Raw genomic sequence first — 144,179 nt, 5'->3', positions numbered from 1 at the left:
AAGGAAAATTCCTTCTTCTGAAGACTTGAACGCATGTGAGAGCAGCAGGGAGAAGAAGATCCCAAACAGTGTGGGTGCGAGAACACAGCCCTGTTTCACGTCACTCAGGATAGGAAAGGAGTCTGAGGCGGCGCCGCAATGCTGAATTGTGCCTTGCATATTGTCATGGAATGAGGTGATGATATTTAGTAGCTTTGGTGGACATACAATCTTTTCTAGTAGTCTGAAGAGACCACATCTGCTGACGAGGTCAAAGGCTTTGGTGAGATCAATGAAAGCAACGTAGAGGGGCATCTGTTGTTCGCGGCATTTCTCCTGTAGCTGACAAAGGGAGAACAGCATGTCAATGGTGGATCTCTCTGCTCGAAAGCCACACTGTGCCTCAGGGCAGACACACTCGGCCAGCTTCAGGAGCCTGTTTAAAGCGACTCGAGCGAAGACTTTCCCCACTGTGCTGAGCAGGGAGATTCCACGGTAGCTGTTGCAGTCACTGCGGTCACCTTTGTTCTTATAGAAAAGATGTGAAGGCTTTGGAGAGGGTACGGAAGAGATTTTGTTCCAGGGATGAAGGATTACAGTTATGTGGATAGACTGGAGAAGCTGGAGGTCTCCTCAGAGCAGAGAAAGCTGAGAGATTTTATAGAGGTGTTTAAAATGATGAATGATTTAGATAGAGTAAATAAAAAAAACTGTTTCCAATGACTGAAGGATTAATAACCAGAAGGCACAGATTTAAGTTGATTGGCCAAAGATCCAGAGTAAAAACTTTTGACACAATGAGTGGTTAGGATTTGGAGAGCACTGCCTTGTAGGGTGATGGATACAGATTCAATAGTAGCCTTCAAAAGGCAACGGATACCTGAAAGAGAAAACATTGCAGATGACAGGAGAGTGGGATTAACTGGATTGCTCTTCAAAAAAGCCAGTGCAAACTCAATGAGCTGAATGGCCTCCTTCTCTGCTGTATGATTCTACGATTCTATAATGGGTCAAATTATCTTCTGTGGTGCAGGATGTTTTGACTCTTATCGCACAATGGAGGTGTGAAAATGAAATGGGATGAATTATGGGATGAATGATAGTAAAATGGGAGCAGCATAACTATAGTTTCCCATTTGCATTACTGCACAGATGTTGTTGCCTCTTGCTTTCGTGCTTACTGGTCTTCCCCTTTCAGCTTGGAGAAGTGTATAAGATATACTGACGCTAACTCAACTTTAAACAAATGGATAAAAAGTGCAGGAAGGAGGGCTATTTTTCACCGAGAGTTACCTTCATAGTGAACTGATGGTGATGGTTTACAAAATGATGTGGCACCACAGGTTGCAACACGAACCTTATAGCCTCTCATAAATATCATGTCAGGTCATAACACAGGCTCCTGCTCTTCAAAGTAGCTGAGAATTTATCCTGAAAAGGCCTATTTGATGAATGCTTATTTGTAACTTCCCGTGCTATTACACTTTAGATCGCAAGAAATAAATGTTGAGGGGTCAGTATTTTGTCTGTTCTTCAGTAGAGGTCAGTGATATTCTTATCCAAACTCTTTAACACTTACAATTACTCAACTGCCATTTCAGCAAACAGAAGCCACTTTTTGTGCAGTCTTCAACCCAATTGTCCCTGGTTAATAAATTCAACACACTCCAGTCACCTGCAGAAATGAACGTTTTTCAGTATCATTAGCCATACTAGGGAGGGTTCATTTTGTGCCCTCCACCCCATTCCGCCCTGCGGTCAGGAACAGAGGCAGGCGGGCTCCAAGATTACCGGTGCTAACCAGAGTTTTGGTTTCAAGGCACCATTCCCTGGGCCAGCAATGTTCAACAGGGCAGGGGCATGATGGGACAGCAAACCCATACGTCTCTTGATTGAGGCTAATTAAAATAGCTAAGCTGCTCATTAAGAGCTTTTTAGAGCAGGAGGTTAAAGTTTGCAGAGTGCACACGGGCTACATGAGCTATCCGTTGCTGACCAGATGAAGGGAGGCAGGTACAGGATGGGGAGCCAGTGGGCACCACCCCAAAGAATTACCCTGGCCCCATAAGATGGTCAGCAGGGCAGAGGGGGATTCGGCCTTTGGAAAGGAGGTGACTCTGGTGCTGAGCGGCGGGGTGGGCACTCAGGGCTTGGGCATTGAATGGGGTCGTCACCTTTCCAGCATCACAGGGCAGAAAAGAAAGGGGAAAGGCTGCCAATCACAATCACCTATGCAAAAGGAAGGCCGCAGCTGGCAATGGGGCATGACTATCAGATTTGCGGCCCAGTTGCGGTGAGGGGCAACACCCTCCGCAGGAAAGGCAGAACCCCAGAAAACAGGTGGGAATGGGAGAGAAAAGAGGGGCAGGATAGCCATGGAGACCATATCCTCAACACAGGATCTGCTGCCAAAGTTGGAGGTACCTGGCGATGCCTGAGATCCTGTTCCACAGGAGACTGTGACTCTCCAGACAGATGGTCACCGACATCTGTGACCTTGTTGCCGAAGACCTCACACCTCACAGCACTAGTCACCATGCCCTAATAATAGCCATCAAATTCACTGTAGCCTTTAAACTGCTTCGCTTCTGGTTCCTTCCGAGGATCAGCCTTGGACCTTGCTGGCATCTCGCAAATAGTTGCACATCATTGTACCTCTCGCAGGTCACTGATGCCCTCTTTGCAGGGCTGGACAATACATTCATTTCACGAGAGATACAGCCTTGCAGACTGAGGGAAGTGGGTTTCAATGCCATCGCTGGGTACCCCCAGGTGCAGGACATCGTCTATTGTACTGGTATGACCATCAAGGCACCCAGTGACCACCCAATCAGATTCATCAAGAGGAATGGCTTCCACTGGTTCAACATTCAACTAGTCTGTCACCGCAAGAGATTCCTCCATGTGTGCGCTCGCTTTCCTGGCAGCTGCTATGACTCTTTCATCCTCTGCCAGCCCACACTGCCTCAGATCTTCACCCACAAACTCTGTCGATGGATCCTAGGGGACAAGCGAAATCCCTTGAAGTGATGGCTACTCACCCCTCTATGGGAGCCCCAGACAGAGGCAGAGAGGCAATGCAGCCAATGCTACTTGCTCAGTAGGACAACCATTGAGCAGGCCTTTGGGCTTCTGAAAATGCAATTCCGGTGCCTGGACTGGTTGGGTGGCGCCCTCCAAGACCCGCCTGCAAGGATCTCGGTCATTGTGGTTGTCTGCTGTGTTCTCCATAACATGGCCCTCGGGAGAGATGTAGACCTTGATGGTGAGACAGATGGAGCATGAAGGGCTTGTGTGAATGCCATGAATATCAGGGATCTCCTGATTCAGGAACATTTCAACTGAGTCTCTCTAATGCATGTTGAGCAGCATGGCATGGATGGAAGTCTGAGATATCTGTTAACACATGGGTAGAAGTCTGAGTCTGGAACTTTTAATCACTTACTGCCAATGAAGGAAACACACCTGCCCAAATGCTTTGCCCTCACCACGGAGGATCCCATTATCTCCTTCACCCCTCATACCACTTTTCCTGTCATGGCAGCAATAAAAGGAGGCCCAGATTATGTGGCTTAAAGCATCGTTATTTCATTTATACAGTGCAAAGAGGGGTAAACATGGGACAGAGACAGTAAGAACACAGTCCAGTTACCCACTTAGTGTACTGCGTGACGTGGAGGTCTCCAGGTTCGGCCATTTCTACGTTGTGTTCCCGTTGTGGCCTCAGAGCAGATGGAGGCAGCCTGCCCACTCATCCCGGCCTGCGGCTGAGATGGATGTGGTGATCGTCCCCATCCTCATTGTCATCGTGCAGGTGCCCATGCAGCATTGCAGGGGCAACCTCCATCACTTGGCACTGCTGCACAAATGGTCCCTCAGTCAGAGGGGCCAAGGAGGCCAAGGATAAAGAGGGTGCCCCGTAAGGGGTGGCACCCTCAACCTCTTTGGTAACATCCTCAGCCCTTGACAGGTGTTCCAGGTGCCTGGCAGAGGGCACGAGCTGGGGCACAGCCAGCATCACCTCCAAAGATTTCTGTGCCACCAGCGCCACTGACCGTTCCATGCTACTCAGTGTCTCATGCATCCTGTGGACATTAGTGTGCAGTTCTCGCATGCACTCCAAGTGATGCCACATATGGCTCTCCAAGAGGTTAGCCACTCTCTCTATGACCCTGAGCCATTGTAGCGCACATGAGCTTGATAGTCTCCTCCATCCTCTGCCCAAGATCCCGCACTGCCTCAGGGAACTCCAACAGCCAGGAGCACATCTCCTGCTGCCGTTCAAGGCAGAGCCTCCTTTCCAGTGGCTCCTGTGGCCTTGCATCTATGCCCAGTGGAGCAGGGCTGTGTCTATCCTTCCTCTTCTGAGGGAACTGACCACAACTCCCCCTGCCTCTGGCACTACCTCCTGCCCACTAGTGCCATGATCATCACCCAGCACCACCTTACCTACATGCATGCGAGGACCCACCAAAGTGAGGGTATCTGTGTTGGTGGACGATATGCTTGTAAGGTGTGATGGTGCTTTTTCATCTCCTTCTGCCGCAATGCTTTAGGAGCTGTGCCTGTCAGCGGTGACAGGTCTGCAGCAGCACTATGGCTGTGAGCTATTCTAAGGGGTCAGTAAGTGGCCTGGGCACACACTCCTCTCATGTTCAGGAGCAGCATGTGCCCGGAGGTACCTCAGGTGGTGTGTTTGCTGGAGGGTACAAGCTTTGAGACCTGTCTGGAGGCTTCAGGTTTGCACTCACCTTGCTAGAATTTGAGATCGCTTCTGCTGCTGATGGCAGCAGTATTCTGTACTCACGTCTCTTTGGTTTCGGCTGGTGGCCTCTTCCTGCCACCCTCCGGGAAGAGGACAACCCTCCTTTTCCTCATGGCCTCCAACATTAGATCCAGGTTGGTAACAATGAAGCGAGGGGCAATCCTGCCCTGGGTGTCAGACCTCCAGCTCTCCTGTGACATCTTGCTTCCCGCCTGAAGTGGAAGGCTTTGGCACAAAGAGCAGATCTCTCCCTCAGGACAAACAGTAGCCTCAGTGATGGCTGCCGTGGGGAGTCTAAATTAGTCCCCCATTTCATCTGACCCGCATCCATTCCCACCCCTACTGGCTCTAAGTGAACAGGAAACCCTTCTCCATATCAATTAAGGGCTCACCCACATGAATATTGTGACTTAAGTCAGTTTCCCACCGGAGGCAGGTTCCTGACCCGAAAACAATCCCAATACTTGTTTCCCGCCTCTGGTGAAACCTCAGCCCACTGTGTCATCATATCAATATTTAAAACCATCTTCTGCTTGTATTCTGGGTTGTCCAACTTCATTAAGAACATTCATTATCAAGCAGAATGAAAATGTTATTTTCCCCCACAGACTCATTCAGATTGAGCAGTCCCAGCCAACTTGTCTGGAATTCACATTAAACCTCCCAATCCTTCCTCTTTTCAACACTCATTGGATGTGGGTAATGCATCATTCCCCTTGAAAACTTAGGGTTTATTTGTGTTGTTAGTCTAACGATAGCAATTATAATTATTTCTGTGCAGCATATGCATCTATCCCCATTCTTTTACTTCTCTGCTACCTGCAGAATAATTTAAAATTTCTCTTCATAATTTCCTTTCTATAAATATTTGCATGAAATTTTGATTGAAGAATGGAATTGATGTTTTTCTTTGTTCTCCTTATTGTTTCTGTTTCCTTCTTTCTCCTTTTTTACACCACCATACTGCATCCTTTATCCATTAATTGCTCTTCTATTTTGTTGTTTGCGTAGATGCTTCTGAGTGTTTAGTTTCTGTGTTTCCCTTATCTAGCTCTTCCTTTGTTTTGTCTTTTCTCTGAAGCAGTGTTATCTGCTCTTGCCCGTAAAGCAGCCACAGCCTGCTACACACATACTCTTCTCCTCAGCCCTCAGGGCAGCTTTTGCTCCATTAAAGTGGCCAAAAGGTGAAAGGTCAACTGTTGTCTCTGGGCAGATATGATTGGCTGCCTAAGAAAGGCTGTGGTGGATGAAAATATCCACATGCTCTTCACTTCATTCCTTTCCCTGGCTAAACTCTTCATTTCAAATAACACCTCACTTGAAGTCGTGACTCTGTGTCAGTCAGGGTGATAATTGAGGTGAGATCTGTGCACTGCATGGCGTTTATAAGTGAGAGAAAAAAAAATGCTATATATGGTCACTGCCGGAAGCAGCACAGCAGGGGTCAGTTTTCTTTCATCAGTCTGACACTGGCAGTAATGTGTAAAATTATTAGAAAATTGCAGCTGTACAGATCATACAAAGATATTCAGTAACCTTCAGTTGCAAAATTGTGTTTTATAATGTGAGGAAAGTTAGAGCGTAATTAGGTTAGAATATTAAGGTAACCACAAGTCTCAATCTTTTTGATAGGAATAGATGGAACTGTGTATTAATATTGATGACAGTAATATGATATGAAAGAACAATGCCACAGTTTTTAATTCAATTAATTTAATGCATCCAGAATTCCAAATGCTTGTTGGCCTTGTTCCCTCTGTTTTTTCTGCCCCTGAGATAGTTGATAATGTATTATGTGGGAGGTTTGCAGTGCATCAACCCAGTATAAACAAGGAAAACTGCATTGAATGGCACCTGCTCTTTGCAACTTTGACATATACCAGTGGCACATCCTTATATTTTGGCAAGGGCTACTCATCCATGAGTCCATAAAAGTCTATTTGACATCAAAAACAAATCCTTATTGTGGCAAACCAACATCTGACAACAAATTTTCTTATATCTCTTAAATTACTGCTAGCTTGGTCAAGTGACAGAAACACGCTTTTATTATATTTTAGATGAACAGACCATTTTGTCCCAGAAACCTCAATAAATATATGGCAAGAAATAGGGTTCATTAGCACTCATTTTTTGGGTGCTCCAAGTGCCCTTTGAACTTTAAAATGGTGGCCACAGTGCACACGCAGCAAATTGAGGCAGAAGCTATGTGGTGCGAGCAGCGAATATCCGCCGGAAGTACGCAGAGCTGGGAGATCAGGGCGTCAATCAGCATGCAAAATCGAGTTTGCGCTAGTGGAGGCGAAGAACTTTTATGCTTCTTTCACCTTCCAGGCTGGAGCTGAAGATAGTTGCAACATCTTGCGGTTTGCCGTGCACTGTTGCATACGCGAGAATTGCGATTCAATGAGAGATAACTGCATTTTATTTCCACTTGCCAGAGACAAGTAGGCAGAGCGAGCACGCAGCTTTGTAAGATTGCAGGCTTCCCCAAAGTGCAGGGTGCCTTTGACTGCACGCACATCACTTTGTGGCTGGCGCATGCCAACCAAAGAGGATTCCATTCTCTCAAAATGCAGCTGGTGTGTGACCGTATGTAGCAATCATTCAGGTTGATACCTGGTATGCTGGCAGCAGTCATAATGCTTTCATTCTGCAGCAGTCCACTGTGTCATCTGCTTGTCAGCCACCATGGCAAACCAAAGGGTGGCTACTGGATGAAAAGGGCTAACTGCTGATGATGTAGCTGATGAAGCTGGTGCATGAAATGTGATAGAGCAGATCATTGGCATGCTAAAACAATGCTTCTACTGCCTGGACTGCTCTGGAGGAGCACTGCAGTACTCGGCAGAATCATCATGGTCTGCTGACTTCTGCAAATCTTCTCCATCATGAGGGCACAGCCCTTGCCACCAACTATACAGTGACCAGCTGAGGAGCAGGGGCATAGGAGGAGGAGGAAGAGGAGAAGGCACCTTTCTGCTGGACTGTCCATAAAGAACTTGTACAAGTGTGATGCCAGTAATTGTAACCCCAATTTCCCATTCACAAATAATCCTACACCTTTCCTTTCCTCTGTCACTGACCATCACAGCTTCTGCTTGGCCCCAAAGCAAAATAAAAGGCACCACAAAATAAACATTCTGAAGCAAATTTATAAATGAAATCATGCCATATTGCATCCAAGAGTCAATTAATCATCCTTGTGCATTCCATTAGTGCATTTCTTCCATGTGCCTTTGCCTGTCCTAGTGCTCCTACTCAGTGCTCCCTATCTCCACCCTCTCTATTTCTAATCTGATCCAACCCATAACCCACTGAAATATCTGTGCTCTTCTATTCTAGACTCATGAGCATCCCAATTTTAATTGCTCTAATATTGGTGGCCGTGCTTTCCGTTGCCTAGGCTCTAAGCTCTGGAATTCCCTCCCTAAACCTCTCCGCCTCTTTACCTCACTTTCCTTCATTAAGACGCTACTTAAAATCTATCTCTTTGAATAATCTTATGGTCATCTTACCACAATGTCCATATGTGGCTTAGTGTCATATTTTGTTTCATAATGCTCCTGTAAAGCACCTTGGAACTTTTTATTACATCAATGGTGCTATATAAGTTGTTGCTACCCCAGTGGCTGCAATGTGGTTGGTGGAAGGAGTGAAGGAGACAGAAGATGGCCTTGGTTGCTGACCTCAGCTGCAGCTCTGGGTCTAGAAGGCCTGGCTGTGAACTGCACCAACTTGGCATGGGCAGTGGTAGTCTGGGTTGGCTAGCTGAGAGGCAACAGCAAGGGCACTGGCAGAGTGGCAGTGCTGGGAGTATGAGTGCTGTCTTCCTGAGTGAACTGAGCCACTGCCACTCCCTCAGGGTAGCTCCTCAGCAATTCTAGTAATCTGTTGGAGGATGGATTGTTGGATTGCTGTGACACATTGCAAGCCCCTTTGCACACTTGTAATCCACAGCCATGATGGCAGCAATCTGACATTACATGACAGCACTCAAATGTTGAGTAGCTGCTGCCTATGCTGTTATAGAAGCTGCAACATTGGCCAACAAACGCTGCATCATGGCTGTGTTCAAGAATGCAAACTGAGTTAGTCACCACTTCTACACTGGAAAGGATGGGCTCCAAGCTCTGAGCAAATCTGTGCCATATTGATGCTGAACTCCTCCATGCTCATTAACATTTACTGGAGGTTTACTGGCAGGCTTCCTAATGCGCCAAGCATTTTGCCATACATACTCATCAGCATTCTTTGGCTGCCCCCATCGAAGTCCTCATCTAAGTCCTTTGCAGCAAAACATATGTGTGACCTTGCCTTCTGGCGAGCTGGCACCTGTGATATCTTTGCCCCCTGCCCTGGCTGCAGCCCATCATGTGCAGATCCCCCTCTCTACTCAACCACCAAAGTACACACAGTGTCAGTATCTGAACTGGTGGCTGCAAGTATGAAATCAAATGACAATGCTCTGTGTTCAATATCACTCTCTTCTTGATGTTCCTGCATGGCCTAGCAAGGCTAGACCTCTTGCATATCTGAAATGAAAAAGACCTAAGAGTAAAGTTGTGGGACGAGCAGTGGGGGAAGAGGTGCATTCTTACACCATTAGAAGTTTATAAATCAGAAGCGTTTGTAGGATGAGGGGGACATGGGATGTGCGAAGGAGGATTAGAAATGAGAATACCATCATCTTCGTTGGCTTCAACCCAGCCTGCCTCAACAATGGCCAGCACCATCTCATCCATTTTTTTGGGGTATGCAGGTCTGACTGTTCCCCTCCGGTCAGCTCCTACTGCCTCTGGCTGTGTGTCAGTGTGAAGATTTGAGCAATGTGTGAGGCTAGTAGCGCAGTTGGTCGGATACGGCATTTGAAGATGCATTCACTAACTTTGACCACTTGTGTGAGGTCATTGAACTTCTTGAAGCACTGCATCCAGGTCCTCAAGGCTTGGCTTGGCTCCTAGCATTGACCTCCACGGCTGTATGTTCCCACTGCCTTCTGAGCGTGCCTGGAGGGCCTTCTTCGTTCCCTATGGATACAGGACATCACTCCTCCTTTCACCCTCCTCCACCACGACCTTCAGTCCATTGCCTGAAAACCTTGAAGCCTGTTCTCTCCCCTGTCGTGCCATTACTCACTCTTTCCCAGGTCAGATTCTCTTCAACCATGACTCCCAGCACCTGCTTCAGCCACCACACACCTCCCCTTTCAGAGGTGCAGGCTAGCTTTAAACAGTGTAGACTAGCTTTAAGTGATGCTAGGCACTCATGATAATGGTCCCCAGACAATGAATAGCATGGTTAGTGCTGGCTGAACTAAGAGATCATTCAAATATTGAAGTGGGCACATTGCCTGCATTGCAATCAAAGGGCGTGGATTAATCGAGGACTATGATACCTGTACCCATTTTGGGGATTATTCAATTGAGGCCCCCATAGATTTTTAGCAGAGTTATATAGAATTTACAACACAGAGATAGGCCATTCAGCCCCACTGTTTTATGCTGGTGCTTAAGCTCCACAAGAGCTTCCTGCCATCCTATGCTATCTCAACCTAACTACATATCTTTCTATTTCTTTCTTCCTCCTTTATTTATCTAGCTTCCCCTTAAAGACACAACTTCTCCATATGACAGCAAGATCCATATTCAAAACACACTCTGTGGAAAGAAGTAATCGGTATGTGCAAATAAATGGAAACTCAAAAACTAAAAGAATCTTGACAGATTTATATTTATATAGTGCCTTATCATTGTCTGTCAGAAATACCTCAAAGCTCTTGACACACAGTGAAGTACATTAGAATATAAAAACATAAAAATTCAGGGCAGGAGTAGGCCATTTGGTCCCTCGAGCCTGCTCCATCTTTCATGCTGATTTTCTCCTTCCTCTGCACTTTCCTGCCCTATCCCACATCCCTTGTTTTTCTTTACATCCAAAGTACTCTGAAGTGCAGTGACTTATATAGGCAGATCTGACAGATCTTTTACACATGGCAGTATCTCACAAACAGCAGTGAGTTGAGTCACAAGCTAATGTGCTTTTTGGGTGCTGACTGAAAAAGGAAACCCTATGAAAATGAAGCATATAGGAGGTTATATGTACTGCACCTCACAGGAAATCTATTGTGATTTACCCCTTGGGCAAGGTAAGGGAAAAATAAATCAGTCTGGGTTTCTATTGACTCTTGTTGTAATGTACACTTGTGTGTAGGTGTCACATGATACTTTTCACACTTGAATACCTTCCTGATTGGGATTTGCGAGTTGATAGGTAAATTGGCCATTGTAAATTGCCCCTAGTGTAGGTAGGTGGTATGAGAATTGAGGGAAGGTGGGGATGTGAGAGGGAAATGGGATTAATGTAGGATTAGTATAAATGGGTTGTTGATGGTCAGCATGGACTCATTGGGCTGAAGGGCCTGTATCTCTCTATGATTCTATGACTCTATTTCCAGAGCCCAGGAGCAATTCCAAAGAAGCCCCACTTCATGGCAGGTCCTCGCACTGGTGGAAGGGACAGGAAAGTGAGGCACCTTGGAGATTGGGACCTTCTGGCTGCTAATGGAAATCCAATAGGTAAATGGGCAATGTAAAAGGGGTGACGGTCTGGCAAACTGTATTTCCAGTCTTTATTCTGATCTTTATACACAGGTAACTGAGCATTCCACAGGGGCAAGGATCAGGAAAATTAGCTCTATAACATTTTGCTAGGCCCAGCTCATAAAAGCTCTTTCAAAAGCTTCGGATTTCCACGAGTGACTGTAGTTCAAAGTGATTTATTGTATATGATAGGCTTTGAGTCTTGATTACTCCAATGCTGTTCGGGCTGGCCTCCCAGTTCATCAAGTTTGCTGCCTGTATCCCATCCTGTCCCATCTCATCCATCACCCCATCCTCATTGACTTACATTGGCTTCCATGCCCAAAACACTTCAAATTTAAAATTCTCACCTTTGTTTAAATCCCTTCATGGCCTTGATCGTCCTTAACTCTGTAACCCACCCCAACCCACCCCACCCACCAATCATTCCTCGCAGTCTGGTCTCTTGTGCATCCCACCTACCTCCCCCACCTTTCCTTCGCCATTGGCAGCAATGCCATCAACCACTAAGGTAAAACATTCAAAGTTTCCTCACTCAAACTGTAAATTCCCGCCATCTTATTATGTTTGTCAGCATTGTTACTCTGCAAAAGTCTCTGCATCATGTCTTAATGGGGCTTAATCACATCACAGGAAGGAAGGGTAAAACTGGGACTATCCTACTGCATTAACATAGTAACTGCTCCACTGTGATACCAGCTACAGTGCAGACTTTTGAACACTGCAATCAGCATTATGCCGTCTGATTGGAGAACATGGGAGTTTGATGTTATTTTAACAATAAATATGGTGTATGAAGTGCATGGACTCTTAAAACTGTAGGAAGGCGCTCCCGCCCATTGTCACTGCATGTTCTTGATTCTCCTTTTATTAAGAACATTTAAGTTAGTCCAGTGATTGTTTCATGTCTCATTGCAATCGTGAGGATTTCCCCCAATCTTGAAAGGTAATACCCTTCTTGTTAAAATAGTCCTTTTATATAAATATATATCTGACTTACTACCTCATATGACTGCAAACACACTTTACGTTTTATAAACTGGAAACCAATAGATATTTTACTGGTTGTCTTCACAAGGAAGCATCTGCGTAATGTTGATTTAAACAAGTGAAGCTTTCTTGAACTTTTGATATCTTTAACAATGCCAGTGTCAGTGGCAGGGATAATATAAACCTACAATCTAATGGTATATGAAGAAGGGGCACTGTCATACTTAAACAGTGCAGAGTGACCTAATTCATCCCTACACCAGCCAATTATGCAGAAGCTTCATTTCTTCGAGTATGAAGTTGTCTTTGATTATAGCTTTTTAAAATAATGATTTTAGATTTTGTTTTCTCTTGTATGTGTTTTAATATGTACCTCACAGATGCAAAAGTGTCATTTATCGCACAAAATAGAAGAGGGCGGTGTAACCTCTGAATACCCACTTACACTGGGCTGGAAGAACTAGTCATTCAGACTGAGCAATCCCAGCCAACTTGCCTGGAACTCGTATTAAGCCTCCCAAATCCTCCCCTTTTCAACACTTGCTGAATGTGGGGAATTCATCATCTCCTACAAAATATACACTTCTGTCAACAGCCACAATAGGCTAATGGTAGCAGCAATAATTATTTTTCTGCGTAACATATACTTTATTTCCTTAAGAATCATTTTACTGTTTTCATAGACATATCTGTTTTGGCAATTTTCTTTCTCTCTTTCGCTATATTCTTTCTTCTTCTAACTTTTTAATAGCTTCTCATTTTAATTTAACACTTCTAATTTTTTTAAAATTTGAAATGTATTAATTATTTGCTATATTTGAGTTACTGAACGGAATATGTGGCACTCCTTTCCAAAACTCTATTCCTACTTGTAGTCAGCTATAGACACGGTAAAGATTCCACAGACAACAATGGGGAGGCACAGTTAATTAAAAAGCTTCAATATGACGTACCCCTTTTAAAGGTGCATTTTTGTCTTGTGTGTGTAGTTTCTTAACATTTTATGTTAGTGACATCTAGCAATAGTGAGGGCAACAGTAAACAGGACTATTGAAGATTGCTCAATTTAAAATTTAATTCAGGAGTCTCCACTCTCAGAGAACCCATGATTTTTGAGGGTAATGAACGAAATAGTCTTATAGGATTTACACCATGCAAAAGTGGGCAAAGCAGAGTCATATGGGGTGGGTGCACTAGCCAACAGCAGCAAAATCACAATCTACCATTCAAATTGGCTTTTGTTTGAGCATGTCTTGTTTTGTTTGTAAGTTCCAATATCTTCCCTGTTACATACCCTTGACATAAGGCTTTCAGTCATAACTTTCAGTGTTACACATCCTACCATTGTACTGATTGTAATTACAGACCCCACATTCATTCTAAGACTCTGAATTGTAATACCTTCGCTGTTGCATATCCTACCCAGACCATAATGTTTTCAGTTCTAACTCTGTCATTGTTAGACTCCACCCTTAGCATGAGGCTCTCAGTTATATCGCTAAATTTTGTTGCATGCCTCACCTTCATCAATACTCTGACTTTTGGTATAAATTAAACTCTTCCTTCTCACTTCCTGATTTTTGTTCATGTTTATGCTAATTTATAGCATGTTCCCTATTACATTATAATACATGAAATATTCAACTGAGTGATAACAAGGGTGAAATGCATTTTCATCAGCTTCTATAGTGCTGTACAGCAATAAATGACCATGGGTTTCTCCATTAGAACTGTTAATGCTACTTTTCATTGGAACAGTAGGAAGATAAATCAGGCAATTTCATTGGTGAAATGCTTTGCTTTTCATCACATCCCACCTAGAGGTCAGACCACGAAGAGGTGAAATGCTTTGCTGACCGGGGACTGTAGACTCAAGTGACGGGCAGCTTTGATATTCCAATTTTTCTTCAGGAGGTAAACTTAATACAACTTTTAGTTACTCAACAGACTGGCTCAACCATCCTTGATTTGAAGAGATCCTCTTGCCCAATATGTTTGACTACTCTTTTCCATATGATTGATGGGAAATCAAGGCCATAGGAACACAAGAGCAGCAATAGGCCATTTAGCCCCTCGAGCCTGATCCGCCATTCAATGAGATCATGACTGATCTGCGATCTAACTCCATTTACCCGCCTTTGCCTCATATCCCTGAATACCTTTGGCTAACAAAAATCTACCATCTCAGTTTTAAAACTAACAATTGATCTAGATCAATTGCCATGTGAAGAAGAGAGTTCCAAACTTCTACCACCCTTTGTGTGAAGAAGTGTTTCCTAATTTCACTCCTGGTTCTAATGTTTTGACTATGCCCCTTAGTTCTCAACTTCCCAATGAGTGGAAACAGTTTCTCCCTATCTGTTCCCCTCATATCTTGAAAACTTTGATAAAATCACTCTTTAACCTTCTAAATTCCAAGGAATATAACACTAGTTTGTCTAATCTCTCCTCATAGCTTACCCTTGGAGTCCAGGTATCAATCTAGGAAATCTACCCTGCAATCCCTCCAAGGCTAATATAATCTTCTTAAGGTGTGATGGCCCAAAGCTCATCTGAGCTTTGCTGGCATTGACCTTGTTTAGCATGGATTAGATTCTTTTTTTTCTGCCTTAAAAGAGAAAATGGATATTTGGAGATAGGCCAAGTTTCCACTGGGCCACTATATTGAAGAAGAGCAACAAGATTTCAGTAGTTTAGATTTGGCCAGGATTTGATGTGAGGTCATCCTCTTAATTTTGTTGTGAAGGGGCAGTTATCACAAGTCCCAAATATCAGTTTGTATGAAGAACAACCAATTTGCAGCAATTCAATGTTAGTTTTGAAGCAGATTATACCAGAAAAGCTGGAGAGCCAATTTGCTCCCTATTGTCTCTGTCTCCGGTAGCTCCTCCACATCAGTGCCTCTTTCTTTATCGCTGAACTTGCACCGAGGTGAGTTTTTTATAGTCTCTAAATGGAAACCACACTCCTTGCAGGGATGCAGACCACAGAAACTGCTCCAGCTTATTTTTCTGCATTCTCCAAATCCTTTCAGGGCAGAAGGACATTTATCAGTCCGTGAGAAACCAATACATTCTCATGTCCAACCACGAGGTGAGCTTGGAATTTCCACATTGTTCCTTCAGAATTACTCTGAGCTTCTGCTGTTTTGCCTTTGTCCTCTAAACCTTTCCAGTAGTGGTATAACGTTTCTGACCCAACATTGAAGGAGGTGAAGTAATTGGAATTTTCTACATTTACACAGAATGCCAAAGACATTTTAGGTGTTTGTCAGTACTTGGTAAGGCCACCAGGTGGAATACCAATCCCTACTGTGCTGGAGTGTTCCACCATGGGAGAGGGGATGTCCTGGGAGTAAGTGACACCATCTGTGCCATACTGCAAGCACACTTCCTATTGGATGATCACAAAACAGTACAAGGAGAAACCAGGCTGATATGGCCTGGGAACAGGTCCATGAAAACAGACAATTCTGGCATGAAAATAAATGGTCAAAGAAGGCAAATTGGTAAATAAATGTTATTGATCATTTGTATATCTGTGAATTGAAAGATTCCTCCCCCTCTGGCCATGGTTTCTCCATATGAGCAGTTCCTCATCTTGGGAGTGTAGGGAAGACACATTGCATGGCACTTAGCTTCAGCAGAGGGAGTAATAAAAAGGGAGCTGATTGGAGGGAAACCTTTGTTATTTTCACGTATCCTGGGTAGCTGGTTCATGGGCCAGGTTCCATAAACAAGCTGCCTTGTACCTTCCAAGTGAGAATGGTATGTAGCACAACAATTGATTGAAGGGGAACAAATGATTGGAAAGGTGGGGAGCAACATGACAAATACCTATGGTTTCATCCATAATTCAAATTTCATTAATATTTTAAAGAATATTGTCATTATGAATTTCTTGCCTTTTAAGCCAGGCATCCTTAACATAGGCAATCTCCCCACTTGGGCTGCATCAGTGGAGTTCTGTGACTGGGGTGAGATGGTTTTATATATATTAACTGAAAGCTTTTGGCAATTAACTGCAAATTATTTCTCAAAGGGGAGAAAAGAACGAAGAAGGTTAAGAGATCTGATAGAGGGTTTCAAAATTATGCTTTTTTTTTGCTAAGATATATAGGGAAGAAGCTAATTGTGGTGAGCAGTGAATCCGTAACTAGAATCATAGAATTTTACAGCACAGAAGGAGGCCATTTATCCCATCAGTTCTTTCAAAGGCTATTCAATGAGTCCCACTCCCCTGTTTTTCCCCTGGAGCCCTGAATTCTTTTCTTTTCAAGTATATATCCATTCTCTTTTGAAAATTATTATTGGATCCACTTCCACCACTCTTTCAGGCAGTGTATTCTGAATTGTATCAACTTGCTGCATAAAATATCTCCTCATCTCCTCACCCACAGCGCCCCCTGTCCTGGCACTTTTGCAAATTATCATCAATCTGTTTCCATCCTGTTACCCTGCTGCTAGTCAAGACAGCTTCTCCCCATCTACTCTATCAAAACTACTTAGAATTTTGGACACCACTATTGAAACACCTCTTAACCTTCTCTGCTCTAAGGAGAACAATTCTAGCTTCTCTAGTCTCGCCACATAACTGAAATCCCTCATGCCTGGTACCATTCTAGTAAACTTGCCCTGCACCCTCTCCACGACCTGGAGATCCTTGGTTAGAGGGTATAACTTTAAGATCATTACCAAAAGAATGAAAGCCTCTGAGTGACCTTTTTCTGCTGATATCACCACTATCATCAGCAGCAGTTCAGTATAAAAATAACTTATTGCTCCTGCTGCTGGAGAAAGCTGGAATCCTCTCTGGAGTTGGTTGCCGGAAGTACAAAAGTGAAGACCATGGCATTTATGATTTCCCACCTCCAGACGGCTCTCAGTCCACCTTTATGGGCAGCATTGGCAGCATTTTCTGAATATAATGGTATGAAAACACAAGGACCAAGATCATTCATTTAAAAAAAATCTAGATTATATTACCTGAGGAATAACAGTTGATAGTGAGTTTCAGACAGTAACTTGGTGCTCTTGCAGTTTATGACATCATCAAAACCCTTTGAGTAGTTGTTTTGTAGTTCACTATCAGCTGCTATCCTTTATCAATCTTGCATGTGATTATTTTTAATTCAAAGTTTGTACTGTGTTTATAAAGGTTTTGGGGTTTGCCAACATGTTGGAAGTATTGCAGCCTTTCAAAGCGCAGGGAAGAAAGAACTTCTACTTACATATAAGTGTCTTATCTTCATTTTTACAAGTTCTAAAACACTTCACAATCAATGGATTTTGATTTGAAGTACAGGTACTATTGTTATGTAGGCAAATATACTCCTTTGTGAAGTCATTATTGAAGACTATAATAGATTGCTCCAAGTATATATTCTCTTCGGTGTATATTCTAATTAGCTAAATGCACTGCTAAGATTGAAATCTATTTGTCACAGAGGAAGTTGATCTGCAGCAGGACATTAAAGAATACTGGGCAAAAATATCTTTTCATGAGCCTCCTCAATGTGTTTTTCTTTCTTTGGCTCTCTATTTCCGTTTTATCTCTCTTTATGTCAGGGCCTCTCTACATGTCTTTGTTACTGTTTCTATTTATAGCCTTTAACTATCCTAATTGTGTGCAAATCAGTGATGAAGGGTGTAATTCAAGCCTTTCTGTTGTCTGCACTCGCTGGTCACTTACTTTCAATATTCAATATTTGTGCAAATAGCCTGTTACGTGTGAGCTTCCACCTGAAGTAGGTTGGATGAGGGAATATTAGCACAAGGCTAGCGATTTAATGGTCACTTAAATGGCTGCACGCTCATCTGAAGCACAAGGGAATGGTATTGAAATAGAAATTTCTATCACAATGGAGGCTTTCCTGATGCTGTATTGGATCTCATGCTTGTTGTAGTGAAGAAAAGCGGGACTGTCATTAAAAGTCACCCTGCACAGAAAGGACTGGTGTGTGAGATAGCTGACAGGGTGAATACTGTCATTACCTGAAGGAACTAGCTCCAAATACGGGAGAGGATGGCAGACCTGAAAAAGGCTCTCACTCTTCCAATGCTCTCCTAGCTGACGTCTGACCCACAATATTCATGTGGGTTATCCAAAAATCTATTGCCTGTATCCTAACTCACACCCAGTCCCGCTCACCCATCCCCCTCTGTTAATTGTATATTAGTTGTATTTAATTGTATGCAGGTGGTGAGCATTAACTGGTGATTCACTGTACCCCTATCAAAAGGAACAGACTGAAACTGTGGTTGGGTAGGAGGTGCATATTTGTAATGTGCTTTTCTGTAAATAAAAACTTATAAAAGTGTGTAAAGATTGGCTTCAGTTCTATCCTTCACCAACTGGCTTTCTGAATTATAACACCCTGTGCTTGCTGACCTATACTTGTCCCCAGTCTGGCAATGCCTCAACTTTAAAACTTGCATCATTGTGTTCAAATTCCTCCATGGCCTTGCCCCTCCTTATCCCTGTAAACTCCTCCAGCCTTACAACCCTCTGAAATCACTGCATTGCTCCAATTCTAGCCTCTTGAGCATCCCACATTTCCTTCGATCCACTATTGGCAGCTGCGTCTTCAGCTGTGCAGGCCCTAAGCTCTGGAATTCCCTCCCTCCCAGAACCACGACAGGGTTCCCCTTGTCCTTACTTTCCACCCCACCAGCCTCCACATCCAAAGGATTATCGTCTGCCATTTCCATCCCGTCCAGTGTGATGCCACTACCAAACGCATCTTCCCCTCCCCTGTCAGCATTCCGAAGGGATCGTTCCCTCCACGACACCCTGGTCCACTCCTCCATTACCCCCAACACCTCGTCTCCTTCCCACGGCACCTTCCCATGCAATCGCAAGCGGTATAATACCTGCCCTTTTACCTCCTCTCTCCTCACTATCCAAGGCCCCAAACACTCCTTCCAGGTGAAGCAGCAATTTACTTGCACTTTATTCAATTTAGTATACTGTATTCGCTGCTCACAAGGTGATCCCCTCTGCATTGGGGAGACCAAACGCAGATTGGCTGACCACTTTGTGGTACACCTCCACTCAGTCCGAAAGCATGATTCCGAGCTTCCTTTTGCTTGCCATTTCAACACACCCTCCTGTTCTGATGCCCATATATCTGTCTTGGGCTTGCTTCAGTGTTCCAGTGAACATCAACGCAAGCTTGAGGAACAACATCTCATTTACTGATTAGGCACACTGCAGCCTGCCGGACTGAACATTGAGTTCAATAATTTCAGAACATGATGGGCCCCCCTTTTTATTTTTAGTTATTTTTTCTTTTTTATTATTTGCTAATTTTTATTTCTTTATTTTATTTTAGCTTGTTTCATCATTCATTTTTTACCGTGTGCCTACCCATTGTTTTATTTCATGTTTGTGGTTTGGGCCAGGGCTGTTCATTCTTGTGTCAATTAATACCCTCTCTGCACTAATGCTTTGTCTTTCAGCACACCATTAACATACCGTTTGCCTTTGCTCAATGACCTTCTGATCAGTTATTCTCTGTGACTCTCTGTCCTATCAACACCTTGCCTTTTGTTATCTCTTGCCCCACCCTCACTTTATTTGCTTAAAGCCTATTACATTTCTAATGTTTGCCAGTTCTGATGAAGGGTCACTGACAGAATCACAGAATAATACAGCGCAGAAGAGGCCCTTTGGCCCATCGAGTCTGCACTGATACATTAAAGACACCTGAACTGTCTACCTAATCCCATTTGCCAGCACTTAGCCCATAGCCTTGAATGTTATGACATGCCAAGTGCTCATCCAGGTACTTTTTAAAGGATGTGAGGCAACCCACCTCTACCACCCTCCAAGGCAGGGCATTCCAGACCGTCACCACCCTCTGGGTAAAAAAGTTCTTCCTCGAATCCCCCTTAAGTCTCCTGCCCCTCACCTTAAACGTGACCCCTCGTAACTGACCCTTCAACAAAGGGGAACAGCTGCTCCCTATCCACCCTGTCCATGCCCCTCATAATCTTGGACACCTCGATCAGGTCACCCCTCAGTCTTCTCTGCTCCAATGAAAACAACCCAAGCCTATCCAACCTCTCTTCATAGCTTAAATGTTCCATCCCAAGCACCATCCTGGTGAATCTCCTCGGCAACCCCTCCAGTGCAATAACATCCTTCCTATAAAGTGGCGACCAGAATTGCTCACAGTGCTCCAGCTGTGGCCTTACCAAGGTTCTATACAACTCCAACATGACCTCCCTGCTTTTGTAATCTATGCCTCGATTGATAAAGGCAAGTGTCCCATATGCCTTTTTCACCACCCTGTTAACCTGCCCTTCTGCCTTCAGAGATCTATGGACAAACACGCCAAGGTCCCTTTGTTCCTCAGAACTTCCCAGTGTCAGGCCATTCATTGAATACTTCCGTGTCACATTACTCCTTCCAAAGTGTATCACCTCACACATTTCAGGGTTAAATTCCATCTGCCACTTTTCTGCGCATTTGACCATCCTGTCTATATCTTCCTGTAACCCAAGACACTCAACCTCACTGTTAACCACTTGGCCAATCTTTGTGTCATCCGCGAACTTACTGATCCTACCCCCCACATAGTCATCTATGTCGTTTATATAAATGACAAACAATAGGGGACCCAGCACAGATCCCTGTGGTACGCCACTGGACACTGGCTTCCAGTCACTAAAACAGCCATCTGTCATCACTCTCTATCTCCTACAGCTAAGCCAATTTTGAATCCACCTTATCAAGTTACCCTGTATCCCATGTGCATTTGCTTTCTTGATAAGTCTCCCATGTGGGACCTTGTCAAAGGCTTTGCTGAAATCCACGTAAACTACATCAACTGCACTACCCTCATCTACCCACCTGGTCACATGCTCAAAAAATTCAATCAAATTTGTTAGGCATGACCTCCCTCTGACAAAGCCATGCTGACTATTCCGAATCAAATTTTGCCTCTCCAAGTGGAGATAGATTCTCTCCTTCGGAATTTTCTCTAATAGTTTCCCTACCACTGATGTGAGACTCACTGGTCTATAGTTCCCTGGCTTATCTCTACAACCTTTCTTAAATAGTGGGACCACATTAGCTGTTCTCCAGTCCTCTGGCACCTCCCCGGTGGCCAGAGAGGAGTTAAAAATTTGGGTCAGAGCCTCTGCAATCTCCACCCTCGCCTCCCACAGCATCCAGGGACACAAATTGTCTGACCTGAAACGTTATCTCTGCTTCTCTCTCCACAGATGCTGCCAGACCTACTGAGTATTTCCAGCATTTCTTGTTTTCATGCTCCTCAAAACTTACCTCTTTGGCCAAGCTTTTGGTCTCCTCTCCTAATATCTCTTAGTGACTCCGTGCAAATTTTGTCTGATGATGCTGTGAAGTGCATTGGCATGTTTTACAACATTAATGATGCTGTATAAAAGCAAGTTGTTGTTGCTTACTTGTCTGATGTGAATGTTCCTTTCCACTTATCAGCTAAGCCTGGATGTTGTCCAGATCTTGCTGCATGCAGGCACGGACTGTTTCAGTATATGAGGAGTTGCAAATGATGCTGAACATCATACAATCATCAGCGAATATCCCCACTTCTGACCATAATTTTACACCCCCCCAGGAGTGTGCTGGGAGGGCGAGTGGGGGGTAAAATCGAATAGGAGGCAGGGGGTGCTGTTCCCATCATCTATCAGACCTTGCCGCTATTTTATCAATGGCAGGGGAAATGGCAAACAGCCCACCTGCCTCAGTTCAATTGAGGCCCTTGAGTGTCCAATAAATTGCCACTTAAGGGGCTCCTCCTGCCGCCACTAGTATCTCACCAGCGGCGGACGGGCACTTCAGCACATGAGGAATAAACCTTGGCAGCCTCCTTGGGGCCTGGGGGAAGCCCTCCTGATCGACCACACTGTGCCCCACAGAGGGAACCCCACCCCCCACAACAGCATGGGCCAACCTTGCTAAAACTACCAAGCCTGCCCCAGACTCCGACCCCCACCAGACTTTGACAGGGCCCAGCCGATTGTCCCCCAGCGAGGCCTGAACCCGCACTTAGCTTCCTGAAGGATGAAGTCCATCATCCTCTTCTTGCTGGGTGCAGTCTCAGCAGTGGCCACACTCCCAGTGGCACTGCTGGGACTGAGGAGCTGCCAGCATTCTATCTGGCAGCTCTTGGAGACGGGACCTCCTGCCTGAGAGGGGTGGAAGTCCCAACCAAGGCCAATTAAGGGCCTGGGCCACATAAAAATTGCTGCGTGGCTTCCAGGCCCAACAGAGGCCGGGTCACCCCTGACGTTTTAGCCAGTGGATGGGGCCACTGCCTCAATGTAAAATTCTGGCCAATGTTGGAGGGAAGGTCATTGGTGAAGCAGCTGAAGATGCCTGGGCCTAGGATACTACCCTGAGAAGCTCCTGTATCAATATCCTGCGGCGAAGATGATTGACCTCCAACAGCCACAACCATCTTTCTTTGTGTTAGGTATGACTCCAACCAGTGAAGAGTTTCCCCCCTGATTGCAATTGACTTCAATTTGGCTAGGGCTGCTTGATACCATACTTGGTCAGATCCTGCCTTGATGTCAAGGGCAGTCACTCTCACATCTCCTCTGATATTCAGCTATTTTGTCCATATTTGGACCAAGGCTTTAATGAGGTTTGGAGCTGAGTGGCCCTGGCAGAACCCAAACTGAGCATCGCCGAGCAAGTTGTGGCTGAGCAAGTGCCACTTGAAAGCACTGTCGATGACAACATCCATCACTTTGTTGTTGATTGAGAGTAGACTGATGGGGTGGTAATTTCCTCACCAAAGACAATTAAACTCTGACTGACCTCAAACTGTGTTTAGTTGCAACTGTAACACATTACAGCCTTAAAAGATCCTTGAGGTGGCCAACATCCCCAGCATATACACCCTACTAAGCCAGCGGCGCCTGAGATGGCTTGGCTATGTGAGCCGCATAGAAGATGGCAGGATCCACAACGACACATTGTACAGCGAGCTCGTCACTGGTATCAGACCCACCGGCCGTCCATGGCTCCGCTTTAAAGACGTCTGCAAACGCGACATGAAGTCCTGTGACATTGATCACAAGTCGTGGGAGTCAGTTGCCAGCGATTGCCAGAGCTGGCGGGCAAGCATAAAGGCGGGGCTAAAGAGTGACGAGTCGAAGAGACTTAGCAGTTGGCAGGAAAAAAGACAGAAGCGCAAGGGGAGAGCCAACTGTGTAACAGCCCTGTCAACCAATTTTATCTGTAGCACCTGTGGAAGAGTCTGTCACTCTAGAATTGGCCTTTATAGCCACTCCAGGCGCTGCTCCACAAACCACTGACCACCTCCAGGCGCTTACCCATTGTCTCTCGAGACAAGGAGGCCAAAGAAGAAGAAGAAAAGCTTAAGCACAGTTATATTTGAGCAGTAAAATAATACATTGTGTGCCATGGAATATAAAACTCCTGTCATCTAACTTAGTATAACCAATACTGCAGGAGACCTTTTGATATATAGTATAAATTATCTATCTGAGATGTACTCATTTAATATCATAGAATCATTCAGCACATAAGGAGGTCCTCTGACCCATTGTGCTTATGCTGGCGCTTTAAGAGAGTTATCCAATTAGCCCCACTCCCAATATCTTTCCCCGTAGCCCTGCAAATTTTACCTTTTCAAGTATATATCTAATTCACTTTTGAAAGTTACTATTGAATCTGCTTTTACCACCCTTTCAGGCAGCAAATTCCCGATCATTAAACATTCCATATAGATGGTAAAATGGATTTTCAAGAGAAAACGGTTGTTGTGAAATATGCAGCGCCCTAGTTTAGAAAATATGTAAATATCATTTTCATAAACAAACTGGAGATTCTCGAGTTATATTGAAAATAAGCTCAATAATAACATGTAAAATGTGTTTCTTTGCTGTAGACATATTAATAATACCAATAATGATAATGATAATACAAACACTGACACTTCACAAGGTTTCAGTTTAATCTGTTTACCAACACAACCCTATATTTAAGTTTGAATTAACTGTGCCGTGGATGGCAATAACCTATATTTAGGTTTGGACTTGCTGATTTTGTTTCATTTATTTTTTAGTCAATATAAAGTTTACAGCTGTATTCCAGCCTGGAAATAAAATGCACATAAAGTGTGAGGAATATCAGATTATAATTTTAGGAGATTGTGAAATAATTAACAGAGAAAAAAAACCAATATTCAGATATAATCTCATAACTTGGGTTAGATTCCAGAAGTGTTCCTCATCACACACATGCATGTAAGATAAGTACTCAATCTTGATTCATGTTTATTTGTGATTGATTTTCAGTTGCAAAAATCTGTATTTATGATTAAGTTCCGAAGGGTAGAAAGGAACTAAACTGTTTTCAAATCGGATTTGGAGTGGGAGAGGCAGAAGAGGCAGAAAATCTGTTACAACAACATCCCCTCCCATTCACTATAACCTCTTTTCAACAACAACTTGTATTCATTCTGAGTGTGAAGAACGGAGTTTGGTGAGTGAATGAATTTTAAGACTCTTAAGACTAGTTTTTGTTTTGTTTTGTTTACATTCAGCAATTAATTGAAATTCCTGTTTCAGTTAAGAGGTAAGTTAGATTTCTTGCAGTTTTAAACAGGGGTATACTAACACTCTGAGTACTATTGCTAGTTAATTAGGTAGTGAGCTTAAACTGGTTTCTGAGCTATAGCAGAGCTGACACACCATTGTTTTTAGTGTATAAATTCAGGGGAATCTTGGTGCTGCTTGCCTGCACTGAGTGCTGCTGGAAGGCACAGAGTGTTAAGAAGGGAGTCTGGTAATTGAGGGAGTTCAGGAAGGAGGAGAATTATAAATTAAGAAGAAAATAAATTTGAGTGCACAGAGTGTAAAGTGGGAGTTTGGTCTGTGAGGGAGGGGCTCCTTTCTTTCTTTCTTCTACCTTTTTTCAGCCTCCAGTAGCTGGCTGTCTCTTTGGTTTGGGGGAAGAAGTTGATTGGTGAGTAACTGGTAAGACATTTTATTTCTAATTGCAAGAAAAAGTTTTTAAAGTTAAGTTATGGCAGGTCAGCTCGGCCAAGTGGAATGTACGTCCTGCAGCATATGGGAAGTCTTGGATGCACCACGAATCCTAGACGAACATATCTGCAGGAAGTGTCACCGGCTGCAGGCGCTTGAGCTCCGGGTTTTGGAACTCGAGCATCAGCTGGAGTCACTGTTGTGAAACCGTGAAGCAGAGGTCTACATGGATAGCATGTTTGGGAGGTGGTCACACCACAGGTTAAGAGCATCCAAGCAGAGAGAGAACCAGGCAGGCAGTGCAGGAGTCCCCTGAGTCTATCTTGCTTGCTAATCAGTTTTCCATTTTGGATACTGGTGAGAGTGATGGTACCTCAGGGAAGTGCAGCCAGAGCAAAATCCCTGGCACCACAGGTAACTCAGTTGCACAGGAGGGGAGGAAGAAGAATGAAAGAGCAATAGCGATAGGGGATTTGATAGTCAGGGGATCAGACAGGCGTTTCTGTGGCAATAAACATGACTCCAGGATGGTGTGTTGCCTCCCTGGTGCCAGGATCAAGGATATCACAGAGCGGCTACAGGACATCCATCTGAGGAGGGTGAACAGCCAGAGGTCGTGGTCCACATTTGTACCAATGACATAGTAGGAAGAGGGATGATGTCCTGAAAGCAGATTTTAGGGAGTTAGGAAGGAAATTAAAAAGCAGGACCTCCAAAGCAGTAATCTCAGAATTAGTCCCAGTGTCACATGCTAGTGAGCACAGGAATAGGAGGATTGATCGATTGAACACGTGGCTGGAGAATTGGTGTAGGAGGGAGGGCATCAGATTTCTGAGGCATTGGGACCGGTTCTGGAGCAGGTGGGACCTGTACAAGATGGATGGGCTACACCTTAACAGGACTGGAACTAACATCCTCGCAGTGACATTTGCTAGTGCTGTCGGGGATGGTTTAAACTAGCTTGTCAATGGGATTGGAACCTGAGGGATAGCTCAAATTGGAAGGAAGTCAAGCTGGAAACAGGAGGTAGAAAAGTAGCAAGTGACATTAGAAGGCAGGTGAAACAAAGGCGAGCATCAACTAGGCTTAGAATGCAGAATGTCAAGATGACAAGGTTAAGGGCACTCTACCTGAATGCAGGCAGCATTCGCAACAAAGTAGATGATTTAAAGGCCCAAATAGAGGTAAATGGGTATGATCTAATTGCCATAACGGAAACATGGCTACAGGGTGACCAAAACTGGGAACTGAATGTGCAAGGATATTCGACATTTAGGAAGGACAGGCAAAAAGGAAAAGGAGGTGTTGTTGTACTGATAATAAGGGATGGGATCAGTACATTAGTATGGGAGGATCTCAGATCAGAACTGCAAAGTGTAGAATCTGTTTGGGTGCAGCTAAGAAACAGCAAGGGGCAGCAAACATTGGTAGGAGTTGTTTAAAGGCCACCAAACAGTAGTGGTAATGTGGGGCATGGCATTAATCGGGAGATTAGAGAAGCATGTAACATGGGTAATACAGTAATCATGGGTGACTTCAATCTGCCTATAGACTGTGTAAACCTAATGAGAACTAATGCTGTCGAGGATGAATTTCTGGAATGTGTTAGGGATGGTTTTCTAGAGCAGTATGTTGAGGAACCAACTACAGAACAGACTATTTTAGATCTAGTATTATGTGATGAGAAAGGGGTAATTAATAAACTTCTTGTAAGAGAACCTTTAGGGATGAGTGAACATAATATGATAGAATTTTACATTATGTTTGAAAGTGAGGTAGTTAAATCTGAAACCAGGGTGTTAAATTTGAACAAAGGAAGTTATGAAGGTGTGAGGGGCAAATTGGCTGAGGCGGATTGGGAAAATACATTAAAAGATATGACAGTACATAGGCAATGGATAGTCTTCAAAGAAATATTACATAGTTTACAGCAACTATACATTCCTTCAAGGCACAAAAACCCCAAAAGTAAAGGCAGTCAACCATGGATAACAAAGGAAGTTAAGGATTGTATAAGATTAAAAGAAAAGGCCTATAAAGTTGCCAGAAATAGTAGTAAACCTGAGGATTGGGAGGATTTTAGAATACAACAAAGGAGGATGAAGAAACTGATAAAGAAAGGAAGAATAGGATATGAATGTAAGCTGGCAAAAAATATAAAAATGGACTGTAAAAGCTTCTATAGGTATGTAAAAAGGAAACGTTTGGCTAAGACAAATGTGGGTCCATTATGGGCAGAGTCAGGAGAATTTATAATGGGGAATAGAGAAATGGCAGAGAAGCTAAATGTATACTTTGTCTCTGTCTTCACTGAGGAAGAAACAAGAAATCTCCCAGAATTATAGATCCAAAGGATTAGGTGGAATGAGGAACTGAAGGAAATTAGTATTAGTAGGAAGGTTGTATTGGAGAAATTAATGGGGTTGAAGGTTGATAAGGCCCCAGGACCTGATATTTTACATTTCAGAGTGTTGAAAGAGGTAGTTATGGAGGTAGTGGATGCATTGGTGATCATCTTCCAAAATTCTATAGATTCTGGAGCAGTTCCTGCAGATTGGAAGGTCACAAATGTCAGCCCACTATTTAAGAAGGGAGGGAGAGAGAAAACAGGGAATTACAGACCTGTTTGCCTTACATCAGTCATTTGGAAAATGCTAGAATATATTCTAAAGAATGTGATAAATGGATACTTGGATAATAATGATCTGAGGGGCATAGTCAACATGGATTTATGAATGGGAAATCATGTTTGATGAACCTGTTGGAGTTTTTTGAGGATGTTACGAACAGAATTGATAAAGGGGAGTCGGTGGACGTAATATACTTGGATTTTCAGAAGGCTTTTGATAAAGCCCCCCCACAGGAGGTCGGTTAGCAAAATTAAAGCACATGGGATAGCAGGTAATATACTGGCATGGATTAAGGATTGGTTAACAGGCAGAAAGCAGACAGTAGGAATAAACGGGTCATTCTTGCCTTGGCAGGCTGTGACTAGTCGGTTACCGCAGGGATCAGTGCTTGGGCCCCAGTTGTTCACAATATATATCAATGATTTGGATGTGGGGACCAAATGTAGTATTTCCAAGTTCGTGGATGACACAAAACTAGGTGGGAATGTGTGTTGTGAGGAAGATGCAAAGCGGGCTTCAAGCGGATTTGGACAGACTTAGTGAGTGGGCAAGAACGTGGTAGATGGAATATAATAAGGAAAAATGTGAGGTTATCCACTTTGGTAGGAGGAATAGATGTGCAGAATATTTCTGAAAAGGTAAGCGATTAGAAAATATAGATATACAAAGGGAACTGGGAGTCCTTGTCAGTAACTCATTGAAAACTAACATGCAGGTGCAGCAAGCAATTAAGAAGGCTAATGGCATGTTAGACTGCACATTGGTTAGACTGCACCTGGAGTACTGTGTGCAGTTTTGTTCCCCTTCCCTTAGGAAGGATATTATTGCTATAGAGGGAGTGTAACGAAGGTTCACCTGCCTTGTTCCCGGGATGGCAGGACTGTCCTATGAAGAGAGATTGGGGAAACTGGGCCTGTATTCTCTAGCGTTTCAAAGAATCTCATTGATCTCATTGAAACCTACAAAATACTTAAAGGGATAGACAGGATAGATGCAGCTAAGATGTTTCCCCTGGTTGGGGAGTCTAGAACCAGGGGACACAATTTCAAAATAAGGGGAAAGCCACTTAGGACAGAGATGAGGGTTGTGAATCTTTGGAATTCTCTACCCCAGAGGGCTGTGGAAGCTCAGTCATTGAGCATGTTTAAAGTAGAGATTGACAGATTTCTAAATACAAATGACATAAAGGGATATGAGGATAATGTGGGAAAAAGGCACTGAAGTGGAAGATCAGCCATGATCATATTGAATGGCAGGGCAGGCTCAATGGGCTGAATGCCCTACTTCTATTCCTATGTTTCTATATAATCCAAGGAGAAGTTTAAAAAAAAATCATTCTTCAGATTTGGGCATCACTGACTTTTATTGCCAGCCCACTTGAATCACTGCAGTCCATGTGGTGTTGGCATTCCCAATGTGCCTTTTTCTTCCCCTGTAGCAGTTTGATATAACTGAATGGCTTGCTAGGACATTTCAGAGGGCAGTTAAGAGTCAACCACATTGCTGTGGGTCTAGAGTCACTTGTAGGTCAGACTGGCTAAGGATGGCACCTTTCCTGAGCAACATTAATGAATCAGATGGGTTTTTAGCAACAACCCAGTAGTTTCCTGCTCATTATTAATAAGGCTAGTATTTTATTCCAGATTTATTTAATTGAATTTAAACACCCTAGCTGCCATGCTGGGATTTGAACTCATGTCTCTACAGCATTAGTCCAGGCCTCTGGATTACTACTGCAGTAATGTTACAACTATGCTACTGTATCACAATTAATCATGGTAATGGGGTACAATAAGGCCCAGTAGCTTTAAAACATGCTGTAAGTAAAGAATGAAACTTCCCAGATTTACAGGAATCCTACTTTATAATTTTTCCCGATCCTTTGGTGAAAGCAAGGTTAACAATATGACAATATTATTTATACTGTTATGAGGGAGTTTAGTGATTTTTACACCCTGTCCCTTGTAACTGGCAACTATTGATGTTAGGCAGCAGTGAGATTGGCAGTATACAGTGCTGTAATCCCTCTCTGACTGAGATATTGTAAATGTCATGGGGGGCCTGATCTTCTGGCACAGATAGAATAGGCATTGGGTACGGCATACTGTTATGGGATACTTTACATCCAACTGAGCAGTTTAAAATCTCAGCCCAGGGATAATCGCCTATAATTTCCATGGGTATTCCTGAAGTCTACTGATTGCATAATTTCTCGTTGGGTTTCTGTCAATCTTCCATTGAAATTATGGTGGGGAGATTGAGGGAAGCATCATGGATATTCTACCCCACTTAGGGTTGCCAATCCTCCCGGATTGTCCAGGAGGCTCCTGGAATGAAAGATGAATCTTCCGGGCACTTGTAAGACTGAAAGACTATTTGCTGCCTGACAACAAGAGACTTGACCAAGTTATCTATCATGCTTTGTGGTCAGGTTGAAGTAAAGTTCGTGTGTGTTGGGAGAACTAGAATATCAGGGTAAGTGATTGTTTACAAAACAAGAAAATCAGCATAAGCGCTGTTTGCAAAAGAAAAGGTCAGCAAGAATAAACTGAAAACATCTACCAGATGCAAGGAAGTTGAACGAACAGCCAAGAGATGGAAACAAAAGCGAAAGCCTACATGATAGAGGTGGGGCATCTGGAGTGTTGTTCGTGCTTTGGGGTCAGATTAAAAAGAACGTCCGTACAACAAAGGATGTGTCAAACAATCATTAGCTGAAGCCCCTGTGGTGATATCACTTTAACAGTATGAGTACTTCATACATCATCGCAGGAAGTGATGTCAACCAACATGTGATATAGCCATTGGGGTTGTATTTGTCACCTATTCACACGTGTATGATTGAGCTCTCTTGTAAATTTGTTACTTCACAGTAAAGAACCCAATATTTAACTGCCATTCAGCTCAATATTGTTTGGTACCTTATTGCTGAAGAAAGCAATAACATAATATGGTGGCAGTGGTGTGTATTTGAAGACCACAACATGGAGGAAAAGAACACATCAAAGCAGCAATACTGCGGAGAGACTCAGCAATGGTGTTCAATGGGGGCACCAATCTCCAGCGAGACATTGGGATCAGCAATCTCTCCTGTTGGAATCCATCAAAGACAGGACAAGTGACACATCATCTGAGGTAACGGCGGCAGCACGCCACTGTCAGGTTGAATGACCATCCACTGAAATCGGTGCTCAGAAGAGTGTGAGTACACAAAGGGGTTTGTTTATTTGGAAGGCGGCTGGCAAGAAAAGGCAGTAATTGGACGGAATCAAACTCAAGAAAAGTGAGCAGAGTTGGTTCACGTTGGGGCTGTGGAATGGCACTGCTATTACGCGCCGTGCGTTTCCCACCATATTTGCTTTGTTGGGCGGGTGGGGTGGGGGGGAGTCTCCCTGCTCGCAGGCTGAAAGCCCCCACTGCAGGCACAGAGCTCAGGGCATGGCTGAGGTCCGATGCTGCAAGTACAGCAAACCTAAAAATTTTCTTCCCTTCAGGGCAAGCCTCAAAAAAGAAAGAGGAAGCCATTAAAAAGGGAAAGCTGCAGCTAAGAATTCCTATAGGCAGGAAATTTGGCACCATGACTGCCAAATACCCTTCAGTGAATTGGAAAGCCCAAGATCTCCTCCACGAATTCCAAATTTTCAAAAAGCGCATGGACTTGGGCTTTTTGGATCTTGCTGTCACAGAGCTTGACAGGCAGGAGATCAAGATAAAAATCGTGATCAGCAGTGAAAGGCTCCATCACATCGACATCTCAGGACTATCTGAAGCAGTCAGAAGGACCCAGAGAAAGTCTGGACTACATTAGAGGACCAGCTGAAGGTCAAGATTAATTTTAGAATCCATCGTCTGGAACTGATGGCATACAGACAGTAGTCTACGGAGACCATCGATCAATTGGTCAGCAGATGCTGCAAGAAAGGGAAGGTTTGTGATTTCTAGGAAGTTTAGTTATCCAAAAAGATGATGGAATTGGTAATTGTGTCTACCCCGATAGAAGCTTTTCAGAAAGACCTGTTCGACAAAGAAAAAGGGTATCACATCAAAGTCTCCTGAAAGAAGGCAGGAAATTCAAGGCCATAGCTGCAAGTAGGCAGTGCATACGTGAGCTTGGAGAAAGAACCATAGGGGAGGTAACCAGGTCACCTCAACAAGGCAAGACATGTGGCAAGTGTAGTCTGATGCACCAGTCAAGAACTTGTCCTGCTTACATGGATAACTGCAAGGTGTGTGGTAAGAAAGGGCATTGGGCAAAGCTGTGCAGGAGGTCTGGTAATGAAAAATTGACCAGAAGTCACAGCAGGCCACAACCTGACAAGAAGCAAGCACCACCGTGTGAGAGAAACAGGGATGCAACTGTAAGAGGCCAATCTAAACGTAGACATGTCCACGAGATAGACAAGAATGTGAGTAATAGAGGGCACTGATGATGAACAAGCTTTTCACTCTAACAGTTGCACACCAGATGGATGCAGTTACACAGCAGAAAGCATTCACCACCATCAACATCAGATGCCCAGGGAAGAGTGGCCAGCACAAGTGGTGACTCAAGATCAATACAGGGGTAAGTGCAAATATTTTGCCACTGAAAATACTAAAGAAGATGTACCTGGCAAGATGGGAAGCCATGATACAATCTACAAAAGCTAGACTCACTGTGTACAACAGTTCATCAATCAGCTGCGTGGGAGCACTGACATTGGAGTACAAGTATGGAAACTCTGCATGGGCATCACAAGTCTTCTATGTTGTTGACACCAGTGGTCTGGCAGTTGCAGGCCAACCAGCATGTAGCAAGCTTTGAAACGTGACAATCCATGAAATCAGCAGTGTGTCAAGGACACACGATCAAAATAGATGTGACCCTATTAAGTCCATCCAGGGTTTGCAACAAATGTAGCCAGACTGGCAAGTTTCAAAGGAGATGCTGTTCTACATGTGAGAGACGATGCAGTTCCTTCTATAGATCCACCAAGGAAATGTAGTGTCCAGGTCAAGGACAAACTGAAAGCTGAGCTGGATGCTATGGAGAGGCAAGACATTTTTTTGTCATATTCAGCAGCACACAGATTGGTGCAGCTCTATAACAGCTGTGATCAAAAAAGATGGCATCATCAGGGTATGATTAGACCCTAGAAGGCTGAACCAGGTGTGAAAACGATGTCCTCATAAAATCCCCACTTTGGAAGAGGTCAATCCAAAGTTTGCAAGAGCCAGATTCTTTTCGATGCATAACACAGACACTGGTCAGTCTATTTCTCTGAAAGTTCACAGGAGTTAACAACTTTCAGAACTCTGGAAGATATTGTTTTTTGCACTTACCATTTGGTCTATCAGTAAGCCAGGATTTCTTCCAACAATGTATGGATCATATCACGGAAAATGTTCCAGGGTGTGACTGTATTGCAGAAGACATGGCAGTCATGGGCATCACAAAAGAATAGCATGACAGGAATCTGCACATTCTGATGGAAACAGCCAGAAAAGAAGGCCTTGTATTCAACAACAAGAAGTGTGCCATTAATGCGAGCCACATCAACTTTTTCAGCTTAATCTACTCTGATACAGGCATAAGGTAGAGGATATTCAGACCATGCCTAGACAACAAGACAAGGAAGACTTACAGAGATGTCATGGTCAATTTAACTTCCTAGCTCCCTACATCTCAAATTTTTCTGAGAAGGCTTCATCTCTACGGGAACTCCTCAAAAAGGATATGCTATTTCTGTGACACGAGGATCATCAGCATGCTTTTGATTTACTGAAGCAGTCATAAGATCATAAGATCATAAGAACTAGGAGCAGGAGTAGGCCGTCCGGCCCCTCGAGCCTGCTCCGCCATTCAATAAGATCATGGCTGATCTTTTCGTGGACTCAGATCCTCTTACCCGCGCTCTCACCATATCCCTTAATTCCTTTATTGTTCAAAAAGATATCTACCTTAGCTTTAAAGACGTTTACTGAAGAAGCGTCAACTACTTCACTGGGCAAGGAATTCCATAGATTAACAACCCTCTGGGTGAAGAAGTTCCTTCTCAATTCAGTCCTAAATCTGTTCCCTCTGATCTTGAGGCTGTGCCCTCTTGTCCTAGCTTCACCTGCCAGTGGAAACATCCTCTCTACTTGTATCTTATCTATTCCCTTCATAATTTTATATGTTTCTATAAGATCCCCCCTCATTCTTCTGAATTCCAATGAATATAATCCCAATCTACTCAGTCTCTCCTCATAAGCCAACCCCCTCAACTCCGGAATCAACCTAGTGAACCTCCTCTGCACCCCCTCCAGTGCCAGTACATCCTTTCTCAAGTAAGGAGACCAAAACTGCACACAGTACTCCAGGTGCGGCCTCACCAGTACCTTATACAGCTGCAACATAACCTCTCTGCTTTTAAACTCAATCCCTTTAGCAATGAAGGACAACATTCCATTTGCCTTCCTAATTACTTGCTGTAGCTGCAGACCAACCTTCTGCGATTCATGCACAAGGACACCTAGGTCCCTCTGCATAGCAGCATGCTGCAACTTTTTACCATTCAAGTAATAATCCTTTTTACTGTTACTCCTACCGAAATGTTGACAGAAGCATGTTTACAGTATTGTGACCCGAATCAAGATACTATTCTTGAACTAAATGCTTTGCAAAAAGGTCTCAGAGCATGCTTATTGCAAGAAGGTCTTCCAATTGTTTTTGGTTCAAAAAGCTTATTGCTCACACAGGCCAACTATCCCAACAGAGAGAAACACAAGTACTGGTGTTCAGGATCACAAGGTTTCACACTTGTCTTTTTGGCAAACATTTCATGGTCGAGATGGATCACAAACCATTAGCAATGATTTGGCAAAAACCACTCATCAGTGTGCCGCCTCAACTACAACAGCTATTAATCAAGGTGCAAGGGTATGACTGCAAGGTTAGATGTAAGCCTGTAAATCTTATGGTGACCTCTGACACGCTAAGCAGATTACCCAATCCCAAAAAGTGTGAAGACATTCTACTAGACGTCCAAGTTGATGAAGTTGACATACAGCTGGAAGATGTATACTAGATAGATTTGATGTATTTTGGACAAAGGAAATTGTGAAGAAGTACATGGCGAGACTTCCAAAGACCCTGTTTTAAACAAGTTATAGCAACTCATTTTCAAAGGATGGCCTGACAATCCAAGAGGTTCCTGCAGAACTCAGAATCTTTTGGCCTTACTGAGATGGGCTGGAGATATCTAGTGGCTTATATTCAAAGGAAGACGAGTGTCAATTCCACAAATGCTTCGCTTTGACATTCTCTCACAGTTGCATCAAGATCATGTGTCTATGATAACAGTCTATTGGCCGGAAATTAATAGTGACATGGAATGAGAGGTAAGGTTATGTGATCCATGCCAAGAGCATTAACAAAGCCAACATAAAGAGCCACTCCATCCTTGGTCAATGATAGCCACTGACCTCTTCTCTGTTAAAGGTAACGATTTCCTATTGATTACCGACTACTTCTCCAAGTTTCCCATAATCTGTCAATTGAGGGACACATCAAGTGAATCAGTTGCTAACACTATAAGTGCAATCTTCAGTTTATTTGGTCGCCCGGAGGAGGCAGGGTCGGATAATGATCTGGAATACCACCAAACTATTCCAAGACAATTGTGAGAAGTGGGCTGTGAACCATGTTACGTCATCACTGCACTACCCTAGGTTGAACAGCCAAGCAGAAAGAATGGTACGCACAGTCAAGTCATTGTGAAGTGCCAAGAAACTAAACAGGATCTGCACGTAGCCCCATTGCACTTAAGGGCAACACCAATCGACACAGGATTACCATCAGCTGTGGAAATTATATTTGGAAGGCAAGTCAAGACAAATCTGCCAAGTCATCATTTCATGAAATCTTCATCAAGCCAGAACAAACTGTTGGTGAAACAAAAAAAGATGAAAGTCACACATGATAAGCATGCGGGTGTGGAATTATCACCGTTACAGATTGGACAAAAGGTCAGAGTGATCCATCTGCAAAAGAAGACATGGTTCCCTGTGGAAGTGTCCATAACCTGCAATGAGCCAGGGTCATATGAAGTAACTACCCCTAATGGAGCAATACTAAGAAGAAACAGATGTCAGACGAGGGAACTAGCTCACAACATTGTGCTTGACAATCCTATTGCATTGAGAAGACGTTCGCACTCAAATCCACAAAACGTAGCAAAGAAAAGTGATGTTTAATGCTCAAGCACAGGATGACTGTCAGAACACACATACAGGTCAAGGAAAAAATGTTGACAAATCTAGTTCTCAACCAAGCTACACAGTGACACGATCAGATCGAGTCAGTAGACCACCTGTAGGTTTCAGAGACACTTGGTTAAAGGACAGAAGAGTCAAGGCATACGTAAATATTGTTCACAACTGTCCTGTTTTATTATGTACATAGTTTATCTTTTGTGCAGTTCCATTTAAGGAAAGGGAGGTGATGTGATATCACTTAAACTGTTTTTGAGTACTTCATCAATCATCACAAGAAGTGATGTTGATCCAACATATGATAGAGCAGTTGGAGTCATGTTAGTCACCTATTCACGTGTATGATAGAGCTCTCTTGTAAACTTGTTACTTCACAAAAAAGAACCCAGTATTTAACCACCATTCAGCTCAAGATTGTTTGGTACTTATTGCTGAAGAGCCCAAGTAAATCTGCTACAGTCGAAGGGAAGAATGACCTGGTCAGTCACTAAGAAGAATACAATCAGCAGGTCTGGCAGCATCTGTGGAAAGAGAAGCAGAGTTAACGTTTCGGGTCAGTGACCCTTCTTCGGAACTGACAAATATTAGAAAAGTCACAGATTATAATCTGTGACTTTTCTAATATTTGTCAGTTCCGAAGAAGGGTCACTGACCCGAAACGTTAACTCTGCTTCTCTTTCCACAGATGCTGCCAGACCTGCTGAGTGAATCCAGCATTTCTTGTTTTTGTTTCAGATTTCCAGCATCCGCAGTATTTTGCTTTTATATTAGAATACAATCAGCATTGGCTTGTCCACTCATGGGTGATTATAGGTATACTATCTGCATATATGTTTAATGGACAAGGAATTTAAGCTTCAGCAGTGTAACTTATAGTCAAAGTAAATAAATTCTTGATAGTATAACTTGTATAACTTGTAGTTGAAGTACATCCAAATAAATGGTTGTGGTTTGACTTCTGTCTGACTGGTTTAGTGATTTCCTTAGTAGACCTTGGCCTGAGTTTTATGGGACCCGACAGGGTTGTAATCCTGGAAGCAGAAGTGGGTGGTGAAGACGCTCCTGCTTTGATCTCAGCTACTGCCGTGATCGCGCACTAACTAAACAATTAGCGGCCCGCAGGCAGACTTCTGAAAAAAAAGGCACATGTTCGCAGGGAGGTCGGCATCGGCGGGGGTGGGGTCAGAGCCAGAAGAAGGTGCTGACAGCCAGTTTAAAAGGCTGCCAGCATCATCAGTGGCTCTGAGAACACAGCAGGCTCCTCAGAGGAAAATAAGTGCAACAGGAAGCAAAAGTAAGGACAGTCTGAAGCAATCCGATCATAACCGAACTTGCTTTTGACCTTATGGGTGACCCACCAGACCATAAGGCATCCCATTGTGACCCCTTTGGAGGACCAGTGCCCGCTTGTGGCCATGACAGAGAGAACAACCCAGTTGGCCCCACGATTCACCAACAACCTGCATGTTCTACTCCAGGCAGCTGAAGCAAGCGGGGAGGTCCTCTTCCCACAGGACAGAAGGAGGCGACCTCCCTAACTTATCAGGAAGGCCTGGACGGAGGTTGCTGAGAAGATCAGCAGCCGTGGGGTTGTGAGGAAAACCTGGATAAAGTGCCACAAGCGGGTCAACGACTTTCTCCGCTCTGCCAGGATGAGTGGCATGTCCTAGTCCTCGTTGCTTTGTACTTAGATGGGTGGGTATGCAAGTGTTGATGTTGAAAATTGGAAGCCCTCCAGATGGAGTGAATGGCTGCAGCTCTGTCACGGGGCATATGCCTTGCACATCTGAACCGCACAAGGTGCAGACGTGTGCCAGTCTAACACTTACACGACAATGTCCCAGAGGCAGCATGCAACAAGAGTGATCTTTCAACTACAATAACTGAAATGATTCTTATGTGTCTCCACAGGAGAAGAGGGCCCAGAATGCCCATGAAAGGGCAAGGACTGGTGGTGGCGTTCCAGTCCTGGTCATTCTTACAGCTGTGGAGGAGGAGGCACTGCTACTGACTGGTGAGGGCGGAGGCCGGTCACAGACCGTGAGGCCAGAGCACCTGGCCCGGAGGGCGAGTTCCCCTGATTATAGTCACGGGGGGAGCAACAAACTATCATGAAGGTTGGTGGCATGTTCAAAGTCACAGATATGTAGCCAAACTGCATCTAAAGACATGTCCTTCAGTCCGGAGTATCGCACAGACTTGATCTTTCTGTTTTCTATGGCAGGTGAATTCCAACTGTTGCCAGGCGACATATCTAGGGGACGTCCGACCTTCTCTGAGGAGGAGGAGGGGATCTCAGAGCACGCAGCGACACATCCTTGTTCCACACTGATCATCAGCTCAGATATAGTCACCTTGGTTAGGCAAATTGTGGGTAGAGTTGCGGGGTCACAATCTGGTTGTAGCATTATGCAACGGACCAGCTGTCGGAGACAGTTTCAGCTGAGGCCTCTGATACTCAGAGGACTCTGGGATACCAGGCCAGTGCTGAGCCCCAATGCTGATGATGATCCTCTGGAGTAGTCCGTTAGGTGGCAGATTCTGCAGGTGCAGTGTGAGATGCGTGAAGATCTGGCGGAGTTACCAGAAGGTATGCATGCTTGGGCTCGGACTGTGGAGGAGTCCATCCAGGACATGAGTGCTATATCCCTCTCATCTGTGCATCTAGCTTCCTCCATTGAGAGATTGGTGACTCTTATGGAGAACCAGTTCCAGCAGACCAACCAGTGGCTGTCGGAGATGCTCGCAGACCTGTACTCCATCACATTGCCAGTAAGCTCAATGCATCAGTGTCAACGCGAGAGGGGGACAGGGCACCTGGGGTCTCCTCCAGGTTTTCATCCTTCTCAGGTCCGCAAGGAGGCCCAAATGTACCTCGTGACAACAGAGGAGCAACAGCAGTCTGCATCTCTCAGGGCCTTCTGATTCAGACAGCGGCTCCTTGGCCCCTCTGCCAGTGACACCAGCACCTCAAATTGCCAGGATAGTCCTGAGATTGCTCAGGTTCACCTCAACATGCGGGGCCCTTACGTCCTCGGGCAGCCAGAGGACAGCCGCCAAGGTCATCCCAAGCCACGAGGCAGCCTGATCAGTCATCTGGCTCCGCCGTAGCTGGCGGTGAAGGAGAATTGACATACGTGAGCACTCAGAAAAGATTTAAGAAATCACTAACAGCACTTCAGTTTCACTGGTGTGATTTTGATTAATGTTAATATCTAATTAGTTCACATAAGCTTTATTAAATTTCTCTTCTTTTATATGAATGTATCAATGAAGAGATGATGTACACAGAGACATGTATTTGTGTGGTGTGAAGACTTGAGGGGATTGCAGCAGTGGACCATGGAGTGTGAGATGAAAAGCTGGACCATCTCCAATGTGATAAGCACAAATGGGTGAGTGGTTATGGGGTTCCAGCAGACGTGAATGTCTGCAGTGAGACATACCTACATGTCCATCATTGTCAGACTGCATGGCTCCTGAACTGCAGGTCAGAGAAGCGTCTGAGTATTAGACCCTCCCTGGCACCCAACTCCTGAGATCTTCCAAGTGCTTCCCCAGGCCACCCGGTGGCTGCATCTCCTCTTCATCAAACCCTTCACCCTCCTTGTCTGAGGATGCCTCGTACTGTACCATGTCCTCAGCAACCAGTGCCCCTCCGACTGCAGTGCCAGGTTATATAAGGTGCAGCAGACAACCACAATCCAAGATACCCTTGCTGGTGGATACTGAAGGGCGCCACCTGAGTGGTCCAGGCACCTAAATCTCATCTTCAGCAGACTGATGATGATGACTCTGGTCGTCGCGAGGCTCGCGTTGTAGCGTTCCTCAGGGTAGCCCCTATCGCCAAGTAACCATCCTTGCAGGCACTCGGCGGGGATTGAAAAGCAGTGGCACCAAGGACTGCCGGAGAATTAATGCGTCAGGACTGTTCCCAGGATAACGAGCACACACCTGCAATCTACTTTTGCAGTGGTCACAGACAAGATGGACGTTGAGCGAGTGAAATCCCTTCCGGTTAATGAAGATGCCTGGCTGACCTGCAGGAGCTCTGATGTCAACATGCATACAATAAATGACTCCTTGCATCATGGGGAACCCAGCGATGGCGCTGAAGCCTCTGGCTCTATCGGCCTGACTGTCCACATCAGTCTTGAACTTGATGTACTGGTTGGACCTCCTGAATATGGCATCAGTTACAATCTTTATGCAGTGATGTGCAGATGATTGTGAGATTCCGCACTTGTCTCCTGTGGAAGCATAGAATGAGCCTGATACATAGAAGTTCAGAGCGGCTGTGACCTTTAGAGCCACCGGCATTGGATGGCCACCCACGCAGTTGGAGCTGACCTCTGCAGCCATGATCTTACACAGAGATGTCACACTCCCTCGGTACAAGCGCAGTTTTCTAAGACACTGGCGCTCAGCTGTAAGAAGCACGACCGCTGCCAGTATGCCCTGCCTACAAGGTAGACTAATCTTCTCGCAGGTCTTTGCACCCGGTCCACTCTGTGGCCTTCTGCCCCTCCCCCATCACCAGGTTGCACCTGCAGGTGGCCAGAAGGTTGCTGATGTCCTTGGCCGCCAGTCTGCCTGTCCCTCCTTCTCCATTTCTCTTCCTCGCTGGAGGATCCTCTCTCCAGAATGGACAATGCCCATGACAGCAGTGTGTCAAAAATGTCATGGTACTACTTGTGCTTTGTACTACTTGCTGTGAGGGAAGGCAATCCCAGCCCCCCCATCCGCCCCCCACCGCCCCCCCCCACCCCACCCATCACCACCGACCCATGCCCTAGTAGAAATCTCAACATGAGTATCATTTGCTCAAGTGAGCCCTGGTGAGCCAGTAATATCAACCCAGAACATTAAATGTAGTGTTAGCTTAAAGACATGGAGCCTGATACATTGCCTTCATTGGCAGAACCATTGACGCTCATTTAAACCTGCCAAGTGTCCGTGCCCCTCCCCCCCATGTGGCCTGTGCACATAACTGTAAATGGTGTGGGCAATGTAAAATCGCAGTGCGTTGCCTTTGTAATTACCTCATTGCCCTTTAATTGGCTTTAATCGGATGACGATGGAGCTCCCATCTCGCCTGCCGTCTGAGTGTAAAATGGTGTCATGACGTCAGGGACTCGAACTGTCATCATTACTCATCATTTTACGCTCCACCTGCCTTCGAGGACGCCCACTTTCTCAAGGTAAAATTTTGGCCCTTGTGTCCGAACTGAGAAACAATTACGAGCTATACTCTGCTGTTAGCAACACGGGAGAAAAGTAAAGCTTTGCTCTATGGCTTGCATCTCGGAATTTTCATTTTCCGCTGGGTACTGTTGATCAAGTAGCAGAAATGGAGGATCTCACATGAGGTCAATGGGAATGCAGAAGATCTGAACCAGAACCTTCCCTACATTGCCAGACCAGAAAGAAAAGCTCAACCAGAACATGGAAAGCATGAATTAAAATCTAACTCCATAAATTGAAGATTTCAAGTGCAGCACCAACCAAATAATCAACTTAGAGCTCCATTAAAACATCACTTCCTGTAGTCAGCCAGGACACGGAGGAGATGTGAGAAAGGCTTGCATTGTATGCAGACAGCATTCAGCTGAATCTTCAGATCCAACACCCTCACAGTGGTGGGGTGGTCACACCTTCACCAGAACTTTGATAAGTAAAAGGTGAAATAGAAAGTCGTTCAGCCAAATTGTACCACAGGGTTGTCAAGTCCTCCTTGAGCATTGGATAGCCAATGCTGCATCTTTATTTAGGACATTCTTCAATATATTTCTTTTTTGGAAAAAGCAATGATTTTAAAATAATGGAGTAAAATTTGGACAAGAATTCTTTAATTGACTTTAGAAATGATAATGTTTCAGTGGTTATTTTCCCCACCCTTTGCAACTGTGTTATTTAGTATATATCCAGTTACTTTATTTCCTCATTGCACAGGCCCAAAATCCTCCAGTCAGAGGATAGAAAGTGGCCAGCTCTTGGATCCTGTTGGTGCCATTTCTTAATCAATCAAATGAGGACATTTTACCCCAACTCAATTAGGTCACTGTTGATTGTCACTCAAACAGGCTTTTGTTCCCAATCTCTAATATTTTTATAATTAATAAATGAGAGCGTTCAAAGACAATTAAAAAAACACATTTGACATCGACATGATGAATAACCTCCATCATTCCATGTTTATTTTTGGCAACATAAGAACATAAAGTAAGAAATAGGAGCAGGAGTAGACCATGCGATCCCTCAAGCATGCTCTGCTATTCAATACCATCATGGCTGCTCTTCTGCCTTAACTCCACTTTCCTGCCCACTCCCCATATCCCTTGATTCCCTGAGAGGCCAAAAATCTGTCCTTCTCAGCCTTAAATATACACAAGATAGAGCATTCAGAATCCACTGAGGTAGAGAATTCCAAAGATTCACAACCTTTTGAGTGAAGAAATTTCTTCTCAACTCAATCCATATTGATCGACCCCTTATCCCGCAACTATGCCACTGTGTTTAAGATTCCCCAGCCAGGGGAAGCAACCTCTCATTGTCTACCCTGTCAAGCCCCTTCAGAATCTCGTATGTTTCAATGAGATCACCTCGCATTTTTCAAACTCCAGAGAGTATAGGCCCAATTTACTCAGCCTCTCATCATAGGACAACCCTGTCATCCCTGGAACCAATCTAGTGAGAATTTTCTATCTACTTCCAATGCAAGTATATCAAAGAACAAAGAACAAAGAACGGTACAGCACAGGAACAGGCCATTCGGCCCTCCAAGCCTGCGCCGATCTTGATGCCTGCCTAAACTAAAACCTTCTGCACTTCCGGGGTCCGTATTCCTCTATTCCCATCCTATTCATGTATTTGTCAAGATGCCTCTTAAATGTTGCTATCGTATCTGTTTCCACCACCTCCCCCGGCAGCAAGTTCCAAGCACTCACCACCCTCCTTCCTTAAATGTGGAGGACAAAACTGCAAACAGTACTCTAGGTGTGGTCTCACCAAAACCCTGCACAACTGTAGCAAGACTTCTTTATTCTTGTACTCCAATCTCCTTGCAATAAAGGCCAACATGCCATTTGCCTTCCTAGTTTTTGATGTACCTGCATGCTATCTTTGTGTTCCTTGTAACAGGACACCCAAGTCTGTCTGAACATCAACATTTAGAAGTTTCACACTATTTTGAAAATATTCTGCTTTTCTGTTCTTACTACTAAAGTGAATAACCTCACACCTCTCAACATTATACTCCATCTGCCACCTTGTTGCCCATTCACTTTACCTGTCTATAATATATCTTTGCAGCCTCTTTATATCCTCCTCATAGCTTACATTCCCATCTAGCTTTGTATCATCAGAAAATTTAGATACATTACTCTCTGTCTTTTCATCTAAGTCATTAATATAGATTGTAAATAGCTGATGCCTCAGAACCAATTCTTGTGGCACTCTACTAGGCACACCCTGACAATTTAAAAGTGCCCTGCTTATCCCTACTCTCTGTTTCCTGTCCATTAACCAATGTTCTATCCATGCTAATATATTACCCCCAGCTCCATGTGCCCTTATCTTGTGTATTAGCCTTTTGTGTGGCACCGTATCAAATTCCCTTTAAGGAATCAAAGTATATTACATCTACTGGTTCCCCTTTATCTACTGTCACTGATTTGTATTATTTTTTCTCTTCGGATTAAAAACTGTGTGGGTGCCTTTAAGACTGTTAAAAAAAAAGTGCACTTTTGAGGGAGAGACAATTCTAGAAATCTGGAGACACAGTGTACCACAGCTGCATTTTTGGCTACCCTGAGCAATGGAAGGTCACATGGTATGATGTGTCCCTTTTGACTGTGTGTGGAGCTGACAGAAACTGGTCTGAACCATTTAGTTCTGAGACACTGTTCCAGCGAGGCGATCTGAAGAAAGGAGCAGTTTTATTCTCTCACAAGAAAAAATTCTACAAAGCTACAAGCCAAGTTAATTCCCTGAGCAAGGAAGAAAAGCTTTTCTTTTTCAACAAATTATTTGTATTGCTGTGCTCATCATTGAAAAAATTGTTAAAAAATACTACTGCAGCTGAACTGTTTGAATGCCTGTCAAGAACAGAGTATTTTCATCAAATCCAGATGAAGACTTCGAGTGAACTTTGATCATCTTCACATCAGAAGACCTCATTCCCTGGGAACATAAAATGCAAAAAACATATTTATTTTATTTGTAAGAGACAGCTAAATTTTTAAAAACTCTACTCGTAAAACCGGACCCAGTTATATTTGAATGCATGTGCGTGAATGTGGTAGCTAGATTAAATTAAGAAGTTATATGGTCTTTAGACATAGGTTTATCTTAATAGTGTTTAAGATTTGTTTTTTAAAAAAATAAATAGTTAATTTGTTGTTGTCTAAAGATACCTGGTTTGGTCTGCTTCATTCTGGGGATACTGTTTTTCCGATTTGGTGAAAGCTTAATAATATGCTGTGACCTGTGGAGTGACGGGATTGAATTAACACAGCATTGGATTCCAGCACTTTCCCAATGACTGATGTCAGGCTAACTGGTCTGTAGTTCCTTGTTTTCCCTCTCCCTCCTTTCTTGAACAGCGATGTTACATTTGCTAACTTCCAATCTGCTGGGACCATTCTAGAATCTGGAGAATTTTGGAAAATCATAACCTGTGCATCCACAATGCCTGCAGCTACCCTGGGATGTAGGCCATCAGGTCCTAGGGATTTGTTGGCTTTAGTTCGTTAATTTTCTCTAATACCTGTTCTCTGCTGATATTAATTACCTTAAGCTCCTCACTCTTATTCTCCCCTTGATTACCCTCTATTTCTAGTATGTAATTTGTGTCTTCTACTGTGAAGACAGGCACAAAATATTTGCTCTATATCTCTGCCATGTCATCATTCCCCATAATAATTTCTTCTGTCTCTGCCTCTAAGGTGTTACGACCAGTTGAGGCAGGGGTCTAGGTCTCCCCTCTCAGTTTTTTCCTGGTTTAGCCATAACAGAGTTTAACTTTTTAAAACACCGTGTTTTTAGCTTCCCCTCAGTGAATCCCTGCTCACTGCTCTCTAATTGTGATTGCAAAGAAATCAACCATACAGGTTTTCTCAGATTTACACAAATTTTCTCAGATCCTATGCAGTTAAAACTACTAAAAATACATGACGCGACCATGCTAACAAGCATACGCCATAAACACACACGCAAATAAAGACAGAGGAGGAGAAAGAATCAAAGGACAAAAGGTTTGAAGTGGTAGATGGAAATTACTTACTGGTTTTGGATTGGGTGAAAATCTTTGATTGAAGTAAATGTCTTGTAGTTCTCATTGGGGCCCAGTGCACACTTTCAAACTTGGTTTGCTGGTCTTCTGTCTTGAGGCTTAAGTTACTTCCATGGGTCCCTGGAACCTTGCGTGAGAGAGATAGAGGGAGCGAGACAGAGAGAGAGGTGCTGTCTTCTTGAAGTTCACTTGCAGTCTCTTCCAAAACTGTTCTGTGAGCACAATTCAATTAACTCCAGGTTGGCCAGAAGGTTAGTCATGTGACTATCTCCCAGTTTGTAAAACAGCCTCTAGTGCGAGGTTTGTGGATTCCCCCAAGCTTATCAGACACTCTCAGTGGCGGGTTTGTGGGGCAGGTGGAATGCTGGCTCAATGACTCTCAATGTCTCTTGATCATGGCTATTGACAAAAATTCATCTGGCTAATTGAATCAACACAAAGTCCCATTGTCTTCTTCATGCAACTGTATTTTAGAATGCAAATGTGCAGCCATGTTTTCAGCCACCGTTGTGGCATTTTTAAACAAGTTATTTCAGGTACAGTAACAGTTCAAAAATAATGTTCCATATGACATAATTAATATGTCTCATTTTGACAGCTGTGGTTTCCATCACAAAGGAACAACATTTATTTTAGTTACTCTCCTTTTTTATATGCTTGTAAAAGCTCTTACAACCTGTTTTTATATTCCTGGATAGTTTTTTGTCATATTCTTTTTTTCCCCCTTTTTATCAACTTTTTGGTCACCCTTTGCTGGTTTTGAAAATACTCGCAATCCTCAGGTCAGAGGCTGGGAATTCTGCAGCGGGTAACTCACCTCTTGACTCCCCAAAGCCTGTCCACCATTTACAAGGCACAAGTCAGGAGTGCGATGGAATACTCTCCACTTGTCTGGATGAGTGTGGCTCCAACAACATTCAGGAAGCTCGACATCCTCCAGGACAAAGCAGCCCGCTTGATCAGCACCCCACCCACCACCTTAAACATTCACTCCCTCCACCACCGCGACACAATGGCAGCAGTATGTAACATCTACAAGATGCACTGCAGCAACTCACCATGCCTCCTTCAACAGCACGTTTGAAACCCGCGACCCCTTCCACCTAGAAGGACAAAGATAGCAGAAGCACGGGAACACCACCACCTACAAGTTCCCCTCCAAACCACACACCATCCTGAAATATATCGCCGCTCCTTCACTGTTGCCGGATCAAAGCCCTGGAACTCCCTCCCTAATAACACTATGGATGTACCCACACCAGATGGACTGCAGCGATTCAGGAAGGCAGCTCACCACTCAAGGGCAATTAGGGATTGGCAACAAAAGCCAGTCTTGCCAGCAACACCCACAACCCATGAAAGAATAAAAAGACTTATTACTATTCTCTGCAACATTATAAGCCTCTTCCTTTAATCTAATACTATCCTCAACTTCCCTAGTAAGCCACAGATGGATCTTTCTTGCTGAATTTTTGTTTATTAAAGGAATATATTTTTGTTGAGCATTTTGAATTGCTTTAAATGTCTCCCACTATTTATTTACCATCATATCTTTTAGTCAATTTACACAACGAACCTTAGCTAGCTCTCCCCTCATGCCTGTGTAATTGGCTTTAACTTCAAGATTCTCATTTGACACTGGAGTATGTCTTTGCTGACGATGCTGCTTTAACATCTCACACTGAAGAATGCCTGCAGAGTCTCATCGACAGGTTTGCGTCTGCCTGCAATGAATTTGGCCTAACCATCAGCCTCAAGAAAACGAACACCATGGGGCAGGATGTCAGAAATGCTCCATCCATCAATATTGGCGACCACGCTCTGGAAGTGGTTCAAGAGTTCACCTACCTAGGCTCAACTATCACCAGTAACCTGTCTCTAGATGCAGAAATCAACAAGCGCATGGGTAAGGCTTCCACTGCTATGTCCAGACTGGCCAAGAGAGTGTGGGAAAATGGCGCACTGACACGGAACACAAAAGTCCGAGTGTATCAGGCCTGTGTCCTCAGTACCTTGCTCTACGGCAGCGAGGCCTGGACAACGTATGCCAGCCAAGAGCGACGTCTCAATTCATTCCATCTTCGCTGCCTTCGGAGAATACTTGGCATCAGGTGGCAGGACTATATCTCCAACACAGAAGTCCTTGAAGCGGCCAACACCCCCAGCTTATACACACTACTGAGTCAGCGGCGCTTGAGATGGCTTGGCCATGTGAGCCGCATGGAAGATGGCAGGATCCCCAAAGACACATTGTACAGCGAGCTCGCCACTGGTATCAGACCCACCGGCCGTCCATGTCTCCGTTATAAAGACGTCTGCAAACGCGACATGAAATCGTGTGACATTGATCACAAGTCGTGGGAGTCAGTTGCCAGCATTCGCCAGAGCTGGCGGGCAGCCATAAAGACAGGGCTAAATTGTGGCGAGTCGAAGAGACTTAGTAGTTGGCGGGAAAAAAGACAGAGGCGCAAGGGGAGAGCCAACTGTGCAACAGCCCCAACAAACAAATTTCTCTGCAGCACCTGTGGAAGAGCCTGTCACTCCAGAATTGGCCTTTATAGCCACTCCAGGCGCTGCTTCACAAACCACTGACCACCTCCAGGCGCGTATCCATTGTCTCTCGAGATAAGGAGGCCCAAAAGAAGAATGTCGCTTTCAAAGTTAATATGAAATTCATTTGTATTACGATCATTTTGTTCCCCAGAGGATCTTTTACTATGAGATCACTAATGAAACCTGCCTCATTGCACAATACTAGATCTAAAATAGCTTTCTCCCTAGTTGGTTCCACAATGTATTGTTCCAGGAAATTGTCACAAAAGCATTCTACAAATTCATCTTCCACACTATCTTTGCCAAATTGATTTGTCTAGTCTTTGTTACGGGCTCCAATATTTCTTGCTTAATACTCTGTCCAACGGCACGACTACTGCTCAGGGGCCTATAAACTACTCCCACCAATGTTTTCTGACTTTTTATTCCTCATCGCCACCCGTACTGACTCTACTTCCTGATCTTCTGAACCAAGATACTTTCTCACTACTGTTCTAATGTTATCCTTCACTATGAGGGCTATTCTCCTCCTTTTCCATTCTGTCTGTCCTTTTGAAATGTAGCGTACCCTGGAATATTTATTTCCCAACCTTGGTCACCTTGTAACCATGTCATTATAATGGCAACCTTATCATTTTTCTCCAGGGTTGCTGAAAGCAGTGTCCAGGACATTAATCTTTAATTCCTGGAGATTCCAGGACAATTTTGGAGGTTGGCAACCCTAGTTGATGGGGATGGGGTGCTGACCAACCAGCTGTACATTCCTAACATTTTCTGCTTCTAGTCCACAATAGTTTCATTTTACCCAGGACGCAGGGGAAGCTGCAAAATCTGCCATAACATGGATGAAGGTCACCGAAAGTGCTCAATAAAAGTTGTTTGTCAATAAATTATTACACTGCTCAATTTTCTGAACTAGGATAGAGTTTTCCTTTATGTACATCGATATCTTTTCTCTAGTTGTTTCTCTCCTTTGGTTAGGTTGACGTATAGGTAATTTCAGAAAGCTGTTGTTTTGTAATTTACAATATTAGAACAGCTCAAGGAATTAAGGATGGTTGCATACTAACTAGGCTCTGATAGTTCATGACCAAAGTGTCAAAGTGACCTGTTTCAATGAAAAGCTGAAGGATTACGATTTGCGAGCGTGATAGTGATCCTGTTAATCTACTGGCAGCATGGCTATTGTATTTGTGGATGTAAAGCTTGACATGCAGGTAAAAATAGCTCAATGTATATTGAGTGGTTTTGCCCTCCGCCAGATGAAATCTGAGGCCATTTTTACCTGCAGGAGGGAGAGAACAGCAATACCACTCACACAGGATGCTAGTTGATTCATTGCTTTGACCACACCTCCCTAACCACCGCCACCCCCCCCCCCCCCCCTCCACCCCCTGAAAGATAAGGGCAGCCTAACATTTCAAATGCAACCCTTCACCCAAACTGACCTGAAGGAAGCTTTCTACAAGACAGACAAGGGAGAACAGATGGAGCTCAAGGCTTCAAGTATGCTAACTATTAACAAAAAATAAATTGGTAATGGGGTTATAAACAGAATACCGAACAGTTCAGGCAGCATCTGCAGAGAGAGAAGCAGTCAGTGCTTCAGGGCACTGATCTTTCATCAGAACTTCAGTTGCTGAGTGTTTCTAGTAATTTCCATTTGTATTTCAGCTTTCCAGTATCTGCATAATTTTCCATTAATTAATGGGGTTAACAAACTATAATAAATTTTTAAAAAGTGAAAGTTGGAGCACAGTACCATAGGTTATACAAAAGCTCCATCAGTCAGGTATTTGAAAAGGCCTGAGGAGAAAAGGACTCCAAAGTGGGAAACAAAGCATTATACCTTTGTTTTCCAGTCTTTCTATTGCCTCGCCTCTCTCTACCTCTGTAACCTCCTCCAGTCCTACAACTCTCCAAGATTTTTGTGCACCTCCAATTCTGGCCTTCTGTACATCCTCAATTTTCTTCACTCCACTATTGGCAGTGGTGCCTTGAAATTACCTAAGCCCTAAACTTTGGAATTCCCTCCCTAAACTTCTCCAACTCTCTACCTCTCTCTCCTCCTTTAAGACACTCCTTAAAACCTACCTCTTTGAACAAGCTTTTGGTCATCTGTCCTTACGTGGCGTGGTATCAAATTTTGTCTGATGCGCTCCTGTGAAATGCCTTGGGATGTTTTATTATGCTAAGGTATTATATAGATGCAAGTTAATGTAGTGAGCATCGTTGTGACTGTCAGTCTCTGAGATTTATCTTAATACACAGCTTCATTTTATAAATCTAACAGACATGAAGAAAAGCTGGACATATTAGAAAAGGCAGTAAATACACAGCAGACCCCTCAACATCTGTAAAGAGCAAAGACTTTTTAAGATTTCAGAATTTGAAAAGAATCTGCCTCTTTATTGAATGCAACAACCTGATTGTGGGGTGAGGAATCAGAGCAGGCAGGTAAAAGTTCAGAGTTAGGAATGCTGGTTCCTGACACAAAAAGATGGTTAATTTGTTTGCCAGGCTGTGAAAAATGGAACTGAGGTGCTAAAACTGATGGATGAAATGAACAACAACAACCTGCATTTATCTTACACCCTTAGTATAGTAAAACGTCCCAAGGTGCTCCACTGTAAAGGCCCACTCGGGTCTGCAAAAAAAAACCTGACCCAAACCCGACAGAACCACGTCCGATCCAAGCCCGACCCGGCCCGAGTCCTTCCACTTTTTCCCATGCCCGATCCGACCCAACCATCAGTTAACTTACTTTCCCTTTTCACTTTGTTGCTGATCTGCACAAGCTTAAAATAACTGTAACAAAACCAACTTTCCAATCAAAAAATTACATTAACAGTGGAGCCACTTACCTGTGATAGAGCATGTCCGACCCGACCCAACCCGAGCCCGAATGCCGGACCCAGAAGTGCAACCTGATGACCTGATACAAACCCGACACATGTCGTCGGGTCCCGTTGGGTTCGGGTCGGGTAGCAGGCCTTTACTCCACTGGACCTTTATCAGACAAAATGTGACACAGGGCCACATAAGGAGATATTAAGACTGGTGATCAAAAGCTTGGTCAAAAAGGTAGGTTTTAAGCATCCGTCTTAAGGAAGGAGAGAGAGGTGCAGAGATAGAAAGATTTAGGGAGGGTATTCCAGAGCTCAGGCCCTGGACAGTTGAAGACAAGGTCAGTTGTGATCCTTCTTATATTGTGCGAGCACCACTGGATTCCGAAAGCGCAGGTCTTGGGCAACTGGCATCAAGCCAAACCATCAGACTGCCAAGACGTGCACACATTAACAGCACCTTGAGATGACACTCGCATTCGCCATGTGTTTCCAGCACCTTGTGTTTGATTTTTTTTAAAAGATTTTTTTTGTTTACTTTTTCCAACCTAACAATCAAATGGTAGACGAGACACTATTTTAGTGCATGGCTGTAAAGTTCTGGGTAACTGTCCACAGCCTTGTTACACTCCAGGAAACAGTAGCAATGATGCCCCTACTCCTCCTTCTCTCATCATCCACCACTGACTGTGGTGAAAAGCTGCATTTATACAAGCTGAAATCCTCCATAACACAGTTGGCACCAGGTTTTATTTGAGTAGTAAGCTATTCAGATACACAGGGTTTCTTTTCGTCTCTCTATGCCATTGCTTTAGTGTAGTTGCTGCAGAGCAGCATGGCAAGCCGTTGGCCCGCCCCCTGAAAATTAACTGCCTGTTTTATTACAGTGCAGGCAAACAGGAAGACCTCCTCGTGGGCCTGCTCCTGGGTGGCTGGTCAGGGTGACCATTTACTGATCCAGGTTGGACACAACCTGTGATGGAGGCGTTGCTCTGGCTGCCTGCTTCTCTTCTATGGTCTTGTCTCTGCCAGGGTGGCCCTGGATAAGAAGCATTCGGTTTCCAATGGCACACTGAAAGTCTTCCACGATCAGAGGGCACTGCAGGGACGAGATGGCACACTGGATATCAGCAGCAACATTATGAAAGTTTATAAGTTTCTTTTGCTTTTTATGATTTAATAACAACAAAAGTTTGCATTTGTATAATGCCTTTAACATAGTAAAACGTTCCAAGGAGCTTCTTTTTTTTCTTTTGGGCCTCCTTATCTCGAGAGACAATGGATAAGCGCCTGGAGGTGGTCAGTGGTTTGTGAAGCAGCGCCTGGAGTGGCTATAAAGGCCAATTCTAGACTCTTCCACAGGTGCTGCAGATAAAATTGTTTGTCGGGGCTGTTACACAGTTTGCTCTCCCCTTGCGCTTCTGTCTTTTTTCCTGCCAAAAGCTAAGTCTCTTCGACTCGCCACATTTTAGCCCTGTCTTTATGGCTGCCCGCCAGCTTCACAAGTGTGTCATCAAGCAAAATTTGACACTGAGCCATGTAAGGTGATATTAGGGCAGATGACCAAACACTTGATCAAAAGAGAAAGAGGTAGAGAGATGGAAAGGTTTAGGAAAGAAAATTCCAGAGTCCTGAATGGTGTCGAGCTTGTTGTTGGAGCTGCACCCATCCAGGCAAGTGGAGAGTATTCCATCAATCCCCTGACTTGTAGATGGAGAATTGGAGGAGCACAGAGATCTCAAGGCTTGTAGGGCTGGAGAAAGTTAGAGAAATCAGGAGGGGCGAGGCTGTGGAGGGGTTTGGAAACAAGGATGAGAGTTTTAAAAACATGGCAGTGCCAGACTGGGAATCAATAGAGGTCAGCAAGCACAGTGGGTGATGTGTACAAGGGACCTGGTGCGAGTTAGGATACGGGTACAAGTTAGTTCTTATTAGTTGTGCCCCCTTATAAAAAGGGGGCACTTTTTGTTTTTTTTTTGTTTGAGGACAAATTTAGAAAAGATATTAACACAAGACAAAGAACAGTAAGGTTGGTTTCCAGCTCCTGGGACAAACAAAGAATGAAAAGGAGAAAGAAACCTCAAAGCTCCTTGTGATCACTAGTCCAGCAGCTGATTGTGACACCCTCTTAAACAGCAGCCTTGAGCCTGTGTGCCTATTGTCAGCGAGTCTACTTCAAAGAGCTTTCACCACACATCATCTACCAGCATCGAGTAAGCTAGTGAACGGACATCATTCAACTCGTAATACATCATGTGGGGGGATAAGCAATGTAAGAAAGAAAGACTTGCATTTATACAGTTCCTTTCGCAACCTCAGGGCTCTGAAGCAACTACACTTAAAGCAGTCGATGAAGTACTTTTGAAGCGTAGTCACTGTTGTAATGCAAGAAACGCGACAGTCAACTTGCACACAGTAAAAACCCACAAACAGCAATGTGACAATGACCAGATAATCAGCAATGTTTTCATGATGTTACTTGAGGGATAAATATTGGCCAGGAATATCTCCTCCGCTCTTCTTCAAAGTAGTGCCATGGGATCTTTTATGTCTTTCTGAAACAGCAGATGGGGCCTTGGTTTAACATCTCACCTGAAAGACAGCCCCTCCCTCAGTACTGCAATGGGATGGCAGTCTAGATTGATTTTGCATTCAAGAGTGGAACTTGAACCCATGATCTGCTGACTCAGAGGCAAGAGTGCTACCTACTGAGCTATGGCTGACACCAAAAGTGCAGATTCTATAACAGCAGCAGGGAGCTTTACTCATTCATTTTTGCAGGAGGTTCAGGTCTTCTGACAGTTCCCTTCCCTGTTGTTAGCGAATTCTACCTTCACACCTAGTTAAAACTTATTCATTGATGGTGGCTGTTGAGTTTAAATACAGAAGAAACATTAGAGATAAAATCTGAAAAGTATAAATGACTGCTTGAATACTACCAGAGAATATAATGTTCGACAAAATAAAAAAAAATCCTTGTTAGGGAGAGAGTTTAAAATCTGATTTAGGATAAGCAGGACTCAGGCCTTACCAGCCTAACCATCCGGCAGCTTTTGCTTTGTTTAAGATTGAAAGACGGCATTCCATCATGACCTCTTGCTTTTATGGGTAATTTATGGTGGTTTCTCTACCTTAGGACACCTTGGCAAAATGCCCACCTCTACATTCAAACATAGCTTAGCGCGAATGTTCTGCTTAAAGCAGCATTTAGTGATGAACCCAAAGGAGGCATTTGGGTCAGGTTTCTGGCTTCAAGGTATGGGGGAGAAAGAAAGAAAAAAGGAGTTATTACTTGTCGTCTCATCTCAGTTTGATCTGACATCTTCTGCACAGAGATTCACTAACAATTGACTTTAACCCTCATACAACCATGTCTGCCAAAATGGCTTCCACTTTTTAAATTTATAAAGCGAATTCAAGGCTGCCAAATATTGCTGCCAACATCAAATTGGCTATTGCCCAAACCTTTATATTTTAATAACCAGTAATGAAGGTATAATATAAAATTATACATGGATCTTTTATATATATATACTTTTTTTTTAACTTCCTTTTTATGCACATTTTCTCCCTTTCCTCCAGAATGTGTTGACTCCATAGTTGTCAGTCACCCTCTGATACATCAGCCAAATTCTACATGTGTAGGTTTAGACATTAAATGCGTGCAGCTAGACTATGGAGGCCATTACTTCCCTGTCTGATACTACCTTCACCCAACACTCATAGGGTGCTGGATTGCAATTGTACTGTTCTTATATTGAAGTTGTTTAAGACTTCATTAAGATCCTTGATTAATGTAGGATTGGTCTATTACGTTTTCAAACAGCTTTAACAGCAATCAGCAACTCCTGGTAGCTTTTAAACTCTATCTTGAAGGCTGGATCTAAATTAAATTGCTACGCTGGTATCCCACTTGCTGGTACTAAGGAGTATCTCTAACCTTTTATATTCAAACTGATATATCATTAGAAAGATCGGGAGCAGGAACCTTGGACAATTTTCCTCTCTCTAGCTCAGGGATTTATGGTTACTAGAAATACACCAAGGCAATACTGTAGATAGGTGAGTTAGATGGAATGGAGATCTTCGCTGAGATATCTGCGCTCCTCCAATTCTAGCCCCCTGTGCATCCCCGATTTTAATCTCTCCTGCATTGGCGGCCATGCCTTCAGCTGCCTGGGCCAACATCGAATTGCCTTCCTAAACCTCTCTTTAGTCCTTTAAGATGATATTAAGATCTATCTCTTTGACCAAGCTCTTGGTCACCTTATGCAGCTGTGTCATATTTTGTTTGATAATGTTCCTGTGAAGTGCCTTGGGATGCTTTACTATGTTCAAGATGCTATGTAAGTGCAAGTTGTTGTTGTTGCCTGAAACTATTACTAACTCAGGGGCACCTGTATCTCAGTTCTGTTTCAGATCAGTTAACTCTGACAGGATCAGGCCTGGGGCCTTCCTGGCATGTAAGCCTCAGCCACTCGTTATACTCAGGGGAGACAACATTATGCAAAATTCAAATAAATAGATTTGCATAAACTTTTATGCACCAAAATTATGCCCTTTTATTAGCTGACAAGCAGGTGCTTGATATTTTGATGGGGTTTAAGGATCACAATGCTCCCTTCTAGGTGAGAAATAAAGAATGATGCACTAGTCAATTGAATGTAGAAATACTTCCTAAGGAAAACCGACTTTATCATCTATAGTGAACAAGGATGGTTTATGCCTACTTAGTTCATGCAATAAACATCATTTTTGCATTCAGAGTTCCCCCATTCTATTTAAATATTTCTTGTCTTTATTTATTGTTTACAGAGTTTAAGAAGCTCTTTGAATATTGTTGAGAAGAGATTGTCATAATACAGAATGGTCATGAAACTCAGATAGACTCTACCATAAACTCTCTTAGTCTAATTGACCCAGCTGAAATTTAATTATGTGTCCTAATCTTAGCTTTCTGAATTGCAATTCTGTGCTCTAGTTTGACCCTAGACCTTTATTCACGCCCATCTTGGTGGTAGATAGCAGGAGAAAGTTGTCCCCTCCAGACTCCCTGAGGATTTTGCCCACATCCTACAATTGATGTGACATTGCATCTCTTCTGCAGTTTTGAATCAGTTACCCATTGTAACTTTTATAAATTCCCAAGGGTCCCATTACAGGAAAACCTGTCTCACAGTAACAGCTAAAACAGTCCAGATAAAAAGGAGAGAAAAAAAAAATTCTTGTCAATGTTTTATCAGGAGAGGACAGGTCTCCTTTGATCAGCTTAGCTTTTGCTATTTACCTAAATTTGCTCTTTTTACAACTTTTCACCTTCTAGTAATGGCCACCATTTTGGTGAGCACCTTCTCATATCCAGTCAACCTGGAGAAGTTGCTTAACTAGACTAGAATCAGGTGGCCCTGAAACAGTGCTCGTTTCTAATTACTTTTAATCCAGATCTCCAGTTATGCCTTAAAAAGGACAAGGAGGTAGATTTGAAATATCACTGTAGATGGAAATAGATTTGGAGGAAGGTTGATGCCATAGTTAAGGAGCTCTGGACTAAATTAATACAATAGGGGACTATCCATCATTGTTATTGGACTCTCGCTCATTTGTGTGGAGCAAAAACTGGTTAAAGATAAGACATGTTGCAAATGTCAATGAGCAGTTGGCATTTTAGTGTATGTCCTATGGGTACTAGTGCAGAAATATGAAGATTACAAAACAGAATTAAAACTAATACCTTTATGAAATCTTTGATACTCAAATTCACCTAGAATCATGCTTGGTTCTTCTAGGTGACTGTAATGTATCCTACCTCTTCCCCACATGACACATGCACACCCCGCCTCCCTCTTCTCCAAAGTATGATGGAAGTGTTTGTTAACCTCTTTTTATCCTGTTGAAAAGAGCCTTCTTGAATGATGAAGATTCAATCAAACAAATCCATGTTGGATGCTTCATAGATTGAGAATTCTTTCTCAATCCAGATGATTGATGTGCATTTTGGGGTTTGACCAGCTGATTCTTGTCGAGATCACAGAATCGTTACAGTACAGAAAGAGGCCATTCGGCCCATCATGTTCGCACTGGCTCTATGAAAGATCAACTCCCTCAGTTCTATTCCCCCATCTTCTCCCTGTATCCCAGCATATTCTTCATTTTCATATAACTGCCTAATTCCCTTTTGAATGCTTCAATTGAACCTGCCTCCACCATGTTCTCAGGCAGCGCATTCCAGACCTTAACCACTCGCTGCGTGAAAAGGTTTTTCCTCATGTCACTTTTGCTTCTCTTACCAAATAGTTTAAATCTGTGCCCTCTCGTTCTTGATCCTTTCATGAGTGGGAACAGTTTCTCTCTATCTACTCTGTCCAGACCCCTCATGATTTTGAATACCTGCATCAAATCACCTCTCAGCCTTCTCTTCTCCAAGGAAACTTCTCCAATCTATCTTCATAACTGGAATTCCTCATCCCTGGAACCATTCTTGTGAAACTTTTCTGTACTCTTTCCAATGCCCTCACGTCTTTTCTAAAGTGCGTTGCCCAGAACTGGACGCAAACTCCAGCTGAGGCTGCACTCGTGTCTTATACAAGTTCAACATAACTTCCTTATTGTTATACTTTATGCCCCTATTAATAAAGCCCAGGATACTGTATGCTTTATTAACCGGACTCCCTACCTGTCCTACCACCTTCAATGACTTATGCACATATACACCTAGGTCCCTCTGATCCTGCATCCACTTTAGAATTGTACCCCTTATTTTACATTGTCTCTCCATGTTCTTCCTACCAAAATAAATTGCTTCATATTTCTCTACATTGAACTTCAACTGCCACCTGTCTGCCCATTACACCAACTTGTCTATGTCATTTTGAAGTTCTACACTATCCTCCTCACAGTTCACAATGCTTCCAAGTTTCGTATCATCTGCAAACTTTGAAATGTGCCCTGTACACCAAGGTCTAGGTCATTAATATATATCAGGAAAAGCAAAGGTCCCAACACTGATCTCTGGGGAACTCCACTACAAACCTTCCTCCAGCCCAAAAAAAATCCATTAACCACTACTCTTTGTTTCCTGTCATTCAGCCAATTTCATATCCATGCTGCTACCGTCCCTTTTATTCCATGAGCTATAAGTTTGCTCACAAGTCTGTTGTAAGGCACTGTATCAAACGCCTTTTGAAATTTCATGTACACAGCATTGCCCTCATCAACCTTCCCTGTTACCTCCTCAAAAAACTCCAGCAAGTTATTTTATCATGATTTTCCCTTAAGAAATCCATGCTGGCTTTCTTTAATTAACTCGCATTTGTCCATGTGACTAAGATAAGAAAGTTCTTCAGGTTAACAGGATATGAGGAGGTGCTCATGGGAAAAGGTGGCCACTAGGAGAAGGTACCATCTTTGCTTTTATTCATTTTTCATGCCTTGCTAACTTCCTTCCTTCCCCTTTTCTGAAGGCTTTGACTCTTTGTTGGGATTCCCCATCCACAGACAATCAATTGCCGTCCAGTACCTCATCTACATGGCCATCATTCATGACTGATCATTGACAGTGAGTGTGTGCAAAGTATTCATCACACATGGCAGCAAAACCAAACCCAATCCTATCCTTCCCTGACTTCCATATCCCCACACTTCCAGAAGGGGTCAACAATCAGGAATGGGACCACTGGGTGATGTTCCCTGCAAATCCAGGGACACTGAGGCCAATTGTAATTTCCTTACTGCTATTGCGGCTGAGACTAGAGCAATCCGAGGAATAAGCTGGAAACATTCTTGGACTGTGTGATTGAGCTCATCATTCAACAAATTCACTAAATCATTGGCGGACTCATAGTTTCATTTTCAAACATGATTATCAGTAAGTCTAACAAATGAAATTGTGTTAAATGTTTTAGTATTACTCTCAGAAAATTCAATAGTTGGGCCTTTGACACAATTAGGTTTTAATATTAGTATTTTAATTTTATATATTATTATATACAACAGTTTTATGAATTCTTGTTACACATCATGCAGTAAATAATACTTATTCTGAACTATTTGATGTAAAATTTCAATTATACATTCATCCTCTAATAAATACCAGTAACCAGCATATTAATACTCTTGCGCTGTTTTTATGGTTTGTCATTGTTTATGGCCCTGATTGACAGACATTTCCCTAAGCCATATACACAGTGTGTAATACCTATCTTATTTCTCTTATACAGTGTTAATGTGGGTGAAACCTGTGTAAAGGATTGTATTGATGTGGTATCTGAATAGGAAACGATTGATTGCACCATAATCCCAAATATTACAAATAGATACATCTGCAAGATTACGACTATTCTCCAAATCTACCCCAGGAAACTAATCTTATGCTTTGAAAATGGTGACTTAAATCAGCCAGAAAATTTTGTGCAGTGTCATGACATGTGCTATACTGAGTGATGATTTTTTAATCCATTGGTTGGAAACCTGAATGAAACTTTTTTTAAAAAGGAGACAAAGAACTGATAAAAGATCACTTCTAGCAGCTAAAATGGCCACCGCAATTTGCATCTAAATACCCTCCATTCCAATGTATTGAGGTGGAGATATAGGTCTGGTAAATCTACAACCAGAACAATGGCCTGAGAATTTTGAATGGGCTACCTGTCGTGCCTTCATTCACAAGACATTAAAGGCAATCTTGGAACTTTAACACTGGTGGAGACAGACCACTCCAAGGGTAATCACTGAAACAATGGGACCCTGAGAGAAATTGGAACTCTTAGACCTGATCTAATGAAGTTGCAAAAGAGAGAATACACTGAGCCATCATGTGACAGCCTCTCCATCTGTGTGAAACTAGTTGCTCCTTCTCTCTACAGACAGACAGAACAAAGAACAAAGAACAAAGAAAATTACAGCACAGGAATAGGCCCTTCGGCCCTCCAAGCCTACGCCGATCCAAATCCTCTATCTAAACCTGTCGCCTATTATCTAAGGGTCTGTATCTCTTTACTTCCTGCCCATTCATGTATCTGTCTAGATACATCTTAAAAGACGCTATCGTGCCCGCGTCTACCACCTCCGCTGGCAATGCGTTCCATGCACCCACCACCCTCTGCGTAAAGAACTTGCCACGCATATCCCCCCTAAACTTTTCCCCTTTCACTTTGAACTCAAGTCCCCTTGTAATTGAAACCCCCACTCTGGGAAAAAGCTTCTTGCTATCCACCCTGTCTATACCTCTCATGATTTTGTACACCTCAATCAGGTCCCCCCTCAACCTCCATCTTTCTAATGAAAATAATCCTAATCTACTCAACCTCTCTTCACAGCTAGCGCCCTCCATACCAGGCAACATCCTGGTGAACCTCCTCTGCACCCTCTCCAAAGCATCCACATCCTTTTGGTAATGTGGCGACCAGAACTGCACGCAGTATTCCAAATGTGGCCGAACCAAAGTCCTATACAACTGTAACATGACCTGCCAACGTTTGTACTCAATACCCCGTCCGATGAAGGAAAGCATGCCGTATGCCTTCTTGACCACTCTATTTACCTGCGTTGCCACCTTCAGGGAACAATGGACCTGAACACCCAAATCTCTCTGCACATCAATTTTCCCCAGGACTTTTCCATTTACTGTATAGTTCATTCTTGAATTGGATCTTCCAAAATGCATCACCTCGCATTTGCCCTGATTGAACTCCATCTGCCATTTCTCTGCCCAACTCTCCAGTCTATCTATATTCTGCTGTATTCTCTGACAGTCCCCTTCACTATCTGCTACTCCACCAATCTTAGTGTCGTCTGCAAACTTGCTAATCAGACCTCCTATACTTTCCTCCAAATCATTTATGTATATCACAAACAACAGTGGTCCCAGCACGGATCCCTGTGGAACACCACTGGTCACACGTCTCCATTTTGAGAAACTCCCTTCCACTGCTACTCTCTGTCTCCTGTTGCCCAGCCAGTTCTTTATCCATCTAGCTAGTACATCTTGGACCCCATGCGCCTTCACTTTCTCCATCAGCCTACCATGGGGAACCTTATCAAACGCCTTACTGAAGTCCATGTATATGACATCTACAGCCCTTCCCTCATCAATCAACTTTGTCACTTCCTCAAAGAATTCTATTAAGTTGGTAAGACATGACCTTCCCTGCACAAAACCATGTTGCCTATCACTGATAAGCCCATTTTCTTCCAGATGGGAATAGATCCTATCCCTCACTATCTTCTCCAGCAGCTTCCCTACCACTGACGTCAGGCTCACCTGTCTATAATTACCTGGATTATCCCTGCTACCCTTCTTAAACAAGGGGACAACATTAGCAATTCTCCAGTCCTCTGGGACCTCACCCGTGTTTAAGGATGTTGCAAAGATATCTGTTAAGGCCCCAACTATTTCCTCTCTCGCTTCCCACAGTAACCTGGGATAGATCCCATCCGGACCTGGGGACTTGTCCACCTTAATGCCTTTTAGAATACCCAACACTTCCTCCCTCCTTATGCCGACTTGACCTAGAGTAATCAAACATCTGTCCCTAACCTCAACATCCGCCATGTCCCTCTCCTCGGTGAATACCGATGCAAAGTACACGTTTAGAATCTCACCCATTTTCTCTGACTCCACGCATAACTTTCCTCCTTTGTCCTTGAGTGGGCCAATCCTTTCTCTAGTTACCCTCTTGCTCTTTATATATGAATAAAAGGCTTTGGGATTTTCCTTAACCCTGTTTGCTAAAGATATTTCATGACCCCTTTTAGCCCTCTTAATTCCTCGTTTCAGATTGCGCCTACAATCCCGATATTCTTTCAAAGCTTCGTCTTTCTTCAGCCACCTAGACCTTATGTATGCTTCCTTTTTCCTCTTAGCTAGTCTCACAATTTCACCTGTCATCCATGGTTCCCTAATCTTGCCATTTCTACCCCTCATTTTCACAGGAACATGTCTCTCCTGCACGCTAATTAACCTCTCTTTAAAAGCCTCCCACATATCAAATGTGGATTCACCTTCAAACAGCTGCTCCCAATCTACATTCCCCAGCTCCTTCCGAATTTTGGTATAGTTTGCCTTGCCCCAATTTAGCACTCTTCCTTTAGGACCACTCTCGTCTTTGTCCATGAGTATTCTAAAACTTACGGAATTGTGATCACTATGCCCAAAGTAGTCCCCTACTGAAACGTCAACCACCTGGCCCGGCTCATTCCCCAACACCAGGTCCAGTATGGCCCCTTTCCGAGTTGGACTATTTACATACTGCTCTAGAAAACCCTCCTGGATGCTCCTTACAAATTCTGCTCCATCTAGACCTCTGACACTAAGTGAATCCCAGTCAATGTTGGGAAAATTAAAATCTCCTATCACCACCACCCTGTTGCTCCTACAGCTTTCCATAATCTGTTTACATATTTGTACCTCTATCTCACGCTCGCTGTTGGGAGGCCTGTAGTACAGCCCCAACATTGTTACCGCTCCCTTCCTATTTCTGAGTTCTGCCCATATTGCCTCACAGCTTGAGTCCTCCATAGTGCCTTCCTTCAGCACAGCTGTGATATCCTCTTTGACCAGTAATGCAACTCCTCCACCCCTTTTACCTCCCTCTCTATCCTTGCTGAAGCATCGGTATCCTGGGATATTTAGTTGCCAATCATGCCCTTCCCTTAACCAAGTCTCAGTAATAGCAATAACATCATACTCCCAGGTACTAATCCAAGCCCTAAGTTCATCTGCCTTACCTACTACACTTCTTGCATTAAAACAAATACACCTCAGACCACCAGTCCCTTTGCTTTCATCATCTGCTCCCTGCCTACTCTTTCCCTTAGTCACGCTGACTTCATTATCTAGTTCCTTACAGGCTTTAGTTACTACCTCCTTACTCTCCACTGACCTCATTTGGTTCCCATCCCCCTGCCACATTAGTTTAAACCCTCCCCAACAGCGTTACCAAAAGCACCCCCAAGGACATTGGTTCCAGTCCGGCCCAGGTGTAGACCGTCCAATTTGTAATAGTCCCACCTCCCCCAGAACCGGTCCCAATGTCCCAAAAATTTGAACCCCTCCCTCCTGCACCATCTCTCAAGCCACGCATTCATCCTGACTATTCTTTCATTTCTACTCTGACTATCACGTGGCATTGGTAGCAATCCTGAGATTACTACCTCTGAGGTCCTACTTTTTAACTTGGCTCCTAACTCCCTAAATTCTGCTTGTAGGACCTCATCCCGTTTTTTACCTATATCATTGGTGCCTATGTGCACAACGACAACTGGCTGTTCACCCTCCCCCTTCAGAATGTTCTGCAGTCGATCTGAGACATCCCTGACCCGTGCACCTGGGAGGCAACAAACCATTCGGGAGTCTCGTTTTCGACCACAGAACCGCCTATCTACTCCCCTTACAATCGAATCCCCGATGACTATAGCCCTTCCACTCTTTTTCCCGCCCTTCTGAACAGCAGAGCCAGCCACGGTGCCATGAATCTGGCTACTACTGCCTTCCCCTGGTGAGCCATCTTCCTCAACAGTATCCAAAACGGTATACCTGTTGTGGAGGGAGATGACCGCAGGGGACACCTGCGCTGCCTTCCTGCTCTTTCTCTGCCTTTTGGTCACCCATTCCCTTTCTCCCTCAGCAATCCTAATCTGCGGTGTGACCAATTCGCTAAACGTGCTATCCACAACCTCCTCAGCATCGCGGATGCTCCAAAGTGAGTCCATCCGCAGCTCCAGAGTCGTCATGCGGTCTAACAAGAGCTGCAGATGGACACACTTCCTGCACGTGAAGGAGTCAGGGACATCAGCCATGTCCCTGAGCTCCCACATTGAGCAAGAGGAGCATGTCACGGGTCTGAGATCTCCTGCCATTTTTAATCTTAAGCCTAAACTTAGTTAAATGAAAAAGGAACGAAAAGTTTTTAAGCAATCACACGATAAAATAAAAAAAAAAGAGAAATAGAAAAAGCCTTACCTTATCTACACACCACCGAGTCCTTTTTTTTTGGTTAGAGAAGGAGGGCGGGTGGGAGACACTGCAGGTGTAGTGTCTCGGGTTCAGAAACGGCCCAAATATATCGGGTTTTACTTACCCAGCAGCCCCCTGGTCTCCGCCGAAAACAAAAAGAAATTAAGTTTAATTTAAACTGACCTTCCCAGCTGCTCACTCGCTTGCACTCTCTGCTCCCGAAAAAGCTGCTGCAATGAAAGGCAAGTTCTTTTAAACGGCCCAAATATATAGGTTTTTACTTACCCAGCAGCCCCCTGGTCTCCGCCGAAAACAAAAGGAAATTAAGTTTACTTTAAACTGACCTTCGCAGCTGCTCACTCGCTCGCACTCTCTGCTCCCGAAAAAGCTGCTGCAATGAAAGGCAAGTTCTTTTAAACGGCCCAAATATATAGGGTTTTACTTACCCAGCAGCCCCCTGGTCTCCGCCGAAAACAAAAAGAAATTAAGTTTACTTTAAACTGACCTTCCCAGCTGCTCACTCGCTCGCACTCTCTGCTCCCGAAAAAGCTGCTGCAATGAAAGGCAAGTTCTTTTAAACGGCCCAAATAAATAGGGTTTTACTTACCCAGCAGCCCCCTGGTCTCCACTGAAAACAAAAAGAAATTAAGTTTACTTTAAACTGACCTTCCCAGCTGCTCACTCGCTCGCACTCTCTGCTCCCGAAAAAGCTGCTGCAATGAAAGGCAAGTTCTTTTAAATGGCCCAAATATATAGGGTTTTACTTACCCAGCAGCCCCCTGGTCTCCGCCGAAAACAAAAGGAAATTAAGTTTACTTTAAACTGACCTTCCCAGCTGCTCACTCGCTTGCACTCTCTGCTCCCGAAGAACCTGAGATTGACCAGTGAAGGGCCCAAGTTGGGTGTCTCTCTCTCCCTCTCTCTCTCCAGGCAATCTTGCAAGTTTGAACCCTGTCCGCTGGCTGCAAACATCTGAGCCTATCATTGCTGCAGACAGAGAACCTGGGAAGAAGACCATCTGCATCTCAATCTCCAAGAAAACCTTGAACTAGTTGGTCGCATCTACCAGCCAGAAACTTCAGGACCACCGGGTTCAGCCAGAAGACAACCAGACTCGACAAAATAAATACCCTTCTTTTTTATTGTTCCAACTCTAAGCCAACCAATCTATGCTTCTCCACTCTGTAACCTATTTGTGTGCATGTGATTCTCGTGTGTGTATGTGTGTGAAAGTTGGAGCATAGTTTATTATTTTACTTATATTGGGTTTTTGTTTTAAATACAAAAAACTAACCTCTTTCTTGTAAAACCTGTCCGATTGGTTCTTTTATGATCATTGCACATAAAAGGGTTAAACGCTCACTGAATTGGTAAGCATATTCACTGTTTAAAAGAAATAAACCCTGTTGCAGTCAAACAAGGAGAGGGACAAGAGGGGAGCCTTTCGACCCCTCCTCACCTTATCATAACAGTAAACCTCCCTTCTGAGCTGCTCTCTCCGATGGCACAGTGAATGCGTGCCATGAGCCGTACTCTTCATTTATAATGCTAACTGGATCTGACATCATGGGTTCATATATTATAGGATTCGCAGGAAATTCAGGGGAGTGCAGTTAAACTATTTTACTAGTGGCAATTCTTGCTTTTTGCCTTAAGCGCTTGTTTGAGGCCAATAGTAAGTTTAGTTGTGGGATACAACTCTTCTGATCTCCTCAAGGTCACAAACTAATTGAAGCCAACAGGGTATGCAAGTCTTGGATCTTTGCCAAAGCTGCTATTGCTCCATTTTAAAAGTTAAAAAAAAAATCTCCTCTTTTGGGTATTTGCTAATGTTTCCCTGCTTTATCTTCATGTAGACTTTTTCTGTTTACTAACATTCACAAAGGGAGGAAGATACATCCATTTATCTCATCTTGCACCCTGCAGCCATCCCAGAACGAAAATCAGCACAATGGTCCAAGACCTGTGTCGATGATGCTTTTTGACAAACACTTTAGGAGTTGTATAGAAGAGCCCAGAGTGGTTGGCGTAACCATTCTCTAGCTTCCCATATGGGGTAACACACACTGAATCTATCCAGCATGTCCACAAGGCCGAAACTGGAAACTCGCTGTTTGGGGGGATACCCCAGAGCTGAAAGCAGTGTGCAAACTGTCTTGGAGTGTGAACACACTGTGTCATTATGAAACTCTGACTACATATTTTTATGGGGTGAATTAATTTTCACTAAGTCATAGCTTTACACCTACAGCAGCATGAACTCAATCATCAGTTATAGGGGGAAAAATTGGATTCACTCATTGAATAATGTATATTTGATTCCACCTACTGTCATCCCTTTTATTGTCATTTCTTGCTTACTGTCACCTCTTTCTAATTAAGGACCGATTCTTTGCAATTCATTCTCGATCTGAAACTGTCCCTTTGACTGTCAGTGCCTGCCTATTGCACATTATTTTGTTCCACACAATTTTTATGCAGATCTACACTTAATTGTCATCTTCTTGTCACACTAGTCAGGTGCTAGCTTTCTCTAAATGGACCATGTAATCAAAATCTGCACAAAATCTGTAGCCAGCAGTCACTGTGTGACTGAATTATCCGAGGGTGGTTTTACTGCAAGACGGTTCATCCTGAATGTCTCCCAGAGGAAAATGGTGTCCCACTGGAGCCAAAACTCCATTGATGTCACTTCTTGCTAACTGTCGATCTGTTAGGTGGAGGAATGAAAATGATAATGAATATAATCCACGGTTCTGGTGTCTCTTGTCTACTCTTGACCACTGTGTGAGAGGTTTCAATATTGGACAGCTTTTGATGTGATAGGTGGCTGCTGTGAAAGGCAGTACACATAGCAAATAAAATCTGAAGGTTTTATTTTACACTGGTATAAAAAACTCATACTTGCAATATCTATAAAACTGACCAGTGAAACGGTGCCTATGTTTGTCTCTCCTCATTGCCAAGTTGTAGAAATCTGCAATCTATTTTAAATGGGTGATAACATTTAAAATAGGAGGCAGGAATTCAAAGTGCACAGCTTAATCACAGCGCTAAAAATATCACTACATACTTACCACACAAGGACATCACTATTGCACTACACCTCTGGGTTAGGGTTACCAATTCTGGTTGCATGTGTTCCTGGTGGTTTCATCATGTGACCTTACACCTTGAACTTGCTCCACCCAGTAAAACAACCTTTGTAGCTGGTCTGATTAGTAAGTTTGCGGACGACACAAAGGTTGGTGGAGTTGCGGATAGTGATGAGGATTGTCAGAGGATACAGCAGGATATAGATCGGTTGGAGACTTGGGCGGAGAAATGGCAGATGGAGTTTAATCCGGACAAATGTGAGGTAATGCATTTTGGAAGGTCTAATGCAGGTTGTAGGTATACAGTAAATGGCAGAACCCTTAGGAGTATTGACAGGCAGAGAGATCTGGGCGTACAGGTCCACAGGTCACTGAAAGTGGCAACGCAGGTGGATAAGGTAGTCAAGAAGGCATACGGCATGCCTGCCTTCATTGGTCAGAGTATAAAAATTGGCAAGTCATGCTGCAGCTGTACAGAACTTTAGTTAGGCCACACTGCAATTCTGGTCGGCACACTACCAGAAGGACGTGGAGGCTTTGGAGAGGGTACAGAAGAGGTTTATCAGGATGGTGCCTGGTCTGGAGGCCATTAGCTATGAGGAGAGGTTGGAAAAACTTGGATTGTTTTCACTGGAACGACGGAGGTGGAGGGGCGACATGATAGAGGTTTACAAAGTTATGAGCGGCATGGACAGAGTGGATAGTCAGAAGCTTTTTCCCAGGGCGGAAGAGTCAGTTACTAGGGGACATAGGTTTAAGGTGCGAGGGGCAAAGTTTAGAGGGGATGTGCGAGGCAAGTTCTTTACACAGAGGGTGGTGAGTGCCTGGAACTTGCTGCCGGGGGAGGTGGTTGAAGCAGGTACGATAGCGACGTTTAAGAGGCATCTTGACAAATACATGAATAGGATGGGAATAGAGGGATACGGTCCCCAGAAGTGCAGAGGTTTTAGTTTAGGCAGGCATCAAGATCAGTGCAGGCTTGGAGGGCCGAATGGCCTGTTCCTGTGCTGTACTGTTCTTTGTTCTTTGTTCTTTGTTCCCAGTCTCCAAAAAAATTATAACATCTTTGAACATCTTCAAAGAAATTGAAAACAACTCATCACTTTTTTAACAGCCCTATGATTTTTCTCCAAAGTTGCTCTTAGTATTCAATTCTTAGAGTCATAGAGCCGTATTTTATTCTGGTGACACGGACCCCAGCAGCAGGCTAGAAGGCAGGAGGAGACCCTGCCTCGGCCCTCTGTCAGATTCCTGATGCGATTTCACAGCGGGCAGCCAATTAACTGCCGGCCACCAGGGATGCCATCCCTTTAAGGAATGAGCTCCCACCTCCAGCCTGCCAGCCAATCGGAGGGTCCACAGCTCTGCAGCACTGGGAGCACCACCACATGTGGTAGCGATTGCCGGTATTGCAGGTGGCACTGCAGAGTAGAAGATTGATGAAGACCCCGGGACAGGTAAGTGGGGTCAAGGTCACCAGGGTCACCGGCGATGGGGTGGAGGTGGTGTTAGTGAGTGCGGGGAGTGGGGTGGTCTTCCCAGGGGATGGCCATCGCTGACGGGGTGGCCCTCTGGGGACCTTGGATTGCCCCAAATGAGGGATCTCACTAGAAGGCCGCCACTTAAGGGCCTCAATTGGTCTGGAGCAGGAAGGCCATCCTCGGCCTTTCTGCCTTGGACAAAATGGTAGGGAGCCTAGGCAACATCAGGAATGGCGCCTCCTGCTATTTTGTTTGTCTCCTGCCTCCACACCTGCCTCCAAGGACAGAACAAAATCCTGCCCAGAGAGTCATTATGGGACGGAAGGATTTGGATCATCAAATCCATTCTGGCTCTCTTTAGAGCCATCCAGTCAGTCCCATTCCCCTGCTGCTTCCCCATAGCCCTGCAAGTTGATTTCCTTCAAGTGTCCATCCAATTTCCTTTTGAAATCATTGATTGTCTCTGCTTCCACCACCCTCATAGGCAGCGAGTTCCCAGTCGTTATTACTCACTGTGTAAAAATATTCTTCCTCACATCCCACTGCATCTGTTGCCCAAAATCTTCAATCTGTGTCCCCTAGTCCTTGTACCATCACCTAATGGGAACAGCGTTCCTTTGTAATCTTGTTCACCTCTATCAAATCTCCCCTCAACCTCCTTTGCTCCAAGGAGAACAACCCCAGCTTCTTCAACCTAACCTTATCACTAAAATTCCTCTTGCCTGGAACCATTCTAGTAAATCTCCTCTGCACCTCTCAAGGATCCTCACATCCTTCCTAAAGTGTGGTGACCAGAACTGGGCACAATACTCTAGTTGTGGCCTAACTAGAGTTTTATAAATATTCAGCATAACTTCCCTGCTTTGTTCTTATTTATGAAGCCCAAGATCCCATATGCTATACTAACTACTCTCTCAATACGTCCTGCCACCTTTAAAGGTCTATGCACATGAACCTCCAGGTCCATCTGTCGCTGCACACTCTTTACAACTGTTCACTTTAGTCTCTATTACCCTTCTCTATCCCTTCTGTCAAATACATCACCTCACACTTCTATTAATTAAACTCCAACTGCCACTTGTCTGTCCATTCTGCTAAACTATCTACATCCTGTTGCACCACTGTTTACCATCATCCAGTCCGAAAAACAACCATTTACTATGACTTGCTGTTTTCTGTCCTTAAGACAATTTTTTTTATCAAAGCTGATACTGACCTTCCTATTCCATGAGCCTCAATTTTGTTAATTAACCTTTTATGTGGTACTTTGTCAAATGCTTTCTTAAACTCCATGTAGACAACATCCACTGAATTCCTTTCATCAACCTTCTCTGTTACTTCATCAAAAAATTCAATTAGATTATTCAAATACGATCTGCTTTTCATCAATCTGAGCTGGTTCTTCTGAATTAATTCAAACCTCTCCAAGTGCCTGTTAATTTTTCCCCTGATGTTAAACTGAACCACCTGTACTTACACCCTTTTTTCAACAAGGGTATCACATTTGTCACTTTCCAATCCTTTGGCACCTCCCCCATATCTAGGAAAGATTGGAAGATTATGGTAAGCCCTTCCATTACCTTCATTCCCATTTCCCTTAGCAACCTGGAATGCAACCATCTGGATGAGGCAACTTATCCACTTTAAGCATAGCCAGCCTTTCCACAAAATCCTGCCTATCAATTTTCACTCCATCCATTACCTCTACCATCTCTGCTCCTATCGATATTTTGTCAGCATCCTCTTCCTAAGTAAACACCAATGCAAAGTACTCATTAACTATTCTAGGCTTGCCTTGCGCCTCTAAGCATATATTAACCTCTTTGTCCCTAATAAGCACCACCTATCCTATTATCCACTTACTATTTACATGCCAGTAGAAGATTTTTGGGTTTCCTTTCATGTTGACTGTCATTCTATTCTCATATTCTCTCTTTGCCAGTCTTATCTTCCTGTTCATATCCCCTCTCAACTTATTGTATTTGGTCTGGTTCTCGCTTTAAGAATTCACCTGACATGTAACATACACCCTCAGTTTTTGTTCCATCATATTCTCTATCTCATGTGTCATCTAAGGAGTGCTGGCTTTGGTTCCCTAACCTTTCGCTTTTGTTGGAATGTGCCTAGCCTGTACCAGAAACATTTCTTCCTTAAAAATCACCCATTGTCCCATTATTGTTTTTCCTGGCTCAAGCCCCTCTCGTTCCATTGAAGTTAGCACTCTTCCAATTCAGATTGTTCTATTTTAGATTGTTCTTTGCTCTTCTCAATTACTAATCTAAACCTTATGACACTCTTACCAAAGTGTTCTCCCACAGACACTTGATCCGCTTGACCCACCTCATTTTCCAGCACCAGATCCAGCAATGCCTCATTCCAAGTTGGGTTGGTCAAGGAAGTTCTCCTCCTCCTTACCCTTTACTCTAACATTAGCCCAATCGATATTTGGGTAATTAACGTCCCCCAACATCACCACTCTATAGTTCTTGCACATTTCTCTGATTTTCCTGCAGATTTGCTCCTCTCTCTCTCTTATTATTTGGAGGCCTATCAAATAACCCCAAGAGGGTGATCATACCATTTTTGCTTCTAAACTTAACCAAATGGATTCTATCCTTGTCCCCTCAAGGACATTCTCTATCTCCAACTCTACAACGTCTTCCCTAATCAATACTGCCACCACACCTCCCTTTTTTCCCTTTCCTATCTTTTCTGAATACATCGGGCAGGATTTTGTTCTGCCTTTCGAGGAGGGCAAGGAGGCAAGTGGGCAGACAAAATGGCAGGGGACACCATTCCTGATGTCGCCCAAGTCCCCTGCCATTTTGTCCAGGGCAGGGAAGGCCTTCCCACCCCAATCCAATTGAGGACCTTAGGTGGCCAATTAATAGCTACTTAAGGGCCTCTTCCCGCCTCCACCTCAATTTTATTAAAGGTGGAGGGGCCCGCCACTGTGGGGAGACGCTGTCAGATAAAGCCTGGTGGATCTTAGCGGGGTGGTCCCTTCTGTGGGGCAATCCATGGCTCCCGGAGGGCCACCGCGGTGGCAATGGCCACCTGCCCCGGGAAGACCCTCCCAACCCTCACTAACATCCCCTCCCCACCCATTGCCAGGGCTTTCCTGAATGGCTCCTGCAACCCCAACCCTACATACCTCTCCCGGCGCTACTGCCAGTACTGCTGGCCTTCCGATTGGCAGCAATTGCAATGGGGGTCTGACGGAGGGGTGGGATCTCCTCCTGCCTTTCAGCCCATCGCTGGGACCCCTGTTGCCAGAATAAAATCCAGCTCATTGTATCCATGAATATTAACTGCCCAGGCCTCACCATTTTTAAGCCACATTTCCATCATTGCCAATATATCATATTCTCACATGGCTATTTGTGCTTGTAGCTCACCAACCTTATTCACCATACTTTGTGCATTTACATACGTGCATTCTAAACCTGTCTTTGTATTCCTTGTAGTCCTTCTTGGTCTGCTCCTAATATGGTACTACGTCCTTCTCGTACTTCTCTTTCCTTCTCCATTAAACAAGCCTCTTTTCTATTTCTATATGCTGGTGCCTATCCCCTTGCCAATTCAGTTTAAACCCTCCCCAACCATACTATTGAATCTCTCTGAGAGGACATCGTTCGGGTCCTTTTGAGGTACAAACCATCCCTTTTTAATAGGTGTTTCCTGCCTCAGAACTGGTCCCAATGCCCCAAGAATCTGAAGCCCTCCTTCCTGCACCATGCCTCAAGCCATGCATTGATCCTTCCTATCTTCCTATTTCTACTCTCGCTAGCGTCTGGCACTGGGAGTAATCCAGAGATTACTAGCTTTGAGGTCCTATTTTTTAACTTCCTCCCTAGCTCCTGAAAATCTAACTGCAGGACCTCAATACGTGCCCTTTCTGTGTCATTTTTACCAACGTGTACCACAACTTCTGGCTCACTCCTTTCCCCCTGCAGAATATTCTGCACCCTCTCCATAATGTCCTTTACCCTGGCACCAGAGAGGTAACATACCATGCGGGAATAATGATGACAGTTAGAAAAACGCCTGTCTGTTCCCCCTAACTATGGAATCTCCTATAATGGCTGCATTCTATGCTTTGATGTTCCCTCCTGTACAGTCCCTTGCCTATTGGTGCCATGGTCTGGATGGCATTCCTTAAAGGTATCGTCACTGCCAGCAGTCACCAATACTGATTACTGGTTTTAGAGTAGCACACATCCCGAAGACTCCTGCACCTCCTGCCTCTTCCTACTGTTCTGGATAGTCACCCATCTAATATCCTGAACTCTCTCTGCCTGTTGGTGGTCACCTCCTGCACCATATGATGTAGGAAACTGTCCTGCTCCCTGATGCTCCATGTGACTCCAGCTGCCCCACAAGCTTGGAAATCCTGAGCTTGAGCTCAAACAGGTGGAGACACTTCCTACACACCTAAGTCACATGAAGCAGCATGAACTTCCCAGGTGGCACAGGAATTGTATACAACAGATTTCAGCTGCCCAAACATGGTATAAAAAAAAACCTCTATTCCCTCTTTTAGAATCTCCAGGGTAATACTGGAGGGTTGGCAACCCTAATCTGAATTAATTAATGTCACATTTGTTCTAATCTGGGTCAAAGTTCACAGAGCCGCACACAGACTTCTTTACAACGGCCATTACCTATATATAAGCAAGTTCTTTTGGGCCTCCTTATCTCGAGAGACAATGGATACGCGCCTGGAGGTGGTCAGTGGTTTGTGAAGCAGCGCCTGGAGTGGCTATAAAGGCCAATTCTGGAGTGACAGGCTCTTCCACAGGTGCTGCAGAGAAATTTGTTTGTTGGGGCTGTTGCACAGTTGGCTCTCCCCTTGCGCCTGTCTTTTTTCCTGCCAACTACTAAGTCTCTTCGACTCGCCACAATTTAGCCCTGTCTTTATGGCTGCCCGCCAGCTCTGGCGAATGCTGGCAACTGACTCCCACGACTTGTGATCAATGTCACACGATTTCATGTCGCGTTTGCAGACGTCTTTATAACGGAGACATGGACGGCCGGTGGGTCTGATACCAGTGGCGAGCTCGCTGTACAATGTGTCTTTGGGGATCCTGCCATCTTCCATGCGGCTCACATGGCCGAGCCATCTCAAGCGCCGCTGACTCAGTAGTGTGTATAAGCTGGGGGTGTTGGCCGCTTCAAGGACTTCTGTGTTGGAGATATAGTCCTGCCACCTGATGCCAAGTATTCTCCGAAGGCAGCGAAGATGGAATGAATTGAGACGTCGCTCTTGGCTGGCATACGTTGTCCAGGCCTCGCTGCCGTAGAGCAAGGTACTGAGGACACAGGCCTGATACACTCGGACTTTTGTGTTAGCGAGCAATAAACCACAAAGAATTATGAAAGAATATACTGTACATTACAAACAGCAGCAATTGCTTAAATAATACTATGCACAGAGATGAAAGACATCAGCATGTTGCTTGGTGTACATTAATCCAAGGGTGTCCAACCTAGAGCCACATTCAGCCCTTGAGCACTAGCAATCTGCTCCTTAAAGCCCAGGCAACTCAGACCTATTCATGCTTACCTTTCTATCTTGTTGGTTTGTTGAATTTTGTGGATTGGAGATTTGGAAAAGGTTGCTTTTAGCATTGATTTTTTAGAGCATTGTACAGTACATCAGGAGGCCATTTGGCCCATTGTGCTTTTGAAAGACTGTCCAAACGTTCCTTCTCTGAAGCCCTGCAAATTTTCATTAACAAGACCTTTTAGTATCAGCAACGTAAAGTGTGCAAATTAATAGGAACATGGATGTAAACTTTATGTATGTGCCCTTGACTCCATGATTTGTACCCACAGAATCACAGAATCATTACTCTGCAGAAGGAGGCCATTCAGCCCATCGTGTCTGCACTGGCTCTCTGAAAGAGCAATTCCCTCAGTTCTATTCCCCTGCCTTCTCCCCATAACCTGGCACATTCTTCCTTTTCACATAACTGGCTAATTCCCTTTTGAATGCTTCAATTGAACCTGCCTCCACCACGGACTCAGGCAGCACATTCCAGACTTAACCACTCGCTGAGTGAAAAAGATTTTCCTCATGTCACTTTTGCTTCTCTTACCAAATACTTTAAATCTGTGCCCTCTCATTCTCAATCCTTTCAAGAATGGGAAGAGTTTCTCTCTATCTGCTCTGTCCAGACCCTTCATGATTTTGAATACCTCTATCAAATCACCTCACAGCCTTCTCTTCTCCAAGGAAAGCAGTCCTAACTTTTCCAATCTATCTTCATCACTGTAACTCCTCATCCCTGGAACCATTCTCGTGAATCTTTTCTGTACTCTCTCCAATGCCCTCATGTGCCTAAAGTGCGGCGCCCAGAACTGGATGCAATACTCCAGCTGAGGCCAAACTAGTGTCTTATACAAGTTCAACACAACTCCCTTGCTCTTGTACTCTATACCCCTGTTAATAAAGCCCAGGATACTGTATGCTTTATTAACCAGTCTCCCAACCTGTCCTGCCACCTTCTATGACTTATGCACATATCCATCGAGGTACCTCTGCTCCTGCACCCACTTTAGAATTGTACCGTTTACTCTATATTGTCTTTCCATGTTCTTCCTACCAAATTGAATCACTTTGCATTTCTTTGCATTGAACTTCATCTACCACCTGTCTGCCCATTCCACCAACTTGTCTATGTCCTTTTGAAGTTCTACACTATCCTGCTAACAGTTCACAATGCTTCCAAGTTACACATCATCTGCAAACTTTGAAATTGTGCCCTGTACACCAAGGTCTAGGTCATTAGCATACATCAGGAAAAGCAAGGGTCCCAACACTGATCCCTGGGGAACTCCACTACAAACCATCCTCCAGCCAGAAAAACATCCATTAACCACTACTCTTTGTTTCCTGTCACTCAACCAATTTTGTATCCATGTGGCTACTGTCCCTTTTATTCTATGAACTACCAGTTTGCTCACACGTCTGTTGTGTGGCACTGTATCAAACACCTTTTGAAAGTCCATGTACACCACATCAACAGCAGTGCCCTCATCGTCCCTCCCTATTACCTCCTCAAAAAACTCCAGCAAGTTAGTTAAGCATGATTTTCCTTAATTAACTCGTATTTCTCCATGTGACTATTGATTTTGTCTCAAATTATTTTTCCTAGAAGTTTTCCCACCACTGAAGTGAAACTGCCTGGCCTGTAGTTGCTGGGCTTATCTTTATAACTACCCTTTTTTGAACACGGGTGCAATGTTTGCAATTCTCCAGTCCTCTGGCACCATCCCTGAGTCTAATATGACCAATGAAAAACAGAAAGTTTGGACAATGTGAAACCATACGCTGCACAATGAAAATACATTTGGCAGGCATAGAGCTTATTTTATTGTTCTATGCAACAGTCACCATGTGCACACACAGAAGATAACAGCTACCATGCTATGGCTAACAAGATAACTATTCAATCAAGAGATGACGTAAATGCGTTTTAGCAGTTTACAATCATCATCTGACCTCCATTGAAGTTGATTTCTTCAATGGTATGTCTGACACATATAATGTGAAATTTAAAATACTTTTACTCATGATCCAAGCAGTCATTTTGTAGTTTAAAAAAGGTATATTTACAGAGGTCTTCTATTCACAATTAGAATTGAAAGCAGTGATGCAAAGCACAGCACAAAGGAACAAAATGTACCTTGGAGCACGTGACAGGACCTGCAATATTATTTTCCCACTGTAGATTCCAGGAAAATCCCTTACAGATTGTTAAAAATAACTACCATCACATTTATTTCTCCCCCCACCCCCAACAAATACAAAAGGTATTTCAGCACTGAAAACGTTAATGTTTTGCTCCATATTAAGCAAATCAATTTTAGAGTAATGCCAGCGGGCTCCCTTACACATCTGCAAACGGCTGCTTGTAAGTGCTTCCATATTGTAATCAAATGGCCTTAAACAGGAGCCATGAAATGTAATGACACAGAACTCCCCACCCTGTGACTTTATAGCTCTGTCATCTAATCGAATTCAAACAGAAGGTAGTAGGCTGGAGCTAAATGCGAGAGCACTTTCTTTCCTGTCTCCTTACTGCCGAGTTACCTTGCTGCTCCGTGGCCCAATCTGCATATGTTATTGGCCCCCAAATCCCTAGGCTGGCACCTCAATCTGTGTAAGCTAATAGTACAGATCCTGCAGATGTTGCATTGACCAGGCTCAGGTTAACGAGGAAGCAGGAATCAGGGAAAACAGCATGAGATGCTCGCCAGCAAAAAAAAAACCTCCTTGAGTCAACCTGTGCTGTGAGATGTTAGCATGAATTATCATAGTGTTATTTCTCCACTGGGGCAATGTGCGAGTTCAGCCTCGCACACCTGCAGTGTCTCTATCTCCCTCAGTGATGGAAAGTGTCAGTTTCATGTATTAGAGATCAGCCAATCTGCCAGCTTTGCGTCTTCAAGTCGGCCCAGAAGTGATATGACCCAATAATAGGGTTAACCCTTAATTGGCTTTGTTTGGAGAAGTTGTTGGGTTTGCTGTTCGTCCTGCTTATATCGGTAGATAAGGGATAAGATAGTAAAGTACAAGTGAATATAAATGAATTCACAGCCATTTGGGCAAGAAAAACGGCACTCCCTCCCTGCTTCTACACACTACTTGTAAACGGCTCTATGGTATCTCTATTTCATGAAATGTAATGGCCATAATGATGGCCTATTAGATGAAGTGCTTCTCTGCGATACTCCCAACCAGAAGGTCAGGTGTGCCTTGTCCAAGGCTTCCTGTCACTCATGCATTGTTTGTTTCAGTAGGTTGATTTTCAGATGCTCTCCGATGGGCTGCAAAGTCTCCTGTGTTGTTGCATGTGGGGAAGTGAGAACACCATTGCCCTTTTCTCTAAGAATCCAGCCCTGTTAGAGACGCAGGGTCAGTAGGATTTCCAACCCTCCAGGATTGTTCTGAAGTCTCCAGGAATGAAAGATTAAAGAAGTAGCAGAGGTTGAATGATGGTATAAATTGCAAATGGTCCTTTATGGCTTGATGGGCCACAAGATAACAAGAGTTTTTCCTGTTTGATGCTTTTTTTATGCTTACCTGATGAGACAATAATAAACAACAATAATAATAAATTTGCATTTGTTTGGCACCTTATTATGTCAACATATTTCAAAGCACTTCAGACAATCAATTAACCTTTTTTTGGAGTATAGTGCACCATTCCATGCCAGCAAAGTCCTATAAACAGCAATGAGGATGCATTTGTTTTTGGTCGAATTGTGTAGGGGAGGAATATTGGTCAAGATACGAGCAGAATTCCCTGCTCTTCTTAGAAAACTGACACGGATCATTACCATCCATCTGAATAACTAAACAGGAACACTAAAATAAAAGCAAAACACTGCGGATGCTGGAAATCTGAAATAAAAACTGAAAGTGCTGGAAATACGCAGCAGGTCTGGCAGCATCTGTGGAGAGAGAAACAGTGTTAACATTTCTGCTCTATGACCTTTTGTCAGAAGGACCTCAATTAGCCTAAGGGCAGGCCACTCACCATCTCTCCCACCATTGGTAAAATACCAATGGAGGCAGGTGGGTGACAAGCTTGGCACTCTCTCGCCATCCCACCCGTTGTTACGCCTCCCGTACCTCCCAGCCCGCTTCTGAGAGGGACCTAAAATTCTGTCCAAAGTGTGCAGGTTTCCCTTTCTGCCACAGCTCAGTGTTAAAATGCTCCAGGCCTGAAACTTTCTGCAGCAAAAGCATTTCACGCTCACCATACTCCTGCCCACCCAAACCCACCCAGGGTTAACATCAACCCCATAGTGTTTTAGCAGGCATGATTAATCAATCAGTTAGTCAATGGCACTGAGAATAAGTTGACTGTAATTAGGGTGGAACTCGCCTTCACAAAGTAACTTTTACAGCTTCAGTCAAAGCGTTTGCATTCACATCATGGCAGGTTGAATTCCCTAGACAAAACAATTGTAGAGAAAGTGTGACTCACATTCCTCTTTGCAGCTTGGACAATTTGTTAAAAGTGCATTTATGCAAAATAGGTAAAAATGGTGCATTATCAGTAAATGGAGCATTTTATGGTTATAACATTTCCTATAATGATGAAAAGAAATGCTTGTCCCAAAGGAATTCTGCTTTTCATCTTCTGCATGAGGTTTAAGGGAACATCTCCAAAATTCTCACAGCAAATTTAATAACAATGAGGGGACTGATCAGGTGTAATTTGTCCCTTTAAGGAGTGAGTTGTTTAATGGTGGCTTTTTATCTCTCTGACAGATTTTTTCCTCAGAAGTAGAAGGAAAACTATTTTTGTGACAGCAGTGTTAACTTCAAAGTATCTCTGGAAGATTTTGAATTTTAAAAGTATTTTTGCCCTGATAGTAACTTATCAATAACAGCTTGCACTTAATCAGTGTCTGTTAATGTATCAGAATGTCCTAAATCTTTCGATCAGGGTATCAGGCATCGAGCAGGAATTGGGCAACGAGGTAGAGAAGGTGGCCAAAGGCGTGTTTGAAGATGTAGGTCTTGAGGTGGCTTTTGAAGGTGGGTAAGTAGCATGGCAGAGGAATTTAAGAAGAGAATTCCAGAGACTGGCAGCATGACTGTGGTAGGCTATCATTCCTCATCCTCCTTGACTGCTCAGAAACCTATGACATAGTCAACCACACCATCCTCCTCCAACACCTCTCCTCCATTGCCTCAGTTTGAGTCAGATAGTTTGTAACCTTGGTGTCCTGTTTGCCCCCGAGCTAAGCTTCTAAGCTAAGCATATCTTCCCCGTCATAAAGACTGACTACTTTCATCTCTGCAACATCGCCCACCTCCACACCTGCTTCAACCCATCTGCTGCTGATATGCCTATCCAACCCTTTGTCACCTCCAGATATTATCAAATACACTTCTGGCCATAGTCTACACTCTGTAAACTCTGATCATCCAAGACTAGAGAAACTGGGTCTGTTTTCCTTAGAGTAGAGAAGATTAAAGGGAGATTTGATAGAGGGGTTCAAAATTTAAAGGGTTTTGATAGAGTAAATAAGTATAAACTATTTCCAGTGGCAGAAGGGTCAGTAACCAGACAGAGATTTAATGTAATTGGCAAAAGAACCAGAGGTGACATGAGGAAAAGCATTTTTACGATCTGGAAGGCGCTGCCTGAAAGGGTGGTGCAAGCAGATTCGATAATACATTTCAAAAGCGAATTGGATGAATACTTGAAGAGGAAAGATTTGCAGGGCTTAGGGAAAAGAGCAGGGGAGTGGAACTAATTGGATAGCTGAAAAGCTGGCACAGACATGATTGGCCAAATGGCCAAATTCTGTGCTGCATCATTTTATAATTCTAACATTACATACAGTCCTCGCAATGCATCATACCTAGTAATATTAAATAAAGTACCTGCACTGCTTTGTACCTGGTAGCATATGGTTTAAGCTGGTAATATTGTGCATTGTACCTGTACTAATTTATAATTTGTAATATTATACTTTATATCTGCATTGCTTTGGAGCTTAGTATTTGTACTGTTTTATAACTAGCAATAGTGTCCAATGTTCTTGCACTGCTAAATGTCCTGTAATTCACACTTAAGACTAACACTAAGAAACAGTATTATAACCCCAGCACATTTTGATTAAAATTACACATACTACTGGTACATATCCAGTAATGATGCATTAATCTTCAATGAGAATTCAAGCTTTTCTTTCTCTGACTGAGATTAGTAAAAGTACATTGGTCGCTGTTGATATTTCTCTCTGAAATTTATTAAATCATTTTTCTTATACTCGCTACCAGCATTTTATCTCAGTAATGTATTTACAGACAGTCTGACTTTGAAATCAGCCTGCATACATGCCAAGAGATGAGCAAAATAGCAGGCTGTTTTTTTTTCAATATACAAGACTGACCTAGAATGGGAAAATAAATTATTGGAAAAGGGGTTACCGCAGCTTGGAGAAGGAAAGACGTGTCCCACCTTTCAGTACTTTACTGATAGGAAATCAGTGGGCTTTAAAAAAAAAGGACTGCATTACTTATCTCAGCTACTCAGCAAGAACATGAAAGACCTTCTATCACTTAATGAAAAATAGCTTCTTTTTGGACAGAACTTCATAGGCTGCAATCAAGCCTCAGCTCCTTCTTGACGTGCAATAGAAGAAAATCAACTCAGCATCTATTAATAATATTTTCCCTGCTTCTTTCATTTCCCTGCATGTCTTACCACTGTCAGGGCCAGTGATGGAGAAGCCCTTTATCTCATAGAAGACTAGTCTGTCAGCTTGATAAACAAGTCTAACAAGAATCTGAATAAAGATCTTCCCAGTAGACTTACGATAGCGGCTTGCTCATTTTCCAGCAGGCAAAATTTAATCTAACGGCTCGGCTTCTCAAGCGTCACATTCAAAGAGATGCAAATTTGTCAGAACTCAGCCCCTGCTTGCTCACTTGTAGCCTTGCAATACATGTCAAAAAGGCCCAGAGCTGGAGACGTCTCTCTCTGGCCAAACTAATCCCTCAGAGGTGAAAACAATTAGGGGAGATGAAGAAGCAGAAGAAGAGAGAAAAAAAAAGACTGAGTCTGTGGGGTTTTTTTTGCACTCATTTGTGTCGGATAATGGTGCCGTTAGATTGATTAAGTGGAAGTCTGCTCGATGGAGAAGCTGGTAGAAGGAGAGGGTATTAGTGTTCGTTCAAAGGGAGATGAAAGGCTACTCAACATGCTTGACTCTAGCAAGAATGATGAATGCTATTACAGCTCAGTAAATACAGAAGGTCTTGAATGATTCATCAGCAAACGTTCTACATTACTTTTATTTACAAGTAAACACCTAAATCTGCTCAGTCCTGATTTCTATTCCTTCCCTCTACATATGGGTCTGCAGTTTGCTGCCATTTTTTGTTCCGTTTCTAAAAGAGCCACAGTTTCAACCCATTCAATGGAGTTTGTAATCTCTAATTTGTTTTATGGTCACATCTTATTGCAACGTTTTCTACCCCTTCTCAAATCCCATCCCCCACCCTCTCTAATTATTTATCTCCTAGTGTCACTGTAATATAGACAGGAGTATTGTATAGGAGACAATGCATATCTGCGAGCAATTACAAAGAGGTTACTGGGTGCCACTCAATGAATTGCAAGACATCACTCCAATCAAGGGGTACAGATAATTTGATAAACTGCGACCAACAATGTCCTTGCTGTAACATTCATGTTCCACAATGTGACATTGTATTATTGTCTTGTGTTAACTGAACGGTACCTGATATTATTATTTATTGTATGGAGAATAGTGAAATTTGCATGCAAAGCAAGTTTTATATTTCAGTGTAAGTCATAAACAAGAGTTAGCTGTATTTTCAATTGTCATAATAACATTGATGGCAGATAATTTCAGGAAGTGCGATGCAGCAGTTCATAGATTATATATTTTATGAAGTGGAGACTCAAAATATGCAGCTTTTGTGACGAGTTTACTAGGATATTTTAGATAATGAATTACTGAATGATATTCTGTACATGTGACGTGAGGCAGTCATCCCATTGAGCAGGGCCAGATGACATTATAAATGAACTTTATTTTCACAGTTTATGCAGCAGACCTGACCATGTTTTTTAACATTCATTCATGGGATGTGGGCGTCGCTGGCCAGGCCAGCATTTATTGCCCATCCCTAATTGCCCTAACTCTGTGGCTTGCTAGGCCATTTCAGAGGGCATGTAAGAGTCAACCACATTGCTGTGGGTCTGGACTCACATGTAGGCCAGACCAGGTAAGGACAGCAGATTTCCTTCCCTAAAGGACATGTGAGTGCATTATCACTTTTTATACTACATGTGTTAAATGTACGAGACTGGCTTATCTTCAGCTGTTCACCAGAATCATGTACTGTAATTTCACAATCTCAGGAGCATGTATGGGCTGAGGATAGGACAACATTGTGACCTGGATTTTCTGACTCACTGGGAATATGGCTTCCTACTGGGAGCACAGATTTACATAAGAACATAAGAACTAGGAGCAGGATTGGGCAATTCAGCTCCTCGAGCCTGCTCCGCCATTCAATACGATCATGGCTGATCTCATCTCGGCCTCAACTCCACTTTCCTGCTTGTTCTCCATAACCCTTCAACCCAATACTAATTAAAAATCTACCTATCTCCTCCTTAAATTTACTCAATGTTCCGGCATCCACCGTACTTTGGGATAGTGAATTCCACAGACTCACGACCCTTTGAGAAAAGTAATTTCTCCTCATCTCTGTTTTAAATCTGCTACCCCTTTTCCAAAAACTATGACCTCTCATTCTAGATTGTCCCACAAGAGGAAACACCCTCTCTACATCTACTTTGTCAATCCCCTTAATCTTCTTACATACCTCAATTAGATCTCCTCTCATTCTTCTAAACTCTAGAGACTAAAGGCCTAAACTGCTCATTCTCTCTTCATAAGACAAACCCCTCATCTCTGGAATCAATCTAGTGAACCTCCTCTGAACTGCCTCCAATGCAACTACATCCCTCCTCAAGTAAGGGAACCAAAACTGTACATAATACTCCAGGTGCGGTCTCAAAAATGCCTTGTACAGTTGCAGCAACACTTCCCTACTTTTATACTCTATTCCTTTAGCAATAGCCTTCCTTATTTGCCTTCCTTATTACCTGCTGCACCTGCATACTAGTTTTCTGCGATTCATGCACGAGGACACCCAGATCCCTCTGCGCCGAAGTACTTTGAAGTTTCTCTCCATTTAGATAATAATTTGCCTTTCTATTCTTCCAATCAAAATGGATAACCTCACACTTATCCACGTTAAACTCCATCTGCCAAATTTTGGCCCATTCACCTAACCTATCCATATCCATTTGTAAATTTCTTATTTCTTTATTGCAACTTACTATCCCACCTATTTTGGTGTCATCTGCAAATTTGGCTATAGTACCTTCTATCTCTGCATCTAAGTCATTAATACAGGTTGGTAAATAATTGGGGCCCGAGGATCGAACCCTGTGGCACCCCACTAGTTACATCTTGCCAACCAGAAAAGGACCCATTTATCCCGACTCTCTGTTTTCTGTTGGTTAGCCAATCCTCCATCCAAGATAATAAATTGCCCCTAACCCCATGTGCAATTGCCCCTAACCTTTTGTGCGGCACCTTATCAAATGCCTGCTGGAAGTCCAGATGTACTACATCTACAGGATCCCCATTATCCACTTTGCTTGTTACATCTTCGAAGAACTCTAGCAAATTAGTCAAACACGATTTACCCTTCATAAAACCATGCTGACTCTGATGGATTGCGTTTTGACTTTCTAAATATCCTGTTATTACTTCCTTAATAATGGATTCTAACAATTTCCTAATGACAGATGTTAAACTAACTGGCCTATAGTTTCCTACTTTTTGCCTCCCTCCTTTTTTGAATAAGGTCGTTATACTAGCATTTTTCCAATACACTGGAACCTTTCCTGCATCCAGGGAATTCTGGAATATTATAACCAATGGATCAATTATCTCCGCTGCCACTTCCTTTAAGACCCTAGGATGTAGGCCATCAGGTCCTGGGGACTTGTCTGCCTTCAATCCCAATAGTTTGCTCTGTACTTTTTCCCTAATGATGATGATTGTTCTAGGTTCCTCCCTTCCTATAACCTCTGAATTACTTGTTACTATTGGGATGGTACTGGTGTCCTCCACCGTGAAAACTGAGGCAAAATACTGATTTAGTGTCTCCGCCATTTCTGTGTTCCCCACTATTAACTCCCCAGTCATATCCTCCAAGGGACCAACATTCACTTTAGCTACTCTCTTCCCTTTTATATACTTAGAGAAGCTTTTGCTATCCGCTTTTATATTTTGCGCTAGTTTTCTTTCATAATTTACCCTTGCTCTTTTTATTACTTTTTTATTAACCCTTTGTTGATCTTTAAAAGTTTCCCAATCTTCCAGCCTGCCACTGGCCTTTGCAATATGGTATGCCTTAGTTTTTGTCTTTATGTTATCCTTAACTTCCTTGCTTAGCCATGGATCTTTTTTCCCCCTCTTACAATCTTTCTTCCTCTCTGGAATATATTTTAGTTGGGAGGAATTGAATATGTCTTTAAACATCTGCCACTGCTCATCAACTGTCCTACCTTTTAGTCTTCCTGCCCAGTCCACTAGGGCCAGATCTGTCCTCATGCCTATGTAATTACCTTTGTTTAACTACAGAACGCTAGTGTGGGACTCCAGTTTCTTGCCCTCAAACTGAATTTGAAATTCTAGCATGCTATGATCACTCTTCCCTAGAGGATCCTTAACTATGAGATCATTAATTAATCCTTCCTCATTACATAATACAAAATCTAGAATAGCCTGCTCCCTGGTTGGTTCCACAACATATTGCTCCAAAAACAATCTCTAATACATTCAATGAACTCTCCCTCAAGGCTACCCTTGCCAATTTGATTAATCCAGTCTATATGCATATTAAAATCACCCATGATTATTGCCGTACCTTTCTTACAAGCCCCCAGTATTTCCTGGTTTATACTGTTCCCCACTGCGGAACTACTGTTTGGGGACCTAAAGATTACTCCCACCAGGTACTTCATTGTAGAATGTAGATTTGTAGAATGGCTTGTTAAAACTCCACCTAAATTTCCATTAGCTAACCTGTACTATAACCTTCTAACCTTCTGAAACCCCCTCTTAATAATTTCCTAATTCCAACTGCTGATTTCCAATTTGTGCTTTGTACTGGGTAGCTCAGCAGTCACTAATTGAAATCGCCTAGTTTAGAATGTGGTTTATCCTGGCGTTATCAAAAGTCACCAAGTTTCTGTAGCCTATCACATGTATATGCCAATTTCTCGTTACTCCCATCATGGAAGAATTTTCACCACAATATGCTTGTACCAGAGTGGACTAACTACGTTTTCCACACTAAATCTGATGCTAATCAATCATAGTTTTATAGGTATTGTACTGTAGTGGTTGTTACTGGATCAGTAATTTATTTTTATTTTTTTATTTTAGAGATACAGCACTGAAACAGGCCCTTCGGCCCACTGAGTCTGTGCCGACCAACAACCACCCATTTATACTAACCCTACAGTAATCCCATATTCCCTATCACCTCCCTACACTAGGGGCAATTTACAACGGCCAATTTACCTATCACCTGCAAGTCTTTGGATGTGGGAGGAAACCGGAGCACCCGGCGAAAACCCACGCAGACACGGGGAGAACTTGCAAACTCCGAACAGGCAGTACCCAGAATCGAACCCGGGTCCCTGGAGCTGTGAGGCTGCGGTGCTAACCACTGCGCCACTGAGGCCTTAACTAATAACCAAAGAACGTGAGTTCAACTCCTACCATAGCAATTTGAGAATTTGAATTCACTTAAAAAAATTTGAAATAAAATGCTGGCATGACCATGAAACTGTCAGATTATCCGAAAAACCCAACCATTTCATTAATGTCCTTTAAGGAAGGAAACTTACCGTCCTGAACCTGGTCTGGCCTAAATGTGACTCCAGTCCCGTACCAATGTAGTTGACTCTTGACTACTTGGCAAGTCACTCAGTTCTATCAAACTACCAGCGCAACTAGGATAAAGAAAAGACTTGCATTTATATAGCGCTTTTCATGACCACTGAACATTTCAAAGCACTTTAAGTACTTTTGAATTGTAGTCACTGTTATAATGTAGGTCTGGGCAATAAATGCTAATCTTGCTAGAGATGCCCATATCTCAACAATGAATTAAAAAAAAAACCCCTCTGCCCTAGAAAAGGGAGTGATCAGTGAGGAATCCTGCTCCTGGTCACTGTCCAATGCTTCGTACTAGAAGGTACATATGTGTAAACTCTAGGTGTAGACTGGAGCAAGCTCCATTGTAATTTGTTCTTCAGGATCGAGCAGTGCTTGAGCTTCACTATGCTTGCTTCCACATTAAAAGGCCCTCGGAGAAAGGTGGCTGGCACCCATAGAGCAGCATAACTCCATAGGTCAGTGCCTTAAGGGGAGAAATGGGCAGAAAAGACAGGAAAGAGAAGGAATGGTGTTGTTAGCCATGATGCAATCCTATGGGATCATCTTGTTTTCTGTCCCAGGTTAAGTCCTGGCCCAAATCTCAAGCCTGTCATTAAGGAGAGTTTTAGCCCTACAATATCTGATTCAAAGACATCTGATTAGAGCAAGTGCTTTATTTTGTTTCTCTTTGTGACCATCGCAATCGAAATACGATTGTGCTCTGTACGATTCCTCTTCTATTACCAGCGAACATACTGCAGCTAACCTTTAAGAAACCCTTCGCAATGAGCACCAATGGGACTAGTTTATTGGACTCCTCTACAGGTGACAGATTGATACGATTTCATGCAAATAACAATCCGAGCAGCCTAATCTTAATGTGCAACACACAGAAAATCTAATCAGAAACGTGAGACGCTACATTAATTGACACATGCCTGCTTCACGGTCCAGTGCGTTAAAGAAAAAAGTTACTTCTACATTTCAGAGTATTCACAAAAGGATTGCCATCCCTCCCTATATCAAGCTCTTATTCTTACTGGTTTATTGTTATAAGATGATGGCAACAAAATGAATTGTGCCACTGATATATTTAATACACTCAAAAACAATGGCTCATTCAGTTTACAAAGTCTGTTTGAATAATAATGATTTAAGTCTTTAACTGGTGGTAAGGATACATTGCCTTGTACTGACTGAATTTTTTTGACTAAATTCGCATTTGCTGAATGGCATGCTTCATACAGCTTTACAGTAAAGGCTAATAGCATCAAAAGCTAACACATGCGATAATAGAAATCTGCAGTACCTTGGCAATAACACGACTGGATCTCCACTCCAAGAATTTCTTTACATAAAATGATGGTGCAGGACAGTCATTGCACTGCTCGCGTTACGATTAAAGGCAGATTTTGCTTGGGTGTGTGTGTCTGTGTCTGTGTCTCCGTTACAACTGTGCTTGTCCCCAATTAACCATGGGGTAAGATTTTCTCCATGCACTTTATGTACTTAATTGATAAGCAGGCTCATATGGAACAGGTTCATGTCAACGAAATCCTCTCCCGGCCAATGGATTTCAGCTGCATAAATATTGCTGTAAATTCCTCTGCAAAATTAATCTTTAATGCCAGATTATAAATGCTGCAAAGATTACAGAGTAAATTACAGCCACTGTTAGTATCTTACCCCCACAGAGGGTTTTGGAGTTTCGTTAAGCCCCGAAGGATTGATTCGACCCCTGTTGCATAGGTCGCAGGAGATACCTTCTCTCATTCCTAGTGGTGTAGACACTGGGCAACTAATGCATTGGAGCCACAGGAGGGTGCAGGCTGGCAAGAATTAATGCAGGGAAATGCTAACATATACTCAGCAGTGAAATTTTCCCTGTCTTATCTGTGCGCACTGACCATGTCTATAATCATAGGTTGATTGTTTTTTTTTCAGAACAGAAGTAAACTCCTCTCATTGTCCAGCTAGAAATTATTTTTTCCTATTCTGCACAGGGTGGGGGAATCTCATTATCAAATACTACTTTCTTCTGCCAGAATTCCTGCTTGTTGACCAGGCTTGAGTATCGAAGATTAAAGGATGATCTAACTGAGGTGTGTGCAAGGTGATTAAAGGAGTTGATAGGGTAGGTAGTGAGAAACTATTCCCTCTGATGAGAGAAACCAGAACACGGGCGCATAACCTGAAAATTAGAGCTAGGCTGTTCAGGGGTGATGTCAGGGAGCACTTCTTCACACAAAGAGTAGAGAAAATCTAGAATTCTCTCCCTCCCAAAAAGCTGTTGCAGCTGGATCAATTAAAAAGTTTTAAACTGAGTTTGATTGATTTGTGTCATCATTAGGGATATGGAATAAAAGTGACTACATGGAACTAATATGCATCAGCCATGATCTAATTGAATGGCTGAACAGGTTTGAGGCCTACTTCCGTGCAATGTACATTTTAAGACTAAGATTCTGTAGCTTGAAAGGCACCCTGCCCAGAGTATAGTTGTGCATGTTGATTGGATTGATATTCATTCCCCTGGCTCGCTACACTTTGAACCTCAGAACAATTACATTTATGACACTGCAGAGGAGGCTATTCAGTTCATCAGCATCAATTTTAACACCCATCGCGCCCCCTAGTTCAGTGAGACCCAGGTGCAGGGACGTTTAGAATGCAGTTAGCCTACTGCCTTCCACATTGGTGCTGCAGGCCACTATTTTAACTCTTGGGTTTCGGGAAGTGTGTGAGGCTCTCACCAATATTCAGAAGCTGGGGTCTGCTGACATCATTCAGGTGCCATTGTGATTTTGGCACCCAAACTATGCAACTCTCACTGAGTGTTAAGAGTGCCAGGGAAAGGTGGTGGCAGGTGATTCTAAGGCCAGAAAATTCAGCAAGGCAATCTTAAATTTTTTAATGGTTCCCTTTTGACTCAGACAGAGCAGAAGTGCTCTTCCAGGCCTGACAAGGAAATTTTAAGCCTACCTTACCCCAGGATTCTTCCCCTTCTTTACTCGTGATTGCCTCATGACATTCCCACTCCCCCCAAATGATGACTTACCTTAGCACCAGGCACCATTCCCACAAGATCCCAATGGTGGCCTCCAGTGCCCGAAATCCTGCTCTTGTACGCCAGCCTCCTCATCTTTCCCAACAGTTTCGGTGGGAGTTAGGCACAGGATATGGTGACGTGGCCTGGGAATTAAAATGGCCTGGGCCTCACTCTGGCTTGGCTGCATGAACTTGTCCATTGACCCTTGATCCCCAAGTTGTGCTCGCACCTCTATTTACAATCAGGTCTATTATAACTGATTGGAAACAGCAATTGCAAGCCAATCTAACTGTCCCTCTTTCTCCTTGCCTCCCTGACTCTTGCGCTGATGCAAATAGTTATCCAACGTTCCTGTAAAACAACTGTGACTCTACTTCAAGAAGTAGTACATTAGCATCGAAGTGCCTTGAAATGTTCTAGGGATATGAACGGCACTATATAAATGTAAGGCTTTCTTAGTATGGCTTGAAGGATTCAGGGGAGACTTTGCATTTTGGCACGCCCAGTGCAGGATAGTGCTTCCTGGAAGCAAGTATCAAGAATTGCACAGCCACGGTCTGTGATTTATCAGGAAAGCAAGTGGCAAAAACATTTTAAACTAAGAATTCTACAAAGTCTAGTGATGGAATATTGTAGACCTGTTTGGCATGCTTCAGAGAAGCTATTTTGTTTTTGCTGCTGGCCTCAGTAAGTCCAAACTCTTGAATTAGTTGAGTGCCAGAGTGCATCCTCAGTAACATTAAAGAGATTAATAATCAGTCCTCCACAGGTCATCCTGTAGCACCACAAGACTGCTAGTATTTCAACCCAATGTTCATTGTTTTGGCAAAACAGTGGCATCTCAAGTTTTTAGAGTAGTTTTCTAAAGCCTGCATGGAACACAAGCAGCAAATGCCACATACGCCTTCTCCTGCCTGTGACATTTTTCCAGACACAATCATCACCTGGAACTCTGATTCTTGTGTACAGCCATTGGAGGTCAGAGTTGACTGTCAGTCGTTGAGCCAGGGCTGCTTGAGCATGTACAGGTGGGCCTTAGCTCCAACCATTGAAATGTCTAGTACAAATCCTCCAAACATTTCGTAGTCTCCCCAACCACGAGGTGTTTGCTCTCAATACTCTTGCCTCCAGATGCACCCAGTTATTATTCCACCTGTGTACACCTGCTGTATAAAGTACCCAAATAACCTTACAGCCATTCTTGACATCCCGAGCTTATCTATGTCATAGAGTCATAGAGTTATACAGCACAGAAACAGCCCCTTTGGCCCATCGTGTCCGTGCTGGCTACCAAGCACCTACCTATTCCAATCCCATTTTCCAGCACTTGGCCTTGTATGCTATGGCATTTCAAGTGGTCATCTAAATACTTCTTAAAGGTTGTGAGGGTTCCTGCCTCTACAACCCCTTCAGGCAGTGCATTCCAGATTCCAACCACCCTCTGGGTTGAAAACATTTTCCTCAAATCCCCTCTAAACCTCCTGCCCCTTACCTTAAATCTATGCTGCCTGGTTATTGACCCCTCCGCTAAGGGAAAATGTTTCTTCCTATCTAACCTATCAATGCCCCTCATAATTTTGTATACCTCAATCAGGTCCCCCCTCAGCCTTCTCTGCTCTATGGAAAACAACCCTAGACTTTTCAGTCTCTCTTCATAGCTGAAATGCTCCAGCTCAGGCAACATCCTGGTGAATCTCCTCAGTACCCTCTCCAGTGCAATCACATCCTTCCTATAGTGTGGTGCCAAGAACTGTACACAGTACTCCAGCTGTGGCCTAACTAGCATTTTATACAGCTCCATCATAACCTCCCTGCTCTTATTTTCTATGCCTCGGCTAATAAAGGCAAGTATCCCATATGCCTTCCTAGCCACCATATCCATCGGTGCTGCTGCCTTCTGTGATCTATGGACAAGTACACCAAGGTCTCTCTGACCTTCTGTACTTCCTAGGTTCTTACCACCCATTGTATATTCCCTTGCCTTGTTAGTCCTCCCAAAATGCATCACCTCACACTTCTCAGGATTAAATTCCATTTGCCACTACTTCGCCCATCTTACCAGCCCATCTATATTGTCCTGTAATCTAAGGCTTTCCTCTTCACTATTTACGACAGCACCAATTTTCATGTCATCTGCGAACTTACTGATCATACCTCCTGTGTTCACGTCTAAATCATTACTGTACACTACAAACAGCAAGGGTCCCAGAACCAATCCCTGCGGTACACCATTGGTTACAGGCTTCCACTCGCAAAAACAACCCTCAACCATCACCCTCTGCTTCTGACACTTAGCCAGTTTTGGATCCAATTTGCCAAATTGCCCTGGATCCCATGGCCTCTTACCTTCTTAACCAATCTTCCATGCGGGACATTATCAAAAGCCTTACTGAAGTCCATGTAGACTACATCAACTCCTTTACCCTCATCTACACATCTAGTTACCACCTCAAAAAATTCAATCAAATTAGTTAGACATGAATCTCCCCATGACAAAGCTTACTGTCGTGGTGTTGAATCTATCACCCTCCAGTGGAGTGGAGGGGCTGTTTTAACACACACTTTAAAGATAAACATTTTAACAGCGACAAAACTTTAAAAAGTACTTCATTGGCTGTAAAGTGCTTTGGGATATCCTGAGGTCATGAGAGGGACTATATAATTACAAGTTTTTCTTTCTTACCGAAATAAAAGGCTTAAAAGTCAAACTCAGTAAAACAAACTTTCAATTTAAATTTGTTCATTGAAAAACTCCCCTCTCATGCATTCTGTACACTGTAACAATGTTTTTCATATCAACACCACAAAGATATCTTTCAGTTTTTACTTTTTGAACACTTTAGGAGATATATTTACATTAAATCGTCAATTACCTTTCCTGGTGATCCAACTTAATGCTCGCTTGATGGGCATGTATAACTATCAGCAACCTTGGTCTGTTAACAGATTCAGGGCTGTTATGAAGATAGTTATGTATGTGAGTGAGTTAGATAAATTATTAAATGATACATAGTCGCAGCTTTAGTCAGTTTAATCTTAGTTCACGGTGACAGTAAATAAGATAATCAATGTCAGCTCACTGACGTTCTGTTCAATGGTGATGTACATCGAATAAATATTTTTAACTTTCTGATGTAAAGTCTATGGACTGAAAGCAAAATGTTTCCTACACCATGAATGTCCAGAGACAAACCACCACTGAGATGTGATGGACTCCAGCAGTGAAGGTTATGTCATTAATGAACTAATATTCTGCATGAACACCCAAATCATGGACACCAGTTCAGCAAAGTAATCACAACTGATCAAGAAAGAGCCATTTGAAATTCCTAATGAAAAACTTAGTCTATCGCACACTGCCTTTGTACAATCACTATTCATTTTAAACGTGGAGGGAAAGTTTATTTACGTGTGAAGAAAAAACCTTGAAAATATATCACTGATCCTCATCAAGAATGAATAATAACATGAATACAACACTTGGGTTTTCAGTGAAGTTCTATTCTGGGAATGGATGGAAAGATTTGGCACAGTACAACCCAATGACATAATGAGCTTGTGCATTAAGAAGGGATGATATGGGTTTTGGGCGCTACTGCAAAACAGGGAATAGCAAATCGATAGCCTGTTGTCTGATGGAAGAAAAAGTCAGGAAGGGTGTAAAGCCAGCTGCCAATTTACTATTGCCCATTTTTGCTTCCGCCCAAGAGCTATTTCACCCCCAAAAGTATAGTCGGCCATTCAGCCCCTTAGATCTATTCTGCCATTCAGTTATATAATGGCTGATCTTTACCTCAAATCCATTTACCTGCCTTTGATCCATAGTCCTTGACATTGATGACTAATAAAAAATATATCACTCTCAGTCTTGGATATTTCAATTGACTCAGCATCCACAGAATTGTGGGGGTGGGAGTGGGATGGGCGGGGGAGAATTCTTGATTTCCACTACCCTTCATGTCAAAAAAAGCTTCCTAATATCACTCCTGAATGGCATTAAGATTGTTCCCCCCTTGTTCTGAATTCTGCCACCAGAGGAAATAGCTTCTCCATATCTAGCTATCCAATCCCTTTATCATTTTAATCACCTCAAATAGATCACCTTCTAACCACAGGGAAAAGAAGTCAAGTTTTGTCCACAGAATGCAAACCTTTAATCTTCTACTGAATCTGTACTGTACTCTCTCCAAGGCCAATTTATCCTTCCTGAGATACAGTGTCGAAACTGAACACAGATGGGGTCTGACCAAGGCTCGATATGTCTGAAACACAAGAGGTTTGGAATGCAAAAGTAAAGATGTGATGCTTCAGTTGTACAGAGCCTTAGTACTTCATTAACTTTTAGGCTCTTTGATTACTTTTTATACCTGTGTGATAGATTTTAGTGAATTGTGTACTTGGACACCTACACATCTTTGCTCCTGCACAGCTCCTGGACTATTGCCAGTAAGAAAACATTCTGTTTTGATTTGTCTTTCTTGGATCCAAAGTGTATGACCTCATACTCCCACCATCCACCTCCCCCCCCACCACATCCACCATTTGAATTTCATCAGCCAGAGTTTTGTCCACTCACTTATTCTTTCTTTGTCCCTTTGTAACTTCTTGCTGCCATTTACGCAACTTACAATGCATCATGGGCTGTGAACCTCAGGCTGAAGTCACAGCCTATACTGGATGCCAGATTCCAGCTCTCAACTGGATCTTCATTTGCATTGATCCATCACTCATGAATGATCTGGTGTAACAGTCCTTGCACTTCACATAGAAATAATTAAGTAAAACCAGCTTACATCTAATATAAAGTTAAAGGAATTGGTACACTTGGGTATGTTCATCTCACAAAGAAAGTTCTCTCATGTTATTTGTTCTTAGCTGGAATACCTAGAGTTTGCACTTCAACTAAAATGAGATGGTTCACACATGCCAGTTGGCAGCCAGTAGTGACTTTTTCTGCACAATTTGCAAATGCTTGTTAAAAGTTTGAATGTGGGGTGAGCAGAGGATAAAGATTCTTATCTCAGCTCCTTTCCTTTTGCAGCAGGTGCATGGTCTAACAGACAGTGAGGAACCCAGTTCCTTTAACCCTTTCAATAGAGTTTCCGTCTATGCCTTGAAATGCTATTGTTGCATGTACAAGCAAAAGGATAAGGAAGAAGCTGTATTCAAGGATGGTTGGTGAGTGCTGTGCTGGAGCTCTGTACTGTGGTATTGTGGCAAGGAGCTTTGAGGGTTCAATATTCCATTCCACTGGGTTATTGCCTTAGCTGTGCTGCATAGGGTGGTGTTAAGTAAAGACCAGGGCTGAAAAGCGGGATTGTGCCGCCTCAGGCACAAAACAGTTACTGAAGGGTTCAAAACAGCATCTGGCATGCACGCGTTGATTATGAGGCTCATGTCATGTTGTTTAGGGTGCTCTATAATCCACTCAGTTTCCCACCTGAAACAAGCGTTATTCTCATTGCCTATGAAAAACCATGACCTAACGCCTATTTCAGGCCCAGTTCCAAAATTGGATCACAATTGAGTGTAGCATGAGCAGAGATTGGGAGAGGTGAGCAGGGGCCCTCTGAAGTAGCCTAGCAAGTCACTCAATTGTATCAAACCACTTGCAAAGTTGCAAGTTGCCCTAACAGGGCAACCATGGATGAGCAATAAATGCCAGCCTTGTCAGACACTCCTATCACACCTCTGTTAAAACCCAATGCATTGGAGGCGAGTTAGGATCGAATTTCAGACTTTTGAAATTTTAACCTCTTCTTGCCATGCCCCTCTCTCCCGCCATGGGCACTTAAAATTCCCACTAATTTTTCAGTAAGCGAGAGGCCAGTCTCTGGAACAGACTGCCTAGGAAGATGATAGAAGCAGATGCCATTGATTCAGTCAAATACAAATTAGATATATTTCTTTCAAAAAATGAAATCTTGGGATACAGTAGACAGGCAACATGAAAGATGACATATAGTAAAGCGCCTAGGAGGAAAATGGTGAAATTTGGACCTATGGTTCCCAAAGCTCTCCATCACTGAGGTTTTCCTCATGTTATTTTTTATTTTTTTATTTATTTAGAGATACAGCACTGAAACAGGCCCTTCGGCCCACCAAGTCTGTGCCGACCAAGAACCACCCATTTATACTAACCCTACAGTAATCCCATATTCTCTACCACCTACCTATACTGGAGGCAATTTACAATGGCCAATTTACATATCACCTGCAAGTCTTTGGCGGTGGGAGGAATCTGGAGCACCCGGCGAAAGCCCACGTGGTCACAGGGAGAACTTGCAAACTCCACACAGGCAGTACCCGGAATTGAACCCGGGTCCCTGGAGCTGTGAGGCTGCAGTGCTAACCACTGCGCCACTGTGCCGCCCAAAAAAGATGTAAGAGAGTATTTCTGGGTCTGTTGGATAATAATTGTTAGGGATTGATTGCTATGATTAGTCAACAACTCCATTATCATTTTGTAAACACCCCATCAAATTCAATATCAGCCCTTTAGACTCAGAATGCTCCCTCGCCCCCGTGCCTCCCCCCCAACCCCCATCCCTACCTTCAATTAGAGTAGGTCACTGGCACATGAAAAGCTTCCACAGCAAACTTGCCCTGCAGCAAATTTCACTGGGGAGAAGAAAATATGGCAAAGCATCAGTCATTATTGGTTGGGGCTTGCCATTAAAAAGGAATTTCTGGTGATGACAGGAAAGCTGACCATCTGTTCACAATGCTGCAGTGAAGGCATGTGGGCAGCAGCACTACATTTAATGCTGAAAGACTAGAGGTTCCTCCTGTACAGGAGTACATCAAATAGGGTTTTATCTGAGGCTATGCTGCAGTAAAAATCCAGGTGCATGCTCCATGGGGATAGATCGCTGACATAGTGCCATCGCTGAGATCTCTTATACCTTGCTCCAAATGCAAAGTATTCCAAAGTATTTACAGCAAAAAAACAGGCCATTAGCCCAACAGGTCCAGGCTGGTGTCATTGCTCCACTGGAGCCTCCTCCCACCACTTTTCATCTAACCCCAGCAACATATCCTTCTATTCCTTTGTAACCCTTTGTATTCCTAATGTAACCCCACTATTTAAAAAGGGAGGTAGAGAGAAAGCAGCGAATTATAGACCAGTCAGCCTGACGTTGGTAGTGGGGAAAATTCTAGAGTCCATTATCAAAGATTTTATAGCAGAGCACTCAGAGAACAGTCACAGTGCTGTTAGGAAGGGAGTTCCAGGATTTTCACCCAGCGACAGCGAAGGAACGGCGGGCGATATAGTTCCAAGTCAGGATGGTGTGTGACTTGGAGGGGAACTTGTAGGTGGTGGTGTTCCCATGCATTTGCTGCCCTTGTCTTTCTATTTGGTAGAGGTCGCGGGTTTGGAAGGTGCTGTCTAAGGAGCCTTGGTGCGTTGCTGCAGTGCATCTTGTAGATGGTACACACTGCTCCCACTGTGTATTGGTGGTGGAGGGAGTGAAAGTTTGTAGATGGGATGCCAATCAAGTGGGCTGCTTTGTCCTGGATGGTGTCAAGCTTCTTGAGTGTTGTTGGAGCTGCACCCATCCAGGCAAGTGGAGACTATTCCATCCCACTCCTGACCTGTGCCTTGTATATGCTGGACAGGCTTTGGGGAGTCAAGAGATGAGTTACTCGCCGCAGGATTCCTAGCCTCTGACCTGCTCTTGTAGCCACGGTATTTATATGGCTACTCCAGTTCAGTTTCTGGTCAATGGTAGCCTCTAGGATGTTGATATTGGGGGTTTCAGCGATGGTAATGCCATTGAATGTCAAGGGGAGATGGTTAGATTCTCTCTTGTTGGAGATGGTCATTGCCTGGCACTTGTGTGGCGCGAATGTTACTTGCCACTTATCAGCCCAAGCCTGGATATTGTCCAGGTTTGCTGCATTTCCACATGGACTGCTTCAGTATCTGAGGAGTCACGAATGGTGCTGAACATTGTACAATCATCAGCGAACATCCCCACTTCTGACCTTGTGATTGAAGGAAGTTCATTGATGAAGCCGCTGAAGATGCTTGGGCCAAGGACACTACCATGAGGAACTCCTGCAGTGATGTCCTGGAGCTGAGATGATTGACTTCCAACAACCACAACCATCTTCCTTTGCGCTAGGTATGACTCCAACCAGCGGAGGGTTTTCCCCTTGATTCTCATTGACCTCGGTTTTGCTAGGGCTCCTTGATGCCATACTCGGTCAAATGCTGCCTTGATGTCACGGGCAGTCACTCTCACCTCACCTCTTGAGTTCAGCTCTTTTGTCCATGTTTGAACCAAGGCTGTAATGAGGTCAGGAGCTGAGTGGCCCTGGCGGAACCCAAACTGAGCGTCACTCAGCAGGTTATTGCTAAGCAAGTGCCCCTTGATGGCACTGTTGATGACACGTTCCATCACTTTACTGATGATTGAGAGTAGGCTGATGGGGTGGTACTTGTCCTGCCTTTTGCGTACAGGACATACCTGTACACAAATATGCAGCGAGACCTGGGTGTTCTCGTACACCAGTCGCTGAAGGTAAGCATGCAGGTGCAACAGGCGGTACAGTGGCGCAGTGGTTAGCACCGCAGCCTCACACCTCCAGGGACCCGGGTTCAATTCTGGGTACTGTCTGTGTGGAGTTTGCAAGTTCTCCCAGTGTCTGCGTGGGTTTCCTCCGGGTGCTCCGGTTTCCTCCCACCACCAAAGACTTGCAGGTGATAGGTAAATTGGCTGTTATAAATTGCCCCTAGTGTAGGTAGGTGGTAGGGCATATGGGATTGCTGTGGGGTTGGTATAGATGGGTGGTTGTTGGTCGGCGCAGACTCGGTGGGCCGAAGGGCCTGTTTCAGTGCTGTATCTCTAAAATAAATAAAAGGCAAATGGTATGTTGGCCTTCATAGTGAGAGGATTTGAGTACAGAAGCAAGGATGTCTTGTTGCAATTATACAGGGCCTTGGGCAGGCCACGCCTGGAATATTGTGTGCTGTTTTGGTCTCCTTATCTGAGGAAGGATGTCCTTGCTATAGAGGGAGTGCAACAGAGGTTTACTAGACTGATTCCTGGGATGGCGGGACTGACATATGAGGAGAGATTGAGTCGGTTAGGATTATATTCGCTGGAGTTCAGAACAGTGAGGAGGGACCTCATAGAAACCTATAAAATACTAACAGGACTTGACAGGGTAGATGCAGGAAGGATGTTCCCGATGGTGGGGGAGTCCAGAACCAGGGGTCATAGTCTAAGGATACGGGGTAAACCTTTCAGGACTGAGATGAGGAGAAATTTCTTCATCCAGAGAGTGATGAGCCCGTGGAATTCATTACCACAGAATGCAGCTGAGGCCAAAACATTGTATGTTTTCAAAAAGGAGTTAGATATAGCTCTTGGGTCTAAAGGGATCAAAGGGTATGGGGGGAAAGCGGGAACAGGCTACTGAGTTGGATGATCAGCCATGATCGTAATGAATGGCGGAGCAGGCTCGAAGGGCCGAATGGCCTACTCCTGCTCCTATTTTCTATGTTTCTATGTTTCCTTTCTCCCTCATGTGATTATCAAACTTCCCTTTGAATGCATCTATGCTTTTCACCTCAACTACTCCCTGTGGTAACAAGTTCCACAATTTAACAATCTCTGGGTAAATAAATTTTTCCTGAATACCCTTTTGCATTCATTTGGGAGCATCTTATATTTATGACCTCTAGTTGGAAGGCAAAAGTGTTTGCACTCCTCAGTTTTGCTCAGCTTCCTTAGGAAGCTCATTAAACATGGCACAATCCTAACTTAGGAACACCCACCATCTAGGTGGGACCATTTCAAACACTATACAATTCTTTTGCCCTTTTCCCCACACTCTTTCATTGTGCCAAAGCTGCATGTCACACTTTTCTTAAAACTGGAGGTAGCAACTAAGGAACAGCAAAAAGGTAGTGAGGTGTCCAGGCCAAGGTGGTCTTCTGTTGTTAGGGGGTTTCTCAGTGGGGTCAGCAGCCATGGATACAGAGCTCTCTTGGCCTTTTACAAACCATCCACCCAGTTTTTCTCCTCCTTCAGATAATGTTATACAATGAATGCATCATGGATAGTGGCCAGTAACATGTAAAATGATGTTTCTGTGGCCAAGCACTACCTGAAAAGTAATGGAGCACTATTCCTGCCTGTTCATACAGGCTGGGAGTCGATATGATGCCCACATGGTGTAATCTGCAATACCCTCCACTCAAAGGAACTCTGCCAACTGGCAAAAGCTATGTACCTCATCGAGCTGATCTCACCCCTCTATGGAAAAAAAAACTAATCTGTTGCCCCCTTGCAAATAAAAAGTTGTCAATTGCTTGACACAGGTATGTACTGCAGGACTGCATTCTGTAAAAGATGTCCTCTCTAGTGGTTGTGAAGATGGCATGGTAACCCTCCAACCTGTGAGGAGAGCCCACCTTGTTCCAAATGTTGACTTCAGGTGATTCTTTGGCAGATGGTACAGCTCTGTTGCAGTCACTGTTGTGAAACCTATCCCCATGTCTGTAACCTCCTTAAACCCTACAATCCTCTCAGATCTCTTCATTCCTCCAATTCTGGCCTCTTACTCATCGCTGATTTTAATTTAATCACTCCATCATTGGTCATTGTGCCTTCAGCTGCCTGGACCCTAAGTTCTGATATTCCCTCCCTAAACCTCTCTGCTTCTCCAGCTCTCTCCTCCTTTACGACACTCCTTGAAACCTATCTCATTAACCGAGCTTCTGGTTATCCGACTTAATATCTCCTTATGTGGCTCAGTACCAGATATTGTGAAGTGCTTGGGATGTTTTACAACATTAAAGATGCTATGCAAATGCAAGTTGTCGTTGAGGCAGTGAAGCCAAAAGAGGTCTGTTAAACATGAGTGCTGCAGCAATAATGGACATGGTCTAAAGGCTCATCCTCGCACTTTGCAAATTACAATTTAAATGTCAGCAGCAACCAAGAATACTTTGAGAAAGAATTGGCAGGATGAAAAAAATTCCAAAAATGACAAACTGTCTGGTGGAATCCACTGATGCATCGAGCAAAATGCAGCAAATTGCAACATAAACATACAATAAAAGGACCAAAAGGGGCAATTTTGACTTTGTATGAATATATGAAATAGGAGATATCAATTCAGCCTCCTGTTATACATCTCTCCCAGGCTGAGCAGCTGAATCAATACCACCCGTTTTACATTATTACCCAAAGTCAAAATAAAAAAAATGCCCCAAGGCACTCCACAGAGGCACATTTGACAAAAATTAGAGGCAGGTAGTGTTACATTGGTGGAGGTAGATGGTCTTTGTGATGAACAGGATATAGGGTTGGACTATCAGCTCAGGATCAAATAGGATCCTAAGATTGCACACAGTCTATTTGCAGGATTAAAATAACATTTCTCTCAGGAAATCTACTTGATCATGGTGAGTGCTGGGATTCCCATGCACCCAGCTTTTATGGCGATGTGCTCACTATGGATGGAACTTCACCTGAAGCTGGAAGAGACTCACAATGGGTCCTAATTTAAATAATTTAAATATTTAACATGGTCTAATTTTTTTGGCCCCCAATTGCCTGTCAGAAGATTGCCTGCAATGTAGAGACAGCTACATGAAGCCAGGAGCCTGGGCCTTTCAAGCCATAGGAGCCTCAAGAAATCAGAACTTTCGTCTCAAATGCTCAGTCTTCAGAGCCAGAATAACCTTAGGAATTGAAATTAAAATCACGAATAAGGGGCAGAATTTTTTAAAAATAAGGTCAAGTTTGAAAAAAATTATTTCACAGGTTGTGGACATCGCAGCCAGCATTTATTGCCCATTCCTAATTGCCCTTGAGAAGGTGGTGGTGAGCTGCCTTCTTGAACCGCTGCAGTCCATGTAGTGTAGGTTCACCCATAGTGCTAGGAAGGGAGTTCCAGGATTTTGACCCAGCGTCAGGGAACGAACAGTGATATAGTTCCAAGTCAGGATGGCGTGTGACTTGGAGGGGAACTTGCAGGTGGTGGTGTTCCCATGCATCTGCTGCCCTTGTCCTTCTAGGTGGCAGAGGTCATGGGTTTGGAAGGTGCTATTGAAGGAGCCTTGATGAGTTTCTATTAATATAATTTAATTTAATTTTTCTAACTGGTTTTCAGTGTTCTCATTTCATCTGCACAATTTTATCAACCAGGAATAGAAAACTACTTTCCACAAGAATATTTCAGTGCAAGCTTCTGAACCCTGTTTCATTCCTATTGAATTTTATTTGAAATAAATATATCCTTTTTTATTTTGTTTTCTGAGCTCTGGTCTTTCTTTCAATTTTTACCTCTGCTTCCCCAATTTCTCTGCTTAAGGTACTTATTCATGTTAGAGTATGATTACTCAGTAATGTTGTCTGTTCATTTATTTACTTACTCAACCATTGGAGAATGCTTATGTTTTGATTCCCTCATTGCTGGCTCTCAGGTCCCGCCTTTGAGGCATGAATGCCTGAGCAATGGCTTTGGTCTTTCTAATGTTAACCTGGAGGAAATTGTGATGCAGTTAAGAATGGATGTCAGGCAAGTTTTCCACACAGAAGCAGTGGAGAAATTGAGAGAGGTAGCAGACAGTTGCACCTGGTATTGTCAGCATATGTGTGGAAGCTGACCCCGTGTCTTTGGATGATATTGACAAGAGACAGTAAGCAGATGAGGAAGCGGAGAACCAACGTAGATCCTGTTGAAGATGCTTAGCCTAGGAGTGGAAGCAACTGAAGACAGTCCCACTGAGCTGGACAATGGAAGAGAGGCGTTGAAGAAGGCTAGTGTAGCAGGCCATGTCGAAGACCGCAGAGAGGCTGAAAATGACGAGGAGAGATAATGCACCACTATTAGGTAGATTGTCATTTGTGATGTTGATTAGGGCCATTTCAATGCTGTGGCAGAGTGGAAAATTGTGCGGAGAGATTCATACTTGCAGGAAATATGGACATGAATTTGGCAGGCGATTACAAGCTCAAGACTTTGGAGAGCAAAGAGAAGTTGCAGATGGGGCAGACAGGTGGAGGGCGATGATAGTTTTAAAAGGGAGGAGGACAATACATGATGAGATGGAACCAATTACAGCATTAGGCCAGGAAAAGAGGTTGGATAGTCAGCAGTTTAGTGGAACTGGGTTAAGGGGGCAGAAGGTGGAACCCATGGACAAGATCAGTTCGGTGAGGGAAGATAGTGAAGAAATGCAAGTTCAGGGCGAGATCAGGGAGGAGGAGTTGGGAAAGATTTGGCTTGGTGGGCACGCAGAATGTGGGAAGCAGGTGAATGGATGGCCTCAATTTTAGTCCCTGAATCCCATCAATTTGTTGTTGGAGAAAAAATTCCTCTAATTATATCTGATAGAAATCTGCATGAGGAAAATCCAGAAAATCATTTTTTTTTACAGCTGTTATACGTTGTAGAAACAGGTGCATATTTTCAAAGCTGACAAATGTCTAGGCACTCATGGTAGAGCATGGCTACCTGACCCAAACCCGATGGGACCCGACGACGTGTCGGGTTCGGATTGGGTCGGGTCGCTCTTCCGGGTCTGGCATTTGGGCTCGGGTCAGGTTGGTCTGGTTCAGACACACTCTATCACCACCTCCAGTAAGTGGCTCCAATGTTAATGTACTTTTTGGACTTGTAAGGTTGTTTTGTTACAGTTTTTTTAAGCTTGTGCAGATAAGCAACAAAGAGAAAAACGGAAGCTCAGTTAACTGATGGTCGGGTCGGGTCGGGCACAGGAAAAATGAAAGGATTCAGGACGGGTCGGGCTCGGGTCAGATGTGGTTCTGTCGGGTTCGGGTCCGGTTTCATTTGCAAACCCGACCTGGCCTTTAACTCATGGGGCTGATTGAAAGCACATTCCCTAATGCCGAAGAGATAACACAGAGATACTCCAACCATTGAGAACTAAATGTGGCAAGCAGTTCAAATCTTTCAGAAGTTAGTCTCCACATGTCCTCCCTCTCTCTCCTTTATTTTATATTGATGCACTGCTTTTTATTTTGCTAAAGTAGCATGAGTTTTCTTGATTTAACCTGATTTTTATTTTCTTGTGAAATGAAAAATCAGATTAAAATACCACAAAGTATGATACTTAAACGGAAACAGTGTTTCTTATGGTTAAAAAAATAAATAACAAAAACATGCACGGAAACTGCACAAATATGGCTGGCACTATTAGAAAAGGCAATCAAATCTGGATCTTTGCGAACACTGAAAAGGTGTAATACCCTTTTGAGTTGGACTCGAGAGTTTTCTAGCAAACATCATGGCCACTGAGCAACTCAGTAAGAATAAAAGAAGCCCCTAATTTGCTTACTTAAAGTTCAACTCATAAGGTTTTCCACTGGCCTTGCAGAATCAGCTTCCTGTGAATTTGTCATGAATTCCTTCTAGAATAGTTACTGTAAATGGTGGTGCAGCTGTAGCAATACAGCGATGGTGAACCCAACTGACTGCGCTATCGAGGGATGAATGATGAGCTCACCACTTTTTCTCACAATCTCACATTCATCTAAATGGTGAAAAGCATAAAATGTGGAAGTCCAAAGAGACTTGGGGGTCCAGCCACACAGATCATTAAAATGCCATGAACAGCTACAGAAAATAATCTAAAAGGCGAATGGAATACTGGCCTTTATATCTAGAGGACTAGAATGCAAGGGGGTTGAAGCCATGCTTCAGCTATACAAAGTCCTGGTTAGACCATACCTGAAGCACTGTAAGCAGTTCTGGGCTTACACCTTAGGAAAGATATATTGGATTGGAGGGAGTGTAGCTTAGATTCACTAGAATGTTATCTGGACTCCAAGGATTTTTTTTATTCATTCATGAAATGTGGGCATCACTGGCCAGGCCAGCATTTATTGCCCAACCCTAATTGCCCTTGAGAAGGTGGTGGTGAGCTGCCTTCTTGAACCGCTGCAGTCCATTTGTGGTAGGTATATCCACAGTGCTGTTAGGAAGGGAGTTCCAGGATTTTGACCCAGCAACTGTGAAGGAACGGCAGGCGATATAGTTCCAAGTTAGGATGGTGTGTGACTTGGAGGGGAACTTGCAGGTGGTGGTGTTCCCTTGTATTTGCTCCCTTGCGCTTCTAGTTGGTAGAGGTCACAGGTTTGGAAGGTGCTTGCAGATGGTGGACAGGCTTTGGGGAGTCAGGAGGTGAGTTACTCGCCGCAGGATTCCTAGCCTCTGACCTGCTCTTGTAGCCACGGTATTTATACGGCTACTCCAGTTCAGTTTTCGGTCAATGGTAGCCCCCAGGATGTTGATAGTAGTGATAGTGCCATTGAATGTCAAGGGGAGATGGTTAGATTCTCTCTTGTTGGAGATGGTCATTGCCTGGCACTTGTGTGGCGCGGATGTTACTTGCCACTTATCAGCTCAAGCCTGGATATTGTCCAGGTCTTGATGCATTTCTACATGAACTGCTTCAGTATCTGAGGAGTCACGAATGGTGCTGAACATTGTGCAATCATCAGCGAACATCCCCACTTCTGACCTTATGATTGAAGGAAGGTCATTGATGAAGCAGCTGAAGATGGTTGGGCCTAGGACACTACCCTAAGGATCTCCTGCAGTGATGTCCTGGAGCTCAGATGATTGACCTCCAACAACCACAACCATCTTCCTATGCACTAGATATGACTCCAGCCAGCGGAGGGTTTTCCCCTCATTCCCATTGACCTCGGTTTTGCTAGGGCTCCTTGATGCCAAGGGCAGTCACTCTCACCTCACCTCTTGAGTTCAGCTCTTTTGTCCATGTTTGAACCAAGGCTGTAATGAGGTCAGGAGCTGAGTGGCCCTGGCGGAACCCAAACTGAGCGTCACTGAACAGGTTATTGCTAAGCAAGTGCCACTTGATGGCACTGTTGATGACACGCTCCATCACTTTACTGATGATTGAGAGTAGGCTGATGGTACGGTAATTGGCCAGGTTGGACTTGTCCTGCTTTTTGTGTACAGGAAATACCTGGACAATTTTCCACATTGCCGCGTAAATGCCGTGTTGTAGCTGTACTAGAACAGCTTGGCCAAGGGCGCGGCAATTTCTGGAGCACAGGTCTTCAGTACTATTGCTGGAATATTGTGGGCCCATAGCTTTTGCAGTATCCAGTGCCGTCAGTCGTTTCTTGATATCACGCGGAGTGAATCAAATTGGCTGAGGTCTGGTATCTATGATGCTGGGGACTTCAGGCGGAGGCCAAGATGGATCATCAACTCGGCACTTCTGGCTGAAGATTGTTGCAAATGCTTCAGCCTTATCTTTCGCTCCGATGTGCTGGGCTCCCCCATCATTGAGGATGGGATATTTGTGGAGCCACCTCCTCAAGTTAGATGTTTAATTGTCCACCACCATTTATGGCTGGATCTGGCAAGATTGCAGAGCTTGGATCTGATCCATTGGTTATGGGATTGCTTAGCACTGTCTATCGCATGCAGCTTACGCAGTTTGGCACACAGATAGTTCTGTGTTGTAACTTCACCAGGTTGACACCTCATTTTGAGGTATGCCTGGTGCTGCTCCTGGCATGCCCTCCTGCACTCTTCATTGAACCAGGGTTGGTCTCCTGGCTTGATGGTAATGGTAGAGTGGGGGAAATACTGGGCCATGAGGTTACAGATTGTGGTTGAGTACAATTCTGCTGTTGCTGATGGCCCACAGCGCCTCATGGATGCCCAGTTTTGCATTGCTAGATCTGTTCGAAATCTATCCCATTTAGCACGGTGGTAGTGCCACACAACACGATGGAGGGTATCCTCAATGTGAAACTGGGACTTTGTCTCCACAAGGACTATGCAGTAGTCACTCCTACCAATACTGTCATGGACAGATGCATCTGCAGCAGGCAGATTGGTGAGGATGAGGTCAAGTATGTTTTCCCCTCTCGTTGGTTCCCTCACCACCTGCCGCATACCCAGTCTAGCAGCTATGTCCTTTAGGACTCGGCCAGCTAGGTCAGTAGTGGTGCTACCGAGCCACTCTTGGTGATGGACATTGAAGCCCCCCACCCAGAGTACATTCTGTGCCCTTGCCACCCTCAGTGCTTCCTCCAAGTGCTATTCAACATGGAGGAGTACTGACTCATCAGCTGAGGGAGGGCGGTAGGTGGTAACCAGCAAGAGGTTTCCTTGTCTATGTTTGATCTGATGCCATGAGACTTCATGGGGTCCAGAGTCGATGCTGAGGACTCCCAGGGCAACTCCTCCCTTACCATATACCACTGTGCTGCCACCTCTGCTGGGTCTGTTCTGCCGGTGGGACAGGACATACCCAGGGATGGTGATAGCAGAGTCTGGGACATTGCCTGTCAGGTATGATTCCGTATGATTCAGAGTATGACTATGTCAGGCTGTTGCTTGACTAGTCTGTGGGACAGCTCTCCCAACTTTGGCTCAAGCCCCCAGATGTTAGTAAAGAGGACTTTGCAGGGTCGACAGTGCTGGGTTTGCCGTTGTCATTTCTGATGCCGAGGTCGATGCTGGGTGGTCCGTCCGGTTTCATTACTTTTTATTGACTTTGTAGCGGTTAGATACAACTGAGTGGCTTGCTAGGCCATTTCAGAAGGCATGTAAGAGTCAACCACATTGCTGTGGGCCTGGAGTCACATGTAGGCCAGACCATTAAGGACAGCAGATTTCCATCCCTAAAGGACATTAGTGAACCAGATGGGATTTTGCAACAATTGACAATGGTTTCATGGCCATCATTAGACTAGCTTTATTAATTGAATTAAATTCCAGATTTATTAATTGAATTCAAATTCCACCTTCTGCTGTTGTGGGATTTGAACCCATGTCCCCAGAGCAATACCCTGGGTCTCTGAGTTACTAGTCCAGTGACAATACCACTACGCCAGCACCTCCCCAGGGTTGAGCTACAAGGAGTGAATAAACAAACTAGGTTTGTATTCCGTGGAATTTAGAAGGTTAAGGGGTGATTGGATTGAAGTTTTCAAGCTATTAAGGGGAACTGATAGGGGTAGATCGTCAGAAATTATTTCTGCTAGTTGGGGATCTAGAACGAGAGGGCATAGAGTTTAGAGGCAAACCTCTCAGGAATGAAATTAGGAAACAATTCATCATGCAAAAGGTGGTAGAAGTTTGGAACTTTCTTCCGCAAACGGCAACTCATACCAGTTCAATTGTTAATTTTACAACTGAGACTGACAGATTTTTGCTAGCCATAGGTACTAAGGGATATGGGGCAAAGGTGGGTAAATGGAGTTAGGTCGCAGATCAGCAATGATCTCATTGAATAGTGGAACAGGCTCAAGGGGCTAAATGGCCTATCCTGCTCCGATGTTCCTTCCTATATTTGGACTTTTTCAGAGATGTGTTGACAGTAATGAACATAGGCTGGACTTGTAATGAAATAGAACAACATCCCACCTATTTGTGCTGCAGTGAACTGGTTGAATCAATGAGTGATGTAAACAGTGAAGTGATATCAACAGTGCAGCAATGTAAACAACATATTGATATAAACAGTGCAATGATGTAACCATTGCAGGAATATACTCATTGCAATGATATAAGCACTGCAGTGATATAAATAGCACAGTGGGGTAAACAGCACAATGATGTAAGCACTGAATTGCTGTAAATAGTGCAATGGTGTAACCAGTGCAATGCTGTAAACAGGGAAAAGCCATAGTCGGCAATAAAACTTGAATTTGCAATTTTCAAACAACTGCACTTACACGTGTAAATAGAAAGGATTCCACAGTACTGGGAGCATTAGTTTACTACCATGAAGGGATTTAACAATATAAGCTGACAGTCTATTGAATCTACTGCCAATACATATATCTGTATATATCTCCCACCACCCCTGTATTTACTGACCTCCATTGGCTCCCGGTCCAGCAACATTTCAAATTTAAAATTCTCATTCTTATTTTCAAAGCCCTTCTTGGCCTCACACTAACCTACTGCAGCCCTACAACCCTCCGAAAACTGTGCATCCCTCCAAATCTTGCTTCTTGTGCATCCTTGATTTCCTTTGCTCCATCATTGGTAGCCATGATTTCAGCTGCCAATGCTCTAAGCTCTGGAATTCCCTCCCTGAACCTCTCTGTCTCTCTACCTCTCCCTCCTCCTTTAAGACCCTCCTTAAAACCCTATTCTTTGACGAAACTTTGGTCACCTGTCCGAATATCTCCTAACACAATGTCAAATTTTGTTTGGTAATGCTTCTGTGAAGCATCTTCGGATGTTTTACTACATTTTTGGCATTACATAAATTTACACATTTATTGTCCAGCCTATTCAAGCATACCACTTGCATACCAAAGCACAATAATATTGCACATATATATAAGATAAATATATTTGTACATGTTAAAGAACAGTAAGAGAAACAGAGCAACACCACTTAACTCACCCACAAAGATTTCGATAGCAAAGTACTGCAGATGCCAGTAATCTGAAACAAAAACAGAAAATGCTGGAAATACTCAACAGGTCAGGCAGCATCTATGGAGAGAAAATCAGAGTTAACGTTTCAGATCTGTGACCTTTCATCAGATTTCAACACTGGCATATGTCCCAACTAAGTCTAAAAAACATGTGCACCAAAATCAAGACTAATTGGTCCTTGTTTGGTTCTGGACCAGCAAGAAATGCTATTAAAATGCATAACATGTTATTCCCAGTGTTGAATCATTCCCTTCCCACACTCACAAGTACCATTGTACAACCGTTGAGCCATGTGTCAGGTAAATTAGGTTCTTACTGCACTGTTTCCCCTCTCCCTCCCCCACCATTTTATTGGACCTGTTTTTGGCTCTGTGTTGCTCCAAGTAGACAGGGTCCTAATTAAAAAATCAAAGTCGTGCTCCAATGATGTCATTCCTGAACTCCGCTGCATTTTAACTCACAAGTTAAGTGGGGAATCCCCAGCCAGCCTCAGACCTGTCAGCAAAACCTAGCAGACTTGGTGTCTGGGAGCTTTTGAAGCCATATATTATCAGCTGCAATTTACTGGATCAATGGATCTTCCATTGTCTGGTTTGTCAGATTACTACTTCTACACTTTTGTGTAATGCACTCAGGGAGTTGCTACACTCAAACACTCCACCATCTCCCCACTCTTTGACCTAGTGAGGAACCAAACATGATGGTTGCTTGAGCCAAATGGAAATGAACTAATTTATACATTCATCTCCATCCCTGGCTCAATTTCACACAGCTCTTGGAATTAAAGGTACATTTAAATTTTGACTTTAAGGCTCCCCCAGAGAGTTGCAATTACGAAGAAACTCACCACCATTGAACACCATTGTCCTCAATTTACTGTATCTGGCTTCTGTTGGTCTCCATTAGAGGGCCAACTGAAGGAGGCCCTTGTTCAGCCTCATTCTTGAGGCCTACTTGAAGTTGGATTTCTGGCACCACTGGAGACACAGGGCGGTTCCCCAGTTTACATTATTGAATACCATCAATGTTGGTGGTACCACACTCCTGCTGTCAACAGAACTCTATTGGTGTGAAAGCCTCTTACAAGTAGCATCGCACAATAACAGGTGCTCTGTCTGTCCTCATATCCAAAGTGTAGATTGCAGGAGAATCAAACTTCTCTTAAGAACAATTTTACCCGGACAATTGATATAAAATTAAAACAAGAAATTCATTTTTTTGCTCACAAGAACATTTCTTTCTCTAAAATTAGCAAAAGGAAGAATTGACCCTACCCTCCCACTACCCCAAGCCCACATGGACTGAGAAATAAGTTTAAAAACAGGAAAAAAAAAAGCAGAGAAAGTCAAAGGTTGTCTAGCAAAGGTTAGATTTTAAATGATATATCTATGTCTCAAAAATATGTGTCAGGGTGAGTACTATTTTCCACAAGAAGGTGATATTTACCAAATATATTCTAATGTGGAATTTACCTTTCTATGGTTGAGGCCTAAATCATAATGTAAATTGCTCTTTAACTTTCTTTAAGGGGAGGGTCTTGTCAGCCTGGTGAGGTGTCTTGTTCGTCAGTTTAGGATTTTTAAATTGAACAGTGATAGAATTGTTCGACACACCATTGATAATGCCTTGCTGCTAAAACTGTTAGGTTTTGTTAAATGATCTAAAAGCTAACAAAACTGTGAAGATTGTGTCACAACAGCTTATGTTGCAGGAGAAATATACAATACATTTTCCTCTATGGAAGCTCAGAGGTGGATAGTTATGCAGCTGATTATTTTTGGCTGTTCCAAGAATGCAGTCTGTCTAAACATTGTCCAAAAACTATAGCAACACCTTTGTCAGCAAACAATATTTTGCGAAGTGCACCACAGACAATGAACTTTTTAAAGACTGGCAAAAACGTTTTAGGTTTTTGTAATTGGAAAGTGTACCGTGATATCTAGTTCTCGTGATAAACAAAGACTTGCACTTATGTAGCATCTTTCACAAACAACCTCAAGGACATCGCAAAACCCTTCACAGCCAATGAATTCCTTTTAAAGTGTGCTGTTGTAATGTAGGAACAGCAGCAGCCAATTTGCGCACAGCAATGTCCTACAAATAGCAATGAGATAACAACCAGATAATCTGTTTTAGTGATGTTGGCCAACAGATAAATAGTGGTTAGGACACCAATCATGCTCCTCTGTTCTTCAAATAGTGCCCTGGGATCTTTCACGCTCACCTGAGAGGTTTAATATCTTGTCTGAAAGACAGCACCTCTGACAGTGCAGCACTCCCTCTGTACTGCACTGCAGTGTTTGCTGAGATTTGTGCTTTAGTTTCTGGAAGGGGTCTTAAATCTACAACCTCCTGATTCAGAGTCAAGGGTGCTCCAGCCTGCATCTATGAAATCTAAGTTAGAAGGAAAGACGCAAGTTGCGCAGTAGAATAACCCACCAATGCAGATTAGGCAGTCCTCTAAATGACTGTGTACAGAATCTAATGCATTTATCTGCATATTCAGCCACTGAACCAGAATATGATGCCAGATTTCAGTATTGACAAGATGTACATAGCTAAAATGTAAAATACAAATTTCTGCACTGAGCTCTTCTTGCATTCAGAGCTATGGCTACATGATACCAGTTTCAACCCCCGAGTAAAGCTTAGTCCAGTTTACTCTAGTCAGAACAAAAACCTCTGCAATCAAAGCTTTCACATGTGCATTTGTTAAAAGGTAAAATTTTGATTCCCTTCGAAAAGTAGGTACTTAACCCTTTAAGATTGACTGGCCTCTTTAGCAAAACTAACAGCTAAACAGTTTTACTGAAATCTTGAAATAATCCTGCTCAGTACCTCAGCATCAGATCAACTGCCATGTGAATAGGCTTCAGGATCAGGATTGGACCCATCGATGGTCTAGGTTTCAGGCAAAATGGGCACTGAAACTTGATTTATCTCATTTTCTATCCTATTCTTTTCAATCTTGATGATGTACTGCTTGGTCTTTCACCCAGATTTATTCCAATTCACAATAAAAGGGAACAGCTATCTGCCTGCATTTTCCCTGCACAGTATGGACAGGCATCCATCATAGCTTAAATGTATTACGTTGTTCAGTTCAAGCACAGAAATACGAGGCACTATTCCCATTCACTGCCCTGTGAATGGAAGCCTTAAGCAAGGCCTCATAAGGTTACGGATGTATTTCTGGTGATTATTTTGAAGGCTTCATTCATAAAATACCACAGTGATGCAGTTGTGTGATGTTCATTGCATAAAATAAGGAAAATTGCAGTGCATTCTTAAATAGAGCTTCATGCTATCCTACCTCCAGCGGGCTGAAACCTATTTAAAGTTAAATTCAATTGGTATTGTTGATTTTTGTCTTAAGGGGGAAGAATCGAATCATTGGCAATCCCAATGTTACATTAAAGATGGGCGTCAGACAATGGCAAAGGGTTAAAACCCGTAAAAAGGAATAAAAAGGCGTCTCTCCGGTTTTCTGAAATAATGCGCAGGTATGCAAAGTCCGCAAACATTTACAGGAAACAGATCTTTTTTTTTGCTTCTTTGAAAGAGATGGGTTGACTTTCGGCTGACCTACATACGTTGCTTTTCAAAGTTTTGCAAAAAAAACCCAGAGAAAAGTAACTAAAAGAATCACACACCAGCCGCTTGCTGCATGTCTCGAGCAATTATTTAAGAGAAACATATCGGTTTCGTTGCTGCAAAGAAAAGATGTTTTTTTAAAGGCCACAACTCACGACAGTAAAACCGCCACCTACGTTCTTTGGTTGCGAGCTGGCCACATCTGTCTATCTTCACACATCCTTCAGTCGGACCTCTGTGGGGAAGGCTAGGGGGCGCAGTTGGCTACGACATCACTCCAAACAAACAGTCATGTCCATCCATGGATCCCATCAAGCCTAGCGAAAGAAGACTCGGCCCCTTTCTCCGAAGGCTGTTTAAAGTTCAAAGGTGATCAAAGGAGACTCTGTGCCTGATCAGAGTTAGAGAAATCTTGACGACGGAAGCTGGGTTAAAGTTGACTCACTGATTCTTCATTCCCTCTGACTTTCTTCAAGTGATCAAGTAAAAGATGGTGAAAGCTTGATTGTCAGTAGGTTTGATTGTCTATATAAGGTTCCTGAATTTCAACTTTGTTGAATCAAGTTCTATTTTGGAATAAGCCAGAAAACTTGAAAACATGGCAGAAATTTTCCAACAAAATCACCAAAGTAACCAACAAACTTGTCAAAATACTCCAACCAGCTCACCAAGGCACTTCAGCAAACTAACCAAAATATACTAGCACACTCACCAAAATACACCAGTAAATTCACCAAAGCCATCCCTCTGAAGGACAGCAACAAGCTCTCCAAAATATAACACAACATTCACTGAAATGCTCTTAGCTCTGTTTCGCAATGGCTCAGTAGGTAGCATGCTTGTCTCTGATTCAGATGGCTATGGGTTTAAAGCCTATCCCAAGAACATAAGTATAAAAAGCTAGGCTAGGAGTGTTGTCAGAGGTGCAGTTGTTTGTATGTGGTGTTAAACTAAGGTCCCCTGCTAACTTTGGTGGATGTAAAAGATGCCATGGTACTAATTTGAAGAAGAGCAGTGGAGTTATCCCCAGTGTCCGAGCTGATATTTATTCCTCAAACAAAATCATTAAAACAGATTATCTGGTCATATCACATTACTGTTTGTGGGAGCTTGCTGTGTGCAAATTGGCTGCTGCATCTTCTACTTACAACAGTGACTACACTTCAAAAGTACTTTATCAGCTGTACAGCACATTGGGATGTCTGGTGGTCACGAAGGTGTTATATAAATGCAAGTCAATCTGTCTGTCTTTCTTTCTTAATAAACTGGCAAATATTCCAGCAAAATCACCAAAAGCACTGTCAAATTAGCAGTCAACCTATCATTATTGTGATTTAAAAACTTAAAAATATTTCAAATTAACTAAAATATTCCCGCAAATCCACCAAAGCCCCATCAGCAAACTAAATAAAGCAGATTACCAAGTGTTCTTTAAAAAAAAAAATAAACGTAGAATGGAAGTGTTCAGCATTTAGTCTGAAGTGTTGTTGGGGACAATGCAGCAGAAACCCAGCTCACATCATTGATCTATAAGTCACATACCAACCCAGCAAAAGATTTCCACACAGCACTGTATCTGATGTTAATATGTCAATCAGCTTGTATGTTTCAGAAGTTGTGAATGTTTAATTACACAGATACATCAGGTGGATAATTTATTAATTTGCTGATACACTCTGCTGACATTTGAGGAAACGTACCAATATGAGGAGAACTTTTGATGGGGTTTGTGTGCAAGATATTGAGGCCTGTCACCTTTTTTGACCTGGGACCATGCTTCTAACTTCATTGGTAATAAGCAGAGAGGGCTATTGGGCTAATGGCATCAGACAACAGTTGGTTTCTTGCCAAGTTTAAACTTTTCTATATATTGACACACCGTAACTGGATATGATGGGTGATCCTGAAATATTGTTGCTTCCAACACACTGGCATAGGCAACACTGTATAGTGGCCCCATAATAATTGCTTAGATGTAATAGGTAGACTGTAGGCAAGTCCTATAGATATATAAAGAAACAAAATACACGGGAGACCAGTCAATGTCTGTGAAGAGATAATATGAAATGGAATTATATGGAACGGGAAAGCTAAAAGTTATGCAGACAGTTTAATCAGGTTGGAAATTTTCAGAGAAAAGGAGAAGGGAAGATGAAACTATCTTCGGATGCAAGGATAACTTGCAATAAGAAATATATAATTATAATGCAAATATCAAATTATTTATCCACCCCCCCCCCAAACAGAAAAGGAAAGTAACTCAAGGTTGCTTTTGTTTTTTACTTGTTTGCCATCATTGGTCTCTCCAATAGGAAATGGCCAACATACATTTTATGATTATAATTTTTCTGTGGTTCAGAGTAAATTTGAGGCAGGATAGGGTGGGGCAATAGCTAGGGTGAGGTGATAGATAATGTGAGGCGATAGATAGGGTGAGGTGATAGATAGGGTGGGGCAATAGAAAGGGTGTGGCAATAGACAGGGTGGGGCAATAGATAGGGTGAGGCAATAGGTAGAGTGGGGCAATAAGTAGAGTGGGGCAATAGGTAGAGTAGGGCAATAGATAGGGTGGGGCAATAGGTGGTGTCTATGCTTGAGTTCAGATATTTTCTTTGTTGCTGATGCAAATTCTTTGAAACCAGCGGCTCTATATCAGTGTTAACCGGAAGCAAAAAACAAACTTCTCTTCTAAAATTAGACTTTTTTAGTGCCCATTTGCCATTTTCTAAATTACCAGTCATCTCATTCCCAAAGTGCATTGGCCAGTTCCAAAACTGAAACAAGTTGCAACCAATGTTCCCTCTAAGTGGCATGGCCACATGGCTGTGTAGCAACCCAAATTTTCCTGCACAGGCCGAGCACAAGTCCATCCCTTTAAGTTACCACATGTACGCAGCAGCGTAAAAAAAAAAATCAAAGGTACTGTGCACTTAAATGAATTGGCTGCGCAAAACAAAAAAATTAGAGAGGATGTTGGTTGCAACCCTCTCAAGCTGGCCTGGCCTGAATTGGTTCAGCTGATCATCCAACGTAACCTATCTGGCAAATAAGTGCCAAAGATTGGGTAAGCTTTGAGATGTGAGTCATGGCGTCTTATCTCCTCCTCATGCAGCTACAGCTTTACTACATTTCAAAGAAATGACATGAGAAAAATATCATACGCATTCAAAAAAAATGAAAGATTTCGGGCTCTGGGTTTCTTGGGGTAGTTCACATTGACCAACATGAAGGGTGCACTGTTGCTCAGAATAACATTTCAACTAATTGTGTAACACAAAATAACCAGCATTTTTAAAAAGAAACCCAAAAAAAGAGCTTACATATATTTTTGTTATCATTACAGTAAAGGGTCACAGGACAAAAACCGCAGGCGTACCTTTAGTATCGCATTAGATAAAGGCGAGTTTTATGAGGTTTTCTGTTTTGTACCAGAGCGGCACTAGTCCAAACCCCATTCAGGAAAAGGTACATGTTTTCTCTATTTTATCTCTTCGCACTATCCAGCTGGCTGTGTTTTGCGAAAATCAATCTTGCTTTAAGTCATGAACACCTGTCTTGTCAAAAACAACACACACACACACACAAAAGTGACTCATGTATTCCAGCAGGCCGAATTTTGTTTTCAAAATCATAATCTAAAACAATTCAGACCTTGGCTTTCAGTCCCTTAAGTATAGGAGTTTAAGGGGTGATTGAATTGTGATGTTTAAGATGATTAAGAAAGTTGATAGGGTAGATAGAAAGAAATTATTTACTCCGGTGAGAGGTCCAGAACAAGGAGACATAACCTAACAACTAGAGTCAGGGTGATATCAGGAAGCACTTCCTTATACAAAGAGTAGTGGAAATTTAGAACTGTCTCCCACAAAAAGCAGCTGAGGCTGGTGGTCAATTGTAAATTTCAAAACTGAAATTGATAGATATGTGTTAGGAAAGAGTATCAAGGGTTACAGGACCAAGATGGGCAGGTGAAGTTAAGATACATTTCAGCAATGATCTAACTGAAAGGTGGAACAGGCTCAAGAGGCTGAATGTTCTACTCCTGTTCCTATTTTCCTAGAGTAAAACAAGCTGCCGATTTGCTGCACATTATCACACACAGTCGAAATCTACACCAGGGTGTTTAAAGGAAAGACTTAGTTTTGAGGTAATGCTGAGGAATATTTTCACAACTTTGCCAGCAAACCAGCACAGAGCAATGGCCAAGAAATTTGGAGGAGATACACATTGCCGATCTTCACCCAAAATAAAAAGTGCTCAATTTTCCGATGGACATATACTCTTGTGTACTCTATGCCTTTCAATATGAAAATCAATGGAAAGTGAGGCTTCAAGCTATTCTCTGATTTTCCCAAGGGTTTGGACTGTGCACCCAAATCACTCATAAGAAATGGGCAATTGAACACCAAACTTTGAGCAAGTGATTTTTGAATTCTTTCATGGAATGTGGGCATCACTGACAAGGCCAGAATTTGTTGCCCATCCCTAATTGCCTTTGACAACTGAATGGCTTGCTAGACCATTTCAGAAGATAGTTAAGAGTCAGCCAGCTTGCTGTGGGCCTGGAATCATATGTAGGCCAGACCAGGTTGAATGCCAGATTTCCTTCCCTAAAAGACATTGGTGAATCAGATGGGTTTTTGCAACAATTGATGAATGCTTCATGGCACCATTACTGAGACTAATTGAAATTAAATTCCACCAGCTACCTTGGTGGGATTTGAACCCATGCCCCCAGGACATTAGCCTGGGCCTCCAGACTACTAGCTCAGTGACATTAACACCATGTCACCATCTCCCCTAGTGGGGAATGTGTGAATCCAGTAGTTCTGTTCTTTTCAGTTTTCGACTGGCCGCTTCAGTTATCTTGCATCCCTTTCTGTGACAAGCCACTCTCGACGAACACAATACCCCCTGACTACGAAGGGAAAAGTTAACCCCAGTTCCCAGTTTTGATCACTAGTCCCTTGCTAGAAATTGTGCTCGTCAGTGATATCAAGTCATAGAACTGGAGTCGTCTGACCCAACACTCCCTGCCTGCCATACTCAACTGGCCTACCGGGATTCGCCATATAGTGAATGGCCACTTGGGCAAGGTGCAAGAGGGCTGTCAGCATCCAGGAAATTGCATGCAGCATGTTTGTGCCTTCAAGAAATGAGGGGAGGGAAAGAAAGAAATCTGGAAAAATATTAATTGTCATTTGCATGTTTTAATCTTGTATGCAATCAAATACAAATTGATTTAATGACCTGTTTCATGTCTGAAAAATTAAAATAAAAGCAAAATACTGCGGATGCTGGAAATCTGAAATAAAAACAGAAAGTGCTGGAAAAACTCAGCAGGTCTGGCAGCATCTGTGGAGAGAGAAGCAGAGTTAACGTTTCAGATCAGTGACCCTTCTTCAGAACAGTAACATTGGGATACTCATCCCTTGCATCTTCTCGCATTGTAACACTAGAATGCCTATCTCCAATATCATCTTCTACCACAGCATTAGGATAGTGATCCCAGGAAACCCTTTCCATTGTATCACTGGGATATGTATCCAACTGAATGTGTTGATGCTTGAATCTATGACTTGAGTACATCTGAGTTGCTTACTATGTCCACAGCAAAACTGGACAGCTCCAGGTCCAATATCTGAGCAAGAGTAAAAAATGTCACAGTTGTCACAGTACCAAAATGAAGGAACCTTTGCAGAGGCACCTATTCAGCATTAAAGAAAAAAGATACTGGTAACATTGGCATGGATACATAAAGAATGTAAGTCAGCAACATTTATAAAATGCTAAGGATGTAGGTCTGGAAGGAAATATAAATCAACCTTGTCGGGGTGGAATGATTAAATGAATCACTCGACACCCAGATCCAATTCGACCATCAAAGAATTTATTGTTTTTACACCAGTGGGGAGCAGGCCTCTGGGCAGTACAGGTACCTCTCCACTGAACAAAGGAAAATCAACAGGTCTTAAACATTTACTCAGCCCATCCCGGCTGGATACAATCCAATCGTAACGTCTATTGATTACATACATTACATACTTTACCAATAGAGTTAATAATTAGGCATCATGTGGCTGCATGATTAGCTCGTGGTCAGTCCCTGACCATCCCAGCGTGTTTACTAGACACCTTATCAACTGTCCTTGGGCCTCCATAATAAATCTTTCTACTCAGCTCGTCATCCTTATCAGCCCCACATTCCTGATTTCTTTGTGCAGCTAGCAGTTACACCAAGCAGCTGCCCATGCACTGATGGGAGAGGCCCTGCTGTGTCAGCCTGACTGTCTGTGTTTGCAGTAATATTCACAGGAATGTGGTTGAGCTAACCTAGCCCCACAATGCCTTGGGTAAATACTCCATTTTGTAACAAAATAACAATATGTGGCTATACTCCATCTCGTATATGTAGCTGCGTCGGCCACGATTACCCCCAACAGCCTCTTAAATAACAGTAGGAACATTAGGAACAGGAATAAGCCATTCAGCCCCTCAAGCCTGCTCCACTTTCCAATTAGATCATGATTTGTCCCTCAATTCCATTTCCACCTTAGCTCTATATTCCTTAATGCTCATAGCTAACAAATTCGACCAATCTCAGTCTCGAAACTCCAATTGTCCCAATCAAAATCATCTGGGGTAGAGGATTTCAGATTTGTGTAAAAACATCCTTCCTGCTTCCCCTCCTGGCTCTAATTTTAAGATTATGTCCCCTCATTCTTGATTCCCAGTCCCTTCTAGTAATCTCTTCCAACCCATTATTGGTGCTGCAACTTCCAATGCACTGTCAACTTCCTGCAGAATCACAGCAGCTCTAATTGTTTTAGAGTCACTTTGTCAAATCAGCTGGTGGAATGCATGGGGAAGAAACTCATTCGTGTAGCGCTACTTCTAGCATTCCTCACTGATATCATTGAAGAACACCGCGTGGGCAGCACAGGTAGTGGCCCGCGGCACCGGGGAATCAACGTAAGTCTGCATAGAGATGGCACTACTTGAATCAATTTCTCCCCCTAAATGTTTTCTGCAACAGTTGCGTTGGGACTGTGAAGCAAGAGCGATGTGTCAGGCTGCTACAATCATGGAGTGCAAAGCTTCTGCCGATTCCAGATGTCAACCGAAGCTCAGCACACGTGTCAGACATGTAATTGAATATCTCCTAGCTCATGAACCAATTCAGAGTCAGGCCTCAGAATAAAACCTGGGGAGAACCATAATCAGTTTGGCTGCAGGCAGGACAAGAGATGTGGGGCAAGGAGAAGCAATACATTTAAAGTCAACAGGAAATGGGTCAGTGAAAGTTAAATATGACATGAGTGTTCGGAAAAAAATAAAATGTAAGAATTTCTAAATAAATACAGATATGATAAAGACTTACAATAATAAAGTAAAAAAAATATTGGAAGGATAATTTTAAGGCTAGAGGCCCTGAAAGTGGAGTGGAGTGCATGGGGAAATAAAATAATAAATAGCATGTAAAGTAGCATTCTATTTTGCACCAGATGGATACTCTGGTTTTCTCTGCTCTTTTAAGAGCAGTTCAGCTCTTTGTGGCTTTAGCAGAGTAACGGAAATCCCCATCCAGTCAATGATTGATGACAGTGACACTAGCTACAAATTTCTGACCCTTGATAGTATTATATAGATCATTAGATAGATCGTCTGAAAGCAGTCCAGCTGATTCTAAGGCAGGGATCAATTAAATCATCAGTCAGAGCTCCGTGTAAGAATCACACCTTGTGCAGGGAGTTTACATCATCTGCATCATACATGGTTACAAAGGGAAGTACTGGGGTAAGAAGCACTTATCGAACTTGGCTCTTAAGAGCTTACTTTGGAGGGCAGAGTAAGATAGCAGTTGACAGATTGGTGTCAATGGTTGTTGATGTAGAACAGAGAGCAATATTTGGAAAAGTGCACTGGGCCACTTCATTAAGCTTCATTGGTCAGGGCACATGATTCAGCCTCTTTTGGTTATTCCCAAGGAAAACTGAAGGCCTTAGGTAATTACTAAATTCCTATTAAATGATTTTCTAAAATCATTGATAGGAATGGCATGACAGAAGGAGGCCATTTTGCCCATTGTGCCTATGCAAGTTAATATTTATACGTTGAAGGGATGACTTTGAAGGTGAAAGGGAAGTGGTCTAATATTTTGTATCATCCAGAAACTTTCTCCTCCAGGCGTGGTGTTAGTGGGAGGTGTGGAGGGAGGGGGTTGCGTGGGCGGTGGTGGGTGGAGGGTGGGAGGTGGAATTGGTCAGCTTTCCAGATCTATAATCACTTCTGCAAGTCTCAATCTTCCCATGGACAAGGAATTACAATGAAAATAATCTTCAAAAACCAAGCATGAGTTGCCATAAAAATCGAAAGGTGTGAGTCATGACCAGGCTCTTTTAAAGAGCTATTGTGGTGCTTTACTTTAAAAGAGCTATATCTTTGTTCATTTCCTCTCCCGCTTGCTGAATGATTGCGCTGAGTGTGGTCGGTATGAGGAGGTCAGTGTTCTGCTGCTGACTTGACCGCATAGCACATAAAAGTGCAGCTTCACGGCTATCTGTAAGCATAGCATGAGCCTTGACCAATCAGCAAACATCCTGTACTTGAAGAAGAAAGCAAGAAGCTGCAATCTAATCTTGATTTAACCACAAGTCATATACCCAGGTGTCACAGCAGGAGCATTTAGAAAAAGAGAGACAGTCAGCAAAAATTTTAATCGCGATGAGAAGTGCAAATAAGGTTAATATTGAAGGGTGGAATACAACTAATGTGACAGTTGAGCAAATCAAGATTTTATACTGAGCAGAAGGATATATGGATGCTCAGAACTGTGGTCCATTCCACTGGTCCCAAAGGTCAGAAAAAGCCTGACTGTATATATCCCTTATACCCCTCAATTGCTTCTTTCATCAGAAAAGTATCCATCTGTCTCTCTTGAGTTTGTTCGCACGAAATGTCTCCTCTAACTCCTTGGGCAGACATTCACCAACCTCGCTGTGATGTTCTGACCTTGAAAGTATCTGGTTACCTTCACCCTTCTGAACACGTCCCCTGGTTACTGATTTTTAAAAAGTCAGATCTTGAAATATGGGTAGCCTGAGTAATTTATTACCTATTGCCTATTTTTAAGGTTCCCCAAGAACATTAAGAGTTAACCATGCAGATTGGAACTAGTTATACTTGGGACTAGATAAAGGTTGCAAATTCATTTCCATGCAGGGCATTTGTAAACTAGTTGTCTTTTTGACTATAATCCAGCAGCTTTCATGACTCTGGTTTGAGCCCACAAGTCACCAGATTTTTAAAGTTCATTAACTAACATGGTAGGATGTGAACCCACAAACTCTGGGTTGTTAGTCCAGTATCATAACCACAAAGTTCCCATACTCAATTATAGTCACATTAAACAATTTTTCAAATGCAAGAGAAAAATATTGCAGATGCTGGAAATCTGAAATAAAAACAGAAAGTGCTGGAAATACTCAGCAGGTCTGACAGCATCTGTGGAGAGAGAAACGGAGTTAACGTTTCAGGTCTGTGACCCTTCATCAGAACTGGGAAAAGTTAGAAATGTAATAGATTTTAAGCAAGTGAAAGGTGGAGGAGGGGGTGGGTAAGGAACAAAAGGGGATACCTGTGATAGTGTGTAAGACAGGAGAGATTAAATGACAAGAGTTGGTGGTGCAGGGCCAAAGGGAGTGGCAATATGACATGTAAATAAACAAAAGATGTGTCTAGAGAAGTCTAGTGAATGGCAGAATAATGGACGTCTGTTGCCTGAAAACAAAAACGAGAGAAAATTGGGACTAAAACTGAAACCTGCAAAGAAAGGAAACAAAATAGGGGCTGAAATTGCAAATTGTTGGACTCAGTGTTGAGTCCGGAAGGCTGTAAATTGCCTAATTCAAAGATAAGGTGCTATTCCTCGAGCTTCATTGGAACACTGCTGTAGACTGAGGACAGAGAGCATAAGAGCCAGGTGGTGAATTAAAATTACTGGGAACCAGAAGCTCAGGGTCATGCTTGTGGAATGAATGAAGGTTTTCTGCAAAGTGGTCATCCAATCTGCATTTGGTCTCCCCAATGTATAGCAGACTGTATTTTGAGCAGCGAAAACAATATACTAAACTGAAAGAAGTACACGTAAATCGCTGTTTCACCTGGAAGGAGTGTTTGGGACCTTGGTAAGGAGAGAGGAGGTAAAAGGCAGATGTTGCATCTGTTGCGCTTTCATGGAAAGGTGCCGTAGGAAGGAGAGAGGTTATTGGGTTGTCATCGAGGAGTGGACCAGGGTGACACAGAAGGAATGGTCCCTTCGGAATGCTGCAAGATGAGAGCAGGGGAAGATGTGTTTTGTGGTGGCATCATGCTGGAGGTGGTGGAAATTGCAGAGGGTGATCTGTTGTATATGGAGGCTGGTGGGGTGGAAAGTGAGGACAAGGGGAACCCTATCATGGTTCTGGGAGAGAGGGGAAGGGGTGAAGAAAGGAATGCGGGAAATGGGGCGGACATGGTTGAGGGCCCTGTCAACAACAGTGGATGAGAAAAAAGGAAGACATATCAGAAGTGCTGGAATGGAAGTTTACATCATCAGAACAGATGCAATGGTGACAGAGAAATTGGAAGAATGGAATGGAGTTCTTACAGGATGTGGGGTGTATGGAGTTGTAGTCAAAGTAGTGGTGGGAGTCAGTGAGGTTGTAGTGAATATTCATTGAAAGCCAGCCCCCAGAAATGGAGACAGAGAAGCTGAACAAGGGAAGGGAAGAGTTGGGAATGGACCAAGTGAAGGTGAGAGAAGGGTGGAAATGAGAAGCAAAGTTGACGAAGTTTTCCAATTCCCAGCGAGAGCAGGAAACGGCGCCAATACATTTATCAATGTTCTGGAAAATGAGGTGAGGGAGGGGGCCTGAGCAGAACTGGAACAAATAGTGTTCTACACATCCCACAAAAAGGCAGGCATAGCTAGGACCCATGCAGGTACCCATAGCAACACCTTTTATTTGGAGGAAGTGAGTGGAGTTAAAGGAGTTCAAGTTGTTTATTGTGAGAACCAGTTCAACCAGGTGGAGGAGGGTGCCGGTGGATGGGGACTGGTTGTGACTTCATTTAAGGAAGAAGTGGAGAGCCCAGAGGCAGTCTAGCATGGAATGGAGGTGTAGAGAGATTGGACATCCATGATGAAGAGGAACTTGGAAACTGTTAAAGTGATGGAGGGCATTGGAAGAGTCACGGATATAGATGGGAAGAGACTAGACAAGGGGAGTAAATACTGTCAAGATAGGAAGGAATCAGTTTACTGGGACAGTAACAGGCTAAAATGATGGGTCTACCAGGGCAGTCCTGTTTGTAGAGCTTGGGAAGGAGGTAGAAGCGGGCTGTACGGGTTTGGGGAACTATGAGGTTGGAAGTCGTGGAGGGAAGATCTCCAGAGATGAGGTCAGTGACAGTCCTGGAGACGGTGGCATGATTTCAACAGTGAGGTTATAGTCCAGAGGGAAATAGGAGGAAATGTCAGAGAGTTAGTATCCTGCCTCTGCTAGGTAGAGGTGGGTATGCCAGACAACAATAGCACCACCCATGTAAGCAGGTTTGCCAACGCCGTTAGGGTTGACCTGAGAGTATGGAGTGCTACATGTTCAGAGGGAGATCGGTTACAGTGAATGAGGAGAGCAGAGAAATTGAGACGGCCGATGTTACGCTGGCAGTTCTCAGTGAAAATATTGAGGAAGGGTAGGAGGCCAGAGGACGGATCCAGGTGGAGGGAGAATACTGGAGAAGGGTAAAAGGGCCCACTGGGGGGGGAGAGACTCTTGGAGAAAGAAGTGGGTGCCGAGGTGAAGGTGATGGAAGAAGAGCTCAGCATCATGCCGAGCTCAAAATTCATTGAGATGGGGTCGTAAGAGGATGAAGCCGAGGCCTTTTCTAAGGACAGATTGTTCAGTGTCAGAGAGCAGAAGGTATCATGAATACACAGCAAGGGGTGAGATTAGAAGAAGAGATAGGGTCAGAGGGAAACGAAGGTGAAGAAAGATCTGGAAGAGTGTTGGTACCCATGTGTTGTTGAGCTTGTGATCCTTCACACCTGAAGGTGTTCCTCAGTTTCTCCATCTCCGTCGCATCTGTTCTGATGATGCTACCTTCCATACCAGCGTTTCTGATATGTCTTCCTTTTTCCTCAGCTGGGGATTTCCCTCCACCATGGTTGACAGGGCCCTCGAACATGTCCATCTCATTTCCCACACTTCTGCTCTCACCCCTGCCCTTCCCTTCCAGAACCATGATAGGATTCCCCTTGGCCTCACCTTCCACCCCATCAGCCTTGATATTCAATGGATCACTCTGCACCATTTCTGCCACCTTCAGTGCGATGCCAACAACAAACACATCTTCCCCTCCCCATCCCTTTCAGCATTCCAAAGGAAGCACACCCTCCGCAACACCCTGGTCTGCTCCTCAGTCACCTACAACAACCTTTCCCGTTCCCATGGCACCTTTTCATGCAAGTGCAGGAGATACAATGCCTGCCCTTTTACTTTCTCTTTCCTCACCATCCAAGGCCCAAACACTCCTTCCAGGTGAAACAGTGATTTGCGTGTACCTCTTTCAATTTAGTATACTGTATTTGCTGTTCAAAATGCTGTCTACTCTACACTGGAGAGATCAAACGCAGATTGGTTGACCACTTTGTGGAACACCTATGCTCAGTCTGCAAGCGTTACCCTGAGCTTCCAGTGGCCTGCCACTTTAATTCTCCACCTTGCTGTCCCTCACTGACCTATCTGTCCTCGGTCTATTGCAATGTTCTTTGATGCTCAATGTGTGCTTGAGGAACAGCACCTTATCTTTTAATTAGGCACTTTACAGGCTTCTGGACTCAACATTGAGTTCAACAGGTTCAGATCGTAATCCTGCTCCCATTTTGTTTCCTTTTCTTTATAGGTTTAGGTTTTGGTCTAATTTTTCCCTCTTTTTTGCTTCTGGGTGGCAGCTGTTTATCATTCTGCCATTCTCCGCGAGACACATCTTTTTCTTTTACTTGTACCATTACCACTCCCTTTGGCCTTGCACCACTAATTCTTTTGTCATTTAATCTCTCCTGTCTTCCACACTATCACAGACCTTCACTTTTGTGCTTTTTCTACCCTCCCCCCTTTCACTTGCTTAAAGCCTATTACATGTCTAACTTGTCCAAGTTCTGCTGAAGAGTCATAGACCTGAAACATTGGCTGAAATTTTATCAAAGCTCGTGTTGCCCACCGCCGGGACCAAAAGCGGGACCCAAGCCCATGCAGAAAGTCTGTGAGACCCTGGGTGGCATTTTACCGGTGTCAGCCAATTAGGAGGCCACTGCTGGCACCACTGTCCAATTAAGGTTGGCGACCCACTGTCAGAGCTCCCAACCCAATCAAAGGGCTGGCAGCTCGGCAGCGCCACCGATAGATGTGGCTGTTGCTGAGGCGGCAGGAAGGAGAAGACAGCACCTCCCTCTTGAGGCACCCTCGAAGGCTAGGCATGTTTTTAATTTAATGTGTCAGGGCTAGGCAGGCAGGCCTCGACGATTAGAGGGGTGTACCCTCCAGCAGTGGAGCCATAGGCACAGGGGTGGCCATTGCCACAGTGGGGGAGCCCCTCTGTGGGCCATGTTGCGGCCATAAAGGAGGGCCCCGTCCTTGGGAGCCCGTTGGGAGACTGCCATTGTTTACCTGCCGGTGCCGATAATATGCTGGTGGGAGAGGGAAGGGGAAAATAATTGGCTAATTAGTTGGTATAAGCGGCTATCCGCCTCTGATCAGCAGGCAGCTGCACCTCTGAGGTTCCTGCCATTGGGAAAATCCTGTGGCAGAAGGAAGACATCAGACTCCCCTCCTAATGTCTTCCGCCATCATTTTATGAGGCCTCTCACCTCCCAGCCCGTCACCAGAGGGCTGCTAAAATCTAGCGCATCAACTCTGTTTCTCTCTCCACAGATGCTGCCTGACCTGCTGAGTATTTCCTGCATTTTCTGTTTTATTCCCAAATACAAGTACTGGTGAGGGTGTCATTCAGCCCATCTAGCTAATGCTTCCGTGTAAAGCCTAGAGTGCTCCCAACATTGCATTTGTTAGGGTTCAGTTTATTTATACTCCTTAAAATCTTGATGTAAATATTCCCAGCTTGCTTAGTCTCTCCTCCTGGTTTAGGTGGTTAACAGGTTCCAGGGGCTAAATGGCCTATTATTTCTGTTCCTATGTTCCCAGTGTGATTTTAATCGCCTTTCTCAATGCTCTCTCCAAAATCAGGGTGCCTTCACTACAGCACAATGATCAGAATTATATATCGTACTCTCGTTGCAACACAAACTCATGATTACATCGTGGGACTTAGTTTCTACCTCTCTGAGTATCGACCCAAAGCTTTTGGTTGCCCCCTTTACTATTAACCCATTGCTTCTGATTGTGTCAGTAAGAGATGGATGTGGATATGGTGCTGAGTTACTTTTGCATTATATGTGCACAGATACTGATAAGCCAGATCTTAACCCCTCTGGGATTTATACACAAGCTTTCTAAAAGGTATTTTGGTTTCGGCTTCTTTCTAATGTAAAATAGCCACTGGTCTGTTAGGGGAGCTCACACTAACAGCTGAGCCCTCATTAATGAAGCACAATAGTGCATGATGTCACTGGGAGTAGCCACATAAATTTTGCATATGGTGTTGTAAGTACAGAATTACTTAGGGTCTCTACGTTCCGATGCAAACTCTGCAATTTATAGGTACGTAGGGGGTGATTTTCCACCTAGCAGGCTTTAAGACCCTTATTTTTTGATAAATGCCTTCAGTTATTCCTCACATGGGAAATGTGCCAGCTTAATTTATAACTGGCAATAATCGGTTTAACACTTTAACAAGCAGGGACTTGACCTTTTGCTCTCTGTAAGACACCAGGCAAATGGTCCTCTTCGTGAGCTGAGTAGAAAATGTTGATCCAATGGTGCAATAAATGTGAAAGCCTTGATTTTACAATGACAGAGGTCACCACCCCCCTCCCCTCCACTCCCCACCCCCACCGCTGCGGAGGATGAACTCTTGCAGTGGGCCTTTAACACCCCCTTCAACGTTTCAGGAAGCAGGTCATTCAGCAAGCTCTGTGCAGAACATCTCAGCACTGCTGCACACATTGCCCATTCCACTGAACCCAGGATAAAGCTAGTCTCGTTCTTAAGTAAAAGCATGTGCAGTCCCTATGCTGTTCAAGGTCACCTCCCTCCCCTAGACTCAGTCACAATTCCAGCAGAACCGACACAGAAGTGCACTTGAAGTAAACCTCAGTGAGTGAGAATATTAATTTGGGGGCTTCTCACCTGCGTCAACTAAGTTGCTTTTGCACTTGTCTTCCAGGTCACACTGAACTGTACTTCTCTATTCAGTTCACTGCAAGCAACATAAATAATACTTGATTCTGCACTTTGAAAAGAGTGAAACTCGAAGCAGTCGACACAAGTTAGCGGGGACTGGCAGTCTCCAAATGTCAAAATAACTTGCAGATTGATACTGTGTTATCTCCACTCTCCACCCACTGTACACACTGTACAGACCTGGATGTCTGGTCAGCGTTTTGCATGTGTGCTACCCGTGTGAGTATACTGGAGACATACTTGTGTGAAAAAAGCGTTATTTATGCACTGCTATTACTGCCTGAGGTGGTGGACAGATGAATCCTTCTTCCTCCAACACTGGAACAGCTTGTCCTGGTCTCAAACATCAGCTCTTCTGCCATCGCGACAAGGCATAAACTTGCACCTATTTTAACAGCAAATGTGATGAAATATAATTTGCTCCTTTATTTTAAGTGCTGTTTGCAAATTTGCCACCCTATCACTTCTGTGTAAACAGCCCTGTGTTAGGCTTTGATTGTATAGGATCAGAAAGAATGGCAACTGCTGTCTGTGAGAGCCACAGACTGCCACTTTCTCTCTCTCCCCATCCCACACCAAGAATATGCATGATAGATAATTAAGCTTTTTTTTTAATTCATGGGTTAAACCTGTAATTACCACATAAACTTCAAACCCCATGAAGATCAGTAAGCTGTAGTTCTGATGTGCCACTGATTTCACTGTTCAATAGGAGGAGCACTTCATTTTCTCCCCACACGATGGGAAGAATTGATGAAGCGTTACCTTCTGGTCGCCTGCATCATGTATCGCCAGCTGAACAAAGGCCCACAGGGGAGGAGCCACTGAGGGCACATCTAACTACTCATCCCAACATTAAACTTTGTGAAGGCAGTTGGAAATATACTTCAAGTATTTTATCAAACATTTCAAAAATTGTTTTACTGGTTCATTTTCTGATTACGTTTCTTTGGGGGTTCCCCAAAATCTTGGAGTTGAATTCACTTGACTTTCTGGCCTAAATTCAGGAAAAAAAGTAAAACTTGAAGACCAATTAAGAATCATTTTATCCTTCCCAACAGCTTTAGTTTATAGAGCCACTGCTGGGCTAATAAGTATGAGGCATAATTCATTTTAGGTATCTATTTATGGTTTAAAGTGAAAACTTCATTTATGATCCATTTATAGCCTCTGTCATTGGAAGGTAGATATGCGAGAGGGATACAGGCTGGCAGGAAATCTCTCTTTGGAGGGCAAATTCAAAAGACTGAATTGGATTCCCAGATTTTCTAAGTTAGCAATACTTTGCTATATGTCCAAGGCTTGAACTTTGTGGTGCACACATATAGGAACCGACTCTGACCTTAACTGGACTAAAGCTAAGTATTGGAGTTTGTTTTTAACTCCCAGCAAGGTTCGGGTGACGTAACTGATTAATGTAATCACAGACCTCGATTTCAGGCCTGTGGTATTTTAACTCCTGAGCCTCCTCTGTATGCTACCAGTCAGATGCCCACTCAAAATGAGTGGAAAGTGGTGGGCAGGAGAGATTGGAAGTTCAGGCAGCCGGCTACCAACAGCTAACAATGGGAAGTTTTGGGAAGGTCTTCCTGAAGTGGAAGAATGGTGAGCGATGTCTGGGGTAGGGAAGGCCTTGACTTTCCTTGTGGACACTCCTGCTCCTCTTGCCCCCACCAAAGGAAGAATTCCACTTACTTTAGAGGGCCTGTTCATCCTCCTGACCTGCCTTCACCAGACCAGAGTGCTGTGATGATTTTGCTGATCAGGCCCAAGTTAAAATCCAATCAATGTCCCATTGGACTTAAATTTGCAGCCATCTCAGCCTTTGAGCAGCAGGTGGCCTGTGGAAATGGGGCGGTAAGGCTGAAATTACTGTATCATGCTGCAAGGCTGAATGTACTGCCCCGTTCCAACAGTGTGAGGAGATGGGTTAAAATTCCACCCATAACCAGATGTGTATGGTCGGTTTAGGTATCTTTGAGAAGGATATTGCACCGGCAAATATTTGCTAACCAGAATTCAGGGCCAGGGTATCCTGTGAGGTGTCTTCTTTGTGTTTGTTTTTGTGGGCAGCCAGTGAGCCCGAGCGAACAGCTTTTTGTGCACTTGAGCTTGTGAGTTGCTTTGGTTAGAGTTGAAGTGCTGACAGGGCCGAGCTCATGTGGAATGCCTCTCTCACACAGCAACAGCTCGAGACCATCCAATAACAAAAGATCAGGCAGTGGGAGGAGATAATCTGTAGAATCACCTAATCAGGACTATCCTGTTGTAAATTAGGACTCTATAAATAAAACACTGGGGCTGTCCCAAATTGATCTAGGGAACTGGCAAGTATGACACATGGTGTAGCTGCTGATACAGGGAAACTATGACTCTACGCAGTCCCTGCCATAAAAGAAATCACCACCACAAGGAGTAGTTGAGACGACGAGCGTGGAGCATTTAAGGGGAATCTAGATAAACTCATGAAAGAAAAGGCAAGAGAAGGATATGTTGATGGGGTAAATGAAGAAGGGTGGAAAGAATCTCATTTGGACTGTAAGCACTAGCATGGAGCTATTGGGTCAAAGGGCCTATTTCTGTGTAGTAAATACTATGCAACACTATATATGTAAAATAACATGAGCTAAACTCACCTAGAAAAATAGCTGATATAGCAGTTGAAATACAGATTGTCGGATCATCCATCACCACCCCTCCCATTTTCCGCTGCACATATCCCATCCTGCTGCAAGTCTTGCTCTCCCACCAACCTGACTTTCATTTGTTTTTGTGCCCCCAGTTCTTCCCTGTGTTTAAATCCCTTCATGGCCTCGCCTCTACCTTTCTCGGCAATTTTCTCCAACCCTGCACATCCCCCCTTCCCCTCACTCCTGAACTTTCTGACTCTGGTTTTTTGAGGATCCCCCAGCCCCTTCGTTCCATGATAGTCAGCTGTGCCTTCCGCAATTTGTCCACCTCCCTCACCCTCTTTAAAACCTTTCTTAAAACCCAGCCCTTTGACCATATGTCCTTTGCCCAGTGTTTTCTGCTTATGCCTCTGTGAAGCAATTCAGGCTGTTTCTTTGTGTTAAAGGCCCATATAATTGAAATTTGTTGTTGGATTTATTTGTGGATAATTGTTGAGAAATTGATGGGGTTCAATGAAGAGGGGTGGGAGGAAGCTCATGTGGAGCATAAACACCAGCACAGAGCTGTTGGGCAAAATGACCTCTTTCGGTGTTGGTAATTATAGGGGTAATTTTAAACAGAGCAATTCTTCCTGGTGTCCTGACCAATATTTATCCCTCAACCAACATCATAGAAAAAACAGATTATCTGGTCACTATCACATTGCTATTTGTGGGACCTTGCAGTGTGCAAATTGGCTGCCACTTCCTATATTTCAACAGTGGCAAGATGTCATTGGCTGTAAAACACTTTGGAACATCCTGCAGTTGTGAAAGGCATTAATAAATGAAACTTCTTTTTTGCTACCCTATCTAGCGGGAAACCGACAAGATCAAATCAGTCCTCTTTTCGGTTGAATTTGTTGGACATCAAGCAGGCAGGTTAGCTTAAACTTTCTGTTGCTTATATGTCTGCTCCATGAGATAGACCCTTTTATTGTGTAAGGCTGAAGAAAAATTACTGTCCTAAATGATCATTAGCAATTGGGGACAGTTTAAAAAAAGAATTGCTCTTTCATTTTAAATGCAGAGGACAACAATTGTGTAAAATTTGCTTATTAACATTATGTGTGTCACCTTATGGCCCTTACAATTAAAATCCTGTGACCTGATTTAGGGTCTTTTTTTTTCTTCTTTGTCTTCTTTTGAGATTAAATCATCTTTTACTAGAAATATATCCTGCGTTTCAGCTGAAACGTTTCAGTTGCAGAGTGTTGGAGGAGCAGAGTGTTCAGGTATCAGTTTCCCCTCCTGGGTCAAAATGACTAATAAATCATTTAAGGCCAGATCAAGTTGATAGTGAGATGCACAGGACTCTCTGCCCACTCCTTTCAACCTTTAAAATGGGAGTTTAGACAAGTGCTTGCACAGCAGTGTATAGAACCAGTGGGCTCTGCCTGTCACTTTCACACTATGTAAAGAAAGCATCACCGCATACTTCAAGGTTCAGTGAGTCCAACCAGCGTGTCTCTCGTAGAAGTACATCGTTACTAAAAATCAAAATCCCACTTTATTCCAATGAGATAGTCATTTGTGGTTGGTTGGCATCCTTCCATCTATGAGAGATGATGGACATGCAGCAAACAATCCATTTAGGTGGGGTGTCTTCTCTTGATGCATCTTTGCTGATGGCTGTGAAGACCAATCCTTGAGAGGTAGGTTCTGCCACAAGTGCTGCACATGAAGCTGCCAAGTGACGTTGGCGCCTGTTGCTAGGCTGTTGTAGCAACTGGTTGCCTTGGTAGTACACACCAGTCTGCAGGATGTATCCCTCTTTCCCCAGCTAGTGACTCCCAGGTGTGAGAGTCAACATTTAGGGTCTTTGTGTCACACTTGCAAGAATTCCTGAAGTGGAGCTTTGGGTGCCCCACTGGTCCTTTGGCCCCAGCTCCCTCACCATACAGAAGGTCCTTGAGTATACGACCATCTTCCATCCTGTGGACATGTCCGATCCACCGAAGCCGCCTCTGTTTGATTAATGCCAACACACTTGGGAGCTCTGCCTTTGAGAGGACTACTGTATTCGTGATTTTGTCCTGCTAGGACATACCCATAATGCGCTGCAGATAGTGAAGATGGAAATTATTGAGTGTCTTTCCTGGTAGATGCAAGTCATCCATGTTTCACAGCAATGCAGCAAGGTGCTGAGAACACAGGCCTTATAAAGCATCAGCTTGGTCCTAAGGGTCAGCTTGGTATCATCCCATGCACATTTTACAAATCAGCCGAAGGTGGTGGCTGCTTTACCTATGCGTGTATCGAGATTTGCATCAAAGGACAGATTGTCTATCACCGTGGACCCAAGGTAGCAGAATTTGCTAACCACTCCCAGTGGGATGTTATTTAGTGTGATCAGGGGCAGAGATGCAACACCTTGTCCCATGACCATGGTTTTTTTGACATTTATAGTCAAGGAGCACAAGTTACAGGCATAGGAGAGACAGTGTATATGTCTTTGTAGCTGAGGTTCCATGTGAATGACTAGCGCAGCACCATCGGCATAGAGGAGTTCTCTGATCAGGACACAATGTGTTTTCGCCTTCACTTTCAGCTTGGATAGATTGTAGAGCCTGTCATCTGAGCTAATAGACTCCTTCCATACCTGCAGGAAAGGCGAAGGTCAGGAACATGGAGAAGAAGATGCCAAACAGAGTGAGGGCTAGGACACAACCCCGTTTCACTCCATTAGAGTCATAGAGTTATACAGCACAGAAACAGGCCTTCGACTCATCGTTCTGTGCCGGCCATCAAGCACCTACCTATTCTAATCCCCTTTTCCAGCACTTGGCTCATAGCCTTGTATGCTATGGCATTTCAAGTGGTCATCTAAATACTTCTTAAAGGTTGTGAGGGTTCCTGCCTATACCACCCTTTCAGGCAGCGTGTTCCAGATTCCAACCACCCTCTGGGTGAAAAAAGTTTTCCTCAAATATCCTTACACCTCCTGCCTCTTACCTTAAATCTATGCCCCCTGGTTATTCACAGCTCCGCTAAGGGAAAAAGTTTCTTCCTTTCTACTATATCTATGCCCCTTATAATTTTGTATACCTCAATCGGGTCCCCCTCAGCCTTCTCTGCTCTAAGGAAAACAACCCTAGCCTATCCAGTCTCTCTTCATAGCTGAAATGCCTCAGCCCCATCAACATCCTGATGAATCTCCTCGGCATCCTCTCCAGTGCAATCACATCCTTCCTATAGTGTGGTGACCAGAACCTGTACACAGTACTCCAGCTGTGGCCTAACTAGCATTTTATACAACTCCATCATAAACTCCCTGCTCTTATATTCTATGCCTTGGCTAATAAAGGCAAGTATTCCATATGCCTTCCTAGCCACCATATCCATCGGTGCTGCTGCCTTCAGTGATCTATGGACAAGTTCACCAAGGTCTCTCTGACCCTTTGTACTTCCTAGGATCCTACCATCCTTTGTATATTCCCTTGCCTTGTTAGTCCTCCCAAAATGCATCACCTCACACTTCTCAAGATAAAATTCCATTTTCCACTGCTCCGCCCATCTTAACAGCCTATCTATATTGTCCTGTAATCTAAGGCTTTCCTCTTCACTATTTACGACACCACCAATTTTCATGTCATCTGCGAACTTACTGATCATACCTCCTATATTCATGTCTAAATCATTAATGTACACTACAAACAGCAAGGGTCCCAGCACCGATCCCTGTGGCACATCAGTGGTCACAGGCTTCCAATCACAAAAACAACCCTCGACCATCACCCTCTGCCTCCTGCCATGAAGCCACTGTTGGATCCAATTTGCCAAATTGCCCTGGATCCCATGGGCTGTTACCTTCTTAACCAATATCCCATGCGGGACCTTATCAAAAGCCTTACTGAAGTCCATGTAGACAACATCAACTGCTTTATTTTCATCTACACACTTAGTCACCGCCTCAAAAAATTCAATCAAATTCATTAGACATGATCTCCCCCTGACAAAGCCATGCTGACTATCTTTGATTAATGCCTACCTCTCCAAGTGGAGATTAATCTTATCCCTCAGAATTTTTTCCAATAGTTTCCCTACCACTGATGTTAGACTCTTCTTTTTTTTTTCTCTTTTGGGCCTCCTTATCTCGAGAGACAATGGATACGCGCCTGGAGGTGGTCAGTGGTTTGTGAAGCAGCGCCTGGAGTGGCTATAAAGGCCAATTCTGGAGTGACAGGCTCTTCCACAGGTGCTGCAGAGAAATTTGTTTGTTGGGGCTGTTGCACAGTTGGCTCTCCCCTTGCGCCTCTGTCTTTTTTCCTGCCAACTACTAAGTCTCTTCGACTCGCCACAATTTAGCCCTGTCTTTATGGCTGCCCGCCAGCTCTGGCGAATGCTGGCAACTGACTCCCACGACTTGTGATCAATGTCACACGATTTCATGTCGCGTTTGCAGACGTCTTTATAACGGAGACATGGACGGCCGGTGGGTCTGATACCAGTGGCGAGCTCGCTGTACAATGTGTTAGACTCACTGGCTTCTAATTACCTGGTTTATCCCTGCTGCCCTTCTTGAATAATGGTACCACATTCGCTGTCTTCCAGTTCTCTGGCACCTCTCCTGTGGCCAGAGAGGATTTGGAAATATTTTTCAGCGCTGCTGCAACCTCCTCCCTTGCCTCACATAACAGCCTGGGTTACATCTCATCTGGGCCTGAGAATTTATCCACTTTTAAGCCTGCTAAAACAGCTAATACTTCCTCCCTTTCAATGCTAATATGTTCAAGTATATTGCAATCCCCCTCCCTGATCTCTACACCTACATCATCCTTCTCCATAGTGAACACAGATGAAAAGTAATCAGTTAAAACCTCACCTATGTCCTCCGGCTCCACTCACAGATTGCCACTTTGGTCCCTAATGGGCCCCACTCTTTCCCTGGTTATCCTCTTGCCCTTAATATACTTACAAAATGCCTTGGGATTTTCCTTTATCTTGCCCGCCAGTGTTTTTTCATGCCCCCCGACACTTTCTATACTTCTCTAGGGCATCTGCTGTTTTCAGCACTCTGAATCTGCCATAGGCCTCCTTTTTTTTCCTTATCCAATACTCTTTATCCCTTGACATCCAGGTTTCCCTGGACTTGTTGGTCCTACCCTTCACCTTTACGGGAACATGTTGGCCCTGAACTCTCACTATTTCCTTTTTGAATGACTCCCACTAGTCTGATGTAGACTTACCTACAAATACCTGCTGCCAGTCCACTTTGGCCACATCCTGTTTTATCAGATTGAAATCGGCCTTCCCCCAATTCAGTACCTTTATTTCTGGTCTATCTTTGTCCTATTCCATAACTACCTTAAATCTTACAGAGTTATGGTCACTATCCCCGAAATGCTCCCCCACTGACACTTCTACCACTTGTTCGGCTTCATTCCCTAAGATTAGGTCCAGTACTGCCCCTTCTCTTGTCGGACTCTTGTAGGCTCAAAAAGCTCTCCTGGATGCACGTTAAGAATTTCTCCCCCTTTAAGCCTTTTGCACTAAGACTATCCCAGTTAATATAGGGGAAGTTGAAATCCCCTACGATTATTACCCTATTATTTTTACACCTCTCTAAGATTTGTCTACATATCTGCTCCTCTATCTCTCCCTGACTGTTTGGAGGCCTGCAGTACATTCCCAGTAAAGTGATTGCCCCCTTTTTGTTTTTAAGTTCTACCCATCTGGCCTCATTTGAGGAACCTTCTAAGATAACATCCCTCCTTACTGCAGTAATTGACTCCTTGATCAATAGTGCAATACCATCTCCTCTTTTACACCCCCCCCCTCCGCCCCCCCCGTCATGCCTGAAATTCTATACCCTGGAATATTGAGTTGCCAATCCTGCCCTTCCCTCAACCATGTCTCTGTGATAGAAATAATATCACATTCCCATGTGTTAATCAATGCCCTCAATTCATCTGCCTTACTTGTAAGACTCCTTGCGTTAAAATAGATGCAATCCAGCCTTGCATTATTCGCTTGTGCCTTAACAAGTCTATATTTGGTCTGTCTTCCAGACTGACTTAGTTTTTGCTCTGCCTTCCAGACTGACTTAGCTCTTCATTCTGAAGCTGTTGGAAGTGGAGCCATCAAACTGTGCACTGCAGTGCATGTTGTCATGGAAGGAACGGATGAGACTGAGGAGCTTTGGCAGACATTCAATTTTTCCCAAAATCTTGTACAGCCCTGCTCTGCTGATGGTGTTGAATGCCTTAGTGAGATCTACAAAAGTAAAAGGGCATACTCTGTTCTCTACACTTCTCTTGTAGCTGGCGTATGAAGAAGATCATGTCCGTAGTAGATCTGCCAGCATGGAAACCGCACTGTGCTTCCGGGTACACTCAATGCAAGTAAATGGAGTTTTTTTTTTAAGTATGACCCTAGCAAAGGCCTTCCCGGTGATGCTAAGGAGTGAGATGCCCCTGTCGTTGTTGTAGTCTCCTCTGTCTTGCCATCAAGATGGCCCCTGGGTGGTCAGCTCCCAAGGGAGCTCCTCACTGTTCATGTCTACCCGTGGCCATCTGCTGCCATCCATTGCTCTTTCTCCCCATTAATTTTTGGCCCAAGCTTCAAGTTAATTGTTAGTTTAAACAGCCTCTATCAGATGGTAAAAACCCTATCTCCTGGCCTTACCTTGTGAGCTCTGGTAAAGATCTGGATGAGACCTGGATGTGGTTTTCTCGCAAATCTGGCTTCAAATTCCTGGCTTCACTGGACATCAAGATTATGTTTCTGTGCTGGACTGCATTGGAAAAAATGTGAGACTCTGTTTCCGTCTATAATCTGTGGCCATTTTGTTTTTGTTTTTTTGATCTGTGAGCTGTGGAAAAGATCTGGGAAAATCTAGATTTGGATCTTCTTTCAAACTTGGCTTCAAATTTCTGGACTTATTTCAACATCGAGAAGACGCTTTTACTCTGGACTACACCGGTTATAATGTAAGACCCAAATTTGTCTCTGAATTGCTATTCTGGTTGTGATATTTAAAGTAACTTTGATCAGCTTACTGCCCTTCCCCCACCACTGCTGTGATTGAGAGACTTCAATCTCTTGCTGAGCCCGTGACTGGCCACTGGTTATACTGGTTTTTCTGCTTCAGCCTGTTCCTGATCATAAAATTACTCGCCTGCGCTGAGTTGATTCCTAAGTGACCTACAGCCATCTCAGACTGACCACCTGAGGGTGTAGTAGCTGGTGGGTTCAGGGGATGCAGATGACAGCCTGGAGATGGGAAGCAGTGACCTGCAGCTGCTACCTTCGCACACCTGGAGGACAAGATCACACCTACCTTTGTGCAGATGTGAGCTATGCCGGTTGGTGCTTTCAACATTAACAGCAACATCACTTGTGGTATAGAAGCATAAAAGAGCACAGTCATTTAAAAGGACTATTGCTGCCTGGCTCGGAAGTCAAAGAGCCTGGTTCACCCTGTTGCCCACTGAGGAAAGATTTCACGGTAGTTGTTGCTACACCTGTTGCTGGGGCTTTGGGGGGTATTTTAACTGTCAGTGATGGCATAAAACGCCCAGTCTTCAACTGGTCCAATTTTCCTTCTCATTAACTTCCATGGAAATGAAACCGCATCTCACAGACAGCCTGTCTGATATTGTCCTTTCATGCCTTTGGCTAAAATTAGAATGACCACCGCCCCTCCCCCCACCCCCCACTCTTTAACTTTCTAGCTTTAGTTTTGATGTGTGATTTTCGTAAGAGTTAACAACTGACGTGACCTCATGACATCAGTGATTTTGTTGTTGTCCTTTGCTGCAGTCTTGCATTGTGATTTGTGAGATAACACTGTTTCTTTGAGTGAGCCTTCAAGTTAAATTCTTAGCCAAGGAACAAGTTTCCTGAAAATACGTTGCCTTAATTTTTAACTTATATTAAGCGTGCACCCTGTTTATTATAGTGACTAGCAACTTCGTGTCACAAGTTTGCACTTTTTACAGTAAATGTATATCAAAGCTTGAAATTCAGCACTATTTTCCACTCTAAGTCCAAGGCACTGACAATGTTTGGGTATTATTGAATGCCTTCCATTCGCTTCCCCAAGTCGCAATTCTTTGTGTGTGATCTTTGACAGGAGCAATTTTAACCCAGTTCTGCTTGACTTTAATCTCCATTGAAGTGAATGGAAAGTAATATTGGACAAGGTGTAAAATCAGTGTTCCACCCGATCCCAGGGTTTTCCACCCGACGGGTTTGGGTAAAATTGGCCTCTGAGTGTCTGGCGCGTATTTGGCAATGTGGGAGGGAGGGAATGGAGGGGAGGCATCAAAGCAGAGGTTAGTTGATCCATAACAAATTTCACATACCTTCCAGCAGAATTCTATGATCAAGAGCAGAAACCATTTCTGATTCATCCCCTTCCCTAACCATGGGGTGCTGAGACCAATCATGGTGCCCTATTATCATTAGGCTGAGTTTTTCTACCTCAGTACAGACTGGAACGCGAAGCAGTGATCTTCCTCGTCTGTATGGATAGGTTACATACTTTCATTATGAACTAAATTATCAAATCTAGCAATTCTGTAACCAAATTAAATCATAGAACATGAGATCCAATGCTTAACATCTAGAACAACAGGCCTGCGATCTCACTGAAATACTGACATTCTACTGACTACCGATTATCACCCTTTTCAGGGCTTGTGTCCACACCATTGTAAGTACTTCCCCCACCCTAACAAGTGTACATTCAGTGAAATAATACTTTACTTTTGTAAACTTTTGCTTTTGTTTCCACAGATATCTTCCTTGGTTCTCTGGTATTCAGTCCACAGACGCTCACAGCAATTACTGACCTATAGGTATTTCTACTGGAGTAAGTTGTTCACATCTTGAGCCGAGGGCTTGGGATAAGCAAATGCTTGTATCTTGATTTAAAGGGGCATCATCTTTATGAGATCTTTTTCTTTCATTTACACAAAACACATGATGCAAATAAATAAATAGCATTGAAATATAACATTATGAACTTACGTATGTTAGGTCATTCTTGGTGAAGTATCCTACATTTACTCAGCAGGCACAATACTAAGAGTCTAGTCAGATTAATATCATGCTTTTCATTTCATTTAATAATCTGAGTAGTGCAAATACACGGCAACCTTTTTCAGCATATTTCAAATGAGCTCTTCTTAAGGCTGTTCTTCTGATGACGTGTGCAGAAAATTGAGGAGTTAAATGCATACAATGCAGCAAGGGAGAATTTAAAGAAAGAAAGGTTTGCATTTATATAATGTTTTTCATGACTTCAGGACGTCCCAAAGCACTTAACAATCAATTAAGTACTTTCAAAATGCAGCAAGGTCTCAAAAACAGAAATGAGAAAACTAGTCAGATAATTTGTTTTTTCTTTCCGTGATGTTAGCTGCGGCTTAAATGTTGGCCCGGACACTGGGGAGAACTCCCATCTCTTTAACAGCATAGTGCCGTTGGATCTTTTATGTCCACCTGGAAAGGCAGAGAGGGCCTTGGTTTGACATCTCATCTGAAGGACAGCACCTTTAACAGTGCAGCACTCCCCCAGTACTGAACTGCAGTGGTAGCCTAGATTTTGTGCTTATATTTCTGGAGTAGGATTTGAACCCATTACCTTCTGACTCATGTGAGAGTGCTACCAATTGAGTCGTAGCAGCCACCTATTTAAAGATTATTCACAATCAGAGGAAGAGGAAACATAACTAGAAGTGAAAGAGGGATTCAGTGTGGAACCATTCAAACTAAGAACATGCTCTATCAGAAACACAGAACAGATGAAAGAACTTGTTTGCCGCTGGATTGTGTGAGTCATGATGCTTCTCGTGTTTGATTCCCATCTCGATGTGCTCCTCGTAAGCTATAGCACTTGGCTTTGTCAGTGCAATCCAGTTTGAACATGGCAGTATAACCAGTTCACAATCTCTCCAAAGTAGACTGTGGTTCCTGTCAGATCCCCACTTACCAGGGCTTTTCTGCCAATTTGTTGGGCTTACCTGCTTGCTGGTTTCTCGGAATAACACATAAAATATTACGGGTACTGAAAATCTGAAACAAACAGAAAATGCTGAAAAGCCACAACAGGTCCATCAGCATTTGAACTTGCCTGATCTGTCTGCACACACTGACTCCATTTATTTATTTAGAGATACAGCACTGAAACAGGCCCTTCAGCCCACCCAGTCTGTGCCGACCATCAACCACCCATTTATACTAACCCTACATTAATCCCATATTCTTACCACATCCCCACCTTCCCCTACCACCTACCTATACTAGGGGCAATTTATACTGGCCAATTTACCTATCAACCTGCAAGTCTTTGGCTGTGGGAGGAAACCGGAGCACCTGGCGAAAAACCACAGGGAGAACTTGCAAACTCCGCACAGGCAGTACCCAGAATTGAACGCGGGTTGTTGGAGCTGTGAAGTTGTGGTGCTAACTACTGCGTCACTGTGCCACTCCATGTTTTCAATATTTTCTGTTTCCTTTTCACTGGTATCTCCATTTGATTTCTGCTCCATAACGCTTAACTGGTTCTTGTAATAAATGTGATTGAAAGTATGAAATAGATGGAAGCTAAATAAAGCTTGATAACAGGAAGAAAGCATACTATTCTGCTGAATTATCTTTATTAACATACATATGTAAGTTTTGAAAGTGCAACGACCAAATGCCACATAATAGACTGTTAGCAAAATAAAGCCCCTAGGAGTAAAGGAACAGTGGCAGCATGAACACAAAATGGGCTAAGGACCAAAAGCGCAGAGTGGTGGTAAACAGTTGTTTTTCAGACTGAAGAGAGGTAAACAGTGGTATCGCCCCAGTGGTCAGTATTAAGACCACTGCTCTTTTTGGTATATATTAATGACATGGCCTTGAGTATACAGAACATCATTTCAAAGTTTGCAGATGACATGAAACTCAGAAATTCAGTAAATGGTGAGGAGGATAGTAACAGACTTCAGGAGGGCATAGACAAATTGTTGAAATGGGCAGACACATGGCAGAGAAGTGTGAAATGACACATTTTGGTACTCAGACTGAGGAAAGGCCATATAAACTAAATGGTGCTGTGTTAAATGGGGTGCAGAAACAGAGGGACCTGGGGGTGTATGCACACAAATCTTTGAAGGTGGCACGGAAAGCTAAGAAGGCATATGGGGTCTTTGACTTTATTAATAGAGGAATAGAGCACGACAACCATAAGTTATGCGAAACCCTCGACGTAGGGAACGGTGGTGGGGGTTGGGGCATGAAGATCACTCCAGATGCGGCCCGCCACCGACCTCGACGGGACCCGCATTAAAATATGCAGGTTTTCACTTACCATACATTAACATGCAGGCCGCAGTCATTCACGCAGCAGGTTGGGATCTTCATCCTGGCAGCCAGCACTGCTATGCCTTCGAGTCCCCATCTGCAACTCCAGTGGGGAAGGGGGAGGAGTGAAATCTTCAGATCGGGAGGGGTATGGGTGCAGGGAAAACCATTCTGATTGGTTGTGGGGATGGTGGCAAGGGTTTGAGGGTCAAATGTTCTAAGGGTGGGGGGTTAAAGTTCGGCATTTCCAAATCAGGTTTTCCGGGGGTATAAGTTATTTCAGTTTTTAAGAACTCAGTGGGGAGGTTGGAGAGAGGATGCAAAGTTTGAATAAAATTTAATTCCTAACTGTGGTGCGGTGGGACCTTTAAACATTTAAATTTACCAGTAAGGGCTCTAAGCCCTTTAAAAATGGCACCTGTGCCTGCACATTGGCACCGGATGCCGTCGCCAGGGACAGCTCTCCCGCCCCCTTCATGTCATTGCGGGGGTCAGCTGCCTTGGCCGTGCTAATGAGCCATCGCATTCGGAATCGCGGTGGCTCCGTGACATGCGTCCCAAGTGTGCGGGCTGACATTCTTCTTGCCCACCACCTATTTCGGCAGCAGGCCTATAGAATCCAGCCCATTGTGTTCAAATTCGGGCACCGCCCTTTAGGGAGGATGTCAAGGCTTTGGAGAGGGTGTAGAAGAGATGTACTAGAATGGTACAAATGATGAGGGACTGTGCTGCTTCATTCAGTGATTCTATGATTCTATGAATGAGACCACAATATGTAACACCCGTATGTTTTTGCAGTGGCTTGGCAACTTGTGCATTTGCAGTTTATAATTTTCCAGGGATCGGATTGCCCTGTTTCTGAATGTAATCATTGTAAAGCATGACCCTCTTCATTTTCCTCAACATGTGTTTGAGAAAACTCATTTGTGCTGAAAACAATGGTGGCATTTCTCATGCTAAGTAAGGTTATTTGAAATAAAAGCGACTAGTGGTTACCATGGAGATTATTTAAGAAGACTAGAGGGCCAACAGGTAACCCTTCATAGCATCAGTGCAGGCCAGTGTACCAGCTGATTCTATCACAACTTGCTGTCTAAAATTATCCATTAAATTAACAGAGGAACAATTGCACCAGGTACCTGCTAAGACTATTAATGATGGGAATCAATATTAAAAATTAAATGCAACATCTACATTGTTTTCTTTCTATAAAAAGGGTTGGACATACCTACCGACTGAAATTGGTCCAAAAAAAGCATTTTAAAATGTTTTTACGACACTAAGACAAGAGCCCACAACAGGATTACCAAGTATTTCTACAGTTGAACAGTGACTACACTTCAAAATACATTATTGGAAAGTTCTTTGGGACACTCTGTGATCATGAATGGTGCTAAAGCAAAGCAAGTTCTTTCTTTGTAATTTCAAAAAGGATGGTCAGTTATTGGAGAAGGTACAGAGAAGGGCTACGAATCATAGAAACTTACAGCAAAGCCCATTGTCCTGAGCTGGCTCTTTGAAAGAGCAGTCCTGCTTAGTCCCTCATCAGCACATTTTAACAGTAACCCTATAGGTTCCTCATTGTTATAATCAGGTGAGGAGGGGTCGAATGGTTCCCATTTTTTCTCTCCTTGTTTGACCACAACAGATTTACTTTTTTGAAAAGGATATACTTGCCAATTCGGAGAGTGTTTAACTATTTATACGCTATGATCATAAAAATAGTCAATCGGACAGATTTTCTTGAGTTTAACAAAGAAAGAGATTAGCTTTATTTAACTTAAACCGATCGAAGTAAAATAATAAAATACGCTCCGACTTTCACACCCACAGGGCTGAATTTTCCCAGACCCCGACATCGGGGGTTGTGGCGGGAGGGCCCGGAAAATGCCTCCGTGAGAGGCCCGCCACATGCCTCAATGGTGGGAAGGCCCCACCCCAAATTACTAGCGGTGGCAAGGCCTTGAGGCAGTCCCCCCACCACTTGGTGACGGGAATAGGTTAAAACATTAAAATAAAGGAATAATTACATAACTCTTCCCAACGGCCATCTCGCTCTGATGTAGGAGCGGCCGGCACTCCAATGTATCGAAACTCTGACTGGAGATCCGATGCGGGACACTGGTGGGTAGGGGGAGAGGAGGTAAGCATTTCCGTGTGGGGGGGGGTGCAGCGGGGTCAAACTTACCTGATTGGTCAATGGGGTGATGGGAAGGGGTAAAGGTAAAAGTCTCTGAACTTTGGTGGGGGGAAAGGTCAAGTACTGAAGGTAATTATTTTGGGGGGGTGGAAAGGGCAGGAATGTCAAGTAAGGCTATTGTGGGGGGAGGGGGGGGGGGTTGGGAGAGGGGCTGGAAAGATTTTTAAAATTAATTTTAATACTTTTACATACACTGCTTCTTTAAAAATTTTAATTGCCATTTAGGACTCTAAGCCCTTTAAAAATGGTGCTGGTGCCTGCGCAGTGCAGCTGGACACCTTTGCCAGGGACAGTCTGCCTGCCCCCTGCACGTCATCAGGGAGGGTGGCAGTCCGCCACGGCCATTTAAATGAGCCGCTGCGCATTTCAGTGTGGTGGCTCCACGACAAGCGGTGAACACGGGTGGACCACCATCTTTGAAGCTCGCCGCCGAGAGCGGCAGTGCGCTGGAAAAATTCAGCACACACACACACACATTCAAAGTTCACACATGCACACAAATAAGTTAGAGAGTGAGGAAGGATAGTTTGTTAAAATTAGAGTCCAGAGAAATAAAAGGGATGTACAGCCTGTGGAGG

At 43.6% G+C, this 144,179-nt stretch overlaps 1 long non-coding RNA gene across 1 annotated transcript; it reads right to left on the bottom strand.

Annotated features, from left to right (window-relative positions):
* Nucleotides 1-76,235: 76,235 nt before the first annotated feature.
* On the bottom strand, nt 76,236-112,373 carry LOC137373438 (uncharacterized). The gene is made up of 4 exons (XR_010975629.1): nt 112,210-112,373; nt 108,405-108,446; nt 93,163-93,273; nt 76,236-77,518 (listed from the first exon to the last, which is right to left on the bottom strand). It is a non-coding gene; the product is annotated as an uncharacterized lncRNA (long non-coding RNA).
* Between the last annotated feature and the right edge of the window lie 31,806 nt (nt 112,374-144,179).

This window comes from Heterodontus francisci, chromosome 9, assembly GCF_036365525.1.
Source record: "Heterodontus francisci isolate sHetFra1 chromosome 9, sHetFra1.hap1, whole genome shotgun sequence".
NCBI classification, from domain to species: Eukaryota; Metazoa; Chordata; class Chondrichthyes; order Heterodontiformes; family Heterodontidae; genus Heterodontus; species Heterodontus francisci.
Note: the sequence above shows the minus strand (reverse complement) of the source record. Positions and strands in the feature narration are given on the sequence as shown.